Raw genomic sequence first — 144,179 nt, 5'->3', positions numbered from 1 at the left:
TTAAAAACCACGTTAGTTACTATTAGCTGCCTCAGAACTAAAACTTGGGGGCCCACTGCAGATTAGAGACACCTGAAGGTTGTATTTGGGCTCTGTTTTACTTCCCCAGTGCTTTATACCTTAGAGAGGCTCCATAAATTTCTGAATGCGTGTCATTTACTTCTCTAAGTGGTAATTTAAAAAAAATCTCTAATGGACCTAAAATACCAGCTTTGCCTACTTGAAAGCACTATTACAAGTCACAGAGTATAGTAAGTACTTTATTTTTACAAAATCTCTTAAGGAAGGTATTAAGATCTTCTCCCCACATGCTACAGGCAAGGGAAGAGCTCACATAACTTGCTCACAGTCAGCAAAGAAAAGCTGAGCCAGAAGTTGAATCCAGGTTTGTCTTGTGTCTGAGCCAGGGTGCTTTGCTGTTTCTCTCTGCTAGGCTCCATATCATGAGCTAGGTGATGAGAAAGGCTTATGCCCACATAGGATATTTGTATGCGTTAGCAAGTTGTTAGCGATGGCCTCTTAACAACTAGTCCCCCTCAGTGAATTATGCATTTTCTTGCCCTGTTTGGGAGTCTAGTCTTGATGTTGAGAAGCAGTATTTAGGATAAATGAGGGTGGAGTGCTCTTGCCATCACCCCTCAGATAATTCAAGTGGGTCAACCATCCAGTATGTGCTTTATTCATATCCTTCCATCTTTCTAGTAGCTGTCCAACTGCTGGCTCTTTTCTCACTGTTATTAGCAAAAACATATTTAGATCAGGTCACTATGAAATTAACTAGCAGCATATCTGAAAGTCACTTGGAGAAAGGAAGAAACACCGATACATGTGTATAATTATCTATGAATTTAGTATCATCAATTTCCCTCCCATGCTCCAGTGTACTCACCTGTAAAATAAGAATACCAAAATTCCTTCACTATATTCATGAAGATTAAAACTTAAATGTGCAGATCCCTCTACAGTGCCTGGTACATGTTCAGAGATCAGTAAATCATAGCATACTGTGAATAGCAGTTGGGATGAAGGTGGACGTTTTTTAAACCAAAATATCCGTAGAATATTCCACATCAAGGAAAATGTGGCTCATTCCATATATATTATGCAAATATTGAATTCATATCAAGTGTGCCCATCAGGTTTATAAGAGGATCCACATAGGTGGGGCTATACAGAACACAGATAAATTTAGCATAAATTATGTATGTCAAAGTCTCCATTCTACACAGATTGAATTCCAATTCAATACATGCTGTATGTATGTATTTTTGTATTTTCTCTTTCTCAGTTTATTTCCCATTATTAATCTGAAATATACACTTCATTCATTCATACTGAACACTTATCATGTGCCAGAGCTGTGCTGAAATTATAGAGAGAGAGAAAAGTGATATATATACACTATGCCATCAAGGAACACAGTCTAGTGAAAAGAGAAACATTGACAGATAATTAGAATCTAGGGAAAGAAGTGCTAATAGAGATACTTGTAACACAATATGGCAGTGATGAAGAAGACGTGGGTAAGTGAGTGCCACGCTCCGCTAGGAGCCTCAACTAACACAGGAAGAGATGAGTGATCTTTGCCAAATTGGCTCACTCCCCAAACTTGTTCATTTGTTTCTCAGTGGAAACTGCTGCAACGGAAGTTAAGAGATAGGGAGGCAAAAACAGCAATGCTCATAGGTGGAGGCCTATGCGTCTTTACCCGTGGCCTGTCGAGGAAAAGAGGAAGACAAAGGCATTAGAAAACTGAATCAGAGAGAATTCTTGATGTACATGTATGTTCATGTATGACTGAGGCATTGTGCTGTACACCAGAAATTGACACAATGTTGTAAACTGACAATACCTCAATAAAAAAAAAAAATTGAACCAAAAAAAAAAAGAGAGAGAGAGAGTGAGAGTATTCTTTATGGTAGAAGAAAAAGAAGAATTTACCTGGTAGCCCTGTGGACAAAGCAGCACATCTCTTGTCACCCTCTGTTCCTTATATATTTTCAATATATCAGGTGCTCTGATATATTGCCTTACTTAACACTAACAGTTCAATGAATTAGAAAGTAATGATCCGGTTACAAAACTGCAAGAAAATAAGGTCAAGGTTTTGGCCAAGTCTACAAAGCTGCTTAGTGGTGGTCAGTCGTCAAATTCAGGTGTTCGTCTCCACATGCTCTCTGTTAAATCCCTCTCCCACTCAGCCTCAATACGTAGTAAAATGAAAGAGCTGGAGCACATTATTACTAGGATCGCGTCCAGTTCTACAAGTCTTAGAAAATCTTAGAAGTCTAAGGAAAGCTCCTAATTCTATTTCTATCTTTCCTATGATTCACTTGTTCACTGAAAAATAGATAAGGAAGTGAGACCGAGTGAGATGTATGCTTCTTACATACATTATGCAGACATACAAATGTAACTTTGTACCTACGTTTGCACAAATCTGACAAAATGTTACAACCACTGGGATTTGAAACAGCTAGTCATTGTTCTCACTGGCACTTTTCACATCAATGGGTAAATCTTGACATCAGACATAACGATAGTAATATTATTTTGATTTTGTATAATGTATCTAGGAATTTAAATATTGGCAAAACAACCAAATTATCGGTCTTTTATAATGAGGAAGAAAAGGTTAAAGAATTTGGGTGAGAACACACAGTAAATTAATGCAAGAGCTGTCAAGTTCATGAAGCTAGTGAATTCAACTGCATTACTAAATTCTCATTTGGGAAATCGGGAAGAATTGAGAACTCACTATGTTGTGGTGCATAATTACTTTTCTTGAAATATCATCAAATCCATCAAATACATCTATAAGATAATATATTTTTGGCCACACGAACACATGTGGTATTATTGGAATACTTCATACTCTAAGAGGTAATTAGTGTTTTTAAAAAAAATAAAACTGGGGAAGGGGCTTCTTAAAGTAAAAATGGGCATTTTTATTCATCTACTTCCCTCCCTCCAGGGGACATTATGATGATTAATCGGATCATGATTAGAGCGTAGTTATGAAAAAAAAAACACCTGAGTACTCAAAACTATGAGCATGATTTCACCACAATTATCTCCAATTTTTATCCTTTCTTGACTTAAATTTCAATTTTATTGATTCTTTGAGGAGAAACAGAAAAAAATCACTCAACGCCAAAGGCACATTCTCTTTCAAGAGGTTATGGAAAGGATAAAAAGAGATAAACTTTAGCTCATACATGTGCAACTTGACGCCTTAGAACAACCCTGTGAGGAATCAAATTTCCACTGATGACAGCAGCATCTCAAAGGACCCACCAACGTTTCAGACACAGAGTATGGAAGGATGGGGCAGGAGGCAGTGACAGAGAGCAAGTAGTCTGACGTCTTTATTTTATAGAAAAAAACTAAAAGCAGAAATAGGAAGTGATTTGCCCCGTGAAGCACTACAGCTTCGTATACTCTTGACTTGAGCTCTCTCACTCTCTGTTCTGTTGTTCGGTGTTACTCACGCCAGTGTGTGGGCATTTGGGGTTTGGGCAGGACAGGAACAGCAGGGTATGTCTTCCTTTCAGTGTTTAAGAAGGATGCCTCCTGGAGCAGACAAGGTTTCTGACATCCAGAAGCAAACACCATCTAGATTAGTAATGAGATAGGGGCGGGAGCTCACTCACTTGAGTGCTTATCTACAGCACGGAGATTGCTCAGCTGATACGTCCTGACGGAGCATGTCCATAATTAGAATTACAACAAGAGGCTGCCAATCACACACCCACCCTCAGCCACGTGAAAACCACTCTGGACTCTGGTAGAAAATAGAGAATGCACTTCTTCGGGAAAAGTAATAGTCATGAGATGATAACTAATGCACTTGGCCAGCTGCACTGAGCCCAACAAGTCAGTGATATCAATTACTTCTTTAAATGAGGTAAGAAACTAACGTCCACATTTCATAGTTACTATGACGACGCTTTTAGAAAATGAACGTTTAAACCCCTTTTAGGAATAGCAATTGATAAATGAAAATGTTGCTCTGTTTGGTAAGTGGCAAAATGATTTCCATTTTTTTTTCCAGTATAAATTCTAGACGCCTGTGAAACATGAGTAACTGCCGACTCTCCTTTTTAAATCAATCAGGCACTTAACCATGAGGTCAATTTCTCAGACCATAAGCCCAGAAAGTTCAAATGATTTAAAAAGGATTAGTTTTAAAGACTAACATTTTAAACTAACGAACAGAGCAAACAAACCTAAATAATGCTGTGCAGAACATTTATTTCAAGCAACTGTGTCTATAAGCTCTTTTTTTTTAAAAAACCTAATTCAACTTACTTGCCTCCATAGGAAAAGGGATGAATAATAAACTGACTTTCCCTACAAGTTTTGTTAAAAGTTTCTTTTTAATTTATTTTACTCTTCTTTCTTTTTAAAGCCAATGCTATTCTCAGATTATTTGGGAAGAGGTTTGGAATGTAACATTGATAATTTCCAAGAGTGATTGATTGATTGATTGATGCACAGTACATTCACCTCTTTCATTTAGACATAATTTGGCTCAGACTATAATAGTTTTAAAGCAGCCATCCTGCATTAAATCTCTGTCTAGCTTACAATCATCAACAGGAGTTACGAGTAGTTAAGTACTTAGCAAGTTTCTCTCAGGCACATAACAGCGCTCTGGAGACTAGAATGTTGTCTGGGGACAGACATCTCTGTGTTGCCCCTCTGCCCTGCTCCAGCGGGCAGGCACTATCTTTTTTCTTTTCTTTTCTTTTCTTTTAAAGTGTGGGCCCAGAACTGAAAATAATTGGTCAAAAAAAAGTTTTAATTCAATATAAAGCTTCATTGTCTCATCTTTTATTCTACTAATTAAGCCTAAGATGACATTGGCCATAGAACATGGTTGACTTGTTCTTATTGTCAAGCAGAGCCTCAAACATTTTTTGCGTTTGTATATAGACTTCTAAAAACTTACAAACTGTACATGTACTTTTATTAAGTCACATTATACATTTCTCCAACTCAGTGGAGCACGTGGCTGCAGTGGGGAGGTGTAATGTGGAGGGAAAAGTATTATCCTTATATAGTCAAAATTCCTATTCAAGAGAAAGGATTTCGTGGACTTTTATACGTATAGTTCCCCAAGAAAAGCTCATTACATTAGTAGCCAGTGGATAATCCTTGATAAAGAGATGTCTGTTTAATAGCTTCCCTCTATAGCAACCTGATATATCTGTCAATCGACAAACACAAATCCAGCATCCACCCCACACAAAGTACTATGCAAGCTACAGTGATCAGTAATATTTGTGGCTTTGCTCTTAAACACAGAGCAGGCTCTCTGTTATGTAAAGGCGTTTTCTGTTCTTGCTATCTTCTGTAATGTGAATTATGATCTCTGCAGAATTTGAGTCACTGCTGGAGTCACCAGTATCCATAGTCACTAAAATGTTGTTTCCCTCAATATATTCACGTGCCTAATGAGTGTGTGTAAGTGTGATGATGATGCTTATGTCAAGTGCTGGAGTTAAAACACAGTATGGAAATAGATTCACGTTTTACTATCATAAAAGACAAATGACAGTTCTATTCCTGAACTTAAGATACATAATATCACTTGTGCTGCACTGTGGATTCTGAATTTCTCTGTGAAATCCTTAACATAGCAAATTATGTGCCGACAGGATAAAACTCATAAATTTAACAAATCTACTTAGTTGGTCAGGGCAAATTTTACCACAAGTGTAATTATAAACTTCTGCACAGCTAAATGATATCATCTCTAAAGGATTGCACTTGCTCATCTCAGTGGAGTAGGTGGGATCGAGTTTTGACTCTTTCTGGATTGTTTTGTACATAGATTAGGAAAGAAAACTTTGTGCCATATCATAAGAATTTTAAAGAATTAGGGGCAAGGGTAATCAAGTGCTTAACACAATTTGTTTTTCCTTTTAAAAATGTTTAATAACAGACTATTAATAAAACATTCTAGTATTTACAGAACATGAAATGATCGTAAATTGCCATATAGATTTGTTAGGTGAGTGTAAATATCAGTCCTTTATGGGTTAATCCATCCTCTTCCATAGACTTCAGATTAAACTTTTAAACTGTGATAATTCTTACCATTTAAAAATTCATGTTCATAAAGAACAACTTGGTTAAAAGAATATGGTTGTCTCAAGGTAAAATTATTCCTACTACTATAAAAAAAATCAATGGTACTTCATGCTCTGGGATCAATATAGTTATGGATAATTATTGTACAAATAACATCTTTGTAGAAACAAATCCATTTTGGGGGGTAGTTTCTTCCAAGTTCCTCAAAAATGCATTAATATATAGAGGACTATATGTGTGTACATATAAGACTGAAATTTGGTATGAATAAGGATTTTCTTATACTCCACTCAAGGAGTCAAGATGACTAATGATTTTCAAGAACATCATTTTAAGGGATTTAAGATCTCTATGTACTGAATCTTTCTGGGACAAAAAGTTATAGGAACAAAATGCAGACTAAAATCAATAGGAAAAGCAAGGAAATATTTATAGAAATAAAACAGCAGTACAACGAACATTTCTTCAGTCCATGTATTTTAAATTGACAAAAAAAATGAAATAAGAAGCCAGTTAAGGTGAAGATAATAGATGGATCTGAGAATAGAGAATATACTTTATTTTCAAGGAACTATGGAATCTTTACAAAAGTTGGCCACATATTAGGCCTTGAAATAAACTTCCCATAGATGCTAGAAAGTAGACATTTCATGGAAACTTTTTACTGTTCAAAGTATAGCCTAGCCAGAAATTAACTGAAAAACAGAAAGAAATTATCTCTGAGTAAAGAAAGAAAATTCCTCCCTATTTAAATTAAGAATTTGTATATCTTCTTTGCTGAGATGTCTTTTCAGATCTTTTGTCCAATTTTTCATCAGGTTGTGTGTTTTCTTGTTTTTGAGTTTAATGATGTTTTTACAGGTGAGAATAATAACAGCGTTTTACATGCTGATGGAGATGACAGACTAGAAGGTGAAAAACAAGATAAGAGACAGGAGAATTGCTGAAGCACACCTTTAGAACATGAGAAGGGCTGAGCATGGAGCCCAAGTCCCAGTTACTCAGTCACTGGATTTTTATCATATGAAAGCTAACTGGTGTCCTTTGTATTTATTCAGTATTGAGTAGGTACTGAATATATAAAGTGTAAATGCATTTACATACTTTGAAAGTATGTATGTATGTTTAAATACAGTATGAGAAACCTAGAAAGTTAATTGTGGGTAAGTCACAAGACTGTTAGAAAGAGAAACACTGTAATCGAACACTTTATTTCCCTGAAATTTGCGTATTTTGAAGTAGTATCATGTTTTAAAAACTACAGTAGCAACTAGCATTTTTTATGTCTTAAATGTTAGTAAGAGATTCTGTTTTCCCCTGTATTTTCTTTCACTACATTCCTTCTGATCTAACACACAGATGTGTAGCATATAGGCTTGTAAAAAATACAACAGTGTTACACCTTAGGTCAGAGGGAATGTGGTGAAGGAGAATTTAATTTATGATTTAGAATTTATTATAAATTATTCGTTGTAATTATTATATTAATTATATTAAATTATAATTTATTGCAATTAATTATAATTATTTACAGATTGGGCTAAAATCACTAAGTTGGATTAAATTATTTATAATTTAGTCCATTATTGTTATAAACTGAATGACCCTATTTAGATGCAGTTTTTTTACCCTTGTTTTTTCTTTCAGTCCTCCATTTTCCTACTCTTTCCCATTCTTTTTTTTTTTTATGTCTTTAAGATGTTTTTCATGTCCTTTATGACACGAGGTTTTAGTTATAAAACAGAGTGGAGCGTTCCTAGATATTTTGGCTCAGTGAGATTATTCAAAGGTATTACCATCTTTGAAAAATGTATTAAAATTTCCTATGAAAGTGTTTAATCATGAAAAATGTCTTCTCCTTGCCAAATGTATAAATTAAATAATGCATTTCCTATATCAGACTAATTATTTTGACATTTCTAGTCTGAGACAAATGAAAAATTAAAGATCCTTGGTTTTCAAGGAATTTCTAAAGATACCAGAGAGTTCTTTCAAAACATGTATCATTTAGTTGACATTCACTGACATGACTCCTGCCTTTAAGTCGCTCGGTCTTGTAAAAAGACAATAGATAAATATCATAAAATATAAGAGAACTAAGATCCAAGAGATAAAGGGATTAATAGCAGTTTCTACCTATTATGAGAGAATCATCTCTCACCTACTGCTCTTCTTAGAGTCCAGGGAGACAATGCAGGAAACTTGCTTAACGCAGTACCTATTGCAAGACAAGCATTCACTAAAAAACCGTGTCTCCTTGATCTTTCTCTTTGTTTCGGTTCTCCAGAAGCAGACACTAAGACAAGAATTTGAGCGTGAATAGTTTATCCAGTAGGTGATCCCAGAGCAGTCACGTGATCAAGCTAGTTATCACTGTGAGCTTAATCATGCCAGGGAGCTCAGGCAGATGGGAGACATCACAAGATCACACCTTGGTGATTCTCCACCCCCTGCTCCAGTGGGGTGAGAAAACTAAAGCTGTTTATCTGTTTCACAGGCTGCCATTGGTAGAAGATGGACTTCCTGGACATTAACTCTCTTACACCTTCTGGCTTCTCTTAAGTGTAGGTTCATTGTACCTGTGTGCCCTCCTCAAATTTCTTCAGGTGGAGAATTACTCATGTTTACAGTATGAAGCCTTTTGAAGTTGAGCTGAATGCCAAGCACCCACAGTGTCTGCTACTCTCTACAATGGTTCCAACTTTTATTACTGAAATCATTTAAGAGAATAAACAAGAGTCCCCCGATTTAACCTATGAGAGTAAAGGCTTTCCAAAGAAAGGGTAATTAATGTCTAATATTTCAAAGATGAACTTCTGCAAGTTGAAAGTTTGCCAGATAAAGAGGGAACATCATGCAGAAAGGTCTAAAGACTCTGGAGAGCACGGGTCCTTTGAAAACTGAAAATTGTCTGGTCAGCCTGCAGTACAAGTTGGGGATAAACTCTCCAAGGGAAAGACAGAGAAGTCAGCGAGGGCCAGATCAGAAATGATGTCGTGTGCAATTCTGCAGTATTTGGATCTTATTCTAAGAACAATGGTGGCCCACAGAAGTATTTTAAGCCAAAGAGTCACGTAATCCAATCTGAAGTTTAGATAGATTTCTTTTCTGCTATAAAGATGGCTATGATTTCAAAGAGATTATCAGTGGTCTTTGACCATATAGATGAAAATATGTCACAGATGCTTTCCAGGCTCAGGATCCCACAGGCCAACGTGGCCTACTGGGGTATGAGGACTTCTAAAGTCAGGAATAAGGGTCCTTTCCATAGGGAGCCATTTTGGTGTTTGTTATAAACACCCTAAATGGTCAAACCAGTATCTGCTTTCCTAGTGGAAAGACAGGAATTGGCCAGCAGTAGCGAGATCACATACTGAAAAAAATCATCAGACTGCCTTGAGAATAAATCATGTCAGTACATAGATGTTCAGAATCAAGAAATCTTGTTCATCTGGCTGGAAAAACGTCAAAAATAAAAAACACTCCAACTAAACTATTTTTAAGAAAAACAACACTAGATATGTTACTAAAAAATAAAAATTCTCAAAATATTAACAGTAGCCATCTGGGTTTTGAGTGATTGTCATTCTTTTATTCTTTTGCGTGCCTGAGTGTTTTTTTTTAATGCACATGCATACTTTGAATAAAAGTAACAATAAAGCTAAAACCAATACAGCACTAGAACTCCACTATAGAATTATCCTCTTGGAGGACTGTTCGTGGTGTAAGAGATCTAAGAGAGCTAATGGATGGTAAATAGGTTGTATCTTCTGTTCTAATCTGATAGTCTAAATACATTTTATCTTCTAGCTCTAACTGATTCACAGTTGCCCAGAGCACTGTGCTAAGAATGATTCTGAAGCTCAGCTTGATTAGTGATGCCTGCCAGGGGTGGAGAATGAGGCAATTATGAACTCTCTCAGGTGTTTGCTATTTGTTATCAAAATCAGCTCCCTCATTTTGTAGATGGCAAACTGGAAGCCCCTTTAAAGAAAGGGATTAATTGCCTGAGGTCATACAGAACGCTAAATACAGATGAATTATATGCACTTCTAATTCAGTGTAGAAAAATATATATATGTCTTGAAAAAAGTCTCATTCATGTACAAACCACTCCTTGTGGTGAATTTGCAAATAATATGAGGATCCCTTAAAAATGCAAAATTAAAGAATGAACAAAAATAGCCCCAAGTTGTCCTAATCACTGAATCATCTTCCCTATTCAGAATTCCACAGCCTGAGCTAGCAAAGTCCACCTGACTCTGAGATCTCACTTTTATTTTTAAATGCACGAACTGGCATGCCCAGACACGAGGTATCATTTTCTCTAAATTAAATAACAATCAAGACCGTCATTTTGCTGATGAAGACTCGTGCATAGCACTAATCCTTCTGAAGTATATTCAGGTGAGGATGTGTGATTTTAACATCTAGACTTGCTAAAGGACTCATTTAAAGAAAAAGTATCCTAAAAGGAGCTCTTGAGAGTCAATGCTTGACGAAACAGGGAAAAGCTGGCAGAATTCTGCATTTTTCTCCAAGAAGAGCAAAGGTACAATGATAAGACCTGGGACTGAGCCATTTAACAATGAACATAGTAATTTCCAAAGAAGGTGGAAAGCAGTGACGTTCAGGAAACATGATGACTGTTCTGGTAGTTTGTGGACCACGTGGTCCAGATCACTTTTCCTCTCAGGATTCAGAGCTGATCTTATAAGTCTCTAAATTGATAGGCAAAACCAACTCTATTTTGATCAGCTGCCATTTCAGGACAAGCTGAGCCAAGGACAAGCCACAACTTCCGCCTCTAGTAAAAATCCCCCTCTGCCTGTAAAACGCTCCCCGGACCTGAGTGAGAATTACTGGCCGGGAATCCATCTGACACGAACCTCTCGCTTTCAGCATCCCTCATTTGCATAAGAACCCACCAATCAGCTCCTCCCCCCCAGGCATAAATCACCAAGCCTGTAGGCAGAGCACGGGCTCCAGTCCAACTGGAGACCCCGCCCCCTGCAGGTTTCTCGCAATAAACCTGACTCTGCCTCGAGCTGTCTGATCCTTTCTCTCTGATTCTAACATAAATATCAACCTCTGTTTGCATCATTTGAGTGAGGAGGTGCCTCCTATTTGTCCTTTAGCTCTCAGCTGAGTTGTCACTTCAGTCAGGAAGTTTTTTCTCTTCCCCAAACCGAGTCTTGCATCTTTCTTACACATTTGCTCAGTGTTCTTAATTTACTGGGCCATCGCATATATCAGTGTATTACCTTATCTACTGACCTGCATTTCTGCCTGACTACATTATAAGCTCTGTGAGAGCAGAGAGGTTTCTTTAGACAATTCTTCCATGCCTACAATGGTACCTACCGTATAACAAGTGATTACTAAATCCACATGAATGAAAGAACAGGGGGATGAATTAAAGACTTCCTTATTATATTTTAAGCAAAGTATTAAGAATACAAATGTCATCTCACCTCTCCTGCTAAGACTGCCATTCTATTCACAGGCGCTGACGGGGAAATGGGCATGGGGCGGGCATTATTTTCAGGCAATCTCTAAAGATATTCCTAGGAAGGCAAAACCTTTCCATCCTGATTTGTCCTCAAGATCTGAAGTACCACCTATAGGAAAAAATCCAGACAATAAAACCGAACCTAGTCCTCTGGTGGTCATCAGATCCCACAGATAATATACTGATTTGGGATGCTGACATTCACCACAATCAGAGCAAGTAAAACAATAAAAATTGTTGGTGTATAAATCTCATTAACTTGCAAATTTTGAAGTGGATAAAAACAAGTAAAATTGGCTTTGCTTCATTTCAGAGTAATTACCATACTCAAAACTTAGAAAGTCAATAAATGCATTTCAATGTCTATGATACAATAATCACGCATTATGGTCCATTTTCAAACAAATCATAATTACTGTCTGAATATGACTCAAATCACCAAGGAACTTTCAGAAAGGCTAAATCACTTGCAGTTTGAACATGCTAAAAATGCCACGCCATTTACCACAGAGAACAGATGAGTGATGGACCAAATTTAGAAAATGCAATTCACTGTAAGTGGTATTACTAAAATGCTTAACAGATGGTGTGGTCACTGAGGTTACACAGGGCCTGTTTATTAAAAAAAAAAATTTAGATATTTTCAGGCATTTCTAATTAAGACACTTTTAAGTAGTTTTAAGCATTCTCTGGAAAATATTAACTCAATCCAATCCAAAATCCAATTTTTTTTTAAGGACAAGATGCAGAAGTCTCTCCTCTAGCCATCGAAATAATTTGAGCTCTTTAAAGTCTCTCCTTTGGATATAGGCCCTTTTTAAAAAATTAGTTAATATGTTCTAATTGAGAATCCTTTAACTATCAGGCCCAATGCTAAGGACTGATTAAAAAGAGTTTAAAAGACACTGTCCCTGAAGGATGCACAGGTTAGCACAAGGTGACCATGGGTAACTGAAGCTTTGAAAACATCACTCTTTCACCTCAGTGACTATAGGAGATGCTTTCCAAGCAATGGTTTGAGAAGTGGTGAGAGATTATACGGAATAGCTGATCAAGCTCCAGATGACTGGCAGTATTCCAAGAGAAAGAGGCAGAGAGATGCTGCTCAAACTGGCCCCTGAGTGTCATACTAGAGTGAGGCTTTTCCCCTAATGGTAAAGAGAATCATTAAAGACCTTAAAACAGAGCAGTGACTCTTCATTTTTATACATTAGAAGGACCCCTCTGATGGCAGTGTGGAGGACTAATTAAAGGGAAGCAAGAATGGGCAGATTTCAGAGCAGAGGCGAATGCAGTAATCCAGGTGAGAGAGAAAAGCAAACAAATGAAGATCTTTAGGGATACGGGGAGGAGGCCATTCCTCACTGGGAATCCCCCTGTCTGAATGACTAGTGACATAGCTCTTCCTTACCTTGTAGGCTGGGTAGGGTAAATCTACCCCATAGCTAAATTTAACCTGGTCCAATATAAGTACTCCATAAGCCACACAAAGATAAGTCACACACATTTTGAAACACATTTCATAAATAATACTTTTATGTATCCAGTTTTATCACTTACTTAGCTATGCAGATGTTTTTACTGAGCATTCACCATGTGAATTATACAAACATAGTTCCCATCCCAAAATGTCTAAGATTCTGACTCACAGGATACAATATACAGTACAACATGGAATGGGATTGGTGAGAAAGGACATCCTAGCTTGGTTCTCCTTAGCAAAAATGTATCCAGCCTCTCAAGATTAAATACGATGTCAGCAGGACATTTTTTAAACAGGTGTAATTTAATAAATTAAGGAAGTTGGATTTTTAGTTACCTTGGAAGTTAACAAGTTAGGGAAAAAATCCTCTGTTTCTGTTTTCTGGAAGAGATTGTGGAGAATTAATATTATGTCTTCCTGAAATGTTTGCTGGAATTCACCCATGAAACAATTTGGGCCTGTTGCTTTCTTTTCAGAAGGTTATTAGTTATTGACTCAGTTTATTTACTATAGATAGGGTTTATCAAGTTATATATTTCTCCTTGTGTGAATCATAGCAGTTCACAAAATTGCTCTGTAAGATCAATAGTGACAATCCTGTCTTCTTTTTTCATATTAGCGATGTGTGTCCTACTCCTTTTTTATCTTGGTTAACCTGGCTGGATGTTCATTAATTTCATCAACCTCTTATAAGAATCAATTTTTGTTTCATTGATTTTTCTCTGTTGCTTTCCTGTTTTCAATTTCACTGATTTATGCTCTAAATAGGATGGTTTATTTTCTTCTGCTTGATTCAGGCTTATGTTTCCTTCCTTTCTCTAGCTTCCTAAAGTGAAAGTTTAGATTACTGATATTAAATACATCTTTCTTTCTAATATACACATTCAATACTATAAATTTCTCCCCCAAGCACTGCTTTTGCTGTATAGCTCTAAATTTTGAGAAGTTGTATTTTTATTTTCATTTAGTTCAAAATATTTTTTTCATTTTTCTTGAGACATTTTCATTGACTCCTGTAAAAGTTAGGAGTGTATAGTTCAATCTCCAAATATTTTGGAATTTTCCAGCAATCTTCTGTTATGATTTCTAGTATAATTTCATTGTGGTCTGAGAATATACTTCGAAAGATTTTGATTTAAAAAAAACCTGCATATGTGTGTTTTATAACTAAGTGTGTGGTCTGTTTTATTGAATGCTCCACTGAACTTGAAAAGAAAGTATGTTCTGCTATTGTGGGGTGAGTATTTTTAAAACGTCCATTGGAACAAGTAGATTGACAGTACTATTCAGTTTACCTGTATTCTCACTGATTTTCTGCCTGCTTGATTTGTCAATTACTGACAGATGAGTATTGAAGTCTCCAAATATAATATAGATTTTTCTTTTTTCAGTTCTGTCAGTCTTTGGCTCATGTGGTTTGATGTTCTGTTGTTAGATGAACACACATTAAGGATCATTGTGTCTTCTTGGAGAATCAACAGTTTACGATTATGTAATGCCTCTCTTTATCCTTAATATTTCTCTTGTTCTGAAGTCTGCTTTGTTTGAAATTAATACAGCTATCACATCTTTTTTTATTACATTAGTGTTTGCATGGTTTAACTTTCTCCATCCCTTTATTTTTAATCTATATTAACATATTCAAGTCATCGCTGATTTAATCAGATTAATATCCACCATGTCTGTAAAGGTCTTCAATTCACGGATTTTGTTTTTGTGCCCCTTCCTTTTATTTTCTGTCTTCTCTAGTTTTAATGAACATTTTTGAATGATTCTATTGTCTCTTCTGTTAGAGCATCATTTATACTTCATTTTTTTTAAAGCTTTCTCAGTGGCTGCCTTTCAGTTTACAATATACGTTTTCAACTTATCTAAGTTGATCTTCAAATACTACTGTTCTGTTTCACATTAAGTATAAACACTATATAACAGAAAATTCTCAATTTCTCCTTCCTATTCATTGTACCAATACTATTATTTATTTCACTTTTCAATATGCTATAATTACTCCATCCACTTTGATTGTATTAATTTAAATGACCAGTTGTCTTTTAGATGACAAACAATAAAAATAAAAGATTTTACCTTCATTTATTCCTTCTCAGATCCTTTTTTCTTCTTTATGTAGATTCTGATTTCTGGTCTACATCAATTTTCTTTTATATCAATTTTCTTTTCAGTAAATAATTCCTTTTTTTTTCTTTCAAGGCAAGTATGATGGCAATGAATTCTCTCTGTTTTGTTCATCTGAGAAAGTCTTCATTTCTCATTCCATTTTGAAGGCTAATTTCACTGGGTATAGAATCCTAGGATGCCTTATTACACTGGATAGACCTTTCAGCACTGTGTTCGTAAGAGTGATAAAAATGGAAGTCTTTACTTTTTCTAATCTAATGTGGAAAACATGATCTTTCATCATGAAGTATGATATTAATCGTAGGGTTTTTTAAAGATGCTCTTTATCATGTTGAGGAAAAGACTTTCTTACCTAGTGTGACAAGGTTTTTTTTTAATCATAAATGGGTGTTGAATTTTGTGAAATGTTTTTCCTGTGACAATTGTTGCTGTGGTGGATTACAATAATTGATGTTTGATTATCATACCAGACATGAAATAAATCCATGGACCTGGAATAAATCCCACTGGGACACGGTTTATAATTTACTTTATACCTTTACAGATTTGATTTGTTTTATTATTTATTGGACTATATGGTAGCTCATTCACTCACTTGCTCCCTCTCAATTTTTTTTTTACTGTGTCTGTCTGGTTTCTGCATCCATGTAATGCTGGCCTTACACATAAGGTGGAGAGTCTTCGCTCCTGTTCCGTTTCCTGGGAGAAGTTGTCTGAAAATGGTTAATTCTACTTTCAGTGCTGGTAAAATTTTCCAGGAAAGCCATCTGGGCACGGGAATTTCTTTTTCAGGAGTTTTTAAAGTACAAATTTACTTTTCTTCTTTATCTTGATTGAGTTTTAATAGTGTGTATTTTCAAAGAATTGGCACATTTCCTTTAAGTTGTTGAAATTTTGAGCACTCCAGAGACATTTATCCCAGAGAAATAAAAACTTTTTTTTCACACAAAAGTCTACACATCAATGTTCATAGCAGATTTCTTTGTAGAAATCGTAAGCTTGAAACAACCCAGGTGTTGTCCAACTAGTAAAGTGTTAAACAACCCATGGTACATATTTATATCCTGGTTACTACGTGGCAATAAAGTGAAAAGATTGATAAATTCAGCAAACTGGATAATCTCCAGAGAATTTTGCTGAGTGAAAAAAAATTTCTTTCCTAAAAGATGACATATTCTTTCAATTTAAATGACTTTCAATAAATGAACAAAATTAAAGAAATAGAGAACAAGATATTGGTTGTTAGGTGTTGGGGAAGGAAGGAGAAGTGAAGAGGGTGTGGCCACAAAAGGGCTACCTGAGTGATCCTTGTGATGATGGAGATGGTCTGTATCTTGACGGCATCATTTCAGTAGTTTGGTGGTGGTGCTGTACTGCAGAACTGTAAAATGTTTCCAGCAGCGGAATCTTGGTATAGAACACTGGGAGGACAGAGCACTCACAGTCTCTCTGTATTATTTCTTACAACTGCACATGAATCTGCAAATATCTCAAAGCAATCAATTTAATTTAAAAATGCATTTAAGAAATATGACACTCAAATGCAACATAGGAAATTGGATCTGATTAAAAAAAAAAACTCTCAAAAGATTTTATGACAATCAAGTAATTCAAACATGGATTGGTTATTTGATGATGCCAAAGGAAGTATAATGGTTTGGTTAGGTGTGGTAAGTGGCATTGTGGGTTACATAATGAAAGAAAGTATTTACTTTAAATTCACACTGCAGTACTAGGGTCAAAAGAAGGGTGGTTTTCTTTGAAATACTGTAGCAAAAATTACTAAGGTATGTGGAGGATTTATGCAACAAAACAATATCTGAGAAACAAAGGGCTGTGCCTTGTCATCCTAGGGCATCCTTTGCTGTGGCTGCTTCCCACAACCCTGGCCAGTCATGGCAGTAAGCCCCAAAGATCCAGATGCCTTTTTCATGGGAGTTTGCACACATTCACACCTCAGACACCAGCACCACTGCCACCATCAGTGCACCTGCTCCCCAGGACCCAGGTGCTGTGGTAGTTTTGCATGTACCTGATCCCAGGCCCTCAGCTCTGCTACTGCTCTGAGTACCACCATGCCAAACCAGGTGCCAAGAGACCTCAGCCAGAACTTTCTCTCACAGGCAAAAACAAAGAGAGAGAGAGAGAGATAACAAGAAGAGCCTAGCAGCCATAGCCTCTAAGGACCCGAACAGCCTCAGCTACCACTGCCACTCACAGGTCACCCATAGTCTTGGCCACAGAAGACCCCCTGCAACTCACAGCAACGTTGACCTCACTGATGTAGCTGCGAGAAGGTTACACCACCGTACCTTTCCATGAGCCAAAGGCACTGCATCCCCTCCAGGTGACACCCTTAGGCCACCTTCAGGTGAAGGTCTTCCCCCACTGAAGCTAGTCCAAAAAATGCACAAACATCGACACAAATCTGAGGAGAGATATGGCCGTCCAGCTACAAGAAGCACAAAAATGCTCAAACAGACACAAACCAAAGAGATGTTCACTGAGGCACCTTATAATCAAGCTCTCGAAACGCAAAGACAAAGAGAAAACTTTGAAAGCAGCAAGAGGAAGAGGACTCGTCGACATAAAAGGGAATCCCAACAAGGCTAGAAGCTGATTTCTCAGCAGAAGCCTTACAGGACAGGAGAGGGTGTACTGATGTATTCCAAGTGCTCAGAGGAAAAACACTTTCAACCACAACACTTTACCCAGCAAAGCTGTCATCGAGCTGATGCACAGAAAACCATAAAGGCTCCACTAAAAGCTTACTTATATTAATTAGTAAATAATCAATAAATGAATAAGTGAATTCAGTCAAGTTGCAGGGTACAAAATCAACATACAGAAATCAGTTGCGTAAGAAGTCTTATGGTGACTGGTTTGAATTTTATCAAATGATTTTCTTCTGCATCTACTGAGATCACCATACGGCTTTTCAATTTTTTAATTTTAGGCATTTTATGTCTGTGTGTACAGGTAATACTGAACGAAAACTTTATACGTCACACTATTCTTTCCTTGCTTTGACATCAATTTTATATTTGCCTTATAAACTAATTTGGGCATATTCCCCATTTTTTAATTCTCTGCAATATTATCGTGTTTGAGATATTCTTTCCTTTAGAGTTTGGGAGAATTCTTGTGTAAATATATCCACATCTGGTATTATGAACATCATGGATTGATCTGTAGCTATGGATTCACATTTTTTAATGGTTAGAAGTTTATTCAGATTGTTTTTTCCTTGTATGGTCAGTTTTGGTAAGTATTTGTTGTCTAAGTTTTCAAATGTATTACGTGTAAAATCATACACCTATTTTGTACATGTCTTTTTTCCCCACTGTATTTTTAGCGCTCTAAAGAAAGTGTTTGTTCTTTATCTTTCTGACACTTCTATGATTTTTCTAAAGTTTTACTACATTGTGCCTTTCTGTGAATTTATTTTTATTTATCTTCCTTTCTTGTTTTTCAGCAGTTTTGGATAATTATAATTATCCCCAAGAATATCATCTCCTTTAGCTTCTTACATTATAGTCTCTCTTCTCTCTCTTTAGAAATTCCATTAGACCGATGTTGCAATGTCTCATTTGTGTTTGAAAAGTGTTTGTTATGTTTTGACCATGATTTCATTTGCTTTGGCCCTTTTATTCATGAATATTTTCAACATCTAATACTATTGGTTCTGAATAAATCTTACTGCCTTAAGGGTATTTATTTATTTATCCATTTATATGTAGATTATGTATAAGTTGCCTGTCAGCTGAGTGTTTGTGAGGTACCATGTGGGACACTTGTGACACAATGGTAAGTAACACTGATATATATTCTGCTCTCATGGAAATTACAGAGGCTATCATTCTTCCTGTCGTTAGATCTCTGCACACAACTGCACACAACCCACGCAACCATGATGATTTCCTTCGGGTATATTTCAGACAGATTTCCTGGTTGCAAAAGTGTGAAATGTAGTAACATTTTAATAGTGTTGCCAAATTTTTTTTGCTGAGAGTTTGTACCGATTTATACAATGTAAGACACAAGAACTGTCCCCCACAGAAATGTGTGTTTTGTGTGTGTGTGTGTGTGTGTGCTGGGGAGGGGGTGTCTGTACATGCATATAGTCAGTGAAAGTGTTTTTTGTGGGGTTTTTTTCCCCCTTTTGGATATTCGCAAGCATCTTCTAGACTTTATTTTTAGAGTAAGGGAAAGAAAATCAATATTAAATCAATCATTCTGGCTATTTCTTAGAAGCTCATATAAATTTATTGGCTAAAATGTGGCTGTTGGATTTCCTGGCGGTTCCACTAACCCATGCTATTTCTTTGATTCTTCACAACACAAGAAATTGATAGTTGATGAGAACCCATAACTTCTTTGTCAGTCCTAGGAGTTATTCCATTGATTTACTGGGTTGAGAAGAATCAAGATGAGAATCCTAAGTAATTCATTCTAGAAATATTGCCTGGCCATTATTTCCATTTAAAATTATTAAATATTAAAAGTTCGAATTTTTTTTAGGTAGTAAAATTTAGCTTAAAAATGTTGTCAAGTGGCCAGTCCTTAAAAATCTCTGTGAACAAGCAGATGAGAATGTTATATAATGAGAGTCTGAGTTTTGTTTGTCTTAAAAAATATTTGCAGGGGGTAATCAGGTTTATTTATTTATGTTTAGAGGAGGTTCTGGGGATGGAACCCAGGACCTTGTGCATGCTAAGCATGTGCTCTACCACTTCAGCTATATACACTGCCCTCCCCACTCCCCCAAGTTATTTGTTTCAAAAGGGTTGGGAAATAGCTATTTGCAGACTAATATCTCTTGCAACCCCATTTCTAATGTTTGGATTCAAAAATCTTTTCCTCATGATTTGATAAAAGGAAAACATCAACTAAGTACTCTACGAAGTCCATAAATTCTGCAATAGTGAACTGTTGGCTGAGCCTCAGTGAGTCAAGATTCCCCAAATGTTGGCAAGCTTGATCCAGTGACATTGGCATTAGCTCGTTTTGCTCTACCTAAATTGTTCTCTTGACGTCCTATAGATAATTTTAAGCCTGATTAAATAACGAGTCCAGAAGAAGTACTAATGTGAGAAAATTAGGTGAATAACTATGGATAGAAATGAGTTTTTCTTGCAAGGAATTTCAATTCTTCACTGTCAAGTATCTTGAGAAGAGGTCAGCCTTGTGGCCAAAAAAAAAAGAAAAAAGAAAAAAGAAAATCCAGGAGGCAAGCCTCAGACCGCAGTGAGAAAACCTTTCTCCTCTCTCTGGATGAGAGGGGAAGGCGTACGTAGGGGCTTGGGGCTTCTGAGAGTGTCACCCACGGAGGGAGTGGGGCTTGGACCTCCTCTGGGTGCGGACGCAGAGAAACAGCCCGGGCTGAGCTACCCTGGAGGAGCTGTAACTTAGTCTCTGTGTTTTACTCCCCTCCCAAACTCTCCAGTTTTCAGTAAATTCTTGTGAGACTCTGGGCTTCACAACAATAGTTAATGCAAAGAAAGACCTTCCTTCCAGCTTGGTGTGGAGGAGAGAAGTGAAAAGGATCTCTTCTGCCGAGCTTACGGAAAGGAAGAGTGGAGTGATCGCTCAGTGTCCAGGTCCGTGCACGCACGAGGGCATTCACCCCGGCAGCAGTGGGGGGATGGAACTAGGAAGTCAAAGGGAAACACCTGCTCTTAAAGACAAGGGTGCATCAACCCTATAATTTTCTAAGACACCTAACAGTCATTTAGAGGGGGACCAATTTTAGTCTGTAAGCCACTGGGAGATCACAGTATAAGAATGTGGGTTTCATCAGATTTTTTTCTGCACTGGACTTTTCCCAATACCGACTTATTTTTTGTTTAGAGGGAGCCAGGTCGGGGCTAGAGTTTATCAGCCTCACGAGTTCTGAGCTTCCAGTCGGCACCACCTTCTCTGCAGAACCTTCACACTGCACTCTCTCAGTCTGCACCTAGTTCTTCCCTCTCTGCAGCTCATAGCAGCTCTTCGAGTGTGACAGGCATCTTCACACGCTGGTAAGTGAGAGAGAGAGAAACTCCAAGGTTGGTAACGGGGGAGAGGGAGGGAGGGAGGCGATCATCGCACAGATTAGCCTCTCTCACTAAAAATAAGATGTGCGATACTCTGAAAGGCAGAGATTTTTAACTGCTGAATCCAGATTTCTACATGGAAAGTGCGTCTCTCCAAGACATCAGATTTTGCAAGAGAAATGACAAATAAATACCGAGGATCCCAGAGAACGTGAGTCCATCCTGTGCTAAATGCACACTCTGTAGGAAAATTACTCATCTGGCCAGACATGAATAGACAGCACTGTTACCCATTTTTATTTGAAAATCCAGCATTTGGCTCTTAGTAAGAAGCAGTCATGGCTTTGTCGTAGGTCCCTCACTTGCCACTTTTGGAAGAAACTCTGCTCTAGTGCTGCAAAGAAGGACAGGATCCTTCTTTGGAAATAATAATTTTTTTTTTTTGCTTTGAGGAGGATTGAAGATTTCTAATACCATCTTCAACTTTAGGACTCTGTGATTCTAGAGTATCTACCTTATAGTATGGTTGAGAAGATAAAATGAAATGTGATATATATATTAAACTATATACAACATATATACAAACAGTAATTAGAATACGGTAAATAAGAAATGGCAACAATGATTGAAGTGATTGATTTCAATTTACTAGCAAGTTTACTGGAAATTTTATTGAAAATGTAAAAATCAAAGTTTTTCTGTTCTAGTTAATAGAATTTTTAAATCCTTAGTTAATAAAAAAAAAAAGTCAGTGAACTTTCTAGTGAATTGAATTATCTGGGTCACTTCAACAAAGATTTTCCTAATTCTTTACAAAAAACATTGATTAATTTTTGTAAGGAGGCCAGTATCAAAAGGGAGTCAGGTTTGAAATATTAGATGCCATAAGAAATGGAAAATTATTTAGAAACAGGGATTTGTAATCTCTGAAATCATGATGTCAGTGAGAAAGTTGAAATGGAAATTCACTTGTAAATCGTTCCATACACATTTGTCTGAACGAGAACAACTATTTTAGTGTAAGAAGTCCTATGGTTTTTGTAGGACTTCATTTTCGTATTTCTAAATGAAATGCACAGTATCTGCCTTCTCTCTCTCCCTCTCTGTGAATTAGATATATAGACATAAAATATACACACGGATTGACAAAGGAATTAGTACAACGCTTGGCGCCTCATTGACAACAACAATAAAGTGTTTGATAATAAGGCATTTCACAAACATGTTTATTTAGCCAATTAAGGCTACAAAAGTCAGCAGAATGTCCAGAGGAGACACAGTTATAAATACCACAGGGAAACAACTACTACATTCAGAAAACATCATTGATTATATTCATTTATCTTCAGGGGCCTATTTTAATTTCAAGCGGATAGTATCTGTTTCTCTGCAAGAATGGGACTTAGCCATTAACATCTCTTCAACTGTGTCAGCAGAAATGGACTTTATGGCATAGTGATGCAGGAATGACTTTCTCCTGCTTTCTTTTTCTTTCTGTTAAGAGAATTTCCTTCATGAGAAACTAATAATTATGTAAACTTACGTCATTATGGTTTTTTTTCCTTGCTAACTATGTGCAGGGCAATTGACATGATGCACAGCTGTCATCATTTGCATGGCGGGGTCATCCACGGCATTACACTTTGACAGGAATTAACGAAAGACACTTTACCATTATGATTATGATAAATTTTTTTTTTTTGCTTTGAGTCTTGCTTGAGGTAGAAACTGAGAAAAAACAAAGTATGATAAATTACATATGCTTTGTTTTTACTTTGTCTCCTGGATATAAAGGAACACTGTGATGGTTTTATATAACAACTTGATTGGATCACAGGATGCCCAGATATTTAGTTAAATATTATTTTCGGGTTCGTCTGTGAAGGTGTTTCCAAAAGATGGTAGACAAGGTCAAGTGAACTGCCCTCCCCAGTGTAGCTGGGCAGCAATCTGCTGAAGACCCGAACAGAACAACAAAAGGAAAGGTGGGCTGAATCCATTTTCTGCCTGCCTGGCTGAGCTGAGACATCAATCTTCTCCTTTCCTGGCCCCTCCTGCGTCTCAGGACTTCTGACCTGGACAGGAGTCTACACCATCAGCTGTCCTGGCTTCAGACCTTCAAACTCAAGTTTTCCTGAATATCCAGCTTTGAAACAGCAGATCTGAACTTCTCAGCCGCCATAGTCACACGAGCTGAGCCAGCCCATTATAATAAATCTCTCCATTCATTCATTCATTCATTCACGGAGCTATTCATTTATTTATGCACACTTATTTATCTCCTGCTGGGGTCTGTTCCGCTAGAGCCCTGACTAGCACAAACACAGAAGATACGGCAGACACGGGGCTTACTCTGTAGCAAGTCTCCTGACAATAGGAGCCTGAATTAATAAAAGCTGGAGGAGCACTTGACATTGTCCCATGGTGGGAAATGCTTTATTTCTGAAGAGTCAAATACTCAGTCTTGAATTGCTGGAAATTTACTGAAGTCTGGGTTTGCCTCAACTGAAAAGCTTTGATTTTAATTACACTGCACTGTTTATTGCTTTGTCAGAGAAGGACCCTCTGAAAGGGGGAACCTCAGGGGACTAAAGTGTGTGAATTAATCTGGTTTGCGGCTGTTGGGCTGCACCCTGCAGGCCTGCATGGCTTGTGCTTGCCCAGCTTCAAGACTGAAGAAAGTGCCCGGAGTCAGTGACTGACATCAGTGGTTTACCAGATGGGGGAGGTTACCCGTCTGAAGCAAGGTCCTGGAGCCACACCCCACAGAGTGCAGCAGACGCAGGCAGGATGTGGTAGCACTCTGCTCCTGGGGGGAGGGGGAGGTTACCTGTGATGGGATGGGGCTCATCGGTTACCAGGGAAACTAGCAGAAGGCCATGCCCCCCACCGCCCCTCTGATATGCTAACATGGTTAAGATGTTCCGATGTAAAGGTTAGAATAGCCACCAGCTGGGGCCTGGGGCAAGTATGTAGGAAGGCCAGTCATGTGAGTAGAGTGTAAGTGAAGCAACCACTGGCCGACGGACCATACGCTCTGTCCCTTTTTACACTACACAGCCCTTTCAACCTTGGTCCTCCCCACTTCCGCCATATCCCTGGGGTTATGTAGAGGGGCACTGCGATCAGATACCACAAACGCAATACAGACACCAGCAGCTAAGGAGCATCAAGAGCAAGATGCCTGCTTTGCTAAGAGCAGTCATCCGCCTGGATGTGCAAAGTTTGGAGCCAAGTTCACCTCCTAGGTCAACGGAGAGGGGATCAGTAGTGGCAGTGCCCTGTCCAGTTATAAAAAGGTAAGGCCACCCCTGGTATTCACAAAACCAGAGCCACCTCCATGGGGAGGGGAAGGTCCCAGCTCTATAAGAAACACTCTGGTGGCCTAGCCTGGAGCCAGCAGTCGCAGTACAGGTCTGCCCCTCATGTTATGTCAAGTGCCATTAGAGGTGGAATCATTAGGTCTTTTCAAACAAAAACCAGTGAATTCTACGAGTAGATTTGTGTGTCCAAAAACCAGCCTGTTCCATTCCACACAGCATAGCCCAGGGTGCTCACGGGCAGTCAGTTGTCCAGCACCGTTTCCCGAAGAGGTTCCTTCTGATGTATTGACAGGTGGGACAAGAAGATGGTGAGAGTCTTTTCCCCCACTGCCAGTCATCCCCACACAGTCACGTCAGCCGGCTCCATTTTTCACGGAGGCCCAGAAGAGGACCACCGCATCTCACTGTGGACCCAGCGATTAGACTCACTTTGCAGTGAGGCCATGGTTGCTTCCCTCCTGGAACAGATTCCCTTTGCTCAGGTGAGGGATAAAATATAAGACATCTAACAGGCATGACACAGGGGAGATCACGGCCACTAAGCGATATGCAAGCAGTACCTGGATTCTGAGGAGATACCACACCTGCTTGCGCTTTTTGCCCTGGTCTGCAATCCAGTTCAGGAAACTCAGGTTTTCAGTAACACAGGGACATGTCCAAAATCCCACCAACACTGGCCACCTCGTTCCACCCTGGATGTCTGAACCACAGCTGCTCCAATTTGACTTTCAAATGCGTTCCCCTTCTCAAGGCCAAAGCAGATGTACAATGTGTGTCCAACAGGCCACAAAACAGGCCATTCTGATCAGTCAAATTGAAGTTAAGCCACGTATAAGCCAGAATGACTTCCTCATACCTCCGTATGTGAAAGATTTTCCGTCCTTTCCACTTTTGACTGCAAACCTTTCATTAGACCAAAGTGTATGTCCCTTGAAGCCAAGGTGAATGCTGCCTGCCCCGGGTCCAGATCACGTCCCTCTGAGCTAAGTATCCTTTATGTTAGCCCAGTTATCCACACTGGGGGAAAACTGATCGGATACTGCGGACAAGCCTACATATATGTTAATGGTGAAACCTTCCATAGGCTATACATTTGATCACTTACACAGATTGTTACACAAACATTGTAGGTGTGCTTTAGCAGCAGACTTAACAGCAAGCAGGGTAACACATCATGAATAGTTACAGTCTGATAACATCACTGGATAATTTTCTCTCCAACCTGAACAGAAGGGCAAAACTGTGGCAAACACAACGACTTTCATAAATTTAGACTGCAATTAGCGGAACTAGAATTTAATATCCACTGAAACATAATATTTTTCTCTCTAAAATTACCCTCACCTGCACCCAACACAGCCAAATCAAGACTAATTTGCTTGCAAACTAGGTCTGGTCAGCTGACCACAGAGGCTCCTCCAAATGGGCTGTGCTGAACCTCACGCTCAGTCTGAATTCCTAACAGGCCTCTCAAGGCCAGGAAACCCACGCCAGAGGCCTGCCATCAGGCTCTGTCCAGGAGGATTTCTTTCTTTTAGAGGTCCCCAAAACGTGAGATTCCTGCACGAGCCAGGAGATGGTCTTTCCCATTCACCTGGGGAGGCTGCTTGGAACCCAGGAGTCTTCAGTTTCTGGAGGGACCAGGCAAAGGGCAAAGGAAACACTTCAATTCCACACACAGGTGTCATTCACCTAATGGCTGTTAAGTCATAACTAACTCGAGGGGAAGGGCTTCCCTGTAGCTGGAAAACACAGATCAAAACCAGGAATATTCCACACAAAAATCACGACCATTATAACCATATTCACCAGCTCACTCAGTAACCAGTTCTTTTGTGAACTCCTTACGATGCCATTAGACTCTCTCTGAGGATTCTTTATTTTCTTACCCAGTTCCGGGGTACGACCTGAAACTTATCAGAGACCTGTGCTGGTCGGAAGATCCCTTCTATGAAACTTCTTGAAAATGAAGCACTTTTGCAAAGGCATCAGAGTACAGCAATGGCCCATAAATGAGAAAAGACTCAAGAAGGCACCCGATCACAGTGTAATCAATAAAGACACTTGGTCATAACAACCAGAATTATGACTGATTACAAGCTTGACCCTGAACAACCTTAAATCTCGGACAAAAACCAAGAAGCGAGTAATTATGGGCTGTCTGTCATTCCAGCACTTCCTCATTGGGAAACTTATGCTTTTGTCTTCCTCTCCTTCGAAGGCAAAGGACAGTATACTTAGATCCGCCGAGCAGTTAATGTTCCATTATTGTGTGCTATTTGAAATGACTCAGATAGTCAATGAATTCTCTTCATTTAACTTAGTTCAGCTGCAAGTTACCAAAATCTGGAGACACTGTTACAACAGACATGCCCAAACCATAATCACTCTTACAGAGTTTCGAAAGGCTTCTTCTTTTTTTTTTTTTTTTTGCTCTCAGGGATCAGATGATCAAAGCTCCTGAGAGCCCTTTACGTCTCAGAAACATAAGAAGAGAAATATCAATTTCTTCCTCTAACTGCAGGTGCAAAAAACAATTTTAGAGCGTCAAAGATTCCCACCTTGGCCATTTTCAGAGATTTTTTTTTTTTCAGTTTAAACAACTAACAGTACTACAATACAAATACAATACAAACACAGATAATGCAAACCATTCCCTCACATTCGCATGCCTCACTTCCAGAGGAACAAGAAGCCACTTTCAAGGTAGCCTCCGCCCGGGCTGTCAGCTCGGCGCCTGCTCTTTCCTAACCTGAGAGGCACCTGCCGGCCCACAGCTGCGGCCACTTCCTCCCCTCCCCCCACCGTCCGGGCGGCCAGCGTCTCCCCACAGCCTTAGGGGTGTCTTGAGTCCCCCCATTCATCAAGGAAGGCCGCCACAGGGCCCCCCACACCAGTGGACGGCCACCCCGGGGTTTCCCCCACAACTTTCGGGCCCCACAAGTCCGTGGGTGCCCCACCCCCACCGCGTTCCCTCCCGGCCTTATTTCCCGGCCTAGCAGCTCACGGGGGTCTCCCGGGTCTCCTGGCGGCTCAGCCAGTTGTTGGGCTGCACCCCGCAGGTCTGCACGGCTTGTGCTTGACCAGCTTCAAGACCAAAGTCATTGACAGAGACATCAATGGTTGAATGGATGGGGGTGCTCACCTGTCTGAAGCAAGGTCCTGGTGTGACACCCCACTGTGTACGGCAGATCAAGGCAGGATGTCGTGGCAGTCTTCCCTCCTAGGGGAGAGGGCAGTTACAGGTTATAGGAAGAACTGAGCTCAGTCGGTTACCAGGGAAACCAGCAGAGGGGCACACCCCTCACTGTCCCTCTGATAGGCTATCATGATGGAGATGTCCTGATCTAAAGGTTAGAAAAGGCACTAGCTGGGATGCAGGCAAATAATCCAGAAGGTCAGTCATGTGAGGAGGTGTAGGTGAAGCAGGCATTGGTCCAGCAGGGGATGTGCAGAGAACAAGAGAACAGCCGTGTGGTGGCCTGATCATACAGTGGCTTAGAACAGAGGAAGAAAATTGAAGCAAAGTTCTTTATTGTGATGACACCCATTAAATATCTGCTGACATTCTCTCTAAGACTTTAACACAGGACGTAGTGGAACTGCAACGCCAAAATTGCGCTGTACACCAGAAACTGACACATTGTAACTGACTGTACTTCAATTAACAAAAAAAAAGTTTCTTTGCCAAGCAAAGTTTTGACTGTAAGAAAAGCATGTGCCATCTGGGATCCTGGCACCAAAACTGGTTTGCTACTCTTAGAATAAGAAATTCTTCTGTCATTGTAACCCTTGGGCGTCAACTGGTATAAAAGATACTGCCAGCAATCCTCAAATAATTCTTGCCACTGGCTTAAAAGTCACCAGTTAAAGTTTGTCAAGAGAATGTTCTACTATACAGATAATCTATGGCTAATAGTAAAAAAGAAAAAAAATCTTAGAGATATTTGAATCAAATTCAGGCATAAGTTTCACTTTTTTTAAGAAAAGAAGAAAAATGTTCAACTTAAACAGTATGACAACAAGGAGTTTATTAACTTCTGGGATTAATTAGTAAATTGCTTGAGCCATATGAATATAACAAATTTTATTATTTGATATCATCCATTCAGCCACCTCAAAGTGCTATCTAAGGTATCTACTGAGTGAATCCGCCATTGTACAATGATTATTGATGGTAACAAATAATTGGACTTTCTGGTTCTGGTGGAAGGGATTCTTCATGGCAAATCCTGTTGACTTCTCTACAGGTAAAGCTGGCTCACAAGAGCAGTGGCAAAATTTCCTGAAGGTTGATTATTCTTAAATGACTTTCAAGTTGAAATATGGATTTCTCTTCCTTTAGTGCATCTCAGATTATGGATGACCTGAAACTTGCCAAAGACAATACTGTGAGCAAAGGAAATGCTTCCAGCCCAATCTCCTCATGGAGTCCTGTAGAATCCTGTTGCTCGTCAATGCATGAATATCAATGTCCAACAGGTGTTATTTTATTTGCCACTTTTCTGAACTGGTGTTTTCATCATGAGCACCAAAGAGAGCAATTGAAATCAAATGGATATAAAAAATGAAATTCACATTGCCAGAGGAAGCATCACCCCCAAAATTCAACTTCGTTTTTAAAACAAATAACTTAGTCTTTCCAAAAAAAAAAGTGCACTTTTAAGCTAAATTGAGGTTTAGCTTCATTTTGTGTTTTCTCTTTAGGTTTACATAAGTGCTATAAAAAATAAGAGCAACAGAAATGCTGGCCTTTGTAAAGACAGTCTTCAATCCATGTGAAGGACATTAATTTCCAACTTAATAAAATAAGCTGCACATCTATATTCCTGGTACCTGGACAATTTTTTGTCTACTCTTTGCCCAATTCATTATCTTATGTAGATCTGAAATCTATCATTAATTTTTGACCAAAGTGTTTCCTGACTCCCCATTATCCAGGCAAACTTGCCTATTCTATATTCTCACATGACCAAATACCAGCCCTTCACAGCACTTACCATGACTGCACATGGTAGGAAGCGGCAAAAATTTTATTTAAGAATAATGAAATATTATCAAATTGAAAGTGTCTTGAATTTGAGGGGAAAAAAAAGAGGCATAGTTCTATGGTGGAGAAGACTAACTCCTAACACCCTGGGAGATAAGACTACGAGCTTCAAGCTGCTAGGTTATTGATTTGCTCAGATTCTAAAGAGTTTGAGAAACAGACAGATAGACAGACAGGTAGACAGACTCAGGACAACTGCAGAACATATTAGACTAGATAATTTTGTTGAGCCCTCAAAATGAGATCCATTGTAATAGTGTAATGTTTTATTATTACCTATGCACACAAATATACCTGTAGTACAGATATACAAAATATATATATATATAGTACATAAATATATATATTTCACTGTTCTATGTAAGTGTAACGACACATTATCTTCAGTGCATCACTACTTTTATGCGTACATTCTAAGCACCCTATAAAATAAAGTTATCCAAAGAGATTATGTTTATGACCTTCTCTTCCCATGTTTCCATTCTGATGACTCCTAAGAGACATGACACTTTTCCTATGCTTTACCAGGGAGCACCGAAGTTGGAAAACTATCTTTTGAGTCAATAGAAAAATGTTTATTTTTTACCCCTAAGATATGAAGGATAAAATCTTGTTATTCAAGCTGCTTAACATGAACAGATTTTTCTAAGACATAAACAAATACTTCTCTGACAATTTTTAATCTTTGCTTAAACTAAATACATGGAACCACTAGTAAATAAAGTCCCAAGATTGGAAACATCACTAACAACTAATTACTTTGATAATCTGGCTGGGAAATGCATGGTTTTTTACCATATTATGAACAGTAGGTGATTTTGTCAGCTGGACCTTTTGCAATGCATTCAAGATGTTCACTTGTTGGGAGAACTGCAATGAATCAGACAGGATTTGGAAACACACTGCGATGTTCGGTGGCAACCTGTGCCTTGCACAGGAGATCATGTTTTTGCAACCCGCTCATCTGCAGCGTAAGGGAACTGCCACCTCCTTTAACACCCTCTTCGCCCCGATGTGACTTAAACACAGCTGTTATTAAAAGCAACCTCAGATCATTACTAACTCTTGTGGGTGCTTAATTATCCAAGTGCAGTGCTGAGATGGAGAATTCAAGTGACATTCTTAAGTCTCCTTAATGGCTAATAATAGAAAATACACCTCAAGGAGAAAGCCTGGAGTTATTAGGAGAAATAATTATTCCTCCCTGCTCACCGACCAGCAGAGCTGATTCATAGTTACTTTCAACAGTTTCTTCATCAGCATGGAATTCTCAGTTGTGGTTTCTAGGTGACTGTTCGGGCTGTACTGAGGACACGATATTAAGTCTGCCATCCACACCCCTGAGTCTAAGGGCAGACTAGATCTTTGAGCAGACACAGCAAAGGACTGAGTGATTTTGATGAACCTATCAGGGCTGGCCTTAAAAACTGCTATGTTTAATAGATTTCTATTTTTTCAATGACCATCCTGCTCAAAAAACTTAAAATATTAGGAGATAACTCAAGATCTTAAAACTTGTATACATTCTTGCATATATAGTGACACATAATCGAATGTGCTTTTGTACATTTGCCCTATAAAATATTTAACACATTAATGTTTATTTAGAATATTTGTTATTATTTTACTAAAAACAGTAAGATACAAGTTAATGGCTATCATTTCCTGTGTTATATAATATATCTCTGTGGCTTATCTGTTTTAAACATAGCAGTTTATATTTATTAATCCCACACTCCTAATTTGTCTGTCTCTCGTTCCCTCTCCCCTTTGGTAATCACAAGTTTGTTTTCTGTATCTGTGACACTGATACATGTGTGACACTGAATCACTGTGCTGTACACCTGAAAATACTGTAATATTGTAAATCAACTCTACTTCAGTATAAAATAGTAAGATACATAGCAGGATTAGTAAAACCAATAGTAACGGCACATTTGTCATTAACAGGCAGTCACCCAGTGTACCTATTTAAATATTATCTGATTTTGCTTAATTGCATCGGCACGAAATGATAATGTGTTGTATAGAGGTTATTGTTATTCATTCAGTCAATCAAGGCAGGCTAACTGCTCAAACACACAGCACTGAGAAGTCAGAGACTTACCATGGTAAATGCTTGTTTGCTGTTCCTCACAGTCAGCCTTTCATTCTGTGAACCCATCTTGCGAGTACTTGGAACATTTGACGTCCATCCATCAAACAGGGACAAGGCATGGTGGAGGACCACGGGACAGTATATTGGGATAAGCCCCAAAGAGGTTATCATCACTGCCATTCAGAGTCTACTGGACAAAAATGGTCATGTGACCACTTGTTGCTGCAAGCATAGGAAGAGGAAAGAAACACGTTTCCTGTGAACGCATCAGAGTCTCTGCCGGATTCACGCTGGTCAGTGAAGAAAATGCTAATTGGAGAATTCTAGCATCAGCCCAAACCGAACAAGGAATTGAGACTCTAGGTGCTGTGTAAAGTTAGCTGCGGCATTTCCAGCTGTGATGAAGGAACCAGAGCCAGGCTCGGTGTTCCAATAATGGGAAATGAAAAAGTGATAAATATATGAATCAACTGCCTGCAGACATTGATCAACACACTGGGTAGGACCCTGAGTCCTTAGAAGAGAGAAAAAAAGAGAGGCGAGCCCTACCATTCCCTTGGTTTTCTGGGGGCATTTCCTGGACGTTTATTCCCATATAGGGAATAAAGACACCAAGAAGGCCCAGCAAATTACTTGGTTGAGTAGACAGAAATTGGAGTGTGGGGAGCTTGAGGCAGCTGATATTTGCAGTCAGAGCACCAGAGAAGAGAGAGCCATGCAGAGAAATAGCATTGTAAGTCTACAAGGGGGCCCCTGCGTGTCTGTCGTTGAATACTAAAACGTGCATCCCTTGCATGAAACGCTACAAGGCTGGGCATGAAGTAACGGAGGGGCTGTAAACTACAGCACGCTCTCGTAGCTCACTCGGGGCTGGGAGAATCCAAACGCTAAGCAGCCGGAAGTCTTTATGGAACATTCTCGCCATTAAGCAAAGAGCACAGAAGATCATGACTTTGCAGTCCAGTCTAACTAGCCCTGGAGTAAAGGCTCCAAAAGAGCTGCTCTGACGAAGCAGAAAACCAAGTTTTAGAAGAATTCAGATGTTCTGCCAGTAACTTACTGTCAACCAGAAAATAGTGCATTAATCTATAAAGAGAACACCGAAATACAGCTCTAACGACGTAATATTGAAAACTGCTAGCAACGCCTGTAAAATTAAGTGAAGAAGTGGGGAAAACAGGGACTCTAGCCAAGAGAAAAGCCCGTCAGTAGAAAAGACCCCCAAATGACTAAGATGGTGCAGTTAGCAAACAAGGAATTTATAACACCCAAGGATCGAAGAGAAGAAAATTAATAGAATGAGGATATGACTAGAAGTCATAAAGGAGAACCCAATGGGACTTCTGGAACTGAAACATCCAACACTGAAATTGTAAAATTCACTGGATGGGATTAAGAGCAGATTGGAGGAGAGGCTGTGGAGAAAGCGGAACCCTCCTACACTGCTGGTGGGAATGCAGTTTGGTGCAGCCACTATGGAAAACAGTGTGGAGATTCCTCAAAAGACTAGGAATAGACTTACCATATGACCCAGGAATCCCACTCCTGGGCTTGTACCCAGAAGGAAATCTACTTCAGGATGACACCTGCACCCCCATGTTCATAGCAGCACTATTTACAATAGCCAAAACATGGAAACAGCCTAAATGTCCATCAACAGGTGACTGGATAAAGAAGATGTGGTATATTTATACAATGGAATACTACTCAGCCATAAAAACCGACAACATAATGCCATCTGCAGCAACATGGATGCTCCTGGAGAATGTCATTCTAAGTGAAGTAAGCCAGAAAGAGAAAGAAAAATACCATATGAGATCGCTCATATGTGGAATCTAAAGACTCATGGACAGAGAATACAGACTTGTGGTTACCAGGGGGGTAGAGGGTGGGAAGGGATAGACTGGGATTTCAAAATTGTAGAATAGATAAACAAGATTACACTGTATAGCACAGGGAAATATACACAAAATGTTATGATAACTCACAGAGAAAAAAATGTGACAATGAGTGTGTATATGTCCATGAATGACTGAAAAATTGTGCTGAACACTGGAATTTGACACAACATTGTAAAATGATTATAAATCAATAAAAAATGTTAAAAAAAAAAAAGAGCAGATTGGACACTTCAGAAAAAAGAACCGAGAACTTGAAGAGTTTGTATTGAGTCCACCCAAATGGAGGCTCACAAAGAAAATTGGGGAGTTCTGATGCATTTTGTTAGCTTGGAGGCAAATGTGAACTTGACAAGTTCTTATGTGCAAAAATATACGAATTTCGCGACAAGATAAAATGTGTTTTTCTCCATTATGTAAAAACCACTAATGGTATTTCAACATATTTTAAAGTATTTTAAATATCCTTTTGCATAAATTTTATATGACATAAATGATATTTGCATTATCATATAAAGGATGTTAATATAAGGAAGTGTTATGCAATAGGCTATATTCTCAAGTTATAATTTGTTTCAAGATGGTAGAGGAGGCATTACTAATTTTTTCATTTTTCTAATTATCTAGCAATGAACGGAACCTCACTCAAACGTAGAAGTCACTGCTGACTTAATTGCTTTCATCCCTGAACCTTGTAACACACAATTCCATCACAAGTCTTGTTAATTTTTCTTAAACCTCTCCACTCCTCACCCTGAACTATACTGTCTAGAATTGCTCCAAATGTGTCCAAGTTGGCCTACTTGACTCAGCCTTGCCTTTCTATGATCTATTCCACACTGTGAAGTTACATTGATATTTGTAAAACAAAAATTGGATCATGTAATCCTTACTTAAATTCCCAATGGCTCCCCAGGGATCCAAATATGAAGCAGGGTCCTCTGGCCATTATTGATGTCCTGTGTGATCTGGCTCCTAATTACTTTTCCAGCAACATCTCATGCAGACCCTTTCTTTTCCCTTGAAAAGGAGAAGGGAAAGGAAAAGACAAGGCTACGCTGGTAGTGAGTCTTATGCTAAGAATTTGTCGCTATGATGCTTTAGGACAGAATGTATCGCCTTTTAAGATCACACTCTTTGTCTTTAGTTCATACAACTAATAGTTTATACAATCAGGTAGGTTAAAGTTTTACAATATTATGTATGATAGGAATTTTTTTCAAATGCTATTTGTACAGTAAAACAACAATAAATACATGCTATCTAACAAAATGTTTAGGTCTATGCTTCTATTTACTGGATGTGTTTTGCTGTACTTTGCAAGACGGGGGAATAAGGGAAGGTCTGAGAGAGGGAAGTGGAGAATTAAAGATGCTTGCTAAAGAAATGCTGTGGCTGTGCCATAATGAGCCTGATCCAGGATGAGGAGGACTTTGGGATGACGCTCCCTAAAAGCCATCACATCTATAGCTTTTCTCTGAAAAGTCAAGGTCTCCTGAAGGCCTTGGAGAATCTCTTCCAAGAGTCACTTTGTTCATATTGAAAAACACTTGCCAAACTGTAATAAAGCTTGTATCACTTTAACAGCAAACATCTTCTGAAACTCATAAAGACGCAAAAGGTGAGGGGAGTTAAAGGCTAAAGAAAGGTGAAGAAGCAAACTATTATTAAAATACACTAAGTGTAAGGGTTCTGGATTTCTCGAGAGACCTGATTCTAGTGCAACAAAGAGTGTGCACAGAAGTTCACCCAGAGCTGCAGGCATTTCTATCACTCATTACACTTATTACACATATTATACATACAAATATTTATACTTTGGGGGAAAAATCTGTTAATTTTCTTCTTATTAACAATAACAAACTATAACCTGTTTTTTTTTTTTTGACATAAGCAGTAAGGCAGACATTTCTACAGCTCTCTAAAAAGATTTTTAAGAACCACGCAGAGAAAGTCTATTTCTAACCTGAGAAATGAAAACTATGTCTCAGTAAAAAGAAAACACACTTGACATTAAAAACTTTCAGCAGTAAGTGTAAAATGTGACCAGTATTAATTCCGTGATCAGCGCTGCTTGAGCAGCTATCTCCCCAGGGAGTTGCACGAAGCTCTAAAAGTGTTATTCAGAGTCTCCCTGGAGTCTAATGAGGATAATTTGCTAATGGATGTTTTGCTTGATTTTTATCCAAAGGCAAAAAAAAAAAAAAAAGGACATAATTGATTAGCATCTGAATGTGAGAAACACAAGGGTTTCCTTTTAAAAAAGATGCTCTCATAGTACAAACAAAAGCCATGATTAATGTTTTTGTCAAATCTGTAAAAGAAAATGGAGAGGACACCGCCTTCCCCCATCAGAGATGTGCTGTACACGGATGAGAACTGTGTCTTGGCAGACCATTCGCGCATTCCCTTCGGACATGGCGCTAGCTCGCTCTTTTTAGTCTTGAGTTAGAAACAAATGAATAGACTGTTAGCATTTTGATCAATATTTAGCCCTGCCCTTGAAAGTTCCATGTTTATTTAAGTTATGGTTTTAGGCTCATGTCCTTGAAATAAACAGATATTATCATGACACTTGGTTTGAGGTTGTATTACTTCTTTACATACTTCTAGAATTATTTTTAGAATAAAACAGTAAAGATGGTATAAAAATAATACCTTGTTGTGCCAAATATTTTACAATTTACTAATAACTCTCATATGATTTTTTTACCTTTATCCAACCTTGTAGAGGGTGAAACTGAGACTTAGAAAGGAAAGTGACAAATTACATCACATAGCAAACATAGTCCTTGGGGTAGGACTTTGATACAGAGCTTCTGTCTCTAAGACTCTTACCCAAACAAGTAGATATGCGAGCTTATGCAATCTGCAGAGGGCTTTAGAAAGCGGTGGAAGAAGACAGATCGATACAGATTCCTAAAAGCTAGTTGGTTAAATAAGATAAAGTTTAGGAAAGCAGTAACATAGTATGATACATACATTAACCTCATTAACACAATGGGAAGAAATACCAGAGAGGTAAGAGGAAGGCTCAAGGATCTGCTGTATAAAGAAGGTATTAAACAAATGAATAACCAAACTCGATATTGGATTTTTGTCCATAAAACAAGAAATGGTCCCTGGCAATGGACAATCCATTTCTATACAGCATGAATTACATAAGATGTGCCTGAAATTTCTATCTCAGTGTTTCCAAAAGTGATCACTATGGCACATGGATCTTATAAGTTGCTTTAAAAAAAAAAATCTATGCTTACACAGATTTGGGTAAAGTAGTGCACTATATTCTCTGTCCCACCCCTTTGGAAGTATGAGTGAGGCAGAAAGCCCCCCAAAAGACAAGCAGGACCCCCAAGCAGAGCCACTACTCTCTCACCAGCACCATCCAGTTCCCTGGCCCAGAGGCTCTATCTCACTTTTTGCCTCTGAAACGGCTTACTTACCTCTAAAATTCTATTGGTTCTCTGAGCTCACTTCTGATTGGTTATTTCCTTCACTCCTGATTGGTTATTTCTCTCACTCCTGATTGGTCCATTTCTACAAAGCTTGTTCCTAGTTGGTCAACTTTTGTTACACTTTATTTGCATATGATGTTGCAAAGTGTAAACTGCCAGCCTATAAAGGCCTGTGTAAACCTACAGACAGGGTCCAGAGCTTGGAGTATTAACTCCTCTGGGCCCGCTGGCATAATAAACCTGAGTTCTCCAACTCTCCGAGTGCTGCTTGGTCTCTCGCCTGGATCCAGGTTGCTGTTACAACTGAGCTGTAATGTCAAGCTGTAACACATTTTTCTGCAACGTGAGCATAGTAAAGATTCTGTGAATTCCTACAAGGAAGAAACCTGTCTAATGCTATTTAGGCTAGTTTTCTCAAATGTGTCTGACACTTGGTCCCATTCTTGAAGTCACACTATTAACTTCACTGGGTACCATTTTAGGATATAGTATCTTCTTAAATGGAGAAAGATTTGGACTGGAAGTGTAATAAGTCAGTTAAAGAAATAAAGCATAATGTTCATCCTTTGTCATTTCATATCTTAATTCTTGCTCTTGACTTTTCAGACAACAGCAAAGAAATCTGTAGACATTTTATTGAGAACTCTCACAATTGCTTCCCAGACACTAGCATATTCAAGAAAATCTGATTGGGGGGAAGACGTTTTTAACTTTCTATTATTCATGCTGCTTGACTTCCTTCATAGCTAAATGGAGATAGTCAATCAATTAAATAATCAATCAGCACACATTTTCCTTGTTTACAATGCATTTTGTAAGACAGATGTTGAATCTGCCTCCAAGAGGCAATTGCAATTTAATTGAGGCGGCTGGGCATGGGTGCGCTGACAAATGATATACCATGTGATGTTAAATATACATCATCAGAAATGTCACGAGGCAGGCATGATTAATTACTGAGCGAAAATCACGGGTCGTTCGCACGCTGAGAGTTCAGAGGGAGTGAGGTCACAGTTGGGTGATGGTGACTTAAGATGGCAGTGGGGTTCCCGAGATTCACATATGCAGAAGCATGTATTTATGGCTGAGTCCAGGCACAGTTTGAAACATGGAAAAAAGCTTAAAATCAAACAAGCAAGATAACACATTTGAATTTTTGAATTAGAAAAGACACTAGCTGACAAGAAAGGAAGACAAAGAAGTTAGAGAGTTGGCCACTCTGCAGAGCTTCAAGAAGAGGACTTTGAAGGAAAACAGTGAAACAAATGAAACGAGGGACTAAAACATATGTATTAATTAACTGAACACATCGCTTAATCATAGTTCATTCTCTCTGGTCACCTGTAAAGGAAGAGACACACAAATAAGTCCCCATTTAGATGGGGTGGGGCTGAAAGTTGGCGTAAGGAGTGAAAATTGCCAGTGAGGCAATTCTAAGTTTTGGCTCAGGGATTCCAAGTGAAATCAGACATTAGAAATTAATGAAGACATATTTCTCTGACTCTATACATCAGAAATTGAGCCAACAAAACAGCTTGGAGAGAAATAAACTCTATAGAGTAAATCTAACTTCCAAGACCTAGGGTGTATTTCCTAACAGCGTAGGACTTGCTATGTCTTTTACATCTGGAAATTGATGTGTATTTATAACTTGAATATGGAGATTTTGTTTGGTATACTTTGATGTAGATGTGTACTTTTCACAAATATAAGTGCAGGCTGCACAGATTTTTTTTTTTCAGAATTTTAAAGCTTAAGGGAAAGCCACCTCTCATTGAATTAAACATCTTCGTCTTCATGTAACATATGAGGCACTAGGTAGCAGTACCTTCATGCAAACAAAGAGGTCCTCCAATTCTGCTCTGACATTACTTTGACAATATCACACTCCAAACAAGATAGGAATGGAGCACCAGAATTGTCCAGTTGACTACATATCTTTATATAAGACACAGGGAGATATATATATATATATATATATAGAGAGAGAGAGAGAGAGAGAGAAACCTACATATATATAAAGTCTACATTTTGGCATGTCTTACAGCAAACTTATTTGTGTATTTGTGTATATTACTAAGGTTATTACAAAGGAACTTAATCTGAATTAATGAAAAACTGAACTAAACTATCCTCAGAACTGAACTCCAAACCATATCACAGCTCAACACACTTTCATAGGACCATTAAAAATGCTAATCCAATACTAATCTGCCAAACCTAAACATTGTCTAAACTATCCACCGTGTTTCAAAATCTATTCTGAGTCCAAATATCCACCGTGAATCAGTAGTGCTAATTCCCGTGCCTAATTCCAATTGCTCCGAACCATGTTATTCCCAGTCATCAGAATGAGCCACACTCATCCAGGAGCCAGCATAGCGTCGGAATAAAGGGATTTAAATGAGGTCACTGGATGATCTGCGTTTATTTGTTAAAAATTGTTTGTTGAACACCTACGGTTCGCTCAGCACTGAACAGGACACAGAGAGGTACAGGGGGAAACTGACAATGGCTTTGCCCTTGCGGAATTTACTGGATTAGTAGAAGAAAACAGACATTAAGCTAATACTTTCCCCAAAATGATTGTGCTACGTGTACAGCAGCAGCAGCAACAGCACTTGTAAGAGTGGGTGATACAGGGCTCCCCTAAGCAAACGTTGCAGGCAGAAACTGGAGACTGAATCAAAGCGGCTCTCTCCTGCTAAACTAAATTTGGCTGGCGAGTGAATTTTTTTCTGGATGTGTAAGTAATGCAAATTTATGCAAATACTTTATATCCTGACTCTTCACACCCCTTTTTGTATAATTTCCTTATTGGGCTCATTGCAGTTAAAATAATGTTTATACTATAGAGAAAATCTTAAGGCTGCATGGGATTTGAAATGCTGAGGCAGTTTAGAGCCAGTTTTTTTGTCTTTGCAACTTTATAAATCTGTCATTTTTCAGGCTTTTAAAAAGGTAGACATATATATTTTAGCAAATCTATTCTTTTAGTCTGATTAAATCTCTGAGTTATATTTAAGTTATCTGATTCAAATAATGTCACAGTATTTTATTCGGGTCTAATTAATTCTATTTCTGGTTTTATTTATTGTATTTATTTAACTGGTAGAGGTGGAGTACGTATCACAAAAGACATGGAAATATTATCATGTCTGGAGAAAAAAAAATCACAAAAGGAAACAATAAGAAAAACATACACCTGAGCATCAATCTATCTTGGAAAAACAGAGTAAATTTAAAATGATCTGCTATACCTAAGTTACTAACTTGAAGATTTAAAATGATGTATAATTTAGTATCTTGAAATGTGTGGTGATGACAGTACACTTCGCTGATTTTTTTCTGCATTTGTTTGTTTCCATTCTTCAAAGCGCTTTTTTCTTTGTATTCGTTTCCAGAATTGCAGGCCATTTTTTCATTACACCTTGCTTTGTAAGGTTTACAAAAAAAACCTCCCACACAACACACGGATAAAAAGGAATGTAATTTGTGAGGTTATAAATGGCATCTTTTAACGATAATAAAATAAGCAAAGGAGAAATAAAACTGAATTAAACCGAAGTCCATTAGTGAGATACAAAACCACACCAAAAGGGACGTGAAGGATTCGACAGCAAAACTTCAAAGTCTTCCTTTGCATAATAAATGATTGACTGGGGTGGGAAGCCTCCGCCTCGTGTCCTTCCACGTGCCAGGTGATCCGGCACTTCTGCAGCTAAGTGGAGAAGAACCACGTTGTCTACATCTACAATAGTGGCTTCCTTGCAATTATTTGAATTTAGAAAAGTGATAAAAATTGAGAAGCACTGAAATGAAGTCTAATTCTAAAACAATTCATTTCTAATCCTGTCAATGACTTCCATTATGTAGACACTGGCTTCTCTTTGTTCTTGTCTCCAGCTACCAATCCCTGGGTTCTGTTGTCAGGTGTGGGAGGGGGAGCAGAAACAAGAGGGAAGGAGGAAGGATAATAAAAATACGGAAGGTGAAGTCAGGTGGTCAGGACTCACAGCCTCTCTCCATCACTTACAAGCTGCATCCTTGAAGTATGTTACTTCATCTTCCAAACCTCAGTTTTCACATCTGTGAACGGGTGTAACAGTGGTCCTGACTACAGAAGGTTTTGGGGAAGATGCACTGAGAGCCTGTAATGTGCTCCAGACAGTGCAGCATACAACACACTTTCTATTATGGGGAAAATGCAAACAGAAGAAAGTGTATGCTAAACATTGAATAAGTAGTAGAAGCAAACACAAGAATTAAGAGAAGCCTAGAGAAAAGAGGGGTATAAATAAGGAGCATTGATGTTGCACGGGGATTTCCACTCGTAAATGAAGGAGACGTGATTAACAGTCTTATGAAATCATAGTCAGATTTTGGTTTCAGAAGCTGTGTAATCTCGAATCTGCCTCCCTCTCTTCCTGAACTTTCTATAATAGTCACAATCCTAGAATTTGCTTTATAGTCATTCAAGGAGCTTTTTATTGGTTTTAAAAACTCACTTGGATGTCACTAGTCACTACCAGCTGTTGGAAATACTGAAGGAGGTTTCAAAGTATCCAATTTGGGATTAAGACTGTAAGAACCTCTTAGTAACTGTTGTCAGGCGTAACATTATCCGATGGAACTTAATATTTCAACTGATACTAGAGGAAGATACAGAAACTCTGGTGCTAAATTTTCTCTGTTTATGGAACTCTTACGTTAATTTTTTATGTTAAATATTTCAGTTCCAAACATATTACTGCATCTGAAAAATTCTCATGATCTTGCTCAGTGCTGTCAGTGAGTTGGGTAAACCAGCAGTGATCAGTTGGATGGGAAAGTACAAATAAATTGTTCTATTCACCCTGAACATAAATGCAGCTGACTCTCCTTAGTGACAGAATATAAATAGATCATGTTATATAAGGAACATCGAGTTTTTTTTTTTTCAACCTTTCAAAAGAATTAGCATTGCACATAGCACTACTATTTAAGAATTTCCTCCACACAGAACCTGGTGTTTAAAAATCTACCCCCACCGACACTCATCAGAATCCAGAGAGCAAACGAAGCCTGAGAATCTGTATTCTGGGGAGTCTTGGGGGATGAGCACAGACTGGTGTAAGCACAGCCACGGATGTTTGAACAGTGCCGAGGGCAGGCACCCGCTTATACGAAAAGTTCCATTTAACAGAGCTTAGCAGGAACCTTAATTACCTGTCACAAAAGTCAGATGGCTATTTTGACCAGCTTGAAAAATAAAGTAGCACACGGAAGAGCCCTTAAATTTCATAACTACTTTGTGAGTCCTGACTGCATCCATGTTTGCTTCGAATAGCAGTGACAGGCAAGAGATAGCAGTCTGGCTAATTTGCATGGGAAAGACCTCAGTTAGACTGAAGTCTCAGCTCCCTGAGAGTGGAATGCTTTAAAAATTCATGATTTACAGTCATACTGGTGGTTTTTTTTGTTATTGGGCCCGATGAGCATTCACGTACGTGTCTCAGAATCGGCTGGGGATATCCAGAAGCGTGCGAGCCTTCTTCATCCTATGCCCGCCAATTTGACGATGACAAGACCTTGATGGGATCTTTACATTGCCCTGCGGTATCACTGGCACCATAATGGACACTTGAGGACATAAGCACCAGCCCTCCATCCTGGGTCCAGCTCTCCCCTGCTCTCTGTGTGCTCTGTGTGAGCCAGGGTGTAATCACACCCACTTGAAAGGACATCAGATCATCTTCCTATGTCTCTGGCACCTTTCCATCAATCTCTCTCCCCAGTGCATGGAACACGGGTGCATTAACTGGGGACTCTGTTGGGGTCCAGATATTACACTGTGTTCACACCATCTCACTGGCCTGACAGCTCCACTAGTCTGAGAAACAAGGGTTAATTGTGAATACAGGAATAATACAAACTGAAATCATTATATTTTCCCACCTGAAGCACATTTTAATAATACTTGCAAATACCTGGACATATTTTAACTTCATCATTTTTCTGCCAGAAAGTAAATTGAATGATGCTTTAGAAAAACATAAGGCCAAAAAGGGAGGGAGGAAGAACCTGGATCTCATTTTCTTTTAAAATCTGGGCTGACTGGCCATATAATTAGCTAACTAATTAGGAAAAACATAATTAGCATCTTAAGACTTTCACTTCATCATCTGTACATTGGAGACTTTATTTCCCCGGAACTATTTCTCAAGAATTTTTGATTCCTAAGAAAAAGTATACTAAATCACATTTGAGGATGATAAAATATTATCTTGTAAGAAGCCATTAGCACCAATTATTTGTTTAAAAAGTAAGAATAAATAGCCAGCAAAGAAGTTAATTACATTATGGTCAGAAAATATTTGGGTAATTAATCAAATGTAAATGCATTTATTTGTATAAGAAAAAAAACAACAGAGGAGAAGAAAATACAGTTGGAATATGCTAGTATTTTTTGTTAACGTATTTTTTTTAACCAAACTTGTCTTGAGCAAAAACATGATAAGAAAGTAACTGAACAGCTCTGTCAATTGCCAAAGGGTTCATTTTGTCATTCCAAAGACCTACTCTTTCTTTTACTCATGGACCTGAAATAAAAGGGGTGGGGGGAGAGACCAGAAAAAAAAAAAGAAAAGAAAAGAACAGAAAAGAAAAATGGGCTTAATGCTTAAGAATAAAGTGAATATACTTTTGACCTGATAAAAGAAAACATCTTTATATAGATGAAATTCCAAAACTACAAGTTAAGAGAAAAATGAATTAATTGATAAAGAAATCCAGTTCCTTTTGCAGGCTTTATTTTAATGACCATTGCAACACACTAACTCAAGAATAAAGAATTAATGAAATGAACCATATTTCTACATGCTTTTGCTCATTATTCTCCAGGTACCACAAGATACCACAGTTATGGAATCACTGGTAATAAACTTTGCCAATTCATCTCGTCCCTTTCTTTGTCTTTAGCGACTATCCAATCTAAACTGTTTAATTTGTGGATACAGGTTAGAACCAAAACAATCAGAGAAGGGTGAAAAATGTTTAGGATGGATGTCTGAGTTCATTCTTCTCACTCTACCGATGACAGAAAGCAGACCAAGAATGGTTCTATGCTTTACCTGAGGACAGACACCTAAATTAGTGGCAGAAAGAAACAGGACCTAAATCTCCTGACACTGACTCCTATCTGCTTTCCAATACACTATATGCTGCCAACATTTACAACTTGAAATGTTCATCAATGGACTTCCTGGTGGATTCATCAGTGATTTTACTGGAAATTAGGAGGTGGTTTTCTAGGGAAAAGTGAAAGAGCACACTATTAGAAAATAAAATGGTTCATATTATTGCCATTTTATTTTACATTTTAAACATACCCTTAAATATCCATTATGTAATTGTAAAAATTGTACAGAATAAAAAGTGGCAAACTCCTTTTTCTTCTCTTAAACTCCCTTTTTCCATTATTTTTCTTTGCTAGTGGATATGCATTCTTCCTGTCCCTGTGCAATGAATTGACGTGCTCATACACATATACCAACATGCAAAATCTCAAGGAGATTCTGGATGCAACAAGCTAAATATACAAGGGCAGCTAGCTTGAGCACTGAGGACACTTATCAGCTCACCTTACCGAAAGTCTAAATAAATGCAGATTTCCAGGTTGACTTAATCCAGTGCCTCTGGCTATGCTTCCTGTGACTCCTTGTTGGACTCTGCCTCCATTGTGTATTGAGCTTTTAGTAGGATGTTTAGTTTAGTTTAGTAGGATGTTTAGTAGGATGTTACCTACAGTAACATCCTAAGAAAGACAGAGCTGCTCTCAAACTATCCCAGAAGAGGAAGAAGAACTTTCCTAGGTGGTCCCCAGCAAACATCTTCTCACATCCCATAGGGCTCCATTGGAACACATTCCTCAACCAATTACTGGTGAGGAAGAAGAATTTGGATAATCTTAAGTCCCTGGAGACACATGGGATGCATACAGGAAACGTGAATTTCTGCAGACAACTTGGATTCTGAGAAGAAGGTAAAAATGCTAAGTGGACAATTTACAAAGATTACTACACACATACAAATGCATATTCTTTCTCAGATATGTGGATAGAATACACATATATATATATCTTGAACATCTTTTATACCATCATACAGCTCTACTTAATTTTTTTTAAATGTTTCATAATAGCTAGCAGTACTGAATACTAACCCTACCACAGTACTAATGTACTATAATATTTAACCAGTACCCTAGTGATATGAATCACTCTTTCATTTATCAACTCTGGTTCTGAAATGTGGATGAGGCTTAAGGGAGAAATTTTTAAATAACTCTCATCACAAAGCCAAAATCAAATAAACAAATGAAAAGCACATTCCTAAATTATCTGTATTTTATAAAACATTCAAATGAAACTACCTTAGAAAACAGCTCTCTATGCCTGCTCCTTTGCATGTAGCACCCAAATAGTACTTAATGAGGTTTTGTGCACCATGTTTCTCTGTTTCTCATGGAGAGCAGAATGGAAATTCCTCAGCAGTAGCAAAAAGGAAAGTGAAAATGGCAAAATATCTTATTCAAAAGTCGTAAAGATCCAATTGAGACCAGAATTTCTTCCCAGTAATTCAGTAATTCATTTGAGATAAAATACGATGAAATTGGCTTTGAAACATTTAAAGAACACCCAACTTTCCCAATTAACTAAGTGAGTGATGTTTAATTGAGTCTTCATTCAATGTAACACCGTAACACCTAGAATTTACTTCCCTGCACTCCACCGTTAAGCCCTACAGCATCAGAAACAATGTCTGTCTTGTTGATTCCTGTATCCCCAGAGCCTAACTCAGTGCTGGGGAAAAGTAGGCACTGGATTAGTATTTGTTGACTGAAGAGATTTAAGGAATAAAATTAAGAGCAGTAAAGAATGGCATGGGGCTTGCCCTCTCCGGGAGGGTTTGGCTGTATTGCAAGGCCAAACAGGCTAAGTGCTACGAGGAACGATTAGAGTCCTGCGGGACAAGTGAAATTAACAACAACAGGTAAAGACAATAGACATGAGGAATCATTAAATCTTTCAACAACCAACAGTCTTATATATCCTGCCTATTTAGTATTATTTTGGTTGCAAGGAACAGTGGTTCAGGTGACCTCAAGGAAGGAAGGAGAGGGAATTTATTTGATGATATATATATATTTCATTGGAGCTTGGGGTGCAGAAATGACTAGACAATACAGTCAGGAAGCATAGAAGTAGGAACACTATCAGAACTAGACCTTGCTCTTTCTGCCCCTCTCAGGGGCTGCGTGCTGGGTGGTCCAAGCCTTGCTAGACTTGCCCAGTCAAGTCTCTCTCAATGTCAAATCACTGCCTCTGCGTCTTTGTGCTCTCAGTGGATCACAGCCATGGTTTCCTTCTACCTCCTTGGGTTCCATTGCTTCTTTGTTTATTATAACTTCTTCTTTGGTTCCAAATGCTAACCGACTAACACCTTGATATCCTGTTTTTAAAATGTCAAGTGAAATCTTTCCTTTGTCAAGCTTCCATTTTCTGTTCAATCAGTGTCTAAGCACCCAATATATAGGCTAAATCTAGGGCAATATGTGGCTCAGGGTCATGTAGCATCCTGAACTCTCTGCAGGAATCAGTAACCGATCTCTGAGAATTCATGGAAAAGTGGACAGGCACAAAATAGATCCAGTGGGTACATTTATGTGTTGGCCATTTTTTTCAGATGATAAAATCAATATATGATTAAAGATAATTTCTAAAAAAGATAATTCATGTTTATCTTTATAACACTGAATCATTACATGTGTTCTGTTATATCTTCCTCCAGTCTATTTTCATGCATGTATTTCCAATATTATGTACTGTACACTTTTTTTTAAAGATGTGCAATCTCACTCTGTATTTTTATAGATCTCCTATTTCTAGTTTCTTATTTATATTTCTTACTCCCTTTAGAAACATTGATTGAAATGACTGTATAATAGTCAGTCTTAGAATTCATCATCCTTATTTACTTTCCCTGACTCCATTTCCTGCCGAGAGTCCTGAAGACACAATAACATTGTGGCAAATATCCTTTAACCTAAATATGTCTAGGTACTCTGCTTGGGTCCTTAAGACAGACTCCCAGAAATAAAATTACTGGATAAATTGGCATGAACTTTTGAAAGCCTATTAAAATACATTGCCAAATTGCTTTCATGAAAGTTTGTGTTTACTTTTACTCTCAGTAGTTGTATAAGAAGCTATCATTTAATTCTCATTAATTATCCCTAGCATGGGGCTAATGACTGTTCCCATAAAGTTCAAAGACAGGATTTCTAAATTATGGAAGAGTGGGTTGTTAATACTCAAAGTACTGAAATCTAGAATCAACTGAGTATGTATTTCCTCTTTTGGAATTGCTTTCAGATTTGCAATAGTCTAGGCAAACTACATAATCAAAATTCTCTTAAAATTTTAATAGCATAGGATATTAGACCACAGACCATCAGTGTAACTCCTGACATTTTAAAATTAATTCATGTATTTGCTTATTTATGTTTTTTATCCTCAATAAAATCAGACACCAACAATAAGCTTAGGCTGTGCTAGGTGTTAGGGACATAAATATGAATAAATTGTTTTTTCAAACCCCCAAATCCCAAGGTGGAAGACAGGCATGGAAGTAACCTATTACAATGCAATGTTATAAGCAATATAAAAGAAGAACACACACTGAGCTACGGATTCCAGGAGGAAGAGGTGGCTAATTCTACCACAAGAGACAAACAAGGGAGGCTTCACAGGGAAAATGATAACACTTTGATGTTAATACTGAAATATTAAGCAAACATAACTGGTTTCGCATGTAGCTGGGGAAGAGAAAAAAAAGAGAGAGATTTGGCCAGATAGTGAAGTCTCTCGGCTCTTTCAAGTAGTTTGGAACTTATCTTGAAAGCAAGAATGGGCCACTGAAGGCTAGAGCAAATTAGAGGTTGTTGGGAAGATCCAGGGAAAGATGAAGAGGTGCTGACAATGCTGAGTCCCTGGGAAGCAGTGAAGAGACTTGGCGATATTAGGGAGATAAACTCAATGATGTTTATCAACCAAGTAGATGTGGATTTTGGAGAAATGGAAGCTGAGTTGCCTTAGTGGGTTTATTAGCACATGGTGGATCTGTGGATGTAATATAGAGCCATTTCAAGTCAGTTTGGGCTTCAAGTTTGAAGTGATTAAAAAAACATGAATTTGTGTATATAAACTTGGAATTTTATAGGTAAGTGGAAATTGATGATAAAAAATTGAGAGTCAACAGCACATAAATAGATCATAAATCATATTTGAAATTATCAGCAGGGGAGATTATAAAGGGTAAGAAGAATGGAGGGTATAAAATGGAACCCTAGGAACAATGGATGTCTGAAGAATTGTACAGGAGAAAGGAGCAACTGAAGGAGACAGAGAGTCCATGTTTCTAAAGACTCGGTGCTATCAAAGAAGAGAATAAGTGTTTCAGAAGCTCAGAAAAGATGGAAGGGCCAGCTCTGTCAAGCACAGCAGAGAGAGCAGGTAAAATGAGAGCTACAGTTGCCCAGGACACTTTGTAACTGTAGGTCGCTGTTGACCTGAGCCATTTATAGTGACTTTTGTGGAGGTATAAATCAGATTGTAGCTGAAGAAGTAGAGAATGGTGAGGATTAGAAAAAAACATAGACTACTGTCTCAAGAATCTGATGGTGACGTAAAGACTATATATAATCGTAGTTATAGGAGATTTTGTAGTGGAACAAAGTTATGGATTAGCAAAGTTTTTGAGGATGGAGAGTTTGAAGATAAAGGAAGAAAGGACATTTTGTGATGAGGAATAGACTAAAGACCCAATGCTTCAACCATTAAATGACAGAAGTGAAAGCATACTTTGATTCAATTTTGCAGCTATCTTTCTTTTAACTTGAAAAAATATACAATTTTAAAGGTTAGTTTCCATTTATAGTTATTATAAAATATTGGCTATATTCCCCGTGTTGTACATCTTTGAGTCCGTCTTACACCCAATAGTTCATACGTCCTACTCCCCCACCCTTATCTCGCCTCTCCCCTCCGCTGGTAGCCATTACTTTGTTCTCTATATTGGTGAGTCTGCTTCTTTTTTGTTGTGTTCACTAGAGTATTGCATTTTTTCTTAGATTCCACACATAAGTGGTATCATATAGTATTTGTCTTTCTCTGACTTATTTCACTTAGCAGAATGCCTTTCAAAACCATTCATGTTGCTGCAAATGGAAAAATTTCATTTCTTTTTATGGCTGAGTAGTATTCCAGAGAGAGTGTGTGTGTGTGTGTGTGTGTGTGTGTGTGTGTGTATCTTCTTTATCTATTCATCTGTTGATGGACACTTAGGCTGCTTCCGTATCTTGGCAGCCATGTACTTTTAAAATTTTCTATAGTTGAAATTAAGTACCCAGGTAGTGTATCTGGTTTTTAAAATGTGTATTCCCAATGGAAATACACAAACTTCTGGATTTCAACTTGCCACCATAGCCGGTATGTCCAAAGCATTTGATAGACTCCATTAATGGATACTTTGATAATTTCAAGTGCTGTGGCCATAGCCTAGAATAAAATGTAGAAAGACATTTCGATAATAAACAAACAAACAAATAAAAAGGCAGAATATTCAGTTGGATAAAATTGTCTGAGTAGATGCACCCTGGAAACCCAACAGACTATAAAATCTATGAGTGAAGAAACTCTCTCTTCTTCACTGCTTTATCTCCAGGACCTAACACAGTTCCTGGCACACACTAGCCAATAATAAAGTACATTGTGTAGGTGAGTTTTGGTAGCACCAGACTGAGGAGGTTATTAAAACCATGGAAAACTGATTTATTTTATCCTCCATTTATGTAACTTAACAGAGGACTGGAAAAGAAATTTCAAAGGTGTTCACTCCAGAGTTGATTTCTAAAAGCAAGCTGAGAGAGAAGATATCCATCCTTTCAGATTTGTAATCACTCACATGTTTCCTATGCTTTCCTGTATGTGCTTCCTACATTTTCTATAATTATAAATCCGTTACCCTCTTATTGTCTCCCCCTACTTCCCCGCCCCCCCACTTCTTTCCTTACTAGTGAACTTCTAGCATTGATTTCTGGTTATTCTTACCTAAAGGAAAGTAACAGCTTCCTGGCTGATGTCCTTCTATTGTATTATCTAAAGAACAACCAGTGTCATCTTTCCAAGTTGTAACTGACGTCCTGCTCTAAAATGTTAACGGCTCCACCTTGTTCTCAGGAACAAGTCCAAAATCCTTTATGGTTTTTAAGGCCATGCTTAATCTGGCCTTATCTAATTCTCCATTACTAGGTCATGTCCCTTTTCCCTCTCCCTCACCGTGGGGTTCCATCATTACTACCCCTCTTCCCAACCAGCGTCTTTGTACCAGCAGTGCCCAAAACGCTCTTTCCAAACCACTTCCCCTCTGCTTGCAACCAGCTGGGGCTGGCTACACAAACCATAGATGTGTTTCTAGTTCTACGTGTGCATGATGGAGCTGTGTTTTTTGAGAAAAACATCATATGATTGTTAATAAACTTTTTTCCCTTTGTGTGATATTCTTGTTCCTCTATAGAGTATACACTGCACTTTTTCGCTCCATTTGTTAATCTCTGTGTTCCCACTGTCTGACACAGTGCCTGAAAATAATAAACACTCAATAACTATGTGTTGGAAAAATAAATGAAATGATGGATGCTGAGAGAAAAAACATGCTAAGAGTCAGTCATAATTTGCACAATTTTAAGTCATCATCACAGAAAAGTATCTGGGATCAGAGTGCAAAGAAAAAATCCAATTATTTCTCAACTTCTCACATGTGGAAAGTCATGTGTGGTCAATATTGTGATTAAAAAAAAGTTAGGAAAATGAAATTTTGATTAATTGAAGTTCTTAATGTTCTCAAGTTAATGGTCTTTTAAGGTTCAATGTTAATTAAAGAACCAATTTTAACTTTAAAATACTGGCATCCAGCTCCGCTAAATGTAACACAATTGCAGGTTTTGTCCATTATGTTACATAGCATTACATAATCCAGTATAAGTTCTAGAATTAAATATTTTATTACTTCATTTTAATTCTGAATAATATTTATTTCCTTTTTGTTGGCTAGAAGTCTTAATCAGCCTCTGGACCCTCAACCTGGATGCCAGGAATTGCAAACCATGTCATACTAAATAAGACACAAAAATGAACTAATTGAATGTTACTTTCAACAGTGAGAGCAGGACCCCCAAAGGATTTTTTTGTTTTTAGTAAATTTCAATGAACCAGAAATTGACTATTTCTGAAGATCCCATCCCCCCAATATTTTTGTGGCAAAATATATATAAAATTTATCCTTTTATCCCCCAATTTTAAGGTTAAAGATATAACGTATATGGTAGAGACTACTTAGCTGTGTTGCAAATCTGTTTCTGTTATTTCTTGTCCTTACAGCTCTCCTTTATTTTCCAGCTGTTCTATTAGTTGAGTGTGGCCATATGGCTGGGCTGTGGCTCATGGAATATGGAGTGTGAGGCAGAAGTTAACATGCTCCCCCTTCCACACTTGCTCTATGAAATACTTGCTCTATGAAATACTTCCTCATCTAGTGACAGAACGGGAGGACTTAGACTGTAGAGGACAGGAGACTCACAGGAGGGGAGGACACTGGTTTCCCAAATGATCACCTGGAAGGTAAACTGACACAGTGGAGCACTTGAGATCACTTACTATGAATTGGAATTTGGAATTCTGATGATTCTCAGATAGAGAACGTGATATTGCAAGCCTAACAAACACAACGTGCTCTCCACAGCAGATACACATATTGACTAATAGGTTTCCCAGGTATTGAACTAGCGAAACACATGGTGGGTGTTTTTTTCTTTTGTTTATTTTCCTCTTAATTGACCAGCATCTGGAATTGGATGGTGGCAGCTGAAGCAACACATAAAACAGCCCTGTATTCCTAGGAGTAGGTAGACAGGCTAAGAGGAACGGCACATCCTTTTAGGGATGGCGCAGTTCTCCACGGAATGGCTGAGGAAGCTCTGAGTTCACATCGGGATGGAATGATGGTTGCCACGGCAACGAGGTGGTGGCATTTATTTCTGCTGAAAACATCTGAAGCCCATGCAGCACCTTTTCCAAACTGAATGCTCTACTTAGAAGTAATTTGCCCAGATGCCCCATCCTAAACTGCTGCAACTCCCTGCCGAGGTTCTCTCCTTGACTCTGCAGGGCAAAGGGCTTCAGCACAGACTTGCCATGTCACCGTGCACTCCCTTTGCAGCTCATCAGGGAGACTAGATGGGAGTACAGAAGGATTCCGGGGACTGGGGAGAACTGGAGCCTTAGAGGTGATCAGGTATAGACTGCTCCCTAGGAGGAAGGGAGGGGGCTCCTGACGTCCTTCTGAGTCACTACATTTGGGTGGATCTGGCAGTGAAACAACAAAAACATGGCTCTACTTTCTCTTCTTAAGGAGTTATAACAATACTCTTAGGAAGATCTGGGGCATGGGGAGATCTCCAGGTTAGAGAAGCCCACCAAGAGAGATTCACAAGAACTACCAGAGAAATCACCCCCTTGTTTAAAATGCTTCACTGCCCCCTCCACTAGGGTAAACGTTTAAATCCTTACGAGACCTACACGTGCCTGCAGAGTCTTGCCCCCACTCACTTCTACACACTCATCTCAGTATTTCTCAACCTCCCCAGCTCTGTCTTTACGTCACCTCTATTTCTTTCCATTCTCCGAAAGGCCATGCTTACTTGCGTCTCATGCTATTTCTATTCGCTGTTTCTCCTGCATGGAATGTTCTGGGTGGACTAACAGTTTTTAGTTACTCACATCTCATCCATCAACAGCACTGAGACCGTGCTGCCTCAGGCTTTCCTTGCCTCCTCAGCTCCTTTGAGGATCCCTTTCCCAGGTCTGGTGTGTGTTGTGCTATTTGTTTAAAATACCCTCTGCCTTGTGGACACACCCTGGTGTCTCCTCTTACAGGAGGAGTATATCCCCTCCCCCAAGGAAGCATGGTTTACAACAAGGCTTGCTGTGAAATGAGAGTGAAAGGAATGATGTCATGTTCAGGAAGAGGCTTCAAGGCTGGTATAGCTAAGAAAGGAGATGATCTTTTCTCCTCGATTCCAGAAAAAAAAAAGGACATGGGACAGAGTTGCAGCTGACACCCAAGGGACATTAACATGAGCAATAAACTTAAAAAATGAGCACTTTGATTTTCAATGGATGGCATTTTGGGGTGAAACTTCTGTAGGTTATTCTTTCCTTAATTTGTCAAAAATATTACAATAGGAATGTGTGAGGATGGGAAGACACAGGGGAGGTAAAAAGTACAGGGGGTAAAAAAATGCCAACAATTTGTCCATCAACTAATAACGCACAATACTGATCACAAACTGGGTAATTTTTAGAGTTATTCAGAAGTAGATGTTAGCTTTTCTTCTCAAATGCTTAATAATTTTTATTTTGCAGTCAAGAATACAAGGAGAAATTTAAATAACTGAATACAATGTATTCAAATTGATAAGGCTTATATTCATAAAGTAAGAGATGAGATTCATGGGATGGTAAATGTTTTTCCACCTTTAAATTTCCAGTATGTGAAAGAGATTTTATTTTTCACACACCAGCTTTCATATTATTTTTAAGGTCATTTTTACTTTCTCGTCTCCCCTGTATTCTCTTTTGTCACTGAGGTAGATAATTTTCATCATGGCAAAGCTGCTTAAATCAAGAGGCATCTGTTTTTATAATTAAACAGTTTTTTCAAAGATACGTGGAAAAAGTGTACGAAGCAATTTGCTAAAATACAGGTAATCAAACCCAAGCTGGATGTAAAATATAGTGATGGAGACAGCATGTGCAAAGAGCAGGGACAGTGTACAACAATGAGTAGCGATAATTGCTTTACACCAAGTTGAGCAGTGTAACATGCTTCGGAGTCTAAATTTCTTGCCATGTTATCCCTATAAACACAGATCTGACTTCCTGAGAAAAACCGGCTGCTTGTTTTTCTGTATCGTATTTTTCTGTGTCATATTTTTATCTCCCCAAAGAAAACTTTGATACCTCTGCTCCGTTATGCAAGCTTCTGGTGCTCCTGTTTGTGCGAGATGCTGTCACGTGTGAGCTTCGCTGCGTTAGCCCTGTGTGGACTGTGGGCACACTCAGTCTGAGCAGGACACCAAAGGGACAGAAGCACATTCCTGACCTTTACTATAAAGCACTTCATTCGTCTAGTCCTGGCACCAAAGGATGAAATAGCAATTATTACAAACATATTTTGGGCACTCAAAGGCATTACTCATTCTTTGATGTGAAATGGGAATTTGTGTTTTCAGAAGAGAGAGATTTGGCAGGTGCGATGAAAAACACTGCAGTAAAAACTTCCCCCCTAAAGAGAGATGTTGTGTGGAGAGAGTGTGTGCAAAACCTCTTGCATCGCTTAATCCATTTCTCTTGGGTCGCGAAGCCAGTTTACATTTTCCAGTGAACCATATCCATTGACGATGGCTTTGATTTCACTGAACAGGAGGCTTAACAAAGAGCCAGCGGAATTATGTTTTAGTGGAAAGCATGGCATAACCTTCAGCAGAAAACCTCCTTCAGAGAGAAGCGATGTGCTTAGACTGCCAAATGCATTTAAGTGTTGCAACAGTCTAAGGAAACAGGACATATGTGTGCCATGTTCACCAGGCTGGGTGTCCTCTGAATAAGCCCCCTGGGGACAAGTCCGCACACAACAGCATTCACATGCTTCTTGACCTTAGTGACTTCTGCATCTCTCTAGTTGCTGCCATAGAGGCTGAAAAGAAACTATTTGATGGTAAGATTTTTTTCTTTCCATTTTAGGGATTTATACCTTTGAAAGATGTTCCTTTTAAATTCACATATTCTGCTCTCTGTTGAAGGCAAAAGGAAGATACGCTTTTTTAAAATGATAGGTGTGGATAGCACAAAATATTATTTAAAATATCATTCTCCCTAATTGTAAAATTTGAATTGCAGACAGTTCCAATTTTAACTGCTTTATTGAGGTACGGTTAACAAATAAAAAGCCATGAATATTTAATTTCCACAATGTGATGTTTGGAGATAGATATAGACTCTCGAAACCATCCTCACTGTTAACGTCGTAAATTTATTCATCACCTACAAAGATTTCCTCTTGTCCCTCTTGTGGATTTTTTTTTTTTGCTTGTTTGTTTTTTCCCTTTTGTGGTAAGAGCACCAACTGTAAAAATCTAGCCTCTTCTTGAGTCTGTTGGGCCCCGATTGTCTTCAGCTGGAAATAATCCACATTCAGCCTGCCCCGCACCCCCATCACATCATAATGGTCTGCTTTATTTTTCAAGCAGGGATAACTGCCTTTGGGACAGTTTCAAGAAAAAAAAAGGGGGGGAGATCAAATACGATTTCTGTGGCTGGTTTCTACGTAGGTTAATACAGAGACACATTCTCCTATGCAGTATAGATGGAGGGAGAGGACAGATGGAGAAAAAAACCTGTTGGTCCTTGGTTTACAAGCTTTCGTCTCAAACAGGTTCTGTGGGCTTTATTTCAGCTCAGCTTCATTAGTGGTTATAATCAGAAGGCACCTGCTCTCTGTTTCTATGGTATAAAATTTGGGGAGAGACACGAGCTTTACTGATTTTATATTTGTGCAGTGTGTGAGAATTTCAAGAGGGAGATTTTTTCCTTTATTGGTAAATCACCTTTAAGTCATTTTTAAAGTCACTCATTCCTCACCAGCTAGCCTGACATCTTTAACACACGAGGCACCTAGTGTTCGAACTTTGTCGCTAATGTTCCTTTTGTCCAGAACATGTCCTTAAACCCCCACTGGTCTTTCTTCCTCACTTCAAAACGTTGCTCAGATACCATCTGCTCAGTGAGGTCTTCACTCTATTTACAATGGCTATACTTCCTATTCCCCTGGCTTGCTTTATTTTTCTCTCCAGCACTTGACATCTCAAAGCAAATTATACAATTTTTACACTGTTTATGTGATCTCCAGCCGCTAGGATGAAAGCTCCACGTGGGCAGAGATTTCTAGCTCCTTTTTCACTAACACCAACCAGTACCTAGAACACTGTCTTACACTTAATAGGACTATATACAAATATAGCATTGAGTGAAAGCTACTAATACAAGAAAAATTTAATAATACATAAATACAACTATATATATATATCTTAGATTCATTTTAATAGACTACACATAATCAGGGACTTGAAGCAATAACCAAGGATACTTGTCTAAATACTTATAATGTTATAACTCCATATTTAAATAATTATTGAAAAATTAAGCAGGTGCATTAATTTTAAACTGAGTAATTTATCACTGATTAGCCATCACTTTTGGAAATCCTTCATAATTTCAATTTTGCAAGGTATATTTTAGCTTAGAGAGTATCATTGCTTTCAAAATATCTTCCCAATAATAAAAGAGGAATTTTTTTTTTGCTTAAACAGGTTTTAAAAGGGTCCAAAAGACATTCTAATAGAGTTTTACCTAATTTCAATCATTACCTGAAACCTCCAAAAACAGGGAAGACGAAAAACAAGGCAAAACAAAAATTACATCCTGAGAAAAATAACAACTGCAATCTCAGGTTTTATGGATTTTTTCTTTTTCCCTTAGCACCCTCTCTCCCATCTGTGTTTATCTGCCTGCATTTACTGGCTGTGGATCCCGCTTTATAAGATCTGTTTTCAAAGAGATATTAGCAGTCAAATCTGATGTATGAATGTGTTTTCCATGTTAAACCTGACTAGGAATTAATTGCCAAATAATGAATTATACATCAATTCATCATTCACGTATTTATTCAGCGTGTGTGTGTGTGTGTGTGTGTGTGTGTGTGTGTGTGTGTGTGTGTTTAGTAAAAGTCCACCAGGTACAAAACATTAAGCTAGGCTTTGCGCTCTCTATAAGAAGAACAAAACGCAGTCTTGGTCTTCCAGCAACTGACATGCTATTGGACGTAACAAGTTGAAAATCCGAGCTGTACGTGGTGATACTCTGACAGCTACCCGGGGGCCCTGCCTAGTGTCTCTCCCTCCATGGTGATCCCTGAAACTGTAAAATGCACAAGTGGTCATAAAAATCTGGAAGTATAGACTGTGATGGGAACAATTTGTCAAATAAGGTAGGAGAGCGTAAGTGCTGTTCAGAAGGTGTAATCAGTGTTTGTGGGAGTGGCTAATTCTGACTCAAAGACTGGAGGGTGGCAATGGGGTGGCGGGAACTGCAAATAGTGTAATGTCATTTCTTCCAAAGTCAGAAAGGTTACCTGACTTAAGTAGACTGTTAGAGTAATTGGACATAAAAAGTAAAAAATATTTTTACAGATCACTTCTACTTCAATATATTTGTTTTATTGATCAGAAGACTGTGACGTGCCCAAAGTGACAGAGCTAGTTAAATGCAATGTGGAATTCTAATCTCATTAGCTGTTATTTACTATTAGAGATTATTTTCAATATAGAATTTTCCTGTACTTTTTTCAGCTCATCTTTCTATCAATCTCTTGATTATTTTTGTTTGTTTGTTTGTTTGTTTTGGGGGGGTAATTAGGTTTATTTATTTTAATGGAGGTACTGGGGATTGAACCGAGGACTTTGTGCATGCTAAGCATGTGCTCTACCACTGAGCTATACCCTCCCTCTAATCTCTTGATTATTAAAGTGGTCTAAGATCAAACATTAAGGGAACTGTAAGGTGACAAGTATGGAAAACTTTTAGATAAAATCATATGCTAAAAATCTGCTTCGGGCAAAACAACTATTAAAAGACATTTTCATGCAATTTCCTTGATTAAATGAGTTTAAACATATGAATCCATGTTTTGTAGTTTTTTGTCATGCTTTAAAAAAAAAATGACCATAGCAGAGATAGCATGTCATAGCGATAGTGAAGGGGATTAATTTGTTATTTAGAGGTTGGGAAAGACTACTTCCAACAAAACTAGGAATCTCTTTAAATCCTTTAAGTCTGCTGTGACTAAAAGAATTAGAGCTGAAAATGTTTTCTCAGGAGAGCATAAATTAGACAGTGTGCGGCCCCAATTCAGATTCCATTTCTGATTTCACTCCCCGCTTTCTTCTGGGCATGGTGGCTCTATTGGAAAAGAACCATTTCATTTAAATACTATGTACTTAAAACTGGAAAAAATGCTTACAAAATTAAACACAATATAAGTTACTTTTCAATTTAAAAAAATCTATTCTAACGCCTTCAGATAAATAGGCATTGAATCTTGAATTTACATTTACCTGTATTTGTAAAAGTTGAGAGTGTTTATATTTCATAGGTACAGGAATTTAAGGGTAATGAATATATATATATTCATACATACCCTAACCACAATATGATAGGCATACAAAAAATTTTAAAAAACAATGTTTTATACTTAATGATTTATATCTTCCTTGGCAAGTAGTTAGAAATTATCAACTATACTGAATTGAAAATGCCATTTGGAAAATATTAAATAGGAGGGTTGACTAACCAAATACATGTACATACTTGAAAAAAGTTGTGAATCTGGAATACTACTAATAGTAACTGGATTTCTGAAAGACTCTAGTTGTGATAAAATGTACTTAAAATCCAGAGGCATTATGAAAATATTAATTAAATAAAAATTTTACATTGCTGGCAGCCTAAATATAAATCTATCCAGTTTGTGGAATATTGGATTAATTTTTAGGGCCAGGTTAACACTGTTTACTAACTTGAATCTGGATTTCCAAAAGTGGTCATTTTTTAAGCATTTATGAAGAATAAGAGAGAATAATTTCCATGTATAGGTGTTTATATTTCCATGAACAACAAAAGTTAAAGAGAATGAGAAATAAAATATTAATGGTAGACATACTTGAACAGTGAGATTATCATTATATTTTTCCATGTTTTAAGTTTCTAAACTTTTCACTATTTTTGGTTTAGTATGTGTTGTATCATTTGGAAAAAAAATGACTTAAAAACAGGCAAAACAGCAACAAAACTAAAATAAGTGATTTCTCATTAAGATTCTTTGGTAGAGGGAACTCTCCTACACTGTTGGTGGAAATGTAAATTGGTGAAGCCAGTATGGAAAATTGTATGGAGGTACCTTTAAAAACTAAAAAATAGACTTATCATATGATCTGACAATCCCACTCTTGGCCATATACGTAGAAAAGATGAAAACTATAATTCGAAAAGATACATGCCCTACAATGTTTATAGCAGCACTGTTTACAATAGCCAAGACAGTCTTAAATGTCCATGGACAGATGAATGGATAAAGAAGATGTGGTATATACATACAATGGAATACTACTCAGCCATAAAAATGAGTGAAATAATGACTTTTGCAGCAACATGGATGGACTTAGAAATTATAATACTAAGTGAAGTAAGTCAGGCAGAAAAAGAGAAATATCATACAATATGACTTATATGTGGAATCTAAAAAAAATGATACAAATAAACTTATTTACAAAACAGAAATGGACTCACAGACATAGAAAACAAACTTACGGTTACCAAAGGGGAGAGGGGAGAGGGATAAATTAGGAATTTGGGATTAACAGATACACACTACTCTATATAAAATAGACAAACAAGGAACTACTATATAGCACAGGGAACCATATTCAATATCTTGTAATAACCTATAATGGAAAATAATCTGAAAAAGAGTATATATATATGTATATATGTACACATGGAACAATTCTCACTGAAATCACTTTGCTGTACACCTGAAACATTGTAAATCAACTATATGCTTCAATAAAAAATTTTTTAATTTAAAAAAACGATTCCTTGGTAGATTTTTATTTTACCTATAGGTAATGTAGAGCCAGATAGAAAGGGTCTAAGGATAACTTGTAAAAGAAAAATACAACATAATTAAAAAATCAATAATTTAATGAAATATTTGTTGAAGATGACTAATTTAGTGGCTTCATTATAAACGGAAAAAACTGTACACTGAAAAAAATGATCCATGGTGCCTTGGAGTTTTGTGGGATACTGATTTACCACGTGATCTCATGGCAGAGTTCACTGTCTCCACATTTTAATCTGAGCTAGACAGAAAACATAAACAATAACTCAGCAGATGGCACTCCTGTCCTTCGGTCTAGAATAAATAAAACCATCTAAATGTGTTTGTTTCACCCTTCAGTATAGAAATAGCACCTAGAAACCTGTAACAAGCATTCATCATAATACTAGCATGGACCAACAAAATCCCCATCAAAAGCTCAAAAGTTGTTTTGTCGATATCAATAAGCTGATTCTAAACTTTATACGGGAAGAGAAAGGATCCAGAATAGTCAACACAATAGTGAAGAAGAACGAAGTCGGAGGACGGACGCTACCCGAGGTCAAGGCTTACCACAGCCCACGGAAGGCAGATCAAGACGGCAGAGTAAGTGGAGTGTGGAGCTCACCTCCCGCCATGAACACATCAAAAATACATCTGCGTATGGAACAGTGATCACTGAAATCTAACTGGAAGTTGCCAGAAGGACTCCTATACAACCAAGGCTATAAGAAAAGATACACACCAAATCGGGTAAGAAGGGAAGAAAAGTGATCAGGTCAGGACCTGTGCCCCTGGGAGGGGACTCAGAGGAAGAGAATCACATGGGCAGACACCTGCCCTGGATGGTGAGCAGTCTGAACCGCAGATCAGGCACCCTGGTCCTGAGGTCCTACGAGGGGAAGATGAGGCCCCCTTGGCTGGTTAGAGGACCACAGGAAATAACGGAAGGGCTGTGGGAATCCTAGACTCCGCTCATGAGGCACGCACATGCTGGCCTCCCTACAAGGCAGGGCAGGGAGAGGTCTGCTCTAAACGCTGCTGGATTTCCAGCAACCACCTCGCTATGCAAATGCTTCAGCACCACTCACTCCACATCACAGCGCCAGGACAGGAGAAAAGACTCAACCACGCAGAGATGACCTGATCCTGGGACAGAGCCTGGATGGGACAGTGGCCAGGGCTGGTACTTATTCAAGTAGTACCTCGGAAGCAGCCCAGATCTCTGATGGTGGCTGCCCAACCACAGCTCACCTCCTGATATGTGCCAAGAGTCCACGAGAGCCCTGCCACCCTGCAAAGCCGTTCCACAACGGGGCAGAGTGGCAGAGGCTGGGGTCAGTGATCGGCTGTGATGGACAAAGGGGACTTGCACCAGAGGATACGTCTGAGAGGAGCTACCAGTACTTGCACACTGGACCTCTGTCTGTGGCTGATGCAAGCTCAGAACCTGCGGGGGCCCCACTTACTTCAGCACGACCCCCTCTGGGGCAAGAGTCCTGGTGCTGGGAGAGAGAAACACACAGATGTAAAGGGAACAGAGCCAGCTTGGTACCGACCCCCAGGGCTTCTGCTCTAGCAACTTGGGCTCAGACCCCACCCCTGGTAGGACAGAGAGGAAGTCCCATGTTACACCTGGTGTCAGCTCTAGCCCCTCCATCTCCAGTCCCACCCCCTACCATGGTGATAGCAGCCAGTACAGCCTGAGGACAGATGGGACTTGCATTCAGGTCAGATCTAGCTTGTTCTCCCACCAAAGGCACTGGGCACATCTGATCTGTACAGGGACACTCCCACATGAGAACACTTAATCAAGATCGCAATAGATACCTTTTACTCAAACCCATAGATGCAGAGAAAGTTAAAGCAAAATGGAAAGGCAGAGAAACTGCGCTCAGTTGAAAGAGCAACAACAACAACAAAAACCCTGGAAAAATAAATAATGAAATAGAAATAAACAATTTACCAGATAAATAATTCAAAGCACTGGTAATTAAAATGTTAACTGAATTAGGGGGGGGGAATCCTTGATGTAAACAGTGAACAATTTAACAAGAAGCTGGAAAATAAAACAGACCCAATTAGAACTGAAGAATTCAATAGCTGGGAGGGAAAAAAAAAAAAAAAACTAGAAGGAACAATAGACTAAGTGATGCACTTAATTCCCAGAACAGCAACCTTGTAGAATGGTCCCAGTGTCTATACATTTTAATCCTGGAGCACTCCGGGATTCTGTTTCCAGATTGGTACTTGCTGACATTCTCTGTCACTACTTTCACTTTACACCATAGTAAATACCATTGTCACTTTGCTAAAATGCCATTTTTTTTAAGAAAGACTTTCCTTGATCAAACTGTGGAAAAGAGACTCCAGCAAGTCAGATCACTCATCACTGCCTGAAATTGTAATACACATTTATGATCCGTATCCTCCATCATCAATGATGTGGAGGAATTGTCTGTCCTGGTCACTGCTTTAACCCCAGTGTTGAGAATAGTGCCTGAATGAATCAATGAATCTATGAATGAGGCTAAGAGAAACTTATTTTTAAGGAACATATCCAAACACTCACAGCTTGTAAGTTGTACAACTGGAATTTCAGCCACAGAGTTGAGTCCAAACCCTGTGGGCAGCCCATTGTGCCAACTGTTTCCATCTTGCTTCCAACCGTTAATGTCACCGTGGCCACGGACAGCAGCATAATGTAATAGTAGTTTGGGCCATATGGAATGTCCTTTCTGAGTTGAGTGACATTTAATCTATAACACATAGTGTACGAAGGAGCCACTCTGCTAATGGGAAGGATATCTTATGCAGAAGAATCAGTGAGTTCCAGGGTCCGCATGTCAGGAAAGAGCATGAATTATTCTAGAAACTGGCCAAAGGCCAACCTAGTTGGAATTTAGTGAGTGACGGACAAGGAAAGTGTCTGAAATGAGATTGGAGGAGTAGATCCTACTGATCCTGCAGGTTAGGTAAAGAAGTACAGATTTTATTCTAAGTGCAGTGGGAAGCCAATGACGGTTTTAAGTTAGAGGAGTGACATGATCTGATTCGACTTTTTGAATGGTCACTCTGGCTGTTGTGTGGATAACGAACTAAGAACTGGCAAAATATACATATATGCACTACATTTTCACGACCCACCTGCTGTCTTTGGAGGGGTGTAAAGGAGGAGGGGAGAGAGTATTTTGCACAGCATTAGGCACATGGTGACAGTGAAGTTTCTGACAGGGTTCCAAGTCTCTGAACAACAGACAGACATGTGTCTCCCTCCTTCTCTGTCCCAGCTGCCTGAGCTCTGCAGCAGTTAAGCAAACTCACACGGAACAGGACCCTTCCCTGCAGATGCCAACTCTAATACAAACGGAACACTAAGCTAGATATAATTTCATATGCAAAACGTTCAGTGTGTAACAACTTGAATATTTCCTATTGCTAAGGTTGCATTTTATTTCTGAATACTATCCAGTTGCCAACTACAGTTTAATTTTTGTCTACGGCCATGTGATACTTACATCTAATGGGTTTTTGTTTGTTTGTTTGTTTGTTTTTTGTTTTTTTTTTAACCAGCTCTTGGTTTTCTTTTATTTTGTGGGATAAAATTCAAGCATTTAAAATTCCTCATGATCTGGTTCCTCTATCTCTCTCTACTCTCACCCTCATAAGTAAACTTCACTCATCCATCACACACAAACATTCATACACAAAAATAAACATACTTCGTGCTGAAGCAGTAATGAGTCTGTCCATTACATTCTGTGGTTTTTCCCCCAAGCTTTTATACCTTATGGGATGTTTGTTTTTTTGATCTGACAAACTTAAATTCAACCTTAAAACTTCGGTCGCTGCCTTGCTCCCCAGAAAGCCATGCCCGGTCCTCCTTTAACTGAGGCGGTCACACTTTCCTCTGAATTTTCTCTATACCTTATTTATGAATACATGAATGAATTTGTTTATCAAATTGGTGTTTACTTATTACCAAAACGAGTTTCCTGTTAAAGGATTACGTTTCATTTGTTTTATGGTTCTTGGGTCTAGCATCACTGGGCTAGAGACAATGGGCTTAAGACAACTCCATTCGAGGACTATGTTCTAGGTTGAATTCTACTTTTCATCTATACAGATGCTCTGAATAACTACTAGGCATGTGGAAATAAGGTAAATTCAGATGACAGACTAAGACTGGGAACCAGGATAATTATTACTAATCATTTGTCCAGCCCCCCTTGTAAAAACAACATTGCCACTTGACAAAAGGAAACACAACATAAATTCTTAGTGAGAGCGCAAACGTTCTTAGGAATTTTAGTTTTTTTCTTTGTGGTTTTGGAAGTCTGTATTTATGGAAGATATAACACAGAATAAAGGGTAAATTAAAGGCCCACAAATGCTTTATTGTTTAAAAACCTGAACTTGGAAGGAATGTATCAATATACTGTGGCTATCACTTTCTTTATGGTTTTGATTTAAGTATTTTAAAAACAAAGTTTCCAGGGAGGGCGTCTGCCACAATTTATAAAGGTTTGGGGTCTTTATTCTTCTTTTTGGAATGCCGCTGACCTTTGAAATTCAAGGAACTGGGAGCTGGAAAGGAGTCAGTACTTACTACGTGAGGCGGCAGTGCAGGACCAGGCTGCTTCCAGCTCTGAGAAACGAGATCTGAGTTTGCAAAGGTATGGGAAAAAATTTTTTAAAAAGCCAAACAGACAAAACCCATTCATTCATAATCCTGGTAATAATTATAGGATATACATATTTTCTAGACTGAAGATCCCAGACATTAAGAAAGAGAACCTGGCCATAAAGAAGGGGTTTCAGTGGATGTATTTATCATTCTGTTGAACGTTATTTCCTCCTCAGATTTCCTCACCTCCTTTCACAAGGCCACTGGAATGCCTAAAAATGGTATAAATAAAAATAATGTTCCAATGAGTTAATTCCTTCCGAGAAAGAATCGCAGGCCACACGCGGTAATGTGAATTCCACTAGAGTCTAGACATCTGTGGGCAAGATCTTTGTTTTTCTTGTTCCCCCTGTAGGTCCTGTACCTAAAATAGTGGCACAAACATGGTGGAATCGCAGTATTTGTTGGACTAATGAATGATATCTTGAACACCCAACTTAAATTTAAATAGAAATAATTGTATTCTTTCTAATGGTCATGTGAATATATATGCACATATTTTGTTAAGATTTTTTTTTTAATTGATAAGAGCTCTGATATTCCTCTTACCCTGCCTCCCTGGTCACCTTCAGTCCTACCATCCCACAGCTCCACACAGGTTCCCAGCTCCCTCTGCCCTCACCCCCGCACATATTTTCCCTTTACACAGGGAGGAGATGGGACAGAAAAACTGCACATGAATTTTTAATACCATTTTCCCCACTGATGAATACTTCACAAAAGATTCATTATGGTTCACACTGTTCATTCTTAGAATACCAACAGAAAGAGAAAAGAAAAGAGGGAAAAAACATAGCTCTTTCTGTTTGCTTTTGGGGCTACATATGTAAATGTGAGTCAACTAAAGGCATGATTCTATTAAAAAAAAAAAAAGGAAAAGAGATAATTCTGTAATAGTACCTAAGACTTTATCTCCATGCAGTTCTATCCCCAGGGGGTGGAATTGAATTAAATGAAAAGGTGTTTTAGTTTTCCATATTGACTATACTTCAATAAAAATTTAAAAATAAAAAATAAAATAAAGACCACAGAATTAAAAAAAAAAAGGAAAAAAAAATTTAAACCACAAGGTACAGAGAGAGATAACAAATAAGTTTCTTCAAATCATTTAAAAATAAACTTTTTGACTTGGAACCAAAAAAAAAAAAAAAAGGTATTTATTTTAGAATTCAAGAAATCTACCATTTGTAAACCCTGGAATTAGAATAAAAAACGTTGTGGTGCTGTACTAATTATATAAAGAGTTCTAAGTTTCTTTCTAGAGAATATTCAAATAAAATTTTATGATTTTAATTCAAGAAAAGCTACGATGTATTATATGCAAAGTACAGCCCTTACACAGGAGCATACGTAGGTAGGTCATATTTACTGTCACTACTTAACAAAAAATAATACTTAGGCCAAGAGATCAAATGGTTTTATAAGTTCTCAGGATATCGAATTCTTCCAATTTCACTGCACCGTGCAACTGACTGTAAGACAACAGAAAATACACATCAAGAGGATTTTGCTCTTCTCTTCCAGAAACAGTGTTGTGATCCTATCTTAATGGATGCCTTTAGCCATAAACAACAAAATATCTCATTAAATAAGGGGAAATCAGTGGGGGATTTTACTACCTCACACAGCAGGAAGCTTAGGGTCAATGACTGTGAAGGGTCTGAGATTTTGCTCTAACCTGTTAAAAAAAAAAGAACGGGCCTGTAACAGGTTCATGAGCGCAAGTGAACACACGACCCTGGGTCAGAAACAAGGCTTTATGACTCACAGCAGTAACCAGGGCCAGAGGATCAGCTTTTGCCCTGGTCCGATGAGTCCCACTTCCACAGGGAAAAATCAAAGGGCCCGGTGTTGCTTGTTCATCAAGTTGGTGGCATTTACAGGAGAGGAACCCTTGGCTTAGGAAGGCAGACTCTTTTCTTTAACAGGCTGTAAGCTTGCCTAAACTTTGTCCTGGAGATAAACACTACCTTTCTCATACTGAACAGTAAAGAGCCAGCTCTTTGTTGAAAAAGGAATCCCAACCTCTACCTTCCAAGCCTGTTCATTATCCAAACATCCTTGAAGAGATAATAAGAAACAAATGCTCTCAGGACCGCTGCTTGCATGATGCACAGAAATGCTGGAGACATGTGGGAAATTCCCTCTCACAGCCCAGCTGCAGGTTGATTCCAGGAGCGCCTCAGCAAGTCAGCGATAGTATCATGGACCCAGGGGCTCGGTACTTAGATCCTGTTATCCTTAGCAAGTTGGAGATGTTTTCACTTATGGTTGCAAGATGATTGCAGCGTTTTTTGGTATCATACTGACATACGGCCATATCTAGTGAAAAAGAGGGATGTGTCAATGCTTTCTTCCCTTGTATGGGTAAAAGCCACATGGACAGACTGACCTGCCTGCTTCTCTGGTCAGGACTGGTCACTCATTCATGCCTAATTAATGACAGTCAGTGGGTAGAAGACCTATCATAGTTCTTCCCCTCTGTTTTCTTTTCTGAGTTGTGTGAAGGTGAACATGCAAACAAATGGAGATTTTGCAGCAAAGAAATAGTCAGATAGGGCAACCAAGTGAGACTGCCAGGCTCCTGGATTCCAGAAAAATTTCTACTTCTCTGCTGTATAGTTTTATTTTTATTTTTTTCTGCACAAAGGAAGAAAACGATCTTTCTCCTCCACATAGAATAAAAAAATATAAGCAACTGCAAAGTTTTTATATTTTGGGGAAAACCATAATGGTGGACCTAAGTAGAACACACAGCTTAGTCTTATTATCGGAGAGTCTGCGATTCTTACTCAACTTACAACGTTGTAATTCAGAGCTTCCCTTCTTCCCACCCTGAGGATTAGAGAAAATGACTATCAACGCCACCATCACTTTAAGGAAGCCTTTTCAAGCATCCATTCGAAAGTGTTTCTTCTTATTTTTAATTTGAAAAGATATGAGATTTATAACTTGAAAGTCCTGAAGAATTGAATTTTCTTAAATTCCCTTGAGAGCTTATCATTATCATCTTCATCAAGAAGTCATCTCTGGAATTGCCAGAGAGCCAATTAGCATGATTATGAGAGCAATTCATATTTGAATGGCCTCTAAATATGTATTTTATGGAAGGGAAGTGAAAAATATCCATTTGATTAATTTAATTACTAAAGGTGAAACTAAAAGAAAATATATATATATATATATATATATATAATTTCCTTCCACCAGATTGGCTTTTCTCCTTCCCTAGGCTAAACTTTTATATCCAAGAGCTCTCTAACTCGCGCCCTGCTGTGATGTAATGGAATCTTATGAAACTGGGTTACTAAGTATTTCTAGAAACCTCGGGATGATTCTTCAGTCTTTTAGCTGGCGGAGCCTTCACTGAATATAACGAAGCCCTTTTATATTATTTGAAAGAATGTGTTCTCACGTCTCCCTTCCTTAAGAGAAGTAATTATGTAAAGTGTTCTACCGAGTTCTTTTCTTTTTTTGAAACTCTAGAGAATTTAATTAAAAAAATAATAAATAAACTTCTACATCACTTAAATTCAGCATCTGAAGACAAACTGTTTGTTAGCCCTACTTATATAGATGACTACGGAGGGACGAGCAGCATTTAAAAAACCCCGTGGGCGTCCTTTATAGGCATGCTCAGTATACTGAGCTCTGTGGTAATGGTCCTCTCTTCAGCACTACTTAGCTTTTAAAATCTGATTTAAAGTATGTCACATTCAGTTTCCAAACAGAGGACCTTTCAGTTTTTGATTTCTGACACTGGTTCAAATGTTGTTTCTTTAGTTGGTTTTCATTAATTTAAAAAAAAATCAGGATTGTAACTTCTACCAAAAATTCAGAAAAACAAATGTACCTTAGTTCATATCTATTCCTATCTATGTGGGGGAGGGGGCAAATCTAGTCCTGGACCAGGACTTTACACCTAGAAGAAGTTGCCTGGGAGCAGTTCATATAGTAATCATTTTGAAGTAAGGTTCAGGAAACCCTATTAGCCCCCAATACTTTGTCACATTGGAAAAGTTGCTTAACTCCCCGGGGTTTTGCTTCCTTATTGTGAAGTTCAGGCATTGGATGAAAGAACCATCATTGCATTAAATGGAGTCCCCTCAAGATCTTGAGCTTTCATGACTCTTACTAATTTGATAGGACTACAGTCAGGAGGTTTTCTAGACATGAGCAAGTGCCTATAATTCCTGAAAAGTTCTGTTTCATAATGTTTTAAGGGTTCAGTTCCATGATTTGCGTCTCCATTTGTGAAAAACAAAAGACTGAGCTTCCTGGCTTTTTATCTTCCTAATTCCCACATTCTCTATAACTGCCTTTTTGTTTCGTTGCATATATTTCTCTTAGGGAGATAAAAAGTTGGAATTAGTTGGAGTAAAAGACAAAGTTCCACCATGTGCAATAATGTCCTTTTCTTCTGAATTTGTGCTCTAGGACATCAGAACTTTCAGTAGAATAATAATAATAATGAAGCAGAGGGAGTGAACACCGTAGTCCACTCCACATTCCTTTTAGTGACTAGATGGAGTCCAAATAAAAATAAATCATACGTAGACTGTATTCTTATATTATGTTCTATAAGTAGGCTGTTTTCAGGTAATATGTCTAAGCTACCCAACCATTACTATGCCTAATTAAACTATTTGTTTTTTATTTATTTATTAAGTCCACTGGGCATGCAACACCATCCCACAATCCCCACCCCATCCCCCCACCCCCCGCCAACTCAGCCTCTGGCATCATCTGATGGAAGCAGTGACACTTTCTGCTGAAATCTTTGTGAGTGAGCAGTGGTCCGTGAATACATTCTCTTGCATGAGGTGATGTATTTCATGATCTTTAAAGGCAAAAGTTCCCTAAAGGAATGAAGTCAGAGGCAAGAGTCTTTGTAAAGGAATATAGGTGGTGGGCAAAAGCCTCTCTTACCCATTCTCCACGCTGAGGTCAGACGGGTCTTTCAAGAACACATATTTGGTGTTTCTTTTTGCCTAAAATTGCTTAATAGCACCACACTGCCTAGAGTGTCATCTAAGTTCTTTAGATTAGCATTCAAAGCCTAACATAGTTTTGCCATTGTCTACCTCTCTAAATGCTTAATTCTGTCCGGAACCACATATTGATTTAAAGACCAACTCACTTTTATTCTCTAGTTGTATCAAAGGTGCTGAAGTTCTTGAGAAACATCATATTGCTGTGTCTTTTCATTTATTACATTTCCTACCTGTCTTGTATTTCCATTTCTTCTCTGCTTGCAAAACTCCTATTCACCCCTCAAAACTTCACTGAGCTTCTTTCTGGAAAAACTTCCATGACAAACTCAGAGTCAGTCACTCTCTCTTTTATTTTCCCACATCCTCAGCATGTGCACAGTGTCTAGTATGTGGTAACTTCTTAATAGTTGTTCTATTTATGTATGTAATATTTATGACAGTAATTTTGAGGATCTTTAATGGACAAATGTGCCCGCAGACCTTTAAGAGGAGAGTAGGACATAACAGGGTGTGTGAGGAATCACATCCAATTGTTAGTAACAGAGACCTGGTTAGAATGGCTTAAACACACTCGGGTTTCATAGTCCCACTGAAATCAAGGTGAGAGGAGGACACACCAGGGCTGATGTGACAGTGCCACAGAATAAACTGAAGTTATGTCTATAGGTTTTTGTAGTATAAAAAGAAAAGACAATTATCTTTTCTTTTTATAATGCAACTGCCTGATTTAAAATCTGCCTAGGCACCCAGTTTGAATAGGGATCCACTTTTGACAATGTCTGTCTGGAATGAATGTGATGCTAACCATGGGACCAGATAAAGAGCCAGGCCACCGCGCTCCCCCACTTTGTTATAAGGATATTGATAGATTTTAATAAACGATCATTTGGGCCACTGTTTTTCTCTTTGTGTGCTTTAAATGTCCACTGTTATGTTTTAAATTCACCAACAAAGAGTAAGCCTTCAAAACCACAGGCCCTCACCCTCGACCCCAGTAAAGTGGAACTCCAAGCCCACTGCTCTCTCTTCTCTCTCTTTCAGACCTGCTGTGTGGCCCTGGATGTACCACGTAATTTTCAGGACTTATAAATAACAGACTTTTTTTTTTCTTAAAGTTTCCTGATGGCAATTGTTGAGGACATCTTGTGTAGGGAAGCAAAATGTGCACCCCAGTGTGTGTCTCTTTGACATGAGGATTATTTTAGGCTGATTATTTTTAAGAAACAGAAGACTCAGGAAATCTTTCTTCTTGCTTCACCCTTAGCTGCCTAAAAAAATCAGATACAAGGGCCTTGAACAGGAATCAAATTATCACCAGAGATACCTACCAAGAATGTGGGTTAGGCATGGGAAAAGGAACTTGGCAGGGCCTGGAGGCCAAAGTCCTGCCTGTATCCCATTGTGTCTGCGCAGCAAAGCAAACATCTGTTAACTAAACATATGCTTTTTCATCTCCATGTGAATTTCCTTCCAATCCAATATCCCCAAAGTCATCTTTTGTCTTTAGCTGTAGACGGCATTGAAGGCGAGGGCTTCTGCCATTTTGGTGAGTTACTCAGTCTTCCTGGGTCTCTTCCATGGGTATGCTCTGTTTGTTTTTCTCCTGTTAATCTGTCTCAAGTCAATTTAATTCTTAGACCAGCTAGAAGAACACAGAAGGGTAGAGGAAAAGTTTTTTGGTTTTTTTTTTTCTTCCCCAACACTTGAAATTGTAATAACCACAAGGGCTGGTCCAGGCACAACACTGGATTTCGGTAGGCTAAGACTGGCACAAAACAATGCTATTCTGCTAACTTTATGAGTTTTATTCTAAAAACAATCCGATGTCACAAGATTGTAAACTATTGGAACTCCAGCCATCACATATGAATTCCAAGCAGAAAAGTAAAACAGGGAAGTGGCAATATGGGTCCCCTCCACACTTCCTTATAGCCCTCTCGAAGGACTTTCCTCACAACACCATCCAAAACGAGACTAAATTTCATTGGCCTCCTCGGTGAAGTACAGGCTGGGAAATACATTCACCTGGTTATGGTATATATGTATGTATATTACCTGGTTTTATTCCATCCCCACAATAAAAAATAAAAACCAGTGTTCTGTTACTAAGAAAGAAGAGATATGGATAAATAAATTCTGCTAGAGGTTTTTCAAACTATGAAATTCTTATTTCATAAAACACAAGCCCTTCCAGAAACATGCATTCTTTGCAACACACTTTTGCAAACACTGATCAAGACAACCTCTTTTAAATATTTTTCCCAGTGTGAAAAAACATGCCATTAATTACTAGTTACCCTAGGAGTGAATTTCAGATCCCCTCAGATCTGAAATTCTCTTCTTTCATTAGATCAAAACCTGCCTTTTTAGTTGAGATGATTATTCATGTTCCCCTTCCCTTTGGATTTGTGCATTTATGAAGCATGTTATTTAGGACGATAATGATCGTTTCTCTTTAGAGATATTTTCCGGAAACTTTTAACTTTGCTTCCAAAGGACCGAAGTCTAGAAGCACCTGGAATAAAGCATGGGTCAGCGATATTCTCATGCTAGACGATTGATCCAGGCACTTTCTGCCCGTCTTATTGTGTAGACAATCTGTTGTCTGCTATGACATCCCCTGGAAGAAAAAAATGTTATGTGCTGTACTTCAGCTGCTGGCTAGAGCCAGGCTTTTCAAACAATGCAGATAAAAACCACCAATCATTTTGTCCCATGACTGAACCTAACAATCTTTGGGATACTACAGTTCTCTTCCAACTGATGACAAAGCTGCCTGCTTTATAAGGGAAAGGACAGCTGCAGCATAAAGATGCTGCATTAAAATCCAGGCTGCATATGGTGCAAAGATCCTCGCTCTGGAGCCAGGGAGTTCCAGGGTTCAAATCCAGGCTCAGGCATTGGCTAGATGGAAAATCTAAGGCAAAGAATGTTGCCTCTCTGAGCCTGAATTTCCTTCTCTGAAGGGAGCACTGAAGCATTCTGCAGGGGAGCTCTGAGGTTTTAGAAAAACAAAAAAACACGCAGAGGATTGAGCATAATTCTTGGCACGTCTGCTCTTCCATAATTTGTTGTTTTCCTTCTTGCCTTCTTATCCCTTCCCCACCCCTCCTCATCCTTTTCCTCATCTTTAGATTGTTATTCTCAGTAGAAGTAGTAGCAATATTAGGATTTTAGCAGTCATTGTCATAATTAGCTGCAAATATACTTCGTTCTGTTCTCCGAGCATTTCCAGGTAAAGGAATGTTTCCTCGCAGTCCGTACACCTGCATTCCGCTGTGCAGATGTATTCCTTATTTTCAGAAGAGTCATGGCATCAATAGACTTTGTGTTTTTTTCCAAAATAATGAGGAACGTGAGCCAATGTAACTTCACAAAGGAAAAGAGACAGCATCTATCCTATCCAATTGCCTTCTCTAGTCTGTAACTTCAATGCAATCTGGCTCCTGCACAAACTGCAAAATTCATCCAGGATCACTGCTCCTTTCACTCATTATGTTCCAGCCACTCTGCTTTTATTTTTCTTCTTCAGGCTTCAGTGTCTCTATTCATGCTGTTTCTCTCTCTCCCTCCCTCCCTCTCTCTCTCTTTTCCCCCTCCTCACTCTCTTTCTCTCCCTCTCCTTTTTTTTTTTTTTTTTTGTCCTCCTGAATTGTTCTTTCCCCAAAAACTCCACCTGGCAGACCGTATACAAGAAAATGTTATTTCAGAAAGGCCTTCCCTAACCACCCTAATTAGAGAAGCTGTACTAATTACATTATCCTTTTCATTTAGCTTTATAAATTTATAACCCTCTGAAATTTAAAGATCTACTTATTCACCTATCTGTATTTGTCTCTGCTCCTTAGTAGGCCTGCAGCAGGAGAGGAGGAAACTTGCCAGCCATGGGCAGTGCTCTGTCCCTGGTACCTAGAATGATATCTGCCACGTGCAAGGTGCTCCACATATGAATCAATGAATCAATGCCAAGTAAACCTTTATTAAACATGAAGGAAGAGAATCACAGGGCGCTGTTTACTCTCTTATCCTTCTAGGCTTCTTTTATATGCTGTACGTCTTTATTTCTCTGTGTTCTGTAGCGAACTACGAAGAAGCGAATACTTGATCCTACTTGTAAGCTAATACCTGATTCTGCTGCAGCGTCATGGATGCTGGAGGAAGACACAAGACTCCCGGGTCAAAGACAAAGGACTCTATTATTCCAGGCTCAGCAAGGAGCACGAGCCACATGCTTGCCTCAGTGCCCCACGCGTCAGTTTCCGCAGGGTGACATGAAGACAGCCAGGGAACATCCACAAATCAGATAGGGTGCATTTCAGGAGAGGAACCCGCATCTCTCACTACGACAAGTGAGCATGCTTGCCCTTTGTTCCAGGTGGAAACACAACCTCTACCTTCCAAAGCTATAAGAAAACTTGCTTTTTGCTCTGAAGAAAGACACTCTAACTTACTCAAGAAACATCCTTGAAAGAAATAATTTAGAACAAAGCAACCATTGTCTCCTGCCCATAAAATGTGCAGACATGCTAGAGAACAGAGAATTGTCTCCTAACAAGTCCATCTAACTCATTCACATTTCATCCAAATGTCTGTCTTGCCCTTCTAACTTCTGTCTTATACACGACTCATTCAATGCATTTGTCTACTCTGAATGTTCCTGACTCTCAGGGAGCTTACAGTCTAAAATTAATTAGTGAGTAAGGAAACCCAGATTTTCCAGCTCCAAACCCAGCATTACCTACAGCCCCCTGAAGCGTTGACATCTCGGCCACCGTTTCTCAGGGCTGTCTCCCTGGGTGAGGCACATGGGAAATAGCCAGGCCATTCTTTTCAATGAGACTAGGCAGCTAGATATTTTCTGAAGCACTTAGAAATACTCAACTCAGTGGGAGGTGTTTTAAGAATGACTGCGCTGAGAAAAATCCCCACATGTCAATCATTGCTGCTGGTATTCGTAATAATCAGAATATCCCTAATCAGCATGGCTCCAATACTTCAGAGGTGGAAGGGTGCCTGTCATCGTTTGGAGTGTAATCGGTCTGAATGTGTAAGGACAGGAGGCGGGGACAGACGTTCTTAGTCCGGTAGAAGCCTAGATACTGAAACCTAAGCTGTTAAAGTCTTGAAAACGTTCAGTAAGGTCTTTTGCCTTATGCATAACGGATATATAGGTTGATCTATAGGAAAGCAATTTTCTTGCTTAACAATTGCAATAAGAGACGGAGTCTTTTAGTGGTTAAAAAGAAGCAGAAAAGGGGATGGGAGGGTATACAATTTGTAAACTGCAGCATTAACGTATTTTTACCTTTGCATTGATTCACAGAGCCAAGGAGCAGTGATCGTGCATTCTGACTGCTCTAATAACATCACTGTTCCTATGACCTGGATCGCTCTAAACAGTTACAAGTATAGAGAGTAGTCTTTAAAGTAAGATTATGTGAAGGCTATGATGACTGCTTAGGCTGATACATTTTGGCATCACTTCTTCAAGGGCTCTTGAGTTCATTCATTAAATCCTAAATTGTACAGTGCATTCAGAGAGACATGTGCTCCTTGATGTGAGGCATTTGCATGCCTATTTTCTAAATTCTCCAGTGATGGCAACACAGCTATATTCCTTACATTAAAAATTTTAGAGGGTTAGTATCTCCAGGAATGATACCTACAGTGCAATTTCCCTTGGGTTTTTGATTTCTGACCTCCCTGTGAGGAAAACATATTAATCTCAGTCTGTAGATTTAGAAACTGAGTCTCAGATTTATTATGATAGTGATGATAATAATATTATTAAGATTACAAATAATATCACTAATCTGTTTAAAATGTTTACTGAGCATTTATCATGTGCCAGGCACCATGCTAAGCATTTTATTTATCTAATTTAGGTCTGTTAAGGAAATTCTTGAAGTGGCTCTTATTCCTAATTATCAGGTGAATAATCAGAGACATCAAAAGCTTAAGTGACTGGTCTCAGCTCAGTGGTTAGTTGAGCTAGGACATGGCCCGTGTTTCTCTGAAACTGTGCTGCTCTATCTCCACTTGGATGCTTATTTCATGAAGCTTGTCTTGAACAAATCTTCTCTGCCATCTTTATGTCCATCTAAGATTGGACATCTAGCCCACCCCTCCAACCTCTCCTCTCCCCTGATCTCAAGAGCAGAAGACAAGTCCTTCCCTTTATAGCCAGTCTGGAGATTGATGGGCGCCTTACTTCACTGTGTGGTGCTACATCGACTACCAAGGTATCTCTACTTACCTTGAGTCTGAAATGCAAACCTGTTTAAGCTGGGTGGGAAGTAAGAAACGCTAATCTCACCCACCACAATGCAACAGTAAAAAGTAATCATCAGAATTTTAAACTTCGAAATGTTTCAATCAAATCCTGCAGATATATTTATCAGTGATTAAGCTGGATCTTTTCATCCTTGAGACGGAAAGCTGTTCTTTCAACTGGTAGAAAGCAGGTGCCCCAAATGTAATGTACATTCATCTACGGAATAATTGCTTTTTTTCTTTTATACAAAGATGCAAAGCCAGAGTTTTACTTTTCTCTTGACCACGAAGTAGTTTTTTTGTTTTTTTAATCTCCATAAACAATGAACTTATGATGGTACATCTTTTAGGAATGAAAACAAAGAGACATGAGACATTTAAATTTACTCTCTCTTTCAAAGTTTACTCTTTTTGCTGAGGCTACATGAAAATTAAAAACAAATAAATAAATAAGTGTCATATGACAGAAAAGAGCCGGCGTGATAGGCGTTTGGAGCTATTTACTTACATACCTGTGGTGCAAAACCACAGAGCCAAACATATGCATCTTTCGAAGTAAGGGATACAAGGTGATGTAATACACTAGGACTCTGAGAATTCCGTGAAGAGTCCCAAAGTCTGCAGACAGAGAGCTAGGCGAACTCTGGTTCCCATCCATGTGATGCTAACATACTTAAACACATGCTCCCTAGGGTAGGTAGAAGCACAAAATGAATTCTGCCTGAAACCCCAAAAGAAAAAAAAAAAAGTGGCTGTAAGTCTCCACGCTGGTGATACTGTAAACTGACCTGGTATCTATAGCACACGCCCCACGTCTCTCCCACTCAACCATGTCTGTTTCATTGATTGACAGCTTCTATTTTTTCAATCATCTGTTACTGAGTTTACAATAAACCTATAAGCACATTATTTGGAGCAGTGCCCAAGATTCTGAACTAAGCATCTTATTTCTGAAGGGAAGTGTTACTCCCGGATGACTGTAATTAGGAAGATGGAGAAAGTGAGCATGAGCTTCTAGCACTAGGCTGCCACTTCCTCCCCGACTTCTAAGAGGGGAGAATGGAATTGCAGCAGTTTTGAGAATCCAACTCTTTCTGGGTGATAATTATAATAACAAACCTGTCTCTGTAAACCGAAGAGTCAGACTTCTGGGATTTTAAGCAAACTCCAGTATCGTTGATTTATTTCTCCTGTATCAAGGAGCTCATACCATAGTCTTTTTTTCTTTTTGTTACTGTTTTATCAAAAATTTTACGAAAGAGGTGCACTCTTAAAAATTGTCGTATACGGAAAGGACAAAATAAAAAACTGATCTCTGCTGTGCTTTTATGTATCTGAAATGTGTGACATTTCAGGCCTGTATTTTATCTTGTTATACGTAGTTTGCAAAACAGAAGTCATACTCTTTATACGTTTGCTTTTTGATTTAGGAAAATCTTTTTGCGTCAATGGGTAAAGATTTACTTAGTTTTTTAAAAAACACTGTATATCATTTCATGATGCACAGACACCAAAATTTATTCAATCATTCCCCTATTTTTGAACAAGATGCTTCTAATTTCAGAGGTATTTATAGATGATTCTACATTAAACCTCCATGTAAATATACCCTTTCCCACTTACACTTAAATATCTAAAGAATGGACTTCTAGAAATAGGATTACTGATTTAAATTTTGTATCTATATATATTTACCATTTGGTATAAACTAACCGAATGCTTCCAATTTTATTACCAGTAACTTTTCAGATGAACATTAAATAAGAATATTAAATTCTTTACAACATTTTTATTAATCTGATAACCATGACATTTTCTTGTTTTATTTTGATGTTCTTGATCACAATTGTAGTTAAATATCTCCTCTCATGTTTCTATTAGCAGAATTTCCTGATTGATGTATCATTTCATCCTCGGCACTCATTTTTCTGTGAATCATTTGCCTTTTATTATTGATTTAATTGATTTATAGGATTTTTGTAATTTCCTTCCTTCACCGGGAATCCATTTTTATTTGCAGTTGGAGGTGCAAATCTAAATTAAAGCGTTTTGGTTTTGTTTTTGTTTTACTTTAATGTATGTTTCATAATCTTGTTCCATGTATTAAATAATAAATCACATCACTAATTTGGAATACTACTTTTTCACATAAAATTCCTCATATGTGCATGAATCTGTTTCTGAGCTTTTCATTGTTTTTATAGCTGTAGAAGTCTTTCTAGGCCAGGAATCTTGAGTTTATTTACTATAGTTTTTTTCATGTTTATTTTTCTATCTGGTAGGATAATCTCCTTGCCTAGACTTTTTCTCCTCCTCCAAAATTCTTGATGATTTTTCCCATTTACTCCTTCAGAAGAACTTCTAAATTGGCTTTACCAGTTCTGAATTATTTAGTACCTTTATAAAGATTTTGTATGAAATAAATTCTGGAATATATAGAGAGTAATAAATATACAGAGATAGACATGAATTCTGCAAATGGGCATAAGAAAGTGAAGCTACTCGTCCTAAGCAGGTATGTCCTTCAGTGGAGTATGCTGTTAAACAAAGAAATCGCAATTTGAATTTGGATTTGGAAACTAAATAGAAATTATGATCTGTACAAAGGATGGTTACTGAGGCCTCTTCAAATAAAAGTGGCATGAACAGGCAACTACTTAACATTGTCCAGCATTATTTTTTAAGATTTTATATAAAATTTTATTTGTCCGTGATATGTGATGTGTTGAGCTCTGAAAACTATACTTATATTTGTCTTAATCAGCGTTTCAAAAGACAAGGGATTTTAGCAACTTTAGAGTAAGAATGATATTTGAAAGGGGAAGAATGATAAGAAAATCTGGGACTGCAATTTCAAATTTTACAAATGCTTTCTCTATCTGTATCCATGCATTATAGTAAAGGAATTACTGTAAAGTTTAAACAAATTTAGTCTTAAAATGTTTGAGTTTTTTTCCCTCTTACATTTTCCTGGTGCCTTACAAGCTCTTCTCAAGGAAGGGATCAGCCTGTTTGTCTTCTGTTTTAATTTTTTACTTTCCTTTGTTCTTAAATATTGCTCAGAGCCAAACTGCACATTGATTTTGGGAAATGTGAGGAAAGAGGGCCACATTTTGTGACAGATTTTTTTAAAAATAATTTATGGGCCCTTCCATGAGCATGTATACAGGAGAAAGATGCTGCTCTGTCTGAGAAAAGGGCTTGTATCTGCGTCCTCCTTAAGCCTTTGACAAAGGCTTTCTGAACCTTGACTGACCTTCCCCAACCATGCTCTTCCAAAGCCACAGGGCAGTTCTCCTGAATTCACTGACTTGTTTGGGAGCCTGACAAAAATTTCTCCAGGCACTGAAATCATGATTTAAACATATGGCTGTCAGACTAACTTAGGACAGTTCAATTCCTTAAATAGCTAGTTTTCCTAGAGGTATGGAGTCTCTCAAGGTCACCTAAAGAGTAACTATAGTATCTTAACATGGTTTAAGGAACTAATAATGAAGGATTAAGAACAGAACGTCAGTCTAGATAAGTTGCTTTTTGCTGTTTCTGAGTTCTGGCTTTATTCTTCTTTGAGAGTTTAGGAGAAATATAAGCACCATTTTCATTAAAGCTGATCTTTTAAAAACCATAAAACACAACAAAACATTTTGAATGATTTTCAATCCAATAATGATTGATATTTATATTTAATTTGAATTTCAGAACATTGACATGATTTCCTTGATCCATCATGGAATGAACTTCCCTGCTAAAAGATTCCCACACACATAAATCAAAGAAAATGCGTGGTATAAAAATGGGTCTCCATAAGAGTTCTCCCTGGCTCCTTATTTGTCTAGTAAAGGTTGCTTTTCAATTTCAGAATTTGCTGAATCGACAGTAAATGGCTTGTCTTTCAATGTTCCCTTCTAGAGTTTCTGAACTGCTTCCAAATTCTGCAATATCTACCCCAATTATTAGAAACAGTAAAATACAGCAAGAGTAGGCAATTTTCTTTAACCTATTTATTCAGTAATGTTCATCTCATTTGTTTTGCATTCCATTTTACCTAACTTCAATATTAAGCCATCATATATTTTCACTAAACATACATTGTCTTATTGACAAAATAGCTGAGCAGAAGTTGGGTCAAGAATTTTCTCCTCCTGTTGTGGGGTTATGGTTAAGTCTTGCAGATGCTGTAGCCTTAAGCATTTTATGTCTTATGTCCTACCACCTGCTGAGTCAAATTTCTCTGAAATAATGAATTATCTTTCCTTGCAAAGGCCAATGCTTTCTTGCTTCAGGCTATAACAATATGATGAAAAAACCCAAATGGTCAATCTGGTATTTGATAAATGTTGGCTGAGCTGGTTTGACTACAGAGCTTCAGCTTAATTGTTGCCATGTGCAAAAACTGATTTCCAATATTTGAAAGGCTAAGAAATGTTATTGGAAAAGTCCTATGTTATCACACTTTAGTACATTGTAAAGATTGTGTTAATAACCATAACTGCCAATTATTGAAAGTGTTCTGTAAGTATTAGATCACAAATATTCCATGTAAAATGAAGTTATTAATCAACTAATACAATACAAATAAAGAAACAGAAGTTTAGAGGAGTCAGGTGACCGAACCATGAGTCACTGACAAAAAACGAAAACGTCTGACTTCAAATTCGACTTTCAGTATGTTTTCTGCTTCCCTATGCCAAACATTTAAATTTTTTTTACTTCATAACAACTCTATTTCATTGTCACAAACATTTGTGATCAGAAATATTTTCATCAGCCTCTCCTGACAGTTCTACTCCCAAGATACATGGAAGGGACCTACTTTCACTGCCTTATACATGAATTTTTGGAAGCCACAAAATCTTTGCCTGGATTCAAATCCAGGCTCTGATTTACATCCCAAGTGTCTCTGGGAAACTCCTTTATTCTTTCTGAAGCTAGGTTCTCCATCTGTAAACAGTATTATTGCCAGAATGCAATTGCACAGATTATGTTGGGGGCAGGGGAGAAACTAGTACAGTGTCTGGTATATTACAGCTATTAAATTGAGACAACCTCTTTTATAAGGGGAGGGGATGGTATTTTGGAGTTTATTCTCTCATCTTAAATGAAATTTATGAATAGTCTACTTTATGTTGAAATTCTAACACGGACAGTGAGTAGTGACAAACAGGAACCCCACTCAACTGCTTTCAGAATCTACTTTACATCTTTCAAAGACAATTATGAGCTGTCATCTCTATAAGCAGTTGAAGTATAGGAAAAATAAATACATCTTCATTTGTCATCCTGATTCTTTATGTTAAGTTGGTATCAGACTATGTGGTTTCTGATGTATCTTTTTACTCATCCAGAGCAATGCTTCCTGGGCCAGATCTCCAGTTCTCATGGTGAATGGTTCACATTTATGAGATTTGTGTGTGTTTACTGTTTGATAAATAAAATTACTCAAAAGTGGTTATCATTTATCTTTAAAACTCTTTAGTTCCTCCCTACTCATGCCCAAGTTCATTTATGCATATATAATATGTATAATTATATATATAATATACTATATAATATATATTATATATAATATAATATATAATATACCATTTATAGTGTAATGTATAATTATGTTATATTATATATTATATATAATATATAGTATATTATTTATATATAATTATATATAACATGCAATATATATTATATATTATTTATATATTATATATAAATATTCTCTAAGAGGAAGCTTGGTGAATGTTATTATAAGCAAAATGGAAATGGGTTAAGTTGAGATCCTTTAGTTGTAAATGACAGTAAAAAAAAAAATCTAATTAGTTCTATTTTCCACATCGAGCACAAGCACATTAGTTACATTTCGATATATTTATGAGCAACCCAGTAAAAGTGCATCCATATCCACAAACTCGTTTGCATTTCATTGCACAGAGCGCAGTGATTGTAAACACCAAGAACTGGGAGCTATTGAACAGATGGGGCATTAGTGTCTTAATTCTGGATCTTTGTTCTAGTAAATCCTTCCGTTTCATATCCTTTCCACAAATCCTATGGCCATTCAGGGCATGATGAATGATTTTTTAAAAGTGCTTTAATGTTCATGTCACGTTCTGTGTTTTACAATTTCAAACAAATACATAAATGCAGGTGTCCCAACAGATAATGAAGCCACATTAAAATCTTCAAATACTCTAAACTAGGCACATCCTAATCACACCAGAAGATTCTGCATAGACTAAATGCAGTTTCTTGGTACCAGCATGCCTAATTTTTAAAATTATTATTATTTCTGATAACCAATCTCTGTAAATTGATTCCCTGACTCAGATTTTCATTTTTCCATTCTGCATGCTACACACTTAATAAATGATACTGACTGAATATCTATTCCTTATGTTTAAGAAAGTAAAATGGCAGTAAATAAACATTCTAATGGTTTAAAGGACTTTACACAGAGACTATGTGCACACACACAAACCTGACCAAAGGAAACACAGACATCCTGAATGCCTTAATTGTGCCATAAAAATAGAGAATGCATGTTTCCTCAGTCAAGTCATAGAGGAGTCAGCACTTAAAAATACCTAATCTAGGGCTGTGATGGCATTTTCATGAGCTATGATTGTTTTCTTACCTCCCTCCTGGCTTACACTGCAGTCTTCAAGTGGCAAACGGGATCTACAGAGTCCAAAACCCTTCTCCAAAGTTTTAGAAATTATTGACATTTTATTCGATATTTGAAAATAAACAATTTCTTTCAATGATCAGAGTATTATAATTCCTCTTAACACTGAGTAAAACTGCCATTTCCAAACTAACACAACATTGTAAATCAACTATACTTCAATTAAAAAACGAACAAACGAACAAACAAACAAATCTGCAGTTTCCTGTTTGGGTTGATGGGACTGACATGTGTGTAAAGACTTTGAAAGGAAATGGGTGAATCTAGGTTACACATGAGTTGCTGATAACTGAAAACTGCCGCAGAAGAGAAATGGATAGTGTCCTAGTTAGGGGACTATTAAACAGAGTCCGGCCCTCACATGTCTGTTTTATTCCTGGCCGTCATTTGTCGGGTCCTTTTTAGATCTTATGGAAAAACAACGTTGTAAACTGTAGCCTTGGGGAAGCTGTGGCTGACGGTGCTTGGGGCGTGTAGCTGTGCTGGGCTCTGTCTTGGAACACACTCTCTTAAATCTGTCTGGTTTGGAGAAGAGCGGCCACGATGGCTGAGAAAGACCCCGAGCTCCCGTCCTCTGGCGAGCACACCGAAGTCACAACTGTCTGCACAACCACCACCGACGGAAAAGGCTGGAACCTACCGGGAAAGGTCTTCTCCAACATGAACAAGGAACCACAAAGAGACCACTCAGAGGGGCGGACTCAGGACACACTCAATTCCCATAGTCGAGGGTGGGCGACCCGCCAGCCGGAGAGTCACTGCCACACGGCGGCTGTCCCGCAGGAGCCGCAGTCCTGCAGCCCCGGGGGCGCAGCCGGGAAGGACGAGCCCCCGGGACATTCGGCTTCGAAGGCTTGACGGCAGACGGGCGCCCCCAGGACTGGGAGAAGCAGCAGCTGCACTCTCAAAGGCGTTCACAAAGGCTCTGACCCGGGGCAAAAGCAGTAACTCCGCAGGGGCCTGGGCCCGGCCTACCTGCCGGCCTCGGAGAGGCTCCGGGAGCGGCTCCTGGAGAGGCTGGGGGGCGATCCTCCTGCGGAGACCCCGCCCCGGGGCCCTGCGGCCGCCACGCGGCTCCTCTGCGCGGACGCCCGGCCCCACCCAGCCGCCTGCAGGCGGCCCCTCAGGCCAGAGGGCTGACCGGGCGGGACCCAGCCCCACCCGTCAGCGGACAGGCTGCCTGAAGACCGAGGTGCCCGCAGCTGCCCCCGGGCAGGGCCCTGCCCACGCGGGGCCCAGGCCCAGCCCCGCCCCCGCCCCCACCCCCACAGCGGGCGGGCGGGCGCCGGCCCCTCCCCCGAGGCCTCCCGACCAGCCTCGCCCACCCAGAGACGGACGAGAAGCAAGGACACAGCAATCCTGCGGCACAGGCCGGGGCCTCCCCTCGGCCAGCTGGGCCCTGGCCCTCCCCACCGGCAGGCCAACGCAGCCTTCGGGACACCCCAGACACTATACCCAACTGTGTCAGGAACCCCACACCCCCCCCCTTCCTCCCCAAAGATCTGGAACTGAAATGAGCTCTGGGATCCCTGGGCCCTGCAGCCAGACTCCAGGAACCACCTCCACCTGTCAGTAGTCAGGCACTAGCCCCAGGATCTGGCTTCACCTGCCAGCGGGTGGCCAACAGCCCCAGGATCTTCAGGACCCTGACTCCACCCACCAGTGAGCCAGCACTAGCCGTGGGGGCCCCCTAAGAGTCCTCAACCAGCCACCTGGTGACCAGGACCTGACAAACAGCCAGCAGTACCTGCACAAGACGGGGCCTGGCAGCCACCACACTAGGCGCCAACCAGGCCTACCAGACCACCTGCACAGTCAGCCCAACTTAGGGGGGACCCCTAGAGCACACAGCTTGGGTGACGAGAGGGGAGAGCACTGCTGGGACGCACAGGATGCCTCCTACAGAGGCCACTTCTCCAAAGTCGAGAAATCTAACTAGCTTGCCACACATATAAAAATACAAAGAGCAACTTAGACAAAATGAGGCAGCAGAGGAACGTGTTCCAGACGAAGGAACAAAATAAAACCCCAGAAGAACTAAGTGTGGCAACAGGCAATCTGCCTGAGACAGTTCAGAGTAATGGTCATAAACGTGGTCAAAGAACCCGGGAGGGGAATGGATGCACAGAGCGAGAAGTTGGAAGCTTTTAACAAAGAGTAAGAAAATGTCAAGAACAACCAAAGATACACAGAAGAACACAAATCTTTCTGGCTTGGATAATACGTTAAATGCTCTATGCCTCAGGCAGGTGTAGTGAGAAGCAGCCTTTTTCTCAGAACACCTTAGAGACAAGAAATAAGAATATCAGCCCAGGACTTACGGTGGCATGGAAGCTAGTTTGGCATAGTTCCTTGTCTGATAACTGAGAATTTGATGTTTAGCTTATGCAAAATGTGGGTAAAACAATCAGTACTGTGAGTTATATAGACATGCTGCTGATAATGCACAAAAATGTTTGATAAAGACTGGATTCGTGCTGAGATACAAGAGAGAGAAGGAAACTGGCTTCACTGGGTACCTGTTAGGTGTTAAGCAAGAGGACTGTGTGACTGGCATTTGTTTTCCCATATTATGCCGCAGCCAGCTAATGAGATAATATTACCTCATCAGAAAACTTCAGAAAATGAGGTTCAGAAAAGTTGAGCAACATACCAATGGTCACGCATGGACTAGGTGTCAGGGACTTCAGCTCTATGCCCACGTCTGAGCATTCACTGTGCCTTGCTAAACTGGGTTCTACTTCTGCAAAGATCACAGGAAAAAACATTACAAAATCTTTTTTTGATTTGTCGAAGTGGTCGGGGCAAAGAATCTGCATTCCTTTCGAATGTCAGACATTTGTGACTTAAGTATAAGAAAATATTGGTTTTCTCCTTACCGTAATCACCAGGGCTCTCACTCTGCCACGAGGTCAAACTAGCCTTCCAGCCTGGGAAAAAGAATTTGTCTGAGTAACCTGGTGGACAAAGATGTCTAGATTAAGGTAAAAAAAAATTTACTCTATTACTTAAATCCAAGTTCTTTTCTTTTTTCCAAACTGAACTATTATCAATTACAAGAGGAGGGACAGCCCTCTGGAGACCATTAACAAGATGGTCTGTATAATATACAGGGAAATTAGGAAAAGGGAAGCTGGTTTAGTTAGTGTAAATATTCCATATAAATATCCAAATATATACACATGTATGTGGGTGGAATCATGTTTAACTGCCACCTGTATGTTTATTGTTACAGATGGTAACCATTAAAATGTTAACCTTCAAATCTCCTTTCAGTGTGTATATCTGAGCCATAAAAACACGTTTAAAAAGACCACTGTATCCTGGACTTCAGCTAAAGCTTATTTGGTACTTTATCATTTTGCTTATCTCTTCTTCTCCCTCATCCCAAATTATTTTGTAAATGTTTAAAAAAAGCCACACTGAATTAATGAGCACATTCTTGCTATTTTTTTTCTCATTCGGTTTACATTTAGTTGGATGAAGTAAAAACATGTCTGTTGAAAAGAATCCGTACACTTCTTCAGTTAGCTCAGGGATTCCTGCCATTTAAAATTGACAAAAAAAGCAAAATGTACTAGGTTTTAACACTGGAAATAGAGCTATTAGGCCTCCCCCGGATCCCTGGTCCTAGGTGTGACTTCAAAATCCCTTCTGTCCAGAACTAGTGACTGTTCAGAGTGGCCTTTGCAACTGGTCTCACGAGACAGAAGGAAAAGAGCAGGAAACTCCAAAATAATAAAGTAAGCCTGACACCATGTTGCAGTTGGATGCACTAGCTCATCAAAAGGAAAAATCTGACCGTCAGTAAATATTTTTTTAAATATTCAGAGGTATGTTTTATGTGATTTATATGAAGGTGGTCAAACATAGATATAAACAGACCTTAACATGAGCTCATAAGCACATGGTAAGGAAATAATGTAATGGAGAAACATGGTTAAGAGAAGAAGCTTTGAAGTCAGAAGATCTGAGTTTGCATTCTAGCATGAACACCCAGTAGCTTTGTGACCTTGGGCAAATCTCTCACTCTCTAATCCATAATTTATTGAGTGATTTGTGAAAAAAAGGGATATAAGAGTATCTCTCACAGACTTGCTCTGAGAATTAAATTGAATGATTTATGCAAATTGGTTAGCACATTACCTGGCACTAATAAACTCTAAGAATATTAAACATCATGGTTATTGTGATTTCTGGAACTTAATTTAATCAGATGCACACTCACTTTCAAAGGATTTTTTTTTCCCCTCCTAGGTAAAGGAAACAACGAGAATGTCAACAATTATCTAAAAAAGTCATTGTAACATGACAATATAAAATAAATGATAACCTTGCCATGAGTTTCTTATGGATTATTCCCTGGTGTTACATGCATGTGTTAATGATACCTTAGATAAAATTTAATAAACACACTAATGAATCAGAGTTGCAATTGCTTCTTTTGGAATAGTAAAATTATCAATATTTTAAAAACCCACAATTTATTGATTAAATTTATTAATTAAAAACATACGTGTCCCCAAACAAATTATATATACACCATCTAGTAAAAAACTACATTGGAAGTATTCTGAGTATCTTAAATAAAGAATCATAATATGGATATTTCCATTTCCATATTTGTACTATAGTTTTAAGACAAACCCAATAACTATTTATAAATATTTGTTTTTCAATGTATGGCAATGCTGTGCAGGTGTATCCTGATGGATAAGATAGTCACATAATGCTTTTAGTCTCAAGTAAGATGTGATTGCGTTGTTTTCAGAGATTACTGTTCAGATGATAAAGTTTCAGTGATTGTGCTTGAAAAAAACAACCAGTAGAGTGATTTGGTTGCACATCATTAAATATAGGATATATAGTCATTATCAATTTGTAAAGGAAAGTAAAAGGACTGTGACAATTTAACCAGGAGGGTAAAAAAAAAGCCTAAAAGTCATATTTTTAGGACTAACAGTCTTTGTTGAATTAAAACAAAGCTATGGAATTGCATGATACATTGTCAGTACGAACATGGATTTTACTCTCAGAACTGCTCAATAAATAAGTAAATTAATGGATAAGAAAATAAATAAATAAAAACTGGGTAATGTCATACAGGGGAGCTCTGATGGTCCTTCAATGGACATCTTTAAGAATACATTGACATTTGTTGTGTCTCAACGGATTAGGCAACTACTGCCTAGAAACAGGGGTATCATAAAATGATCTTCAAATCTCCCTTCCTTGAAGACTTATTTCTAAAATAACTTCCCAATGTCACTTCCCCTTCAAAACTCAGAAGAAACCAAGCCCAACTCTAAATGCGGTCTTCAATTATATATTCTGTATTCTTTCAAGCACCTATCTTAAGTTTTAATCATGTAAAGCCGATCACATTGCAGCACAAAGTCAAGGAACACTTGTAGAATCAAAAGCACATGCATGGTATGGAGTGGCCATTTAGATTTTTTTTTTCTTTCCTTGGCCAAGATCCGACCCTATGTGAAGTGTCTCCTCTGCTAGAAATCCTCCTGGGGAAAATGGCCAGGGAGCTCACTAAAGTTCAGACCTTATTCACCAGAAGCATCGCTTCGAGGTGCCCCATCTTTTTCTTTTCAGCACCTGCTACCAGGCCAAGTGGAAGTGCTGAAGGGACAGTTCCCAGCCCAGCAGGTCATTTCCAGTGAGTGCTCCCAGGAAGACAGCGCCCATCTCTTCTCTGCTACAAACCCCCATTCACAAAATCCGACGAGAGAACTACGGTTCTCCCTGACTCCTTGGAAATTTAGTTAGACTGATGTTGAAACACACCCTCTTCGCTAAGTGTATAATTATTCGTGGGTGGAGAGCCACCAGGGAGAGTAATAGAGGAGGCAAGAGAAAAAAAAAAAAGTAGAAGCGGGTTTTGACCTGACTTCTAAAAACCTTCCTGTTCATCTTCTCTCGTCCCCCTCTCCCATTTTCTAATCCGGAGAATGATGGAGTTATAGGCAAAGGAATGATTCCGGAAATGGAGATATGCCTCTCAAACCTAGAAATGAATGATCGGGGCGATTTGCGTAAAGTTAAATACTCCTCGTCCTAGGAACCCAGCACAATTCACGTTTAAAGGAGGCTGCGTTTTCTCCATCGCGACATAAACAGACGAATATTTGCCTCCAAAGATTAAAAAACCCGGTTCCGGAGCGCGTGCTTGCTGCCCTGTAAGCTGCAGACAGAGATGAGTGGCAAAGCGCTCGCACCCTGTGAAAGTGCCAGCGACTCTCTGAACCCGGTGGCCAGTTCCCTCCCGGCCAGAACTCTTCCCAACCGGCCCTCATCCTTCGTGACTCTGCAAGACACAGGGACTCAGACGTGTGTGGGAGTGCGTGCGAGGGAGACAGGCGAGAGGCGAGAGCGCTCTCCACATGTGCAGCCCTGCATCTCCCCGGTTCATAGCTTGCATTCATTCATATGCATGCAGTGGTTAAATATTTGATCAAAGGTGGAACATTTATACAGATCAGTTGTATTTTTAATGGGCACGCCTTAAAATAGAGGGTTCGTAAATTGAAAGTGTGGGAAAGCTTCTGAGGGTAGTCCCTGTGTCTCTAACCCTTTCTACCCTTCCCTCCCCCATTTCTATTCACCCCCTCCCCCCAAAAAAAGGCAAGCTTGCAGCAGATTGTAGAAGGATTTGAGTCTGCAGCTAGACAGAAGGGGATTAGGGCCAGAGCGGTGCAAGTTAAATTGTGCAGCATATAAAAAATGGGCGGATTGGTCTCCAGCTCCAGAGGCTGGTACCACCTTCCTTTCTAAAATAAAATCTCTCTGGCATGAAGTCACCGCCTATTTCACATCCGGTTTGCCCTGGGACGTACTACTACTGTCTTGGTAAAGAGAAATCTTTTGTTGTATAGCTGCAGATTGGATATTGGGAAGCAAATTTGGGTGTGAAATCTTCAGCAGAGGAGCACGCAGGGTCCATGATGGCTCAGACCGAGTGAGCGCCGGGCGGAGCGAGGACGCCCCTCGGCTGCCGGCCGGCGCGCCCGGACGCGCGGACTCGCGCTGGCTCCGAGCTCTCCGCGAGCTTCCCTCGCAGACTTTTCCCGGGTCTTGAGCGATCCTGCGCCCAGAAGGGGCCCGAGGTAAGTGCGGCTTCGGACCGCAACATACACAGCTTTGAACGTGCCTCTCCCTAGCTGGAGAGGCAGGAATGCTACAGGAAAAAAGAGAAAGAGGGGACAGGACCAGAGCCTGATCCGGTAGCAGGTAGGAGCAACGAACGTTTTTCATTCAGGGTGAAAACCGCAGCGATCTAGGAGTATTATTATTATTATTATTAATCATTATTATTATTTTCTCTTTCTTCTTCTCTTTCCCCCTTTCTCAGGCAGATCTGAATGTATTCCGCGGGCTGGGTGGTGACATGTTGTTTTGGTCTTTTTCTTTTTTGCAAGAGAGAGCTGGATGAGGTGGGGAGGGGCGCTGGGGGGCATCGCCTAAAGTTAAGACGCTGGGATAGAAAACCTGTCTCAATACTCCATCCCAGGGAAGGCACTTCCTCCTTCTGGCTGCAAAAATGCCTCTTTTCTCCTTTCCAGTGGACGCTGCTGAAATGCCCTCTGGCGAAGGGGGTCTCTCGCATTCTGAACGCGAAAAACTCAAGTTAGCATTTGATGTGGGTGGCATGGGACATGGGTGTTTGGAGTGTGTGTTTGGTGGGGGGGAGGTTGAAGGTGGAAAGGGGTAAGGAGGCAGCTTAGCGTTTCTTTTAAACTATTATGTTTGTATTTGCAAGAAACTTTCTTACTCAACAACTCAAGTGCCATGATGGGTTTGTTTTCCTCTTTTTAAAAAATGTCAGAGGAGGACAAACAGCTTGCTTTGGGGTTTGGTTTTGTTTCATTTACCCCTTCAGGGATTACCCTTTTTTAAAATAAAGACTGACAAATGTTCATAAGGTATGAGAAGTTGTCTTCCTTCATAAAAGATGTTGAAGATCGTAACAGGGTGAATGATCATTATGCAATTTAGAAGCAGTATTTCAACATAAGGATATTTATCCAATATTTCTTGTCGTATTCAACTCATCTGTGTCAAAAGCAGTCACTAAATTAAGGAAAAACTATGAAGCTCACAGTTTTTATCTCTAGATCTAGACCATTTCACTCTAAATATATTATGTTTCATTGCTTACATACCTGTTTGGAATGGGTTTTTTTTACTGATGTAAATGATCCTGGAGAGTGTAGAAAGCATCTGTGTAGATGTTTTTAAAGGCATATCAAACAATGGAGTGCTTAATGAAAAATACGCTTTAAAAGACTTGCAATCCATTTATCACTGACCGGTCTAAGGAGTACAGATTCAAGGAAGTGCTAACACATTTTATCCTGAACATTTCTCATATTATGACTGGAATCAATTATAGCACATTAAAAGAAGGTGTTACCATAGCTGCTCCTTAACCAGGGAGTGCACTGATTTTTAAAAACTGACTCCACACATAGATTATAATTTTAAACACTCTCTAAGCTTGCCATACTCCTCCAATTCCTCCGGCATCCCACTACCAAGTCAAATTCAACAATCAGACGGTGATTGATTGCACTTTACCTAAGAGGGAAAAGAGATTCCCTTATTCATGCAAAGCAAAGCCCTCCAGCTTTCATCTGTTTGAGATGAAAGATTTTCTAGCAGCAACCTGGCAGAATTTGAGAGGGCTTAAAAGATATGTGTGGGCATGTTTGTGTGCATTTATATCAATGTGGTTTGTGTGTGAGATCAGCACATGGCTTGACTATAAAGCGTGTCCTTTAGCTTCACAGAAGCATTAGTGAGCATATTTAACAAGGCAATCACAGGCAGAGAATGCAAGCACGACTTCGGCATTCAACAGTGTGTTTCCTATTTTTTTTTAAAGATAAATGGCAGTTGCTTCTGAAATTAAGGTGCATCTGGAATTCAAAGATGAATTCAGTCATCAAAGCATATTAACCTACCCCATCACGGTCCCCAAGCATGCTCTGTTGTAGACACCAGCTTCAAATTTTCAATGCACAGTTTAGTTGTGGGAGCTCAAATCAGGAAGGTCTACATTTTCAGATGACAAGCAACAAGAAGAGAGCAATTCAAACTATACTGGGAATATAAAACCTAGAGAAAAAAAAAACCAACTCACAGTTTTGAGGTTGAGCAATATTGTCACCTGAGAGCATTTCAACTTGTGTTCTTTTACAGGAGAAATTAAGACACTGATATATTTCTGAATGGAGAAATGGAAGGGAAAGTGGAGAATGGATGGTCCAGGTTTCCATTGCTTCCAATGAGGTGTCATATTCCAGTGAGGTCATAGCCTGACTTCAAAGCATTCATCTGCACGGCCTCAGTCAGCCCTAGTGGTTATAACCTGATGTTTCTCACAAGAGACATTGATCTCTACTTGTTCCACTTTTCAGCTGCACGAGCCCGCGATGAGGACAAGCCCGGGTCTCTCTGACTACCTCTGGGCCTGGACCCTCCTCCTGAGCACACTGACTGGAAGAAGGTGAGGACCCTTTATTTTAAAGCTGCATGAGAATTTCTGTAACTTTTCACTTATTCTTTCAGGGGGAAGAAAATTGTCCTTGGACGAATTCATGACTAAGGGAATTCAAAAAACTTAACTGCCAGAAAATTCCAGCTAAGAATAAAAAAGAGCAGGATGAAAAAATAATCATCTTATTTGCGTGTTGGTTAGAATGCACTTAACATGCTTTTGTTAGAGAATGTACTAATTCAACATTTAATTCTTAAATTGAACTTTTTCACTGTTCAGTTGTTAACGGAATAAAACACGCGGTCTCCTGATTCATAGAAAAAGTGACCCCAATTCATGTCTGCATACGATGTGAGGTGATTTTCCAGTAAGACAATTTCTAGCCAGTTGGTAAAGACCATAGAGTAACTTGTGACTCTGTGGAAGTGGGAAGTTTAAAGTAATATCTGTAATTTAAAAGTTAAAAGTTTCTATACATGCATGTGCAGTATGTTTTGAAACTGTTATTTATATAAACAATAAAAGTAGAATCTACAAGACCCGTATTTAAGTGCATTAGATACCTGAACTTCTCTATTAAAGTGTAAGTCCTGCAGAGATGAATTATGAGAAAAATTTAATAATATGATTAACCATATTCAAAATATTTGCTAACGATCCAGTCAAGCATATAAACATATAATAGTAGCAACCATATAAATGACTAAATAGTTCAGATTCCTCTTTATCTACTTCTATGTTTTTGTGTAGTCTCTCCTGTGGGCCAAAAGTGTGCCTTAGACATATTATAAAAAGCTTCTAAGAGTCTTCATAATGCAATGAAAAGTGAACCCTTATGAATTAAGGGTGGAATAATGTGGAAAGATAAGGATTTAGGAGGATTTTTTAAATTGAGACGTTGTCTGTTTTCATTTTTGCTATTGTATATGGCAAATCAAGACTGCCAGATGAACGGGAAATGCATTATTGCCAGATACTCTTAATCTGAGGAGTTAAATGTTCTTCACTGCTTTGAAAAAACTGTATGAAGTGTTACTATTGTAATGACCTGTAGATGGAGTCAGTGCACAGTGTTTTATTACATAGTGGCTCCTCTGGAGTCAAAATCAGGTACTGTAACTGACATTCCTCTACAAATTATACATTCACTTTAGGAAACATTACATTGGCACAAGTGTTTAATAGCAAATAAATAATCTTGATCTTTATCCTAGGGTTATTCTCTGACAATTACAATTGGCCACGGTAAATTAGAACTAAAGAAGACGCATAACCTGATTAGAAAATCACATAACAGAAAGATTACCATTCCAATTGGCATAGCAGAACTGGTTTTCTGGGGGGGGGGGGGGGAGAAAAGTCTCCTAGAATTTTGAATTCCAATGCAAATAATTGGTGAAAACAACATTTTTTTTTTAAAAAGGAGGGAGAATTTCCTGCATTTGACGTAAGCTGTAATAACAAAGGGGATGCAGGTAAAGGTAACAGACCACCCCATATTCTAGGAATCATATTAACCATCTAATTGTCTTCTGTCATGTCACCCCATCTCATCTTTTTCCTTCTTCCTATTTTGTTGCTTTCTTTAGAGTACTTGGTCAGGCCCTCTTCACAGCCCCAGGTGTGCTAGCATTTCTTTTCCACCTTTATCAAGATGACCTTCCAGTATCCTTGAAAGATGCAGACATGGCAGCTGATTTTGCGACAATGAGCTTTTATAAATAATTGCATTCAGAAAACTATTTTTGCTTTACTGCTGTCATGTAATGAGATGCCCTGGAAGACACAGAGCTCGTTGAAAACTTGATTTCAAAAATTAGTTAAGATGTTTAATTTTGCCAAAGGAGAGTAAACCCTCAATCTGCATGGTATTAATGCTGAACTCGGGAGAATGTAAAATTGTTTCATAGACAGTTCATGTATTTCATCTCATGAAGAGCTTTTTGTTAGAATACCTTATTAAATTAAAATTTTATCAGAAAAATGGCCACTGTATTTTGCCAATATAAAATTAATTACTTAAACAATAGTGTTTGTTTTTGAATTGATACTTTGATTGTATTTCTTGCTTTGGTCAAATAAATTAATCTTGATTTCAAATGTTACTATTCTTCTTAGATTGATTAGCAGTATAAATACACAAGAGAGAATCCAAAAGCATATTAAAGAGGATGCAGGAAAGTGACATTTTTAGGCAGTTTCTTAGTTTATACTGTGTATTTGTTTTTTTTCTTTTGCTCAAGGTCAGAGCTGTCATTGAAATATATCAGTAAGTGTGATCCATCAGAAGATAGAAAACTCTTCTCTGAAAGGATTTTGGAGGTGTCATCCTAACCATTACATAAAATATGACTTTAAAGAGCATAGGTAATAATGTGATTGATGTGAGAATTATATAATATTTGAACCATTGTGGTCACTATGTGGTTGGAAATCAAAGGCTAGTAATGGTGAGGAATTAAAAACTAGACCTTCACTTAGAAAGACTTAAATAGGGACAATTACACTGATATGAAAGAATGGAATAAAGTTTTAGGCTAAAAGTTAAATAAAATTGGATTCTAGTTCAAACTCTGCTGACAAATGGCTGTGTTTTCTTAAAACACTAACCCTGCATTTCAGTTTAATAAACCATAAATTAAGACTGTTGGATCATATCTTTTTCAAGGTATCCTTTACTTCTAAGACCAGAAATGACAAAAATTCAATTAATTAGAGGTTTGAATAGACAATTATTGGTTCAGAAACCTTAAAAGGAATGGAAATTACACACTGATGTGAACACATAATTATCCTAAGGAATCAGTTTTATCTATTTTTCTCACCTAAATATCTTAAGAAAACACCCAAAACACAAAACATAGATATATATGAAGTGAATAAAAGAAGGGATGTTGGTAGGAGAAATCTTAGGATTACGCTACATGGTGAATTAAAACAAAGCTATTAATTATTTTGGTACCTCAGAAATACATTTTTTTTTAATCTGGGAAGAAGTTTCCCAGGTTTATTTATTTTTTCACTAGTGTGCGTTGATGATCTTGCTCGCCCAGAGAAGACCTGCATTACAACACTGTGTGCATGCTGAGAATTATAAATATAAAGAGACAACTCATCTCCTGTAATTTTCCTTCCATAGTTTGAAATATTAGAATAAAATGCATGTCATCTATGAGAGCAAATAGGAAAAAAAATGGTTAAGAATTAAAATATGACCTTTTTTTAACTTTGCCAGAAGAAATTTTCAAATGAAGACTCAATAGAAAGGAAATAGGAAAATCTGAGGATGGCTGTATTTGGAAAAAGGTTTTAGGAGAAATGTATAATTTAGATATTGCTTTATTAATGTTTCTCTCTCTCTCTCTCTCTCTTTTTTTTTTTTTTTTCCAGCTATGGACAACCATCATTACAAGATGAACTTAAAGACAACACCACTGTTTTCACCAGGATTTTGGACCGACTCTTAGATGGTTATGACAACCGCCTGAGACCGGGCTTAGGAGGTGGGTAGCATTATTATGTTTTTATTTAAGGGAACAGCATCCTTAATAGGAATGGCAGCATGCAGTGTAATGACTCATCCTGTTTTTAAAAGACTGCTCATTGTTAATTCAATTTACCATGGTAGTTCCATGCACACACCCATACGTAGTAAAAGGCGGATTTCAAACTTCTCATACTGACATGAAAGAAAAGTTACATCTACTTGACAGTCATAATCTTTCCTCATGTAATGATTTGATTTTACAAGGGGAAAAGGAGGGTAATGTTCTCCCTTCCGGCCCAAAGATTGCATCTCCACTTCATTCAGCTTTGCTATGTCTGCACTGAATTCAAGTGGAATATCTGAATCTATTGCTCTACACATTTATTTTGGAATAGTACCTTTCAATCCACTATTTTGTGTTAGATTACTCTGGGGTTACCTCTGGGATAAAAGGTGAATGCGATAGATGATAGTAGTTTTGTCTGTTTGCCCACTTAAGTCCTCATTTTCTGTAGTATGTATTTTTCTTTATATAGCAATGAATTGGTTTGGCTAATGAATTTCTACTCAGGAAGAATATAGCACTTAATATGATATTTATAACAATAAAAGGAAATACTGTAAGGCATTACACACTTATTTAAATAACCCTTGAATAAGATAATCAACCTATCTTATTTAGTTAAACAAAGACTAATGAAGCCAAAACAAAGTATTGATCTCAGAGGAAAGCAAGTGAAGCAAGGAAGGAAATTATTGCTCAAAGACACATAGGAAACCAAGGTTGGAACCTGTGACTCCCAACTGTAACTTATGCTGCATTGGTTGAAACCATTTAATAGCAATGTCAAAATTACAAGTCAACGGCAATGTTGAGAAATGCATCTCTTCTTCATCTAGACAGCAAAGATCTGCAAGGAATGAGAAGTTTAAGAATCCAGTGTTTGATCTTAAAACTGAATGGTAACATGGATTAAGAGTCTTTTTTTTTTTTAATACTTCGGGTAGTGTAATCACACAGATAGGGATCAAGGGTCTGTTCTGAGGCTGCCAACTGCCATCAGTGTCTCAGAGGTTCAAGGGAAACTCCTTTGTCAAAGACACAACTCAAAGATGTCAAAGGTCTTACCAGGTGTCCTTTCTTATCAATCTCAAACATTCATTCTAGGACACGCTATACAAATTCCTTCAGGTTTCTATTCTACCTAGTTTCCCTTTACTAAGTTCTTTGAAAAAAATCTTAAGGAACAAAACGCACTGGTCGCAAATGGAGTGCGTGCGTGTGTGTGTGTGTGTGTGTGTGTGTGAGAGAGAGATGTATTCATATAAGGTCTGTGCACATTTAGACATCTGAAGTGATTTCAGGAAAATTGTCCTTGGTTCAGAACATTTGAAATAAATGACAGAGACTGCAGGTAGGGGAGGACTGTACGAGAAGAAGAAAGTCAGGAGAGTGATAATAACTTTCAAAAAGCAAAGCTTTAAAAAAAAATAAATAAAAAGCAAGACTTTTCAAAGTACTGACAGCATGCATCTGATTTCTCTACTCTTCTTCCTGCTCCATGATATCAATCCTTAGAGGATCAGCAGAATTTTGTAACACATTAGGAAACCTTGTCTTCATTCTAGTTTAGGAAGTCCCATTTAACACTTTAATATGTGAATATGAGCATCCTCTCCAAGCTCTGTGCATAGTTTTTCAGTTTGATAAACAATTATACACACACACACACACACACACACCTTCTTTAATAATCAGTTGAGTGGATGTATTGTCATTTGGAGTGCAAGTAATAAGCCCGTGACTGCTCATTTACACTTAATTATATATAATGACTCGTTAATAAATGTGTATGTTAACTCTTTAATCAAATACAGTGTAAGCAGGAAGCGTTTCACCTATTCTCACAAGCACACCTAGGTCTTGGAGAGCCACAGACCCTGAAGATGTATAATGCAGACTAAGAATGGGTTGAAAAGCTAATTTTCAAGACTGGAGAGGATGGTAGATTTATTAACAGAAACAACTACATTATTTCAGGCTGCAATTTTGGTGGAATCTATTATCTACTTAATCTCCTCAAAATAACAAAAACAGACATGTAGTTAAAGAACAGAAATAGTAGTTGTCTAAAGACAGACAAGATATATTCTTTTTAATTGAAATGGATATAATATGCTACAGTAATAGAGAAGTCAAGGGCTCGGGAAAATTAAAGAGAATGAATGTGCTTTAATCTTTGCTAAAGATGACTTTTCTGGTATTTATGGTTCCTGGAAACAGTAATTTTGAGGTTATGATAGACATTAAAACAAATTAAAAAGTAGCTCAAATATTTTCCTCTATGTCTCTTTTATATATCATCCTGGAACACACTGCAATTAAATCTGATGGACTTGAGATTTATGAATAAGCTTTAATACGAGCTAACTTAATTTTTGATGTTTTTTGCAGTGCTTTTTCAGTATTAAGGGATATAAAGACATGTGTTTATTACAAATATCTCCAGAGTCATTAACACGTTCAAGTTCATTTTGGGAATGCTTATCTCTCTTTAGAAAACTTGATATATTAAACACGGTTTTAAAATGTTTTATAAAACAGAATCTGCTACAGAATTAGACAAAAATGTTAACATCATGATTTTTGGATGCTGTAAGTTGAAATTATCTAATATATAGGTGTGCATATATTATATATTTAATTATATATATTTATTAATATACGTATATTTCTGCAGAATTATTTAATTTCATTTCTTTACCATAGATTGCTGGTAAGTCAAGTTCAAGTATGACATGCATTCTAATAGCTCTCCATCATAAAGCTGGATTTTTTTAAAACATAATCCATTTGCTTTCAGATGTAAAAACTGCATAGAGGAAATACTTGAAAAATTATCATTAGCTTGTAAGGGGGTAAAAACTTCTTAGTAGATTTGTGATTGCAGCTGGGATAATCTCTTGCAAGAGAAAGGAGCCCACTCTCTCCTTTATTATAATAAAAGTCTGGTTTTATAAAAATAACACTGTGCAGAAGGCAGGGAAATTTTGTTCTGGATGTCCTCAGGAAATATAGAAATGTGATAAGCTGAGACTTGAAACTAATGTAAGAAGCTGTCGTGTGTGCAAATTCATCATGATCCGTTTTTGAGAAACAGTTACTGTGTCCAAAGGTACAGCATTTACTCTTGGGCGATACATACCCTGGATCTAATAACTAAGAAACAAAATATATAACATGGTTCATCCAGATGATAGAAATCCTTTTATAGCTATTGTAACACTATTTAAAAAGGCTACCTTTTCAAGTTCAAGAGCAATCCTGAGAAAGTGGAAAGAAGAGGGTAACATACAGAGAAACATCCTGGAAGGGACTTCTTTTAATTGAGATGAAAGAGCTAAAAAGGACAGAATGAGTGGAATTCTAAGAATATACTCTATTCAGGGATAAAAGAGAAAAACATGTTGGCTAGTTCATATTTTAAGTACAAAGCTAATGAAGAAACCTTTAAATAGACTTGAATTGAGATAGTCAGTAGCCAGAAAATACACAGCAACGTTGTCAGCGAGTGGTGCATTCATTCTCATTTAATATCTCCTTTTTTTGAGGACAAGATGTAGAGGGCTGGTTCTTTCTGGCAACCAGGGGCAGAAAATGTTTTTGAAAGGTTCTTGCTTAAAGCGTGGTCGCTATAGAACAACAAAGTGGTTGAGGGAGAGGAGAACATAAAATCCAGGGGGAAAAAGGGCAAAATAAGAAAGAAAAGATGAGAGAAGACAGGAGAACAAAAGAGGGCCTTGAAAATAAGGAGAAAGCATAAAGAAAAAAAGCGAGAAGGCGAAGGAGACCAACATAGAGGAAGTGGTAAAGGAAAGGGATGTGAGTTACGAGGATGGGGAGGCTCAGGTGTTCCCTGATTAATCAAGATTCCTCTTTTCATTTTAAATCAAGACCAAGCAGAACACTTGCTGAGAAAATCCATTTCCTCGAGGTTTCTCCTTATTGACTGTGATTTTAATAAAGTAAAGAAGCCTGGATTTTCTCCAGCTTCCTCCAAAATTCAAAGAGGCTCTCCCTGAATGGTACCTATCTGGGTAAAGTTTCAGCCACCGTCATACTGGCTTCCCCTGCACTCTGGGGGGCGGGGAGCAGGGCGGTAAGAGCAATCCATAAACATAGACCCAAAACCTCATTCTGAACAAAGTTTTCAGGTTTTTAAGGAGAAGTGATGCCCTTCCAGCAACATCTCTCCCTTCCCTTCTGCCCCACCATATACACAGGCCACACCTCTCTTTGCTCTGAAAAAGTACATGTGTGTACCCATCACGTGACAAGCGCAGATGGCTGAGAGGAGACATGAATAAGTGGATAGGATTGTAGGTAGTGAATCGGCTTTATTTATTCCTGTTGTACCCTTAACAGATATTTAGTTAAGATTTTCTTCTTTTTCCTGTAAGTGTCACAGAATTTGGGGGAGTTTTGTTTGTTTTAGCTTCTACTTCACTGAAGCTATCAGTTAGATGAATATTTGTTACTGGAATGCAGCCAGGATTTTTCTCTCAAGGTGTTTTAGCACTAACATAATATTTAACAACCTATGCCTTAATTCTTAATTTTCCCAATTTTAGATTTGTTTAATGCTTGTGTGAGACCTTTTAGACTTCCTTTAGCCCAACTGTTGCAAGAGATCTCAGCTTTAAGATAAGAGCATCTCCAACTACGCAAGGAGACTGGGTTGGATATGCGAGCTACTGGCACATTGGTACTGACTCCTTGCGGAATTGGCTTGGCATCTTGAGGGGGTTTTTTTGTTTTTTTTTTAATGTCAAAATAAATAAAGGTGGAATAATAGGTGTGCTCTGGGAAAGAAACAAACAGATTATCTTTTGTGAAATGTTGTGCAACTTGATAAACTTTAGGAGACTAGACTTTGTCCTACCTCAAGACTATATCTGATATTCATGTGATCTTTTATTATTATGTTCTTACATCCTGTGTGATGTTGAGATCAGAGGCAATCATTTTATTCACGTTCAGCTAACTTAAAACACACATTTTCGTGTTCTTATTAAAAAGCCAGAATTTCCAAACTTTAGAGGACAAGTTAACTTTCAATAAAATGAAAAGACTCTAAATTACTGACAAAACCCAAAAACAATTTAAAAGGTTAGACTTATCCAATATTTGTTATTGTTATTGTGATTGTTGCTTTATTTCACTTACCAGATAATGGCTTTTCATATTAGTTTATGAAATTCTACTCTGGAATTCTTCCTTTCGAATTTGCTACAGTTTTATCCAGTGTTTTTAATGCAAGGTATGGAACAGATGTTCAGACTTTGGCATAATGCAATCTATTTCCGCTGAAATACTTAGACATTCCATAATTCAGCTGAATTTTAGAGAAAAAGCGGTTACCAAAACCCAAGAGGAACTGTTAAAATGAACAGAGAACACCTTTTAACCTTTGCTGGCTGAGAAATCGTCAGCTCAGGAAACCAGCTTGTCTAATGAATCCAGCAGAGATGCCCAGAGGAATGTTCTAGCATGTTTAGAAACTTTCTGCTCCCATCTTTTCCTGTTGTGTATAAATCATCTCCCTGATCAGTGCCAGGGATTTCCTAAGATAAAATGTATCCAATGAGACCATGCTCAAGTTATAAAGGTCAAATTATTAGTAAATGTTGCAGTTTTGTGTGTGTGTGTGTGTGTGTGTGTGTGTAGTTACTTTTGACCTTTTTGTTTAATTTCCATTTCCTACCTTGATTCTAGAACCAAAGTGGAATATCAAAAAATATATTTTTTTCTGCAGATGATTTTTTTTTTGCAGCTTTAATCTAAATTCTTTATTTGAAAAAAAATACTGGAAAGTGTTGTAGTGTTTCTGAGATAAGAATCTCATTGTTAATAGTCATGGACTCTGCCGTTTTGAAAAACTTAAAGTCCTGAGTGGATGCCATATCCTTCCAAGATTATTATATTATTATTCTTAAATAACTAAAATGCCATAATGGGAACAGAAAGATGATGCCTCAAGTGATTGCAGGTTATACAGTTTTTTAAAAAAAAATTTTTGTGGGGGGAGGGGAGGTAATTAGGTTTGTTTGTTTGTTTGTTTAGGATAGAGGTACTGGGGATTGAACCCAGGACCTCATACATGCTACATGCACTCTACCACTGAGCTATACCCTCCCCCAGGTTGTACAGGTTTGATAAACATTTACATAAACCAAAAGAAACCCATTCCTCCAACACAACAATTGCATTCTTCTCTAAAAGCCCTCTCCCAATAGAAAGTACCATAATATAAGGAGGGAAATTCTCGGTGGAGATGAGACAAATGTCTGCTGTCATAAACTTTACCTTTTTTCCTGGGAGAGGCTTGCATCGTTTGAGTTCTTGGTATCTGAAAACACAGAAGGGTCAGGATAGACACCTTGAAATGTGAGTTTCTACCCCATATGGAGATTTAGTGGCTGAACATAGCCAGAACTAAGTTGCTCTACATTATCAAGTAGGAGACAACTGCCAATTATTCTAAAAAAAAAATTAAGGGAATAGAAATAAAGGGCAAGGAGCAAAAATGTTACTCCCGGCAGGCTGGCAGGAAGCTGAAACATTGTCCAATCCAGGAATATAATTGATGGTTATGTAGGGAGCCCGGGATGTTTTCAATTTCCAAACAAGGCCATTTCAAAGGGGAGTTTTAAGAAATACTTTCTTACGGTGACTAATGTTAGCCCATGTAGTCACCATATAGCAACTGCCTCTGTGAATTAATAGAAGCAAAGTAGCTTAGAGGAGGCAATAAACCTCCTTCCTAAGTTATGAGTCCACGGAATTGAGCCTAGTGAATATTACCCTGAGTTCCTCAGTAAGACAGCATTTCCAGTGCAAATACGGCCAACGCCATATTAAATAAATTGTGCTTTTAGGCATTCCTAATAAAATATTACCTGCAATTCTTTACTATTGATTTCTGCTCTTACAGCCCACTCTTCACAGAGCAACAGCTATCTTCTTAAACCACAAGTAGCATTATTTTACTTCATTACCCAGGCTTCTTACTGCATTAGAATAAAGGTCAACTGCTTCTCTAAGAAAAGATGCTTGTTAGATGTGGCCCCTTTGGCTTCGGGAGTGTCATCTTGTACCATGATGATGGGCATCACAAGGCTCCAGATATATTGGACTTTTTGTTTCTTAAACATAACACATTTATTCTCAACTCAGATCTTTCATTATTCTTCCCTCTTCTTGAGATGTCTTTCCCTGGGTCACTGAATTTTTTTCCTCTTTCAGGTCGCAGTTCAAATGTCATCTCTTCAAAAGACACTCTTTCAGAACATTTATAATGATCTGATATTAATTAGTATGATTTGTGCATATGTGTTTGTACCTATGTATAGAATTCTATTTTTATCTATCTATCTATCTATCTATCTATCTATCTATCTATCTATCTATCTACCTACCTACCTACCTACCTACCTACCTACCTATCTATCCTATTTACCTAAAACTATGGGGTACGCTATGGAAGTACAGTACCGATTGCACTTTTGTTCACCCATGTTTTGTTCACCTGTTACAATTACCTAGATCAGTGCCTGCCTGACACATAGAAAATGCTCAGTAAATATTCATTGACTGAATTAACGTACCCAGCAAATACATCTCAAAGTGTTTTTGGTGTCACAGTCTTATGTGACCCTCAATCCAGTGCAATGGAGTTGACTGTGAAGGTATCATTTCTTCACTGAAAAAGTGGCAAAACAGACTTTTAGATTAAAAGATGATCCCTGAAATCACACAGCCTGTTCTCCAGGAAAATCAGAGTTAAAACCCAAGTGTTTTGACTTAATCCAATGTGCTTACTACTTACTATACTACACTGCTTTTCTCATTTTCTGCCTCGAGAACTAATCATCTTTTTGAATTATCACTTGGAAACATCTGTTACTTCAATACTTATCAGCAGGGTATCAACATGGTAGGAAATCCCCAGTAAAAAACAGATCTATTGCTGCCTAGCTGTTAGATCTGTTAAGAGTATATAATATAGTGTATACGTATATAGGTACACATATGTGTGTGTGTTTGTGTGTACATATATGTGTGTGCTCATTTATGCTGTATAAATAGCACATATGTTAAAACCTATCTTCGAAGGGTGTGCTTGTTTAAAGACTGATTTTAATTTATCATCAAAAACTTCAGTTACATTGATGTACTATCTTAAGATATTCCTAAACACTATAATAATAACCATCATCATCATAATACCATTTTATATCTCTATTCCATGTTGAGCCCTTGAAAATTTGAACATGTGTATACAGTTATACTAATTTCAAAGAATCTGCTGATTCTTTTTTTATATTGGACAGAGAAGGATTATTGTGACAAAAATATTTGATTGAAAAAAATTTGCTTAGTCTGCCCTATGAACATTTCTTCCAAATGAGTTATTTTAATTGATTTCCATTTGCAGACAATTTTCTCATTATATAAGAGGTCCATTCATGTTTAACTGTGGCTAGGTGTGTCATCTTCCTAGCTGAATGTCATTAGAAGTTCCTGACTCATCTGGTTTGCTCTTAAAATAGAATATTTTTGAAGGATAAAAATACCTTGACTTTTCCTCATGTGATCCATAGAAAGGCCTTGAGTGCTTTCTAGGTATTTCTAATAACACTTTAGAGCCTAATGCTAAGTCAGGAAAATCTAGTATTAGAACATAGCATTTAAATCCCAATGTTTTAATGTTCCTTAAATTATAAATGATATATATATGTTCCCCTCCAATGGGGATTTCGTATTGGAGGTGAGGGGGAAGAAATGACAAAGTTTCCCAGAATAGCATAGTCATTTACCAACAATCTAAAAACAGCAGAGGGAAATAAGACCCTATATTTGGCAAGTGGATAGCTCGCTTCTTGAGAGCATTTTATTATGCTAGACAAAACAGATTGGTGGCTCCTAAAACAACTGGAAGCCGATGTCTGTTAGGCCAGCTCTCTTGGGGAGGTGCCATGAAGTGCAATAATTATGCCCTCCCCACACTCAAGAAATAGATCATAGTGATAAAGGAGTCCAAGAGAACTGCCCCACGTCACCAAGCACTTGCGAGCACGCAGACAGGGATTCGTATGGATTTCTCAAAGGACCATGTGCTTAATGATAGGTCCCTGCCATAGAAGTACCAATGAAGAAAAGAGGACATCATTTTAATTCCATAAATGTCATTCAGTCCATAAGATAGTCATCGTAAATCTTATAGTTTGTTACCTGGAAAGAACCAAAATTCAACCCTGGAAAAAAAAATGAGATTGAGTCATATAATTGGGAAAAAAAATAACAGGAGGGTCTGAATATTTTAAGAATTATGCAGAAAGAAAATATGGGTATTAATTCCCCTTGATCACACAATTTAAGGAGCTTTTAATAGCACAAAGTTAATCTGTAAATAATAAGAAATACAATGATTTTTCAACAAGGGGCATACCTGATACCCAAGGAATTTTGGATGAAAATATGCCCAATTCTTTATTAACTGCTCTTTTTATATTTTTTCATGAAAGTAAGGGCCTCTGTTATTATTTCAAAGAAAAGCCAACTGATGACTTCTTTTCTTAATCTAGAAAGGGAAATCTTGAAAGAGAAAATGAGCTCAATGAATGAGATAAATTCTAGTTTGTGTGAGTAGCTGGAGTATTTTATTGTGAATATTTCTGTTTATTATTGTTTTTAATTGAAAGTCAATCCTGACATTCTAATAAAGTATGAACTCTTGATGGAGTCTTAAGAAATGACAGATATTTAAACAAAGGAAAGAATCAGTCTAGTTAAAAAAAAATATGGAGAGTGTGCAACAGAGGGAGATGTATATTTTGGGGAAATGACCGCTGGAAAGAGGGTAAAGGGGGGACCAGTATGAGAGGCAAGCGGTTAATACAGCTGAGACTTACTGCTGATAGCTGTTGTTCCTAAGGGACACAGTTGCTTCAAAACATGAAAGCTGAGGTTGGAAATGATTTCTAAAAACACACCTCTATTTTGTCTCAAACCATGTACTCTATTTTAGAACACTGAACAGTAAACCCTACATAATTATTATGTCAGGGGGCTCATTTAAGCATTTGGAGCCAATGAAATTGTTGAGGGGGAAAAAAAGCCTAAAAATATTGGATTGATTACTGAGGGGATTATGGCCACCTCAACATGTATCATTCAAGGTGCACATTACGTGTGCAAAGTGACTTCCTTGAGACAGATTTATACTCAAAGTATTAACTGTTTACAAGTGAATTACTAAGGGATAAATTTTTTGATCTCAGAAGAATTTATTATTGCATGTATTGGAGCACATTTTTAATGTCACACACCGAAGATACAAATGTCCTGATAAACGAAATGCACTGCTTAAGTTACCAGATTGTTATTTCTCAGAGCCAAAGTTGAAAATTACAAGGTCATCTTTTTCATTCTCACCTCTCAAAGAAGTGTTTCTTTTTACATGAGCAACACTTTCTTTCTTTCTTCCTTTGGTGAGTGACTTTATTTCCCAGAAAATGTCACCCAACTACAATATAGACATTTTATTGGTTGATATGCCTGCCTCAGAGACCAATAAAATAAAATCACATTGAAGTTGAAAATGAAATCTATTAAATAAACTTGTGCTATTCCTCAAAATTGAAGAAACTTACTTAGGCTGTCAGACTTTATTCCAGGGAGTAATTTGGATAATTCAGTTATGATTTAGTGCCAGAAAGCAATCATTTATGAAACATACCCTAGAGTCTTTAAAGAGTTAATAAAGCTTGCTACAATACACTATATACTTCCCAAGAGTAGCCTAAGTACCTAGAGGATCAAGCGAGCTGTGGAAGAATATTTAAGCTTAAAACAAACCCATATGCTAACATATTTTTATTATGAAATGAAATGGCTTGGTATCATCGGGCAAGTGTGGCCATTCTTGAAGAATTCATTAAGTGTCATCTGACCCCTCCATAAAAATCTCTGTCTCCCAAAGTGGCATATTTAGGCTCCATTCTCCATTGAAAAATATTAAGTGTGAAATTTCATGTGTAAGCCCTAAATTATCAGCACTACACAGTGGTCCAATTTTAGAAATAGCTAATCAAAGCCAATAAATTTCCCATTTGGGTGTGAGTATGTGGTGGTGAGATCTAATAAAGGCTGTTGATAGACATTCACTGTCCCAATTTCCTGCTTCATCAGAGCGTGTAACTGAAGTGAAGACGGACATCTTCGTCACCAGCTTCGGACCCGTTTCAGACCATGATATGGTAAGTGACGTTGCGTTTTTGGGTTTCTTGGGGATAGTTTCTATATTTAACTTTCAAAAGAAGAAATATAGACGAGGCATTTAGGAAGCAACTTGCAATAGCTTGGCTATATTTGGGGGTCTTACTATGTGCACAGCATGTAATAAATAATGTATATAATGTTTACATAATAGAAAATGCCCATTTACTTTCCAGATCAACCCTATTTATGGTTATCAAACACTGCACCCTTCTTTTTTTTCACCCGTGAAATTATTCCTTGCCTGGGCTTGCATTCTGTGAGCCAAATGGTGTGAATTACGTTGGATTTTAGCTAGGAGAACATATTGATTGAAGAATGGTAGGTTTCTGGATAGCCAGCCTGTTAACGGCATAGCTGTAAACAATGCAATTTCTGAATTATTTTTGGCTAAAAAGGAGAAACGTGTATAAAAGCTGAGTGAATACTTGACCAGAATTAGTCCGGGAATGAAATGACACCTGTGGGAAAGGCTCAGCTTCACTGCAAAAGGCAATCATTAAATTCTAAGAGTGAGAATGAAATGAATACCTATCTGTTCTCTCTTTTCCCAAATGAATTTACATGAATTTCTCTTCTATCTGATGGGAGTTGGTAAATCAGTAGATTTCTGCAGATATTATATAATATTTCTGAGCTCGTAACAGCCAAGCTCCTGTATAAGCAAAAAATCATAAGGAGGCCATGATGACACAGCATTAGGAATATTTTGAAGACATATTGATTAAATACTATTTTTGAAATGTCTTTTTGTTGACACCATCTTAACATAAAAGTCTTCTGACTTCATAGTAGCTCAGATGATTCAGAATCAGAGTTACAGAAAATATCAACTTAGGTCAGCATTTCCCAAAGGGTGGACATTCACAATTCACCCAGCTTAGCAGGGTTAAAACTCTGGTAAGTCAGGATGTAAGGTAAACTGTTAAACTGCATTTAATCTAGTGTTTTCCAATCATATGAGTCCAGAACCCTTTTCTTCGAGTGCAACCCTTTGACATTCTGTAGAACTGATACTCTGTGAGTCAAACATTGGGAAATGCTGGCTTAGGATAAGGTACTTTACATCTGAGACAGGTTATGAAATGCACCAGCTCTACAGATTTGAGTCAGTGGAGTGCATGGGAGACACTGCAGAACAGTAGTGAGAATACAGATTTCAGAACCAGAATGCCTGGGTTCATCATTTATTAGGGTGTATCCTTGGGGAAGTTACTTAATCTGTCTCTGCCTCAGTTTCTTCATGTGTAAAATGGGAGTAATAATAATTCCTCATGGGGTTGTCATAAGTATGAAATGAATGAATACATGAAAAGTCCTTAAAAATTCTTGGCAGAAAATAAGCACTCAACAAATGTCAGCCATTGTTACAATGTAAGAACTAGAAATATAAAGGTTAGCCATCTTTGTGGATTTGCTCCTCTGGCCATTCGTTCTGTCACTGTGGTCAGTCTGTGGACCACTTTATTGAAATACTGTGTGATAACGATAATTTTTGCTAAGTTGATTGCGCTCTGAGGACCTATTGCGGCTCTCTCATAGTGGAACTCAGTCTTCCCATGACACTATTCTCTGATGCTACTTTACTAATTAAGGACATTCAATAGATCCCAGTTAAGCCTGAGGTCAAATTTCAGCTCCTCTGCCTGCAGCCTATACAAGCCGTGCATGATTTTACCACCCGTCCCCAGCGTTCCCAGCACTGACACAAGTACTACTTGCTGTGAGGCGCACCACTGGGGGCTGGCGGGGCTGGCTGTAGGATTCAGGCTGGCTGAATTCAGATTCCTCACTGACAGCCAGCAGCGTGACCTTGGGCAAGTCGGATAAGTTCGTAAGGCACACAGTTTCCAAAGTGGATATATTATTATATTTACCTATCCTTGTAAGACTGTTAGGAATTTTAAAAGAGGTATGTAAATAAAGGTCTCTCGATTGTGCTCAATAATTAGTAGCTATTATTACTTTTGCCTCTGAATCTCTTATCATGCCATACAACCTTCATGGAAATTTCTTCTCTCCTCCATCCATCTAAATTTTGTATTTCCACAAAAGCCCAAATCCAGACCCAAATGCTTGATGAAAACTCTTTTTTATTAATCCTGTAACAAATTAACTTCCCCTTTCTGCATTCTGATCACATTTACTGACTGCAAAGTACAATTTAGCTTTTGCTCTCCTGTATAGCACTGCTTTTAAGTTATTTGTCTTATCTTCCTAAAGTGATGCCAAAAAAACCAGAAATACACTCTAGTTTCACATCCCCCGCAGTATCAATGCATTGCTCTTTTACAGTTAATGTTGAATTAGTGTTTATCTGGGGAAAGGTTTAGGAGTCTATATTATCTTTTAAAAATGAAGATCTTATGGGACTAGTAACACCCTCTTTCCTACTTGAGTTCTGAATCTTTTGAGAAACACAGCAGAGTAAGGCACATGGAAAATGAGACTATCATCTGTATTACTAATAATGGCGGTGTTACAGAAGGTGGCTTGTATCTGCAGACAAGTGGGTTTCTAGAGAGTACACATCGGGATCAGCCAGATTAACCCACACGGTCAGCAGGCAGTGTTGGTCTCCCTCTGCTAGGGTGTAGATCGTCCATATAGAACTTCTAGCATGGAGGAACACAGCGGAATTTGTGAGTCTAATGGACTGCCAGTATCCAAAATGGAAAAGACAAGAGGAAGAAGCTGAGATAGGCAAGACAGATTTCTCCTTCCAAATTCACCTGTCAAATTAAATTACTCCTCCTTCCTCCCCTCCCCAAATAGAAGAGTGTGAGGAAATGGAGAGCTTTCAGAAGTTTTACACTGGTGAAGCTCTCTTCTTATAGATGGAAACACCAAGAGAGGAGATGAAGCATTACAAATAGCACACACTGATCATAATATTACTACTACTACTACTACTACTACTACTACTACTACTACTACTACTACTAATAATAATAATAATAATAATAATAATAAATGACTATTCTCTATCTCCGGCACCTAGCATGATGCCTCACAGAGCATAGACGCTCAGTAGAAGTTGTTAAGGGACAGTGCCCATATAAAGCCATATGCAATCACCAACTTTTAAAATGTATTTGGCATGCCTTTGAGTTATTGGCTCAGATTAAATACGATCTCAGGAACAAGTGATTTTTTTTCTTGTCTTAGACAAAAGGTACACACTTCATTTTTGGATCCGCATTAACCCTAAGGTTATCAAGAATTACTTTTCATACATGGCCATTGGTCAAATATCGGGGAATAAGAAAGGACAGAGTCCAAACCAATGATACTCGGTTTTGCCTCAAACTCTTGAACAGGACAATATTTGAATTGTTCTGTCAAAGGTTCCAATTAGCCATAGGTCTGCAATGGATTTGCTAGGTGGCTAGTGGAAATTATACCTGACCACTTTGAGAAGATTGATCTTTTAAACTACATTATGGGAGAATTATTCAAAAGCAGCATGATTTAGAGGCTATCAAAATCAAAAGGCAGAACTACACAGCTATTTTTCAAGACAGGAAATACAGGTCTTAAACTGAGAACTAATAAAATACCTAATTAATAATAATAACCATAACAACATCGAACACTACTGAATGCTTACAGTATGTTAGGCACCATGCTAATACCATATTTCATCTAATCCTCACGCCAAATATTTTAGCCAAGCATTATTCTTACCCACGTTTTCCAGAGGAGGAAAGTGGCCCAGCTAGGTAGCAACTTGAACTCAGGCTGTCCATCCTTAGAGACCCTACAGCTCCCAAGGCATCTGACTTCATCTGGAATAGAAAACAAAATTAGGACAACTCCTTAACTTTATTTTAAAAACCATTAATTGGCAATCAAAGCGCACACTCCCAGGGCACTAGGTTCTGACAGAAATATCCATGCAGCACAATCACAGAACCCTGTTTCCCATCGTGCTTAAAATGTATTAAATCAAAGCACACAGAAATGGTAATAAATGGTACAAGCAGGAACACTTGGGAACAATACTTATTTAGAAACATAGTGGATGTTTTGTCCCAGTCTTTTGAATAAGGCACATGTCCTCCAGGGACCTACTCTATTGAACAGGGTAACTTTTCAACTTTTCACTCGAGTGGTGAGGGCTAGAACACTGAACTCTGAGCAAATTCTTCGCCAAAGCAAAGACACACTTTGTTCAGACACATTTTTGTAGACTCTTCTCTCTTGCCTTCGGTTTTTGTTTTGCTTTGTTATGATCACCTCCTCACTTTCCTCAGGTTTCCTGTCCTACCACCCTTCCTTCCAAAGCAATAGCACTGGTTTTCATTCCCAGCTACCTGGTAATCAAATATAAATTTGTGTTGATAAAAAAAGAAAATGGGAGACAAATAAAACCTTTTAATGTTTGCTGAGAACTTACAGGACAGTCTTGTAAGCTGTTCACTTGTGTTAACTCACGTCTCATAACAGGCAAATGAAACAAGTGTTGCTATGATCCCCCGTTATAGATTGTCAACCGGGGGTTTAGAGAAGGTAACAGCATGACCTACGACCATTCATCTGGCAGAGGGAACAATTCAGTTCTAGTTAGCAGATTTAGAATTAACATCTGTAACCATGACGCTATGGCCTCAAGAAGATGACTTCTTGTTCCAGCTTCCTGAGGCAGGGGTGCTGGCCCATCTTGGTCTAATGAATTTTGACCGTGGGGCAGAGGTGATGCTATACAAGCGGGTACTGGGAGCCGCCTGCTGTTACCATGGCAACATCACAGGGGCCATTCTCAGAACGTGGGACGCCAAATATTTACACTCTTGAACAGGCAGGAGGTGATCATTATCAATCACTTTTATTTCCGTTTGCATCTCCACTTGTAACAGAGGGGAACATGAAGATGAAAGCTTATCTAGTTAATTTTGCTCTGTGTGTGTGTGTGTGAGCACACATGCATGCTTGTGTGACCAGGATAATATTCAGAGAGAGAGTATCTTAAATGAATTTGGGGTTTTCATCATCTGTTATTAGCATAGGTGAAAAAAAAAAAGCTAGCTATAAATATGACAAACTTGTAAACCTTAGGACCTGGGCAAGTCTTTGTCATAATTTTTTCTGGGAATCTTTGTCTTTGGGATATATCTTGTCAAAGACGTGATGATACATATATTTTAAGTTTATTTTACACTGAACATTTATTTTATATTCAGAAATCTTGGAGCAGGCAAACAAGTGAACAAATGTTTTAGGTTCATGGGAACATGGTCAGCATAGACTTCTTTGGAACCTTGATTGACAAGTGACCGTTGCCTCTCCTGTTGACCAGGCTAACGTTGTTCACTTGGGTGAAGTACAGAGTTTATGTAGCTGATCCCTGAGTAATAGAAATATCATCATCATCATATCTCGTAAGCTTTTCTGTTGACCAGAGAAGAGACATGCACCATCCAGAGTAAATCTGTGCACTCTGCTTCCCGGGCAATCATGGCTCCTCTGGACCACTGCCTGATGTAATCCACAGGCATCCTCCTCAGTCCTCTCCTCGTGGAAAATACCCTTCTATGCCCATCTTACTCCTCCACAAGTTTTTCCAATAGCCTGCAAGTCTAAACAGTTTCTCCCTCAGTCGAATTTAACAGATACCTAACAAACGTTTCTTGCTGAGTACATTCCTATGTCATGTATCCCAGTGCCTCTCATCGGACACTTCCAGACAGAGAGAAAACAAACAAGGTCACTTTTCTTGCCTGCAAAGATAGACTGGCATCATGTTACACATTTCTGTTTCTGTTCCATCAGCATTTACCACTCTGCCTGGTGCATTATAGACGAGCCAATAATAATTGTTAGTTACTTGATCGGTAAGAGCTCAGCAGTGCCAAGCTTGGGCTATGACAACCTTCATTCAATCTTGACCCAATCTCGCTCAAACCCTGGGAAAGACATACGGAGTAAAGTACATGCACAAAAAAAGCCTAAACACAGACATTATTTATTTTGCACGTCTTAAAGACAATATGTACAAAATTTTAAAAAAAGCAGCAGCTTTCTGATGCATCCGGGTTTAGGGGATTGAGAAAATGTAGCATGATGTTTTCGAGTTAGTCTTCCTTCCAGTCTGGAGCATTCTAAGATTAATGGAGAATGCGGTAATCTTTATTTCAAACCACTGAGTTCCAAATTTGGTGTCAGTGTAGCAAATACTGCAAGGAAGACGGCTATGATTACCCCTTTCAATCTGAGGAGCTGGTAAGTCACACTGCTTGTTTTCACATTTGCAGATGTTTGTCTCTGGGTATTGCCATAAGGGATGCTGTGTTTATTCAGATAAATTGATGCCCTGGCTGTGAATGATGATGAGATTCACACATTTCTCATGTGTCTCTAACACACATGTACTTACAAACACACACTCAGACACACCCACATACAATGCATTCTTCCCTTTGGAAAAGACCCAAATGACCAGTGAATGATTTTCTTATTTTCATAATCTTCTTCATTGTGTAGAATTGAAAGTCTATATACATAACAATGCTTCCTTAGCCAAAAAGAAAAGTGGGTTATCACATCCACTTTAGAACCATGGATGTGGTAGGACTGAGTGTATGGTTTTTGGAGACCATGGGAGGGACCCCCAAAACGTTATGCTTTATTTTTATAACTAGAATTGTCTAATTAAAACATTTTCCTGGATGTAATAACCTGTAACATGAGTTTTGTTTTTATTTGCAATGCCGTCTATCTCTTCGAGTGCTAATGTGGTGGAGGAGAGGTGGGAATAGGGTACTTTGTCCTTTCAAGCATCTGAGAGGGCAATCAGCAGAATTCTTCTGACCAAAAAATATTCCAGGCACTTTAGCTATTTTTTAAAAAGTAATTATGCTATCCAATGATTCACCTGACACCAGGAGGTGCAGGCCATCACAAATGTCCTTTTAGAAACATCATCTAGCTCATATTTTGCTTCCAAAGTTGCAAAAATCATGCACTGTCTTTGCAAGCCATTTGCATTGCAAAATACAGCACAGTGAACTCTTTGCCATTTTCCAAAATTGCCTAGGAATATACAATAGATGTATTTTTCCGTCAAAGCTGGAAGGATGAAAGGTTAAAATTTAAAGGACCCATGACAGTACTCCGGCTAAATAACCTCATGGCGAGCAAAATCTGGACGCCGGATACCTTTTTTCACAACGGAAAGAAGTCAGTGGCCCACAACATGACCATGCCCAACAAGCTCCTGCGGATCACGGAGGACGGGACCTTGCTGTACACCATGAGGTGAGGACGGCTTTGCTGCCATTTGCGAATTTTTCTCAACTTTCGCTCCCATGTGCCGTCAAGGCGCGTCAAGCTGATGGGCTGTTGTATACCATCTGCTTTCCTTATTGCCCTTGTTTTTCAATGTTAATAATTACTCTAGTATGAAAAGTAAGCTGGCTGAAATATTATGCAAGGATTAAATGTGAAGCAAATTAATTAGACAAAAATGAAAAAAAAAGTATACTAAGTAATGCAATATAGATCTCCAACATGCTCTAATTTAATAGAGGAACTTTCTCTCCCTACTATTATTAACCTCATGTATTCCTGCTTTCCAGTAAGGTCTAGATTAAATTTCTAGAAGCTATCCCAAGGGATATGTCTGAAAATATTTCTATTTAAAAAGAAGGGGAAAAACAAAAAAAAATAGAAAAAGTTCAAAATTTTAAACATAAATTCATGTGGAAACATACATTTTGAAGTATAGGACTTCACAATGATGTTGATTAGATTGAGGATATAAATATTCCTCATTTTGCTTAAATTGAAGGCTACGCAGATGTTTTTGCCTTACAAACATTTCACCTGTTTTGAGATTACTGGAAAGCCTGGGATCTAGATACCAATCATTCATTTATGGTTGAATGAAAGACACATGAGTCAAATAAAGCTTCCAACATTTTGAGAGGAAAAAAAACAATGATGCTTAAAAATATTCCAAGTTTTTGAGAAATTAAGAATTATCCAGGACTCATTCTTAAGGGAAGAGATTATTTCATATCGAAATGACTTGTTAGGATGTTGTTTTTGTAGATCTGGTCCCACTTGGTAACTCAGACCATCCAATCATTTCTTTGCTATGAAAAGGCAATGAAGGCAACTCCTGGAACATGGCAGAGTCTGTTTAGAGAGGGAATAGAGCGATATTTTGCTTTTGGAGAAAGCTGCCAGAATTTCTAGTGTTTCAACCCAAGTATCCATATGATAAAGAAAGAAAAAAAATGCTTCAAGAGAGACTTTAGGTAGGTGTTGGACTTAGCTAGTAAAAGTATAAAAGGACTGAAAGCATGAAAAATCCAGAAAAAGAGAGAAAGAAAATAGAGGATCAGTGGGCAGATGTGTTGAGAACTTCCCAGATCATCCAAGCAAGATCTATTTATACTGGAAGTTTGAAATATTCTCCCCTTGTAAAATATCCTACACTTTTCAGCCTAAATCTAGTATTCTTTCCTGCCAGCTGGCAGTTATCTGGGGGAGAGAACTGCATATACTGAAAAGCTTCTCAATTAACAGTTCCTGATGTATGTGGTATTCCTCACCAGTAACTAACCTATACCTCCCTTCGCCCCAGTTTTTCACCATCTTTGCTGATGTGTTATCACTTTCCTTAATAATCTGACTTAAAGGATGCAAGTTTAATCATTAATGTACACATTTCTTATTTGCTTTAATAAATAGAAGCACTTCATGATTTTAATGGCCATAAAGCCACTTTACCACATTTCTTGAGTTATGTAATAATATAGGTAAATGCATTTTCTGAAAATTATATGAGGAATTTGGGTATAAATTTCATCACAGTTCCACCAAACGAGATCAAATGTATTTCAGTGACTCCCTTTCTTAAAACATCAACAGTATTCACATTCCCAGAACATAGGGACTAAAAAGAAGCTTCGCAGCATCTTGGCTTCAGTTAGGCAGTGGATTTGTAAGTAAAACTAAATGATTGGAATAGAGGGAACTCACATACAAACTCTCCAGGAGACCTCACATTAATTTCAGTTTCACAAAGCTTAAGGACAGTTCCTTGTTCCCTTCTTCCTTTGCTGTTGTATGCACTTGGTGCTACTTTAGGGAAGGAAGGAGGGAGAGCTTCACTGGGGAATGCAGACATTCTCCTCCCCTCCTTGTGACCCATGTCTTCTTCTCGACCAAGGATCAGTTAGTATTTTTCCATGTATTTATTTGTTTACATCCTGTTTTATTCTCAGAGGATTTGCTGTGGTAGGTGGATGCGTTGATGATGCTTGTTTTGGGAAACACGAGCAATGCCTGCTCATCATATGAAATCAGGTGCCACCTTTTTTCTCAAAACAAACAAAAACTGTGGCTAGAATCCAGCCATTGTTGTAAATAGCTCTTTGGGGACCATTGACAGCTCAGTATAGCACTGCTGTCTGTGCTTGCCTCTCCGGCTGTGCTGATATGGTTGCTGCAGTTAATAATATACCCCAATCATATTCATCAGAAAGTATCTAATCCATGGGGCTTTTGTTTGTATCCCCCATTTCCCTTAACTGAGAAGGCTGACGGTGAGAGCTGAATGTCCAATGCATTTGGAAGACTTCCCTATGGATGCCCATGCCTGCCCACTGAAATTTGGAAGCTGTGAGTAAATTCATTTTAATTTGTTAAATTCTTTTCTTGTGTTCTTATGAGAGGCCTCTTGAAGCAAGAGACCTCCAATCAGTTATAAATGTTAGAAGGACAGATAAAGAACATCAAGAAAGTTAAAAAAATGATTTGCTGCAAGTGATTTCCAGAAGTCATCATCTTTGACTTCACTTTTTAAAATTATTTCAGTAAGGGGTGATTCTCTACCTCCTGGACTAGCAAGAATGGATTTAACTATTTAGTGGAAAAATTCTATTTTTGTTGAAACTGTGGTCAGAGAAAATCAAATGGAGTATGGATGCAGATATCTCATAGACAATATCTTTTCTCCAATAAGTGGAAATCATCGTGTTTCTTTTGTATCACTACGGACATCTGGTTGATCTTAAGAATAATTCAACGTGCGTACCTGATGGAAATATTGGTAGGTGGCAAAGGACAAGAATTAGGGTCCCTTAATAATGAAGCCTACACATAAAGACGAAGCCAGAAAAGAATTTGCTCTTAGGAGTCAAAGTCTTAAAATAGTCCTAAATCTGTTTGGTCATCCCATGAAATTCATGTCTGTATGAACGCTTTTGACGGTGAAACCCCTAAACTCCCTTTCTGATAACTTCTAGGGTTTCTACTAGACTATTTGCAGGCCCACGCGAGGGGAGAGCAGAGGACAGTGACCAGCAGAGTTAGGTTCTCTGGGCTTGCTCTACTTTTCCTCTTTTGATTAGTATGCGTGCATCAGGCGAGGAGGAGTGATGTATTCCTGGCTTCCTGCAGGGGAGTTACATGTAGGGACTGAGTCACCTTCTGGACTAACCTAACCTGCTCTCAGTTCTCACTAGACAGGCAATCTGAGCAACTATTTTGGTGGAGATATGATTCACAGAAGGAAAATAGTGGTAGTGTAGGAAGACAGCTAGCAAAGAAAATAGCAAAGGGCCCTTGGGCTCCCAGCAGCACTGGCCATGGAGAGACAACTTTCTCTATTTATAAATCTATTCTATCCTGAGACCCAAGGATAAACGCCTTCAAAAACTGTCAGCTAAACAGGCCTTTGCTGGTGACTCCCTCCTGCCTAGTCTTTTCCCAATTTAATATACGTTCTATGTCATGGACTGTTATACTTTCTCCTGATTACCAGTTCTATTTTTAACAATAACATTATGTATTATGTGATACCTGTACACCAGGTAGTGCATTAAACACCTGTATATGCATCAGCTCATCTAATCCACAAAATAACTTTATAGTTAGGAATATCACACATCATGGTCTGTCTGAAACAGTATGGATTCATGCCTAATATTATGGTATAACTACTAACAGTGCCCCCTTTTGCCTTCAAAGATATCTTGCTTTGGACAGTTAATTATATGTTTAGTGTATTAGTCAGGAATGCTTTAAGCAGTGAGCTTTGCTTAAGAAAAGAGGGGTTTATATTTTCATACCAGATATTGAAGGTGAGTGATTGTTGGCTGACTGCTGGTTACTTCAGCATCTTAACAAGGATGATGTCTTAAGATATCTTTAGAAGGTCTTCCTGATGACAAAATGGCTGCTGCAACTCCAGCCATTGCCTCTGCTTTCAAGATGAAGAGGATTAGTGAGCCAAGAAGGTGCAGTGCTTGTATCAAAAAAGTAAAATCTTTCCCTAAAATCCTAACAGATATCTTCCCACATCTCATTAGTCAAAGCTGTGTCACATGGCCAAGGCTAACAAAGGAGCCTGGGAAAAGTGTATTTAACCAGGCACATTATCATCCAGAAGAAAACTGAAGTTACTGTAAGAAGGAGGTGATGGATAGTGAGCATAAAACAAATAGCATCTCATATAAGAAAACTGAAATTAAAAAAAAATTATAAGTAAGCTCTTTTCTGTCTCAGAGCCTTTGCATATGCTCTTTCCTCTGCCTGAGTTTCTCACCTCCTTGGTCCTTAGCAGGGCTGGTTTTATTTACCTCCTACATCTCAGCGTAACTATCATCTCCTGGGACCTTCCCTGAAGACCTTATCAAAATTTGCATATAGTCCCATTGGTCCTCTTGATCACAGTACATATTTATTTTATACCATTCATCACAGAAGTAATTATTAGTTTTGTTTATTGGTTCACATTGTTCTCACCTGGAGACTGAAAACTCCGTGAGAGCACAGTCTGTTTTGTTCTGCGTTTCCTAGCGCAGAGCCTAATACAATGCAGGCACTCAATCAGTACTTATAAAAGGGATAAAGACAACAATGATCAGGTTTTAAACGCCCTTCAGTGTTTAAGTCTCAGAAAAAATGGCCTCAGAAACAAGGGTTTAAGAACTGTGAGGAGTTAAACTTCAACAGAGAGCACTTGACATGGCAGAACAGGCGCAGACGGCACGTGCCCGGGGCGGAGGGCGCCAGGGCTCGCTCCTGTGGCCTGCCAGGGCCATGAGAAGCAACAGCCGGGGTTCCTTCATTGGCTAGTCATTTCTCTGACCTGGCCTAACAAGCGCATTTCAGAGATGAGGAAACTGAGGCCAAAGTGGGCTACGAATGCTTCAACCCTTTTTTAAAGCTGCCGTCTTGCCCAAATATCAGAGACGAGAGTAAGGAAGAGATAAGCACAATGATTTTGCAATCATTCAGTAAAACCTTATGCAACAAATGTTTAGCAAGTGTCTGAAGCAGCTTCATCCAGATGTCGATAAGCACCAAACTTGGAAAAGCAGGTGTTTTCCTGACCACTCGCCACTAGGTTCTGACTGTCAGTGCTCTATCATACTTCCTGCTTGTCGGGGATAAAGCCCTCTGGAGAAGGCCAGATTACTCGAAGACAATGTGTGTAATGCAGCTGCCAGCTCCTAATGCTTTCTGAGACATATACAAAATAAAGCTTTGATTCTAGGAGAAGAGATTCAGATTATATGCCAGTGGCATGGGATGAGATTCACATATATGAGTTTAATTCAGATTACATTCCGACAGTAAGATCTAGGTAAGTACTAGATCTGGTGAGGACTTAATAAATGATCGTTCCCTGACTGATTATCAAGCAATGTCGGAAGCAAGAAGAGAGGGATAGGTAGAAATTTAAATGAATTCTGAACAATGAATAATTAAAAAAAACTAGTGTATCTGCCTCACGCAAATGGAAAAGCGAAGTCCCATAAGAGTGGAGTGACAGCCTTAATTCGCAGATGCTTTTCTGATAGTTTATGTTGTCTCATTTTAAAAATTTTTCTTAGGTAATTTACTGATTTATTTGAAATCTGAGCTTAACATTTTTGATGAAGTAGTTGAAAACACTTTTTGACCTTCTTTTCTTTATGCTGAGTAGGGTCAAATCAATCAAGTTTTCATAGGACCTACTTTCCAGATACTGAAACCAAGAAATAATAAGATATATCACCTATGGCAGAGCTCTGCTTTGAGACTTTAGGTGTATCTGTCTTCTATGTTTAAAACACCAACTTTCATCACGTGAATTTACTCCACATTTTGAGAGATTTCTACTGGGAGCCGTAAACAATGAGTGATCTCCACTTTCACAACAATGACCTTTTTCTAGTAGATTTCATACACAGTGGAGTTTCTAAGAAGTTACAAGAAATGAGACACTGAATTATATGAAATGAGAAGTCGATGATAACACATTTTTCTTTTCCCTCTACGGCTATATTAGCAGCCCACTGGCAACACATGCCAAGGTATAAAAAAGATAGGGTCCTGGCACTGCTGCTAACGACAGTGCGATGAAGTAGCAAGAGCTTTAATTTGTTATGAAATGACACAAGGAAGGTCTAGAACTGGCTTCATCATTGGTTACGTGACCACCAATTATCCTTGCTTGGCTTTTGAGCATATGACATTCAGTTTTTGCCTAGGAAATCCTTGCTAACAGCAGTGGGGTAGAATGAATGGCATTCTATGCCCTTATCTCGGTTTTCCCCCTAAGTTACTATGCACCCTGAGACAAGTCATTTAATGTTCCTGTGCCTTAGGGTGCCATTTGTAAGACGAGATAGACTATGTGACTCCAAAGTCCTTCCACGTTGACATTCACTGCTTCTAGGTCACCTCCAACTCAGTATGTCCTCTTCGGTAAGTTCCTTCCATTCGACAAACAAGAGTTTTTCATGACCAGAAAAGCATTTTACTGAATACAGGTACCTACAAATTTTAAGCAGTATGGTACTTTTCAAACATGTGCTCTGTCCTCTTCAGAGGGATATTTTTAAAAAATAAACTTTTAGATCTTCCTAACAAATGCAATCATGCCACCATATACAATGCTAAAATGCTTCACTTTTTTTTTTTAAAGTCAGTGAGATGTGTTAACTCAACAGGAGAAACCCCTTCACAACGTATACGTATAATAAACCCTCACATTGTATTCTTTAAGTATCTTACACTTGTATTTGCCAATTATACTTCAGTAAAGCTGAAAATAAACTAATAAACAATAAATCAATCAATAAAAGACAAGTAAAAAAAAAAGTCAATAAGGACCACCACAATCTAAAAAAAAAAGGCAATGAAGATAAACTCCAAAATTATCCACTGTCACTCTTACACGTTTCTGAAAGAAGCAATAGCCACTAAATTAATTCCCAGTATATTCTCTCAAACTTCTGAAAAAATTATTTAAAAAGATATCTGATTGTAAGTTGGTTCAGAAATGATGCTGCAGCAGACTCGACACCCACATAAAAATCTAGGGAATTCTGACCACATTTTTCCACATCACTAACCCAGACACAAGTGGTCACGCTGAAAAGAACTTAGTTTGGAGAATGAGGGGCCAAAGCTCACATCTCATTTTAGGCAGCTTCATGTTTGTGTAAAAAGTCCACCATTATTGGACATCACAAAAATATTTTAGCAAGGACAAATACAGATTTGGACAAAATACCCAAGCCAGGTTACTATGAGGTGGGGGGGGGGGTTGTGTCAAGCAGGGACACATTATGACTTTTATGAACCCTAGGGACTTTTGCCTTTGTGGGCCATTCCTCCAAAAATATATATTAAAAACATATTTCAATTTTTATTTTCTATTTTTATACTTTATGACTATGTTAATGTAAAGGTGAATAGAATCTAAGTTGGAGCATATTCATTTTTTCTTCTTCTGGCTGTACACGTTTGTGTCTCCTAAAAGCAGTGTAGGCCCTCGGCACTGTGCCCACAGTCCCTAATGGGGAAGTTGGTCGGGGTGGGGGTAAGGCTTTCACAGTAAAACCCACTTTCGCTGTCGTATCTTCTACTCGAGAGCCCTGGAAACAGTTTGGTTTTTTTTCCTAATGTGATATTCCTTGAATGTTTAATGTCTCTCTACAGCTAAAAGGAGGAGAATATGGGACCATGATTATAAGCTAAGTGGAGTGGGTGTTCCATGACTGGAAATCAGACAAGCTATCAAATTCCTTCTCTTTCACCTTCTCCTCCTCTCTTACTTTGTATATCTCCTCCTCCAACCTTCCTGAGTTAAAGATCAGCATTATGACCAAACCTTCCCATCAGGAGGATGACGAGGTTAAAATGTGACGTGACAAGTGAGAATGACTGAGAAGTGTAAAGGGAGCTGTGTGGCTCACCTCCTCCTATGAGAAGGATAATTAGTTGAAAAAGGAAGTAAAATCAGACTTTCGTTAAAAATGGATGATCAGAAAAATGTCAGGTGTTATCACATTTATCAATGACCTTCCCCTGGCCTAACAGATGCTGGTCCCAAGCTACCACCTCTAACCTCATTTCAAGTCTTCATTCTGGCCCCATGGGTCTTCCTGTTCTTCCTGAAACACGTCAAGCTTTTATCTGCTCCAGAGGAAGGAACTTGTTAGCTCACCCGCCGGCGTACTCTGCCCCAAGACTTAGCTGGCTCGCTCATAGGTTTCAGTCATGCATCTGTATAAACGGCATTTCCTCGGTAACCCTCTCTGAGTTCCTAACTAGACTAGGTCCCATCCCCTTCATTCTCCGTCCCCATACCTGCTGCGTATGGCTTTACTGCATTTAACACTCCCTGAGATTTACGGATGAGTTAGCGCCTCTGTTTCTGTCCCCACTGCTGAAATGCATGTTCCACAAGATCAGGTGCTCGTTATCTTCACGCCTGTGTCTTCAGCAAGGCACGCTGTCCTTTGCAGTTGCTTCATAACCATTTGTTATGCGTGAACAGATAACTGAATGAGTGAGGAAAATGTGTTGTAGCTTTCCTACATGAAGCGATGTGGGCTGCCCTTTCCTAGGCTGACCCAGAAAGGATGAAGCTGATAGAACACATCAACTAACGGGGGAGAGCAAAGTGGCAAAAGACATGGACCTCTTTCCATTCTTTCCCTTTAGATGCTTACACGAGGGCAGAAGTCGTTTACGAGTGGACCCGAGAACCAGCGCGCTCCGTGGTCGTAGCAGAGGACGGGTCGCGCCTAAACCAGTATGACCTTCTTGGGCAAACGGTCGACTCTGGAATTGTCCAGTCTAGCACAGGCAAGTGCTGTTTGGTTACTTTACACATGGAAGAAGGAGTTGGAAAAGTTTTTGTAAGAATGTGCAAATTCCGTTAAGTCCTTCCATAACGCAAGTGGAGAGAGTCACAACTGCACTGAACTGGGGCACAGCTGGGCTGGGAACTAGTGGAAACTCCGTAGACCTGTGACCTTGAATTTGCCATTTAATGCTTTCTGGTCTCTGAGTTTTTGTCTGTCTGCTTGTTTACAAAATAAAGAAGTGGTTCTACTGTGATCAGGGTAGCGCTGTATTTAGCTACATGACCCCTTGGAGAGAAAGAGGTAGGTTATTAACGCACTTCCTGGCACATAAAGAGCTTTTAATAAATGTTAGCTATTAACATCATCTAGGCCCCACTTATTGTCATGATTCAATGAAACTTGATAAATTTTTAGCAGTAATCGTTACCTGTAAGATGCCCAAAAGCCTTTTTTCCCCCTACAAATTCACTTGTAACTCTAGCCAGGGATCTTCCACCACTAAAACCTACACCGATCACTCTATTTTGGAATTAAAAGTAGATGGAATGACAACCTTGTCATTCTAAGTGAAGTAAGCCAGAAAGAGAAAGAAAAATACCATATGAGATCAGTCACATGTGGAATAAAAAAAAATAAGGACACTAGGAACTCATCTACAAAACAGAAACAGACTGGCAGACACAGTAAACAGTCTTATGGTTACTGGGGGAAGGGGATGGGAAGGGATAAATTAGGAGTTCGAGATTTGCAGATACTAACTATTATACATAAAATAGATAAACAACAAGTTCATACTGTATAGCACAGGGAACAATGTTCAATATCTTGTAGTAATCTATGGTGAAAAAGAATATGAAAACAAATATATGTATGTTCATGTATGACTGAAGCATTATGCTGTACACCAGAAATTGACACAACATTGCAAACTGACTATATACATCAATTAAAAAAAATGTATATATGTATATATATACACATACTAGAAGAAAAGTAGATGGACCACCATCCTTCTTGGTGTTGTAACTGTTTTACCAATGAAACACTCAGAACTGGATCAGATACTATCAAGCAGCTGGACCCCAAATTTTAAACTTTTGAAGTTTTTTCAAGAAATAAGATACATTTAGTTGTGAGAGTATCCCGTTGTGACTAACTGAAATGTGATCACAGGGCCAGATAATTATAAGTAAAATTTGGATTCTAAAAATTAGGAAACCTTAGCCCCTCGATCCCAGTAGTTTTAATTATGTTCAGTTACTGAAAGCTTAGCAAGGGTCAATAATTTAATGGCTGTCTTTAAATTTTTTAATTAGTTGGTTCACTGTGATTTGTAACTTCTAAAAAGAAAAAAGACAATTTAGTGATCAATAAGGACAGAATTCCTCTTCTTCTCAGAAAAATTTCTTCCTTAGATTTCAAACTTTATAATTAGGACCATGATCATTCTAATCTGATTATTCTAAATTCAAGTAATAGGTCAATATATCTTACTCTGATTATTGGATAATTGCTGCTTAACAGGATCTGCCTTTTCCTTACTTTATAGCATCCATGGCTACCCTAGAAGTTGAAATATTTTATTTCTTATTGTGAAAAATGGAAAAGATTGTTTCTCAGCTTTGCCTACTTTAGAAATGCACCCTGGTATAGTAGAAAGAGCTTAGGCTTTGCAGTGAGAAAAAACTGTGGACTCAAATCCTAGTCCTGCGTCTTAGAAGCCTTATGACTTTGGGAAAGTCACTTATCCAGTTAGAAACTCTGTTCTGTTCTAAGAATGGGGAGTGTATAATTTTGCATTAAAGATGGGAGCATATAGAACACTGAACAAAGTGTTATGCAGTAGATCCTTAAAATGGTATGAAGTAGTTTTTGTTATTGTCCTGAAAAATATCCTAGAACATGGAAAATCCTGAAAATTTTTCTTCCTCACAATTTGTCTTGGAAAAGATACGAAGATGAGCAGTGTTTACTTTTTAAAAACTGAATGCTACTATTAATTGGCTATTGTCCCAAGCCACTAGCGTCAATGATAGACACGGGAGATACCTTGCATTTATAAAATCTAAAGTCTAAGTGAAGACAAACACATAAACTGTAATTATCAAACTGGGTTGTAAGTGCTGTGATTAACATTTTTGTGAGGGCAAGTCCGTGCCTGTCTTCTGCATGCCTATGATTTACTATAGTCGCTGAAACAGAGGAGGCACTAAATAAACACTTGGAATTAATGAATAAAAAAAAATGAATCCAGCCTATGATAATCAAGAAAAGGATTGCTGCAAGGGTTGACTTTCATTCTGTTAATCTGTATTTGTTGGGAGCCAAATACTCACTATTCTAAGCCCAGAGTATTCAGAATAATAGACACAGAAATTTTCCTCAAGAAATTCTCCCTCCACTGTCATTAGAAAGGACATTAGAGGGTGTCAGGGAAGCGGTAATTCAAGCGCGGTAGCATCACGCAGTAACAGAAGGAGATGCAAGCTACAAAGGCTGCTGGGTGGAAAGGGTACTTCCTTTCTCATCCAGCGCTAGTGACCTTGACATATCCCCGCATCTCTCTTTACGTTCCAGTTCCCATGTCTACAAAAAGCAGTGACTTGGTCTGATGAAGTTGGAGACCTTTCTCACCTCTGGTTTCCTAAGGATTCAGCCTACCTACACTCTTGTTACTCAGAAAACGTACATAGCTACAAAAGGGCAATGGGTGAAAGAGAGTGGTCCAACCCACCACCTCCAAGCTGGCTGGTCCATTAAAAGTCGTCATTCCAGCCCAGAGCGGTGAATTTGTACAAAACAAGAGCTTTTCCTTGTCATTCCCATAAAAGATACGGGGAGAGGTGAGGGAAATAATGAGCAAATTCTCAAATGTGGGAGCTCAATTTAACGTATGTTTTCAACTCCACAATAAAACACTTGAACTACACTTCCTCCGGGCCCACCTTAGCGCATCAAAAATCCATCTTGGTTTCTAAGGGAAGAAACAAAGATCTTTTGCAAAGTCTTCAATCCCGTATTTCACATCTCCTTCTGGAGCCCTGAAAACATTAAGATAAATGACACTGAATACTATCACCTCCCTGTTTTCTACCAGACGAGGAATGGCGGCAGGGATGAGCACACACATTGAGAATAATCAGACACGAAGCATCTTAAAATTCTCTGTGGGGAGAGAAGCAATTCAGACTAGAAGGCTAGAAAGTGTTTCCCCACTTGCCTACAACCAGCACACATGTGAACACAATGCTCACACACACTGCCAATCACCTCTCTCAGGTCAAATGCCTCTAGATCACGTCAGTGCCAGGGGAGGGAAAACAGGGGGCCCCGTCCAACACTTTGATTTTTTAATTAAGTGCAAACACATCAGAGGGACAGTCCCATCACTGGATTCTGCCATCAGTTTTGGGGGTAAGATCATGAACTGGAGACTTAGCTTGAAGGACACTTAGTTACCCAGCAGAGCAAACCTGTTATAGGGACACAGAAGAATGAATCTACTCAGTTTTCAAATCGGATGCAATTCTCTGTTATTTATTCATTTATTCACTTATTCCTTCAACCATGTGCTCATTTACGGTGTTTGACACTGTGATTGGGCCTGAAGAGGACAGATGAAGGATGCATGATTCCTGCCCTCAGGAAGCTCATGGTTGAGTGATGTAAGTAGCTAACGTGCACTGTATTGTTTTAATCCTCACGACAGTCCTAGGATGTGTGTATTATCATTATCTCCATTTTGCAGATGGGACATAATTAAGGCCCAGAGAAGTTTAATAATTTTCCCAAGGTCACACAGCCAGGCAGTGGCAGAGCTGGGATTCGAACCTGGGTAGTCTAGCTAGAGACAGTGTACTCTCAACCATATGACACACTAGTACCAGGCAAGCTAGACGTGTGTGAAAATGCAACAGTGTGGTAAAGCACAGAGCTTAAGGGGTGGGTTCTGGAGCTACACTGTGAGGTTCTGAATGCTGGTTTTACCCCTTATTAACAGGGTGACCTTTCTCTGTCTTTTCTCTTGTACTATTTGGAGATAATCAGAGGATCTACTTCATGAGCTACAGTGAAATTGAGAAAAATGCATGTAAACTGCTTAGCAGAGTATCTGGCATGTAAAAGTTATGTTACAAATATGAGAGATTACTATTCATAATAATGATGCGGTTAGTGGAAGAGAGCTACATGATGACATGTAGGAAGAAGTCATTTCTGCTTGAAGTATCAGGGTCAGTTTTAAACTAGCCCCCAGGCATGGCCCCCGTCTCATTCTGCTATACCACATTATGCTTCCTAAGTGGTTCTTAAAGGAAAGCCCACACGAAAACTGTAACAGTGATTAAAGGGCGAGAACATACGACTTAGAAGCAAATTTATTAAATTAGTCAGTAGGTGTAAGAATAATACCATAGCTAGAAAATGATAAGAATGTAACAATACAAAATACTTTTTAAAGCTTGCAACAATGACTGCAAAGTCGTCATATTAACCTAAGTCATTAGACAGATTTGATCAAAGGAAATACAGGTGAGTTTTGCTGAATAAGAAGGTCTCTTCTTTGCAAATGACTGCTGTTTCTCCTTAGAACGAATGACCAAGAGAAACTGTGGGATTCTGTTCCTCAAGACAGTCTTCTCTGATTGAGTTGATTTAAGGATGAACCGGCAGGGTCAAAAGGAATGAGCAAAAAGCAAGTGTTTTCACTGACCGGGGAGCAACAGTGGTGACTGACATTCACCAGAGGAGCCTTGGGGCTCCCATTTCTGCAGCCTAGTACATGATCTCCAGAGAAATAATCAGAACCATAAAATGTGAAAACAGTTTTGTGAAGGGGAAGATGGAGGGGGAGGAGATTTATACAGTCTTCTGGTCAACCTAATCATATTTCAGAGGCGGAGACAAGTCCAAAGAGTTAGTTAAGTGGTCTAGAACTATGACCACTGTCTCCTTATTTCTATTTCAGTATTCTCTGAAGCAGATGTTAAAATATCTGGCCCTGTCTCAATGATATTTTTGATTGCTTCTTCCTTTGGGAAAAAAAAAAAGGTAGCGTCTTAGAAAACACAAAAGTTTAGAATATTCGAAAGGAAAATGTTAGCTTTACATGGAATCGACATCCACTACAATTCTGTTGAAGAAATGAGTGGTTGATTTCTAGAGCTAGAGGGACAATGCATTTCTGTCCTTTTCACCTGTGCACTGTAAATCTGCACGTGACTCGAAATGTTTAAAGTAAATTTCACGTTTCTCATTCCACACTATCCTCACAGCATCCCAGAAAATAGTTAAGCAAAACACTGTCATTTTACTGAACAAAATGGGAAAACTGAAGTCAAATAAAGTGAAGCCAGGTGTTTACTCGAATTTACAAGCATCCCTCAGGGTTACATGATTTGCAAAGATATCTAAATTACAATTCTTCTAGACTGTTGAATCAAAGGAGAAGAATTTGACACGCTTAGTACATAAGCACTTGCTGTCTGGAGATACTCTTTCAATCCAGTTTAGGTGACTTTTTTTGTTGCATTTTTCTTTCATTTTTAAACTATTACAGTGTGATTCTGATTTTGCCACCTTTTCCTTATTTAAATACTGTTGATGGAAATAATCAATAAACAACCTATTAATAGGGAAAGAGGTTTATTTGAGCGTCATTGTGGACTAGAGTCTGATCCTGAGAAGTGCTTGAGTTGTGCTCTGCCAGACTACAAAATACAGGAGGCTTATGTTGGCAAAAACCATAAAATTCCACAACTTGCTTGTCAAAAATCATAACTGGAGCTGGCAAGAAGTTAGGGTGCTTGTTAAGCAAGGGTTGGCTGGGGTCCGAAATGGCTGCATAGTTCCCTGAGGAGACCTTGAGACCATAAGGTTGCAGCTGGAAGGTGCTAGGAGATAACTGTTTTGAGAATGGCTGGTGGTGTCCTGGAGTCTGATAAAGGTCAGCAAAATCAAGGTCTCAATGATGCAGGAACGCGTCTGAAACCACATCCATGATGGCCACCCATATCCATTTTGGATGCCTGAACCAGAGTTACTCCATTTAGGTTTTTAAGTGCCTTACTTTCTTTACAGTTAAAGTCGGTGTACAAGGCACATTGGATAGGCCACGAGACAGGCTGTGCTAGTGAGCATCATGTATGAGCCAGAGGGACTTCCCTATACCTCAATATGTGAACATTTTTTCCATCAACATTTTGTACAAAGCTTAGATTTTATTTAATTTAAAAAGATGACTTCAAAAGATTTGAAGTTTTACCTCCGCTTCCTCTGATTTGTTAGTGAGGAAGTGGTTTATAAAACAAATACAATATCAAATAATAGCTCCTCCAAAATAATATTCTTTGCGGAATCTTCCCCAAATGTCACATTGTGGACAACAAAAGATGATAATGGAATATATATATAGACACTCATCTTTCTGGCATTATATGAGAGATGAGATTTCTCTTTGAGCTGGTGACATTTTGCAGGCCACAGCTGAGTGGATGGTTAGGAATAATAATGCCTGCTCGTGGGAAGTGATATGCACCCTGGCTATGTCTATCTAAGGCAGACTCCTGGGAAATTGTTTTTTTTTTTTTTTTTTGTATTTTTCTCAAATTTGAATCATCTTTCAGATGACCTTGGAGACATTACCCAAGGTATCTACAAAAACAAAAACAAAAAAAAATAGTTGACATTCTATTTACTTATCAAAAAAGAGACGCTAGCAGGTGTTAAATGGAGAGTGTATTCTTAAGCTTCATGCATCCCTTTTCATCAAAGGCAGGAGTTGAAAATTTAGGGTATGTGAAGCCATGCTACACTCAAAGAGGAGTCTCTCTTCGTAATGCTAATTTGGTGGAGGGATATAAGCACAAAAAGAGCTAAAATTAAAAGTATGTGATGTTATTATAAATGTAAACAGGAACTATAAATAAATTGGAAGTTATTTAATATTGATCTGTGAATGGCAGGTGTTATCATCAATAAAAATCATGAAAGCATAAATTAATGTATGGGTGATTGCCTACCATAGAGAGTATATGGGGCATTTCTTCTACCAATACTTCTACCAGCTGACTGGAGAGATGAAAGAAGAAAATGGAGAAAGGAGCTAAGATTTATTTTAAACTCTTATGTAGCATGATCTCAAGCAGAGTCCTTATTCTTTATTCCCCCCATGATACACTTGTCCCTATTTTATAAATGAGGAAACTGAAGATCAGAGAGTTTAAGTGAGTTGCTCAAGGCTACACAGTGGGAAAATAACATACCTGGGTTTTGAACCCAAATGCATTTGCTTCCAAAGCTATAAAACCTCCTCTACAGTCCATTTCTTCCTAGTCTACTATGGACTGAGCCCAATCCATAGATGAACAAAATATTCAGCTAGAGAAGATGTCAAGTAGAGAATTCTGTTGGTCAAGATACTGAGATGTGAAAATGTGTGGTGAGACACGAGTCGTGATACTGTCATACACATTAGAGCGTTGATGTGAAGAGTCTTGAATGTAGGTTAGGGAGTTGACTTGCTAGCATGTAACACTGGAGACATTGCTGACTGTCACACTGAGGGGCAGGGAGAGTGTTTGCTAGTGACATCTAGTGTGTAAGAGGCAAAGTGTGTGGCTAAATATCCTACATTCCACCAGACAGCTCCTGCAACAAACAATGACCTGTTCTGATACGCCCGTCAGCAGTGCTGAGGTTGGGAACCTCTCGTATAGATAATGTGACTCCATTAAGGTATTTTAGCTTATTTATATGTGCATTAAAACGACCCCTCTGAACTCAAAATTTGGGGAAAACTGGAGCTAGGACGTGACTGGAGACAAACAAGACAGTAGATGATTGTAGATTTACTTTGTACGACTACAGAGAAGTTAAGAGCAGTGACCACAAGATAAGATAGACTAAGAGATACCACACAGGTGAAATTACAATTGTGTTGATCCAACCGATTCCTTTCTCTCTCTTTTGGAAGTCCACTAACACTCAAGGATTAATCCTGGATTTTTTAGCCTGGGTGAACAGACAGATGGGAGTGCCATTCATTTAGAGATGGACGCTAAGTAGAAAAGAAGGACTGCTCTATGCTGGTCATTATTTTCTTAGGGAAAAGTTTAAGTGATATCATTTTTGAACATACTGAGTTGATGGCATCAATGAAAAATCAGTATCTATGGAATATTCGGAAATACAGTGATTTTGCGGAGCAGTGTCACTTAAAGATGTAGATTCTGCAGTTATCTGGATAAAAATGACCCTAGGAGCAGGGATGAGACGGAAAAGTCCTTATTAGGGTCAAGAAAAAAAATGGAGAAGAAAGCTGTACCGGGAACCTCTACACGGGCTTTGCAGAAGGATGGAGATGAGTGCCCTAAAGATTGAAAGAACTCAGTACTCTCTGATGGAAACAACTGGTGAGTTAGCAAAAGGAACTGAAAAGGAGAGAGAAAAGGAGAATGTGAGTCAAGAGACTGCTATCAAGATGGCTGGGGCCCTCAGTGTTGCTTAATTTTAATGCTGCAAAGAAGATGAGTAGTCAGCTTGAAGACTGAGATTGTCTTTAAGACTGAGATGTTCAGTTTTTGCACAATAAGAGACCATGGTCAGTTTTAACCACGTTATAGGGGCTGAAGCTGGATGGCCATGGGCTGAGACGTAAACCACAGGATGAGGAGGGCTGAAGTTCGGAGTGGAAGGGAAGGAGGAAGATAGGGAAATGTGGATATCAAAGGAAGCAAGGTTTTTCTTAGTAAGAATACACCTATTTCCTACCCACACACAGATAGCTAAGTAGATACTCAGAGTGAGGAAAGCTAAAAACTTCTAAGAGTTGTAACTGAGAAAATACACATCAATTTAAAAAAAGCCACCTCCTGCAGTCTGGGTGTGTGTTTATTGCTTTGGGCCTCCTAATCAGATCAGACTTTGGCATATGTAAAGACCATGGAGAGTGCCCAGCTAGTCTGCTGGGTCCCAGACTGGCCTAGGAATGGGGACAAGTTCAAAAGCTAGCGACAAAGATGGGTTTCCTTGCCCCTACCTTAAAGAAGACTTCGTGTGTGTCAAAGAATTGCATGTTTTGAAACCTCCCCAGGTGATTCTGATGAAGGTGGTCCCCAAAATAAATTTTGAGACTTCTATCTCACTCTCTTCGTTTGGAAGATCGGGCTAAGCCGAATGACTTACCTACGGTCAGCCAGCTGCCAAGAGGAAGTGCTGGGGCTGGAACTCAGCTCCTGTGACTTGGACAGCCTGAATCTTTCCTGCAGTGGACAAACGGGGGATCCAGTCTCTCCTAATCTGTTGGGGTACGTCACCAGGGTCTAGTGCAATGCCTTATTGCTTATTAAACCCCATCTCTAAATAGATGCTCAGCTTTGTATCTTAAGTGTATCAGGTACCAGGATTCGGATGTACAAATATCAGTGAGATCTCTGGCACCTCAGTCTCATCCTCAGAGCCATTCTGGTGTGTCTTTTAAATCTCTTTTCTTTCCTGGATAAAAGCTTTTCTCTCTGGGAACCAGATGTCACATGGAGAAAGGATATGTCTAAACTCCAGGTTCTTGCTGCTGATGGAAAAACTCAGAGACAATTTCTTTTCAAGGTCAAATTGCTGACCTTCCTGTCTGTTTTCCCCTGTAGGAGAGTATGTTGTTATGACCACTCATTTCCACCTGAAGAGAAAGATTGGCTACTTTGTTATTCAAACATACCTGCCCTGCATAATGACGGTAATTCTCTCCCAAGTCTCCTTCTGGCTCAATAGAGAGTCTGTACCAGCAAGGACCGTCTTTGGTAAGTGCCAGTCAGGACATGCATGCAAGGGTCTGGAGGGCTGTGACATTGCAAGTAGAATGAAAAAAATAATTATACCTTAACATCTGGACTTAGTCCAATGGATAGGTTCAAGGAGTTACTATTCTCATTACGACATAATTATAAAAATAAAAATCTTTCTTCAAATAGCAAGCTGTTTTAGTGCATGTTAATAGATAGGATTAAAGAACATTTGCTTTGATATTTTAGGAGAGAAATGGAATGAAGCAAGCATAAAATGCATCCTGATGGATTAAAATATGCACAGAAATATCAATATTTAAATTATACATTTAGAATACATAATCATGTGTCAGTGTATTTTTTTTTGACAATCTGAGACGATATCAGCAGAATTACTTCCTGACATATATGAAAGCAGGGCTTTTCCTTATGTAGAAAAACTCATCCATGACCATCATACTGGTACCGGGGTATCTCATTTTACCAAATGTGTGCACTTCTGAAAAGTTACAAATTTTTTTTTCTATTAAAATGCTCTAAATGCCTTAGATACTTTAAGCCAATCTAATGGAACTTTGTTTAAAGGGGACTAACCTTTTGCCACTAGGAAACCTCACCCCCTAATTTTTTATTTTACAAGTTTATGTTTCATATAAAGAGATCTTTCCTGCCTGTATTGTAGTACACTGACTTAACTGTACTCTTCAGACTGATGAAAACCAAACACTTACTACATCATTCATTCATTCAGTCAGTCAGTCAGTCACTGACTTTTTCTTTGAAATCTACTGTGAGGTCCTACTATGTGCCAGGCATGGGATGTGGCATAAACCTCTCCCCTCACGAAGATTATATTCTGGAGCTTCAGATTTGAATCACAATAAAATCAAGCAGAACATTTATTAAGGGCGTTTGTATCAGGCTCTGTTCAAGGAAGTAACCCTGTATCATCTTATATAATACTAAAAAGGCCTCTGTACTGTTAGTATCCCTGTGTTTAGACAAGAAAGCTAAGGAACAAGAGACTGGGTAACTTTCCCGAGGGCAGAAGCTATAGGTGAAGGAGTCTGGAGTAAGACTCAGCCTCTCAGCTCTGGAGTCTGTGGGTTTAATGATGACCATGTACCACACTATCAACCCTGCGGCCATGGCAAAGCATGGAAGGGGGTGACTGCGAGCAGCATCATCCATTTGTTAATAATAACCACATATTTAATTGGTGAAAGGTACAATTATCAAGGTTCATTCTGAAAACATCTTACTAGGCTCATGCTGTCCTTAAAACTCCTTACTATAAAACAAAAAAGCCTTAAGACCCTTGCAGTCTAAACTGAGGGTTATTATTCATGGGCAGAGACCCCTTTGGCATCACCTTTCAACAATATGCAAAGTATGAAAGATCAGTTATCTCAGAGGAAAACAATTCTGCTGCCAGTGCTCAGAAATGAGTCTTTTCTTCTGAACTTAATTAGCAAGGCGCTTCTGGGTTGCAAACCGCCAAATCTTTGCTGTGACATTAGCCGAAGAACACGGCTGAATCAAGAACAGTTCCAGCTGCAGAGCAAGAGGGCACTTCCTTCCAGACTTTCTGTTTTCCTTCCTCACAGTTTGTAAATATTAACCAGCGCTTATGGCGCCAATTAGAACTGAAGATTGAACTCCTGTCAGATGTTCACTTCTTCACGTATGTGTAGTTTGAGCCCTCTATTTACTAGAAATTTTTAAGAATTAAGAACACAGAAGAAGGGGGCAGGGTATACCTCAGTGGTAGAGCATGTGCTTAGCATGCACAAGGTCCTGGGTTCAATCCCCAGTGCCTCCATTAAAAAAATAATAATGATAAAATAAATAAATTAAGCTAATTTTCTCCCTCTAATATACAAAGTTTAAAAAAAAATTTAAAAAGAAAATATGTTTATGCTTTGTATTTTATTTTTGTAGAATGAGCCCAGACCTACAGTGAAAATGATTTTTTTTAAATGCTCACTTTTCACTACGCTATACACCAGAAATTAATACAACATTGTAAATCGACTATACTTCAATAAAAATAAATAAATATGTGCTGACTTTCCCTTCTCTGTCCCCAACAAATCCTATCTTTCCTTTTTTGGATATTCTCCAGATCACTTTGGAATGTTTTAGAAGTCAAAAACCTTGCTCTTAACATTTTCGACTATCTTCTGTCTCAGCCGACTCATGCCCTTTTGGTGAACATAGCTACATATCTGTAAACTCAACTGCAGGAAGTAGTTCCCTGTATCAAGTTATATATTTCTAATGTTTTAAGTTCAATAAAATCACAAATACAACTTTCCAAGACCTTCAGCCTCTTAACATTTATTTAGTACACATTTCTATTCTTTTCAGTCTGCATTCAGCACACTTCTCTGAGCTGTTAGGGATGCCTGAGAAGGTCATGGGGATTTAAAGAAAAAAATACCAAAAGGGGAAAAAAAACCCAAAGTTGTACCTTATAACAGTTTATTAAATAGCATCTGAAACGCAACAGAGCTGAAGCCATCTTAGGTCTTAAACGTCATCTTCTTGACCTTCCGGGCTCTCTCTCGTTTAGAGGCAGTGTGGTCATGCAATTTTGCTCCTGGAAAGACCCAAGTTTTGGGTTCATTCTTCATTTTTCTAAGTTTCAGCTGCCCATAAACTGAGAGTCCAATTAAAATAAAATAGTGCCATTTAAAAGACGAGGTGAGAAAATACAATAAAATATGTAATTGTCAGAGTCAGTATTTGGAATTCAATAGATTTTTAACACATTTTGGGGTTCTTTTCCCCTTTCCTTATGGCAGGAATTGTAAGATCTCACACACACACACACACACACACACGACACACCTTTCTCTTTATGCTATTCTTCACTGTTTTTAATTTATGGATGCACTTTGTTTAAGAACACCCATTCCCAAATTACTTTTAACAGCTAGCTGCCTACATAAACCAAAATTTGGGTAAAAAAAAAAAATGAAACTCACTTTAGCAAGGATTTATCATAAAGGATTAAAGCTGTTCATAATAAGTTATTAACTATGCATTTAGTATCGGGCTAAGTGCTGAATACTTTATTATATTGTTTTATTTAATATTCACAATAGCCTTCTCAGTTAGGCTTATTAAAATTAACTTACGAGGAAATAATTACAAAAAATTCAGAAGCTAAGAATTGTGAGGCAATTTTCCCAAAGTCATTCAGCAATTTAGAAAGCTGGTATTTGAAACTGGGTTGCTCTGGTCTCCAAATGCTGACATTTAATTATCTTGCTCTTTGCTCAAGTTATCATTGAAATGTAAATTTGGGGGCTATTTTCCAGCCAATATTTCCTAAACCATAGGTAACACGGATAATGCCCCAGGACTTTCTGTAACACCTCCAAAGTTCAGAGTCAGTCTATTCCCTACCACGGTGACCATGTATCAAAAATATGATTTAATACAAGTCTCAGTGTTTCTTCCTAATTCTATCACTTCCAAAGATCACCTACCTTGAGCTTCATGACAAACTAGGGAATATTGGATGGTTTAAAGCAGCTTAGCAAAGTTAGCCACCTACCAGCTGTGTGGTCGACTGATTCTCTAAAAATTAATCAAAAAGGGGGCATCATAGATCTAGTTCTAGACACATGGGATGACAGTATCTTCTCCAGCAATAATTTGCTTATCATCTTTAAAATGCATTTCACTTATAATATTTAATCCTCAAATAATGTTGTGAATAACGGCACAGAAATTTTCCTCCCTTAGAATTTCAGCCATGACATAGACAGTCAAGAGAGTGAATGTTACATCACCACTTTTACAGATACGGAGACTGAAGTCCCTGAAAGTTAACTTGCTTACTCGAGAACTAATAAGTAGGGAGGGACTAGTCATTGGAAGTAGTTATGATTTTTTTCTACACTAGGCAACCTGAGCCACTCTCACTGGGTTTCTGTGAATTGTTTTCCATGTATTTTCAAATGACTTCAAAGGAACTTACAATACTCTAACTGGTATATTAGGTTGATAATATTAATTTGTTAAATGAACATCAGTGGATATATCATTCATATACCAACTCAATTATTACACCAACCAATTATTTAAATAAACGAAAAGCAACTGACTTGAAAATTGCTTTGAATATAATCAGGTGATTTTAATCAGTAGGGATAGATTCGCAGAATAGAGAAGATGATGCAGCATTAACAGAAAGAGAAAGATTGCAAACATTTGAATCAGATAAATATGTTCAGATTTGGTTTTGCCGCTTCTGAGCTAATCGACCTCAAGCAAGTCATATGCAACTTATTTCAGGAATTTCTTATAAAAGAGTAGCTTTTTCAAGAATCAGGAACAAATCGTACAAAAGCCAAAGAGTTAATAATGTAACAAAATATTACCCAAAGATAATTTAATTATCTATCGTGATCAGTTATCAAGAAGTTATTGGTTTTGTGGTTCATACATTCCAGGTACACAGGTAGAATAGTAAACAGAGCTGAGGATCCAGAGATTACGTGTGGATCAAGGACAGTGAAGATCTCTGCTTTGTATTTCAGAGAGTTGGGGACAGTGAAGGAATATTATTTCCTTTCTTATCCAGGACACTATGCTCAAGATGCCTATTTAAAAGAGTTTACTATCTTAACAGCTTCTCAATAGCAGGGCAGTTTTTCCCTCCAAAAGCTCCCCCTTAATCCTGTCATGAACTGCAAACTATAGTGGGGTTAAATTAAAACTCATCCATCCCAAACCAAAATGGAATGAACTGGAAAATAGACTCTGTCCATGGTACTGCTGGTTTTCCTTTGTACAAGTAGGCTGGCCTCCCTGATGACGCTACAAATTCACTTTCTTTCTTTACAGGAGTTACAACTGTGCTCACCATGACAACTCTGAGTATCAGCGCCAGGAACTCCCTCCCGAAGGTGGCTTACGCCACGGCTATGGACTGGTTTATCGCAGTGTGCTACGCCTTTGTATTCTCAGCTCTGATCGAGTTTGCCACAGTAAACTATTTCACCAAAAGAGGTTATGCGTGGGATGGCAAAAGTGTGGTTCCAGAAAAGGTAAATGCTTTACCATCCCTGTGATACATTACTGGTATATCTTTTTAAACCTAAAAAATGGAATGTTTGGACTTGGGGGGAATGGATGAAGAATACAGAGAGGTTAAGGAGTTTGCTTTTTTCTTGCATCATGCATGATTAAGTGCTGTGAGAATTTCATTACTGCTAATGAGAGAGATCGTTTCAGTGGACAGATGTGCAGAGCAGAGGGAAGGAGATGAAGGAGAAACACAAAGGTAAACTTTTCTACTCAAATATGCTTTCCAGTGGTCTCTGTTGATGTGTGAACAGTTTTACCAAACCTTACATTAGGAGCAATTACACCATTATAATTTTTATAGCTTGAAAATCATAGTCTTTGGGTTGTTTTCTGAGCCTAATAAATTTGGTCATACATGTTATTACGTTAGTGCCTCAACTGAACAGAATTTTCAAAATGCATGATCTCTAGTTTTCACTAAAGACTGGGACACATACTGTCTTTTTCCAGTTTGCTTTAAGGATTAAAATGCACAGAAATCATAGGAAAATTCCTCGTCTTAGTTTAGAGTGGATTTTAAAGCACAGGTGGGGAGGATATTTCTATGTCTGAAGTTTGAAGGGAAAATATGTCAAAATACAAGTAAGCCTTGGACGGTGGGAAGAAGGGCAAAGTCAGAGAGATCTAGAAGACAGCTAGACATAATCTAAGAGGAATCACTCTACAGCAAACACAGAATACTAGTCTCTTGAGATGGTCCCTGAAAACACAGTTCTGTGGTCAAATACACCTGAATAATTCTGCATACTGTATCACAGAGTCACGGTATATTAAAAAGTCTGAGAAGGTCTATAGTAAAGAACCCCATTTAGTGATTATTTTCCCCTCACAGCTTCACAAATATACTACAAAAGAGGATCCTTGGTGGTGAAAACATCTACCACATTCAGTAGAACCTAAAATGTTACTGATTATAAGATGTACTGCTAGCGGGGAGGGTACAGCTCAGTGGTAAGAGTGCACGCTTAGCATGCACAAGGTCCTGGGTTCAATCCCCAATGCCTCCATTAAAAAAAATAAGTAAGTAAATAAATAAACCTAGTTACCCCCACCACCAAAAAAGATGTACCCCTAATACATGCATAAGTAAGAAAGAAAATATGCTGCCAAGTAAAAGCCCTGAGATTGACCTTTCAGACACAGAGGAATCAGTGGACCACCCCAGTGATCTCCTGCACAAGTAAAAACAAAGATGGTTCTGTACAGGAGGCCCTATTACAGCTAACATGGATGAGAACCGGGTCCTAAAAATTCATCTTGCCTTGAAATATCCTCGCACACCATAGAAAATCTCTGAATTTTCAAATCAACGATCTTGGCTCAGGTTCAGTAGAGAGAAGAGAAAAGACAAAGGGACTGCTTTTACCAGCTGGAGAGAGGGATGAGGGAGCGAAGACAGAGTTTTGTCCAATATTTTACCTTTGCCATTGATGGACCTCCATTTGTTCTAGAACAGAAAAGGCAGCTTCAAAGGACAGAGCTCACCAGACCTGAAGATGAGTGAGCATAAGGCATGACCAATTGTAAGACAGAGCCCAAAGTCATAGATATGGACGCTTTAAAAGTGCACATCTTAGGGGGAGGGTATAGCTCAGTGGTAGAGCGCGTGCTTAGCATGCATGAGGTCCTGGGTTCAATCCCCAGTACCTCCATTAAAGTAAATAAATAGACCTAAATACCTCCCCACAAAAAAAAAAAAAAAAAAGATTTGAGACAAAAGTGCACATCTTAGAATCCCTGAAATACTCAACTGAAGGTCTTCAGGTCGAATGATACATAAATATCGGGGATATGCAAATGCAAAATGAAATGCAAATATTGATGAAAGTTGCTTTTCTAGCTTCCTCCTTTGCATGCTGCAAGAGGCCAGTGTCTTTCTGATTGTGGCTCAGCAGTATCAGTTGTTAGTGACTTGTCAGGGGAACTGAATTTGGTCTGGAAAGCGCAGAATCTGGGATGAGACATGGGTGCGCTCATAGTTTAGTTCTCTCTTTCTGACCTGCTATTCGTCTTTCAAGTGTTGTATCTCAGATAAAATATTTTAATCTCGATCTACAGCTCATGTTATTCAGTGCACATGTATAAATAAAGGTAAAGGTCTAGCTAGATGTACATTTATTTATATAATACATTTATACCTATACCTGCCAGCCTAATGAGAAAGAGAATATTTTCTGCAGTTTATCTATGTCTCTGTAAAAACCTTCCCCAGGGCTCTGCCGGTTTGATTTGCTTATTACAGGGGATGTGATCACAGTGTGATCCAGGTCTCACTTCAACATTCAAAGAGGATAAAAAAATTGTCCTTTTTCTGTGACCAGGTGAGTGTTTTCAGGAGAGTTAAGATTTCAGTCTCTAACATCGTATAGCTTGAAAATAAAAAGACGAATCTTATACGTCGTCACATTATCAAGTGAGCGTACAGTAGCCTTCTCAAGATTCACCCCCACATGGTTAAATCCTGAAATACCAACTTCTTAAAGAATACAGGTAGTTCAACATTTTCACAAGTGAAAAAAAACTATTATTATTTCCTGAGAAACCAGCTAGATATTTCTAAATAGCCTTTCAACATGATGTTGAAAAAAAACAAACAAACCCAAAACAAACAAAAAAAAAACAAACCAAAAACTAACAACTTGAGAAATTTTAGGATTGGGGTATTATGATAGTTGGCAGTGGGAAAGATGAAATCTACCAATAATATAAACTCTTCTCCAAGAATTTTTCCTTGTGCAGATTATTCATTTCAGTTCATTAAACAAGGTATCTGTCACTCAACAAATTTTGGTTAGATCAGAACCCTCTTCAGCATCACAGTGCAAATATATTTTATCTAAAGGACATACATGCTTTTCAATGTATCCTTTAATATACTAAAATTCTTATTTTCTAGGCAATAGACTTAATACCAGTTTAATCTGGCTGTTTATATTGAAATGAGTCATATCAAGTTTTGACTTGTAGTCATTTGGACTATATTCAGAGGGAATCACTTTACCCACTTTAACTTTATACAGATAATTATAGCATTTGTCACTCCCCATAAGGCTTAAACAAATCTACCTTCATTAAAAATGGGCATCAATGTGGAGTTAGTGGCCTTCCTTTTAATGACCTAATCCTAGAAAAAAAAATCTGGGTTTTTCTCCTTTTTCCTTTATTTTTTGGTCACAATCAATGTATGCTTAAGGATTTCGAGAGGAAAAAAGGTAGTAGAGAGGTCATGAAGTTGGTTAATAAGGAAATTAACCTCTTAAAATCCCTGTCTATAGCACCTTGTGAAAAACATCAGCTCTTCTGGAAATAATATTTTATTCTGATTTGATAATAAAAATACAAATTATTCAGAGTATGCCGAATATGGTTGGCCAGGTTTAGCTGCTAATCAGTATTCTCTGTGTAGCTTTTTCAAAGCGTCCATGAACAGGCTTCCATCCCTAGGAATTCTGATTCAAAGGGTGAGATTGTGCCCAAGACATTTGCACTTTAACAATTTTTTACTGGTGAGTTAGTGTGCATGAAAGAATGAGACTCACACTGTTAGACCAGTGCTGTCCAGCAGGAATGTCAGTGAGCCACAAATGTGAGCCGTATGTATAATTAAAATTTTTCAAATAGCCTTATTTAGAAAGTGCAAGCCAGTGAAATTAAGTTTAATAATTCACTTTAGTCAATACATTAAAAACATTATCTTTACATATAAACAATGCTAAACATTATTTAGGAGATACATTGTACTCTTTTTTTCATACTATGTCTTCAAAATCCTAGGTGTAGTTTATACTTCCAGCACATCTCAAATTAGGCTAGCCCCATTGCAAGAGCTCAGTAGTCATAAGTTACTAGTGGTAACTATGTCAGACCATGTACCTCTAAAAAACGACCCACTTCATTTTTCAGAAATGTCTGTACCTTTAAGAAATGCCGAAATTGTCAATTACTACACAGGTAACATTGGTGAGCAGCTAACATGGAGCAGGAGTTCAGGATATCCTGACTAACCCCGCCTTGTCATTTGTCTACTGGAAACATGGGGAGAGGCAGCAAATAATAATTGGCTCAGTAATGTATCACTGCAAAACAAACCACCCAAAAACTTAGTGACCTGAAATAACAACCAAGCATTTGGGGCTGGGAAAAAAACCTGGTGGCATTTCTATTAGTCTGACCTGGGCTCACTCACACCGCTGCAGAAAACTGGAGGCTCCAGCAGGGTGGGAAGACCACAAGGGTCTCTCTCACAGGTTTGGGTCGGATGCCGGCTGGACTGCTCGCTGCACACGGCCCCTGTCCCTCTGTGGTCTCGTCCAGGCTCCCCCTACGTGGCAGGGGCATGCTTCCAGAGGGTAAAGGCCAAGGCTGCGAAGCCTCTTGATGATAGGGCCCTAAGCTGGCCAGCATCACTCTGCCAAGGCTACAAGTCTAGATTTAACAAGTGGGGAAATTCACTCCACCTCTTGATGGGATATCCCGGAAGATACCTGTCTGCATTTTCCCTAGCTTTACTGAGATAATAATTGGCATGTAACATTGTGTAAGCTTGAGGTGTACAATGTGGTTGATTTGATACATTTATAGATTGTGAATTCATTACAACCAGAGTATTAGCTACCATCTCTATCCCATCACATAGTTACCATTTCTTTTTTCTGATGAGAACATTTAAGATCTCATCTCAGCAACATTCAAGTGTATGATTCAGTATTATTATCTATAATCACCATGGATTAGCAGACATTAGGTCCTGTCTAAAACGTCCATTAAGACATTTGGTCCATGCTGGAGGTCCTTGATATCTGGTCCTGTCCAAAACCACTTGGCATGGACCAAATACCTGCTTATGGACAAATGGGACAGGACTACCTTTCAAGGACCTTTGACATGGACCAAATATCTTATGGATGTTTTCGACAGGACCAAATGTCCTGCAAGATCATCGTGCTGTACATTAGAGCAAACTTGTCAATCTTATAACTAGATGTTTGTGTCTGCGTTTTTCATTTATCTCCAAAATGCAGTCATAAATACATCCCTCAGATTTTACATAAAGCACATGTTTGAGTTCCAAAGTAAAGGCCACTCTGCTCAGCAACTTATGAATTTGCTTCCCACAATTTACTAAACGAAATATTTTTACTCTTTCCTTCTACAGCCAAAGAAAGTGAAGGATCCCCTCATTAAGAAAAACAACACTTATGCTCCGACTGCAACCAGCTACACTCCTAACTTGGCCAGGGGTGACCCCGGCTTAGCCACCATTGCTAAAAGTGCAACCATAGAACCGAAAGAAGTCAAGCCGGAAACAAAACCACCAGAACCGAAGAAAACCTTTAACAGTGTCAGCAAAATTGATCGACTGTCAAGAATAGCCTTCCCGCTCCTATTCGGAATCTTTAACTTGGTCTACTGGGCTACGTATTTAAACAGAGAGCCTCAGCTAAAAGCCCCCAGCCCACATCAGTAGGTCCTGTCACTCATAACCCGTTGTTGGGTCCTCTGCACTGGGAATTGCCTTCTGTTCTCAACATGGTAATTCCCATCTGCTTTATTGCCTCTGTCTTGAAGAATCTGAAGGTTTTCTTATTTCCATAATTCATATAAGAACAACAGACCCCTGTCTGGCAGCCCAGAGCAGACCATACAGCTGAGAGACAGGATTCTGAGAGAGGGAGCAAGAGAGCAAAATCACGGCAGAAGGAGACAGAAGGAAAGAGAGGTGAAAAGGGGGGGGAAGGAGATCCAAAGATAGGAGAAAAAGTAAAAGAAAAATCAAACTTAACTCTGTAACTCCAGGTCATTTGTAGATATATATTTCCAAATATTCTAGGAAAAAAAAGATACTGTATATGTCAAAAATATTTTTATGTGAAGGTGTTTAAAAGAATAAATTATAATGTTTAAGGAAGAAAAATTTTTAAAAAGTCTATGTCTTTATTGCATAAATGACAATGTGCTTCTTACGTATTTGTTTTTTTTAAACTGATGTATAGCTTTAACATTTTGTTTCCAAAGCTAAAAATCCCCATTCTTTCTCCTTAAAAAAGAAATGCCTAATGCATTATTTTGTTGTTAAATGCTATTTTAAAATTGATGGAAATTGCATAGGCTAAGGTGCAGTTCCTCACCATAGAGCACATTTAATCCAGTGAAGATAAATGCCTTTAAACAGGCTACTTTGCTACCATCTGCACTTTTACCACTAGACTCGATGAGGAATCATTTTAACAGAAATATATACACAATAAAACCAAAAAA

The 144,179-nt window shown here is 38.5% G+C and overlaps 1 protein-coding gene and 1 long non-coding RNA gene across 2 annotated transcripts; both read left to right on the top strand.

Moving 5' to 3' along the window:
• Window positions 1-52,231: 52,231 nt before the first annotated feature.
• On the top strand, window positions 52,232-53,299 carry LOC140688350 (uncharacterized). The gene is made up of 3 exons (XR_012062991.1): window positions 52,232-52,288; window positions 52,411-52,485; window positions 53,127-53,299. It is a non-coding gene; the product is annotated as an uncharacterized lncRNA (long non-coding RNA).
• A 36,195-nt stretch (window positions 53,300-89,494) lies between these two features.
• On the top strand, window positions 89,495-143,934 carry GABRA1 (gamma-aminobutyric acid type A receptor subunit alpha1). Its single transcript, XM_072946961.1, has 10 exons — window positions 89,495-89,718; window positions 92,032-92,120; window positions 95,502-95,614; window positions 106,853-106,920; window positions 113,976-114,196; window positions 116,487-116,569; window positions 122,894-123,037; window positions 132,681-132,833; window positions 137,679-137,881; window positions 143,077-143,934. The coding sequence occupies exons 2-10, from the start codon at window positions 92,047-92,049 to the stop codon at window positions 143,386-143,388; spliced, it is 1,371 nt and encodes a 456-aa protein (XP_072803062.1). The 5' UTR covers window positions 89,495-89,718; window positions 92,032-92,046; the 3' UTR covers window positions 143,389-143,934.
• The last annotated feature ends 245 nt before the right edge of the window (window positions 143,935-144,179 follow it).

The sequence above is a fragment of the Vicugna pacos genome, chromosome 22 (assembly GCF_048564905.1).
Source record: "Vicugna pacos chromosome 22, VicPac4, whole genome shotgun sequence".
NCBI lineage: Eukaryota > Metazoa > Chordata > Mammalia > Artiodactyla > Camelidae > Vicugna > Vicugna pacos.
Note: the sequence above shows the minus strand (reverse complement) of the source record. Positions and strands in the feature narration are given on the sequence as shown.

Bases quoted from the DNA above. Each gene is read 5' to 3' on its own strand.
- GABRA1 (XM_072946961.1), top strand. From the start codon at position 92,047: ATGAGGACAAGCCCGGGTCTCTCTGACTACCTCTGGGCCTGGACCCTC. The intron at 92,121-95,501 runs GTGAGGACCCTT...TTTTTTTTCCAG, and splicing joins AGCACACTGACTGGAAGAAG to CTATGGACAACCATCATTAC. The intron at 95,615-106,852 runs GTGGGTAGCATT...CTGCTTCATCAG, and splicing joins CCTGAGACCGGGCTTAGGAG to AGCGTGTAACTGAAGTGAAG.